At 46.1% G+C, this 144,179-nt stretch overlaps 2 protein-coding genes across 3 annotated transcripts in view; both read left to right on the top strand.

Annotated features, from left to right (window-relative positions):
• The window catches only part of LOC142312855 (uncharacterized), a 155,981-nt gene extending 154,692 nt beyond the window's left edge, over positions 1-1,289 (top strand). The window contains exon 23 of the mRNA XM_075351840.1: positions 1-1,289. This exon is cut by the window's left edge and continues 2,228 nt beyond it. The gene's annotated coding sequence lies outside the window, so the exon portion shown is untranslated.
• A 42,902-nt stretch (positions 1,290-44,191) lies between these two features.
• Positions 44,192-110,293, top strand: LOC142311985 (uncharacterized). Of its 2 annotated transcripts, none has more exons than XM_075350860.1 (7): positions 44,192-44,251; positions 72,848-72,991; positions 73,121-73,300; positions 73,383-73,506; positions 73,590-73,687; positions 91,439-91,529; positions 108,638-110,293. In XM_075350860.1, exons 2-7 carry the CDS (start codon positions 72,914-72,916, stop codon positions 109,837-109,839), a joined length of 1,773 nt encoding a protein of 590 aa, XP_075206975.1. In that variant the 5' UTR covers positions 44,192-44,251; positions 72,848-72,913; the 3' UTR covers positions 109,840-110,293. The 2 variants fall into 2 exon arrangements, with proteins under 2 accessions (XP_075206975.1, XP_075206974.1); XM_075350859.1 differs by lacking the exon at positions 44,192-44,251 and adding an exon at positions 70,778-70,845.
• The last annotated feature ends 33,886 nt before the right edge of the window (positions 110,294-144,179 follow it).

Below are 144,179 nucleotides of genomic sequence, written 5' to 3'. Positions count from 1 at the left end.
CATAATCTTTTTATCGGTCATTTATATACTTGTGCTGGACATGTTAATCATGTCCCACCTTTGATGTCCCTTCTCAAGACTAGGTAAATGTAATCCTTCCAATCTAATGGAATATATGATGGAAACAAAATCTTTAAGACGATCATTGTGCCCCCATAGAATGTCCTGATTTGGCAGCACATCACCTGTTTACACCGAATGTTGTGCTGATGATAACAGTAATTTTTATGTGTAAGAAAATATCCAATCATCCTGACAAATTAGCATTTTGTTCTTTTGTTGAGTGATTGCCATCATGTTTACACAGACTGACAATCAGGTTGATTATCAGGTTGTCTAAATGTATCATAAGACACATTATGCCCAGTATCATTTTTTTGTTAAAAAAAAATATCCAAATAAGTGAATTGTGCTCAACTCACCAATCCATCAGCTATGTGAATTCTTGTTCTTAGAAATCCAGTACGGGGCACGGAAACTCAAAGACAGTGAGCAATGAAGATCAATTCAGAACACAGTTGTGTAAAATCCAGCACCAAAGGTTAAACCTTCTGCACTGTAATGCATCATATTAAATCACACACATCCAAGTGTAGTGGTGGGCAATACATAGACTACATGTTTCTGGTACATGCCAATGTTAGTTATAAGTACCGCACTGTTGGGTTCATTGTTATTATGATACAATAAACTATTGAAGAACCTTTGGGTGCTGGATTTGTGTTAAAAGCCAAATTTGATATTAATTAATACACAACATTATATTGGATACATATATATTTGCTGACATTATTTGTGTTTATTTCTGTATACTTAGCTCTAGTGAATGATTACATCATGTTGTAAGCCTAGAATTCCCTTAGATGGACACAACAGGTGCCAAGTAAACATATAAATATATCATCACATGACACTCAGGGGTGCCACTCATTTGAGGGTCTTCACAGAAGCAGACACAATTTTGCTTTACCCACAGTATCTTCAAACCATGGCTTAAAGCTGACATAGCTTTCATTTAGGATCCCAGCAAAGATGGGTGAAGAAAAAACAAACTTCTAATTCGATAGAGAAATGTACTTTCGTTGCAACAATTTTTTTTATGTATTTCACTACAAATATCCTTTTTAATAATATTAAACTACTATGTTTTTTATATATTGTTTGGTCATTTTGTTACTTGAAATATCAGCATTTGATACAGGAATTAAAAATATATAGGAGGACTTTGTATGTTCTCCCTGTGTTTGCGTGGGTTTCCTCCGGGTTCTCCGGTTTCCTCCCACACTCCAAAGACATACTGATAAGGAATTTAGATTGTGAGCCCCAATGGGGACAGTGTTCCTGATGTATGTAAAGCACTGCGAAATATGTTAGCGCTATATAAAAATAAAGATTTATTTATTTATATACACAGAAAGTATATTTAACAATGGCGAGCCAATGTGACACTGAATCTAAAAGCTTAAAGGGGGAAGGGGGTATGACAAGTGATGACTGAACCAGAAATATCAAGCTTCTTCGATGGTTGGGTGAGCCCAGAATCTTCTGATGAAGATTACAGATGCCAGATGTATTGCGAAGTACTAAAAGTGTCAGATGTGCTGAAACGTGAGCTATACTACACGTATCTTGAAAGTCAGAGCCAGCAAAGTCACAAAGGAGCTACAAGCTGAGTTATCTCCAGGTTAGAAAATTAATTTTATTTCTTCTCTTTCTAAACAAAGTAAGTTAAGATTTACATCCTCAGATACAGTGGGGAAAAAAGTATTTAGTCAGCCACCAATTGTGCCCGTTCTTCCACTTAAAAAGATGAGGTTGGCCTGTAATTGACATCATAGGTACATGACAATTATGAGTAACAAAATGAGAAAACAAATCCAAAAAAATCACCTTGTCTGATTTGGCAAGATTTTTTTGCAAATTATGGTGGAAAATAAGTATTTGGTCAATAACAAAAGTTCATCTCAATATTTTGTTATATATCTTTTGTTGTCAATGACTGAGGTCAAACGTTTTCTGTAAGTCTTCATAAGGTTGGTACACACTGTTGGTGGTATATTTGCCCATTTCTCCATGCAGATCTCCTCTAGAGCAGGGATGTTTTGGGCCTGTTGCTGGGCAACACAGACTTTCAACTTCCTCCAAAGGTTTTCAATGGGGTTGAAACCAGGAGACTGGCTAGGCCAGTCCAAGACCTTCATATGCTTCTTACAGAGCCAAATCAGACAATGTGACTTTCTGGCTTTGCATTTTCATTTTGTCTCTTATAGTTGTTATAATGTCAATTACAGGCCTCTCTCATCTTTTTAACTGGGAGAACTTGCACAATTGGTGGCTGACTAAATATTTTTTTTTCCCCACTGTAAGTATAACTTAAAAGTTTTTTGGCTTAGCTTATATGCAGTGTGTGAAATGGAGAAAATAAAGTTATGTTCTAAGTTGCTGTCTTTCAATAGAGAAATAGAAAATTAAAAATATTTTACATTTGTTTGATGTATTTCATACGTTTGTGTCAGAGAAATGCAAAAATTGTGAAGAAACTATAGTGTCAGAAGATACTAGTAATATTGATTATAATGTCATTGATTTTGTCTGTAATGAGGAAAGTCAACAAGATGGTGGGAGATACACTGCCTTGCGAAAGTATTCGGCCCCTTGAATTTTTCAACCTTTTGCCACATTTCAGGCTTCAAACATAAAGATAAAAAAATTGATATTATGGTGAAGAATCAACAAGTGGGACACAATTGTGAAGTTGAACAAAATGTATTGCTTATTTTAAACTTTTATAAAAAAAATAATAAACTAAAAATTGGGGCGTGCAATATTATTCGGCCCCTTTACGTTAATACTTTGTAGCACCACCTTTTGCTGTGATTACAGCTGCAAGTCGCTTAGGGTATGTCTCTATCAGTTTTGCACATTGAGAGACTGAAATTCTTGCCCATTCTTCCTTTGCAAATAGCTGGAGCTGAGTGAGGTTGGATGGAGATGGAGAGCATTTGTGAAAAGCAGTTTTCAGCTCTTTCCACAGATTCTCGATTGGATTCAGGTCTGGACTTTGACTTGGCCATTCTAACACCTGGATACGTTTATTTGTGAACCATTCCATTGTAGATTTTGCTTTGTTTTGGATCATTGTCTTGTTGAAAGACAAATCTTCATCCCATTCTCAGGTCTTTTGCAGACTCCAATAGGTTTTCTTCAAGAAAGGTCCTGTATTTGGCTCCATCCATCTTCCCATGAATTTTAACCATCTTCCCTGTCCCTGCTGAAGAAAAGAGGGTCAAAACCATGATGCTGCCACCACCATGTTCGACAGTGGGGATGGTGTGTTCAGGGTGATGAGCTGTGTTGTTTTTACGTCAAATATATCATTTGGCATTATGCCCAAAAAGTTCGATTTTGGTTTCATCTAACCAGTGCACCTTCTTCCACATGTTTTTTGTGTCTCCCAGGTGGCTTGTGGCAAACTTTAAACAACACTTTTTATCGATATCTTTGAGAAATTACTTTCCTCTTGACACCCTTCCATAAAGGTCAGATTTGTGCAGTGTACAACTGATTATTGTCCTATGGACATGACTCGCCCACCCCAGGGCTATGGGAAACCCGGTGCCAGGCCGGACTAGTCCGGAGGTAGTCAGTGCTGGTGGGGCCCGGCTCCGTGGCCCTGGTGGGTGTCAGTTTAAATATGGCTGGAGACTTGGGGTTTGAATAAAGTTTGTGTTCGTGACGCCACCTGTGGTATGCGGCTATTAAGCCGCCGCTGCTGTGTAAGGTCTCCGGGGTGATGATATGGCAGCAATGATGGTACTGCTCCCTACAGGTGGAGCAATGCCCCGGGGCACAGTTGGTGCTTGTGAGAGTCTATGGTGTAGTGAAAGTCTAAGCAGACGGAATAACAGAGGCAACTCCAAGGGTGCAGTTTCAAGTTCTTTACTGACACATCCTGGTATGCGCACACTGGTGCCCTCAGACGACTGGAACCCACTGTCAGGGACCTCCGCCGTTTCTGGGTGATTCTTGGAGTAAATACCGGTACCCTTCTCTCTAAGGTGTCTCTGTCTTCAGCTGTCTTCCTAAGCCTAGCTCTTTTAGGATGAACCTGCTCGGCCTCCACTACAGCCTCCACGCTGGGGAGTCACCTGTCGGATGATTATCCCCTTTCTAGAGGTTCTGCTGTGGGCTGTGGCCTGGGGAGTTTACAACTTTCCCTGGGCCTCGGTTTTTACTGTTTGGAGATGATTTTGCACTCCTCCGGTTTCTAGGGACCGTCCCCTGTTGCAGCTTGATCCCTCCACCGATGTTCCTGTGGAACAGGCCACCACAGCTCTACAGCTATCCGTGGCCCTGGAATCCCTTCTTTTCTCTGCTTGGTGTTACCTGGACCCTCTAAGTCCCAGGATCTTCACCAGGAAGCGTCTCTTTCTTCTTCTTAGCTCCTGACTGACTCGAGCTGTCTCTCCTTCTTGCCTGCCTCCTGCAGACCTCCTCCTCCTTCCCCACTCTCTCTCCTTCTGCTCAAACTTGACCTTCCTTTCTCTGACTGCTCTCTGCTGGGTCCTCCCACCTCCCCAGTTGCTAAGCTGTACCCTATAGGAGCAGGGATGGGTCTTACGGCCCCTCCCAGCATGCAGCATGGGAGGGTTACTGCCACTGTCCCTGGTCCCAGTATGTACCTAACAATGGGTGTTGTGTAGATTTACCAGGGGACCGGTGTTCACTCCTTTCCTCACCCAGAATGGGGCATCACACCGCTGGATGGGGTGCAATGTCCTGTGGCGACGGAAGCCTCAGGGGCGCCACAGACAGACTCTGCCACCTCAGCTGTAGATCTCTGCAGTTCATCCAGAGTGATCATCGGCCTCTTGGCTGCATCTCTGATCAGTCTTCTCCTTGTTTGTTTGTTGAGATGAAATTTTTGAGGGACGGCTGGGTCTTGGTAGATTTGCAGTGGTATGATACTCCTTCCATTTCAATATAATCGCTTGCACAGCGCTTCTTAGGATGTTTAAAGTTGTGGAAATCTTTTTGTAACCAAATCCGGCTTTAAACTTCTCCACAACAGTATCACAGACCTGCCTGTTGTATTCATTGGTCTTCATGATGCTCTCTGTGCTTTAAATAGAACACAGACTATCACAGAGCAGGTGCATTTATATGGAGACTTGATTACACACAGGTGGATTATATTTATCCTCATCAGTCATTTAGGACAACATTGGATCATTCAGAGATCCTCAATGAACTCCTGGAGTGATTTTGCTACATTGACAGTAAAGGGGCCGAATAATATTGCACACCCCAATTTTCAGTTTATTCTTTTCTACAAAAGTTTAAAATAAGCAATAAATTTCGTCCAACTTCACAATTGTGTCCCACTTGTTGTTGATTCTTCACTATAACATTAACATTTTTATCTTTATGTTTGAAGCCTGAAATGTGGGGAAAGGTTGAAAAATTCAAGGGGGCCGAAAATTTTTTTAAGGCACTGTATGTGTCTGTAGTCTTTGCTGAAGGTCACCTCTGAGGACATAGGAAATGATGAAGAGAAACAAGGAGTCAGAGGAAATGGCATGGAGAGAGATGATGGAGGAGGAAACAGAGGAAATGACATAGGGAGGTCACTAAAAATAGAAGCACAGCTACAAACAAAAGACATGAAAAATGCATTAAATTTATGTAAAATGATCCCCACATATGATACTAAGCTTCATATGTTTAGAAATTCAGAAATATTTGAGAGTTTTGCTGATAAGTTTGATTTAACCAATGATGAGAAAAATCAAATTTTTAAAAAGTGGCTACCTTTTAACTTTTTCAGATATTTTGCATTAAAGAAGTCTTGTGATAGTGAGTCACATGAGTGGTCAAATTACATCAACAGACTGAGATTTGATTTGCTGTGAAACAAAATATAGTACTCCAAATTTTGAAATACTAAAGAAATTGCAAATTGGAGAAAAAGAATATACATTTACTTTTATATCCAAATTTGAACGATTGTACATAAAAATTGTTGAAAATGTCAAATCACAATCAATGATTCAGACATTTGTGAATACATTATGTTTTTTTTTATTCAGTCACATGCGATATTGCATCACAAATACATTCTTTATATGACTTATACAACATTTCTTGATATTGTAAGAAAACATGAGAATCAAAATCAGGAAAAAGGAAAATAGCTGACTGTATAAATCTCCTAGATTAAGTTATTCCTGGGATAAAATTTATGAAATTCGTAGGAAATCACAAATTGGCTATAAAACTTCATAATATAATTAAACTGTCATTTAATGATTAAAATTCCGCAGGAAAAACAAATCTGATTTTCTCTCTAAAGATACAGATCACTTCCAAGGAACTTAACATCCAGAGACAGGTGGTTCCTGAGAGTGAGGTTCTCACTCACATGGAATGTAAGCTGAGGAGTTCAATTATCTGAGATTTTCAGAGATTCCTTCAGTCTTAAAATGGCTATTCTAATTAGAACTTTTGAAAAGAGCTTTTGACGAAAAAATAACATTTGGGTTTGAATTTGGTTAAAATATGAATATATCTTATTATTCAGAATTATTCGTTTACAGTATATTTGTGTAGTTACATAGTTTTTGTAGGTTTACAGTATGTGTGTATACGCATATATTATTTATTATTATAGCACCATTTATTCCATGGTGTTTTACATGTGAAAAGGGGCATACATAGTAGGGACTAGTACAATGATCATAAACAAAACAAGGCACAGACTGGTACAGGAGGAGAAAGAACCCTGCCCACGGGGGCTCACAGTCTCCAGTGGATGGGTGAGGATACAGTACGTGAGAGTAGAGATGGTCGTGCAGTACTATAGTGGACTGAGGGTTACGGCAGGTTATAGGCTTGTCGGAAGAGGTGGGTTTTCAGGTTCCTTTTGAAGCTTGTCAAGGTAGGCGAGAGTCTGATATGTTGTGACAGAGCATTCCAGAGTATGGGGGATGCACGGGAGAAATCTTGGATGCAGTGCTGGGAAGAGGAGATTAGAGGGGAGTAGAGAAGGAGATCTTGTGAGGATCGAAGGTTATGTGCGGATAAGTGTCTGGAGACTAGGTCACAGATGTAATCCTATAAAAGCTAACAAAAGTGGTAGGTATACCCCCCTCCCCAAAAAAAATTACAAGTAAGCCCATATTGTGCTCAGTGCATTGTAGTGCCCATACATTGGGCCCAGCTTGTGCTTCTGGAAACCTACACCCCATAAATTAAGCTGGCTCTCCTCAATGTCAAACATGTGGTTTACTCTAGAACCACCAAAAAATATTTATCTAGCAAGGTAGAATATTCATAAACCACCAAAAAGAACTACCTATTAAAAATATATTTTATTAATATATATTAAAAGGAACACTTAACATATTCTCTCATTCGACAGAAACAAAAACACACGAAAAAGACACAGATGTGCATGTGTCAAACAGTGCTATGCCCATACCAGATGATAACACGGGAAAGAGGATGATGATAACACGGGAAAGAGGATAGTTTAAAGGAAAATAGATAATTTCCAATATGTATAAGGACGGGACCAATCTGTATGAATCCTGTATTTCCCTTTCCTGGCAGCGAAGGGTGCCTTAACTTTTTGGACACCCCCCCGCTCCAGATGGCTCACCCTCTTTGTCCCTATCTTCCTCTAGGTAGGTAGGTAGGTAGGTAGTTCTTTTTGATGGTTTATAAACATGTGGTTTAGTCACATTATGGGGCTCAGAAGGGGGAGGGTTTTTGGATTTGGGAGCAATGATTTTGCTGTATTTCTTTTCTGAGGAGGGGAGCAATAGCATTTTTCTAGAGCCTTTCTGCTACCAGTAACATATAAGCCCCCCTATTTCCATTAGCAGATGACAGATGTGAGTGGTGACTTGTGTTTTTGTGGGTTCCAAAACGTCTTTCTTTTAACTAAAAATGTGGGTTGAGTTGAATGCAATTTGGCGATTTGGGGTACAAAAAATTTTGGATCAGTTCACGTTTTCCTGTGCTCTATACTGAGCACTTACATCAAGGTTTCCAGGCTACATCTCTGAAATGCATGATTCAGGCAAAAGCCATGAAGGATCCATTCACTAATGAGGCAGCAGAGTTACTGCAGACTACTTTGGCTTTTGTTTAGTGGTGTTCGTCTTTTCAAAGGTGAACAAAACTGTTGATGAATGCACTTTTGTACATGTCTAAAAATATGCATTAAAAGATGGGCATCGTTGAACCATAAGCCACATGGGAGTTCAAAATTACTTCCTCAGCCTCATTACAGTGCATTTTCCAGTGTAAATTTTATTTGAATCATGATTTTCAGAGATTTAAACGTAATCCCCGATGAAAACACTCAGCGTAGAGTGCAGGATAAATGTGAGCTGCGCAGTATCTTTGAGAGGCAAAATGAACAAATCAACAGCAGTTGAAGAATTGGCTTTGTTTATTTTTTACGTCACTCACCTTACGGTATAAATGATTAGGCGCCTTTATTCCTCAGGTCAGTATGATTACAGCGATACCAGGTTTATATTGTTTTAGGTTTGGCTAGTATCACTAAAAAAGCTTTCTTAGAAACAAAGATTTTTTGCATCACCAAATTTTGAAGGCTATAGTTTTATTATTTTTCTACCGAGATAGTCACATGAGGGCTTATTTTTTTGTGGGATGATATGGAGTTTTTATTGGTACCATTTTGGGACACTTAATATTTTTTCATTGCTTCGTAGTCCGCTTTTTCTGGGGCAGAATCAAGAAGAAACCGGAATTCAGAAATTGTTTTATTTTTTTTTACACTGCTCATTGTATCGTAAAAGTAATAACAGTTTTATTCTTCAGGTCAGTACGATTACAGTGATTTACTATTTAGTAGAAAAAAAATTGTTTTTGCATTACTGTATTCTAGCTTTTTTATTTTTTAGCTGACGGAGCTCTATGACAGCTTGTTTTTTGCGTGATAAGATGACATTTTCAGCGCTACCACTTTTCTTTACAGTCATATGAAAAAGTTTGGGCACCCCTATTAATGTTAACCTTTTTTCTTTATAACAATTTGGGTTTTTGCAACAGCTATTTCAGTTTCATATATGTAATAACTGATGGACTGAGTTATATTTCTGGATTGAAATGAGGTTTATTGTACTAACAGAAAATGTGCAATCCGCATTTAAACAAAATTTGACCGGTGCAAAAGTATGGGCACCCTTATCAATTTCTTGATTTGAACACTCCTAACTACTTTTTACTGACTTACTAAAGCACTAAATTGGTTTTGTAACCTCATTGAACTTTGAACTTCATAGGCAGGTGTATCCAATCATGAGAAAAGGTATTTAAGGTGGCCACTTGCAAGTTGTTCTCCTTTTTGAATCTCTTATGAAGAGTGGCATCATGGGCTCCTCAAAACAACTCTCAAATGATCTGAAAACAAAGATTATTCAACATAGTTGTTCAGGGGAAGGATGCAAAAAGTTTTCTCAGAAATTTAAACTGTCAGTTTCCACTGTGAGGAACATAGTAAGGAAATGGAAGAACACAGGTACAGTTCTTGCAAAGCCCAGAAGTGGCAGGCCAAGAAAAATATCAGAAAAGCAGAGAAGAAGAATGGTGAGAACAGTCAAGGACAATCCACAGACCACCTCCAAAGACCTGCAACTTCATCTTGCTGCAGATGGTGTCAATGTGCATCGGTCAACAATACAGTGCACGTTGCACAAGGAGAAGCTGTATGGGAGAGTGATGCGAAAGAAGCCTTTCTGCAAGCACACCACAACAGAGTCACCTGAGGTATGCAAAAGCACATTTGGACAAGCCAGTTACATTTTGGAAAAAGGTCCTGTGGACTGATGAAACAAAGATTGAGTTGTTTGGTCATACAAAAAGGTGTTATGCATGGAGGCAAAAAAACACGGCATTCCAAGAAAAGCACTTGCTACCCAAAGTAAAATTTGGTGGAGGTTCCATCATGCTTTGGGGCTGTGTGGCCAATGCAGGCACCGGGAATCTTGTTAAAGTTAAGGGTCGCATGGATTCAACTCAGTATCAGCAGATTCTTGACAATAATGTGCAAGAATCAGTGACGAAGTTGAAGTTACGCAGGGGATGGATATTTCAGCAAGTCAATGATCCAAAACACCGCTCCAAATCTACTCAGGCATTCATGCAGAGGAACAATTACAATATTCTGGAATGGCCATCCCAGTCCCCAGACCTGAATATCATTGAAAATCTGTGGGATGATTTGAAGCGTGTTGTCCATGCTCGGCGACCATCAAACTTAACTGAACTGGAATTGTTTTGTAAACAGGAATGGTCAAATATACCTTCATCCGGGATCCATGAACTCATTAAAAGCTACAGGAAGCGATTAGAGGCTGTTATTTTTGCAAAAGGAGGATCTACAAAATATTAATGTCACTTTTATATTGAGCTGCGCATACTTTTGCACAGGTCAAATTTTATTTAAATGCGGATTGCACATTTTCTGTTAGTACAATAAACCTCATTTCAATCCAGAAATATTACTCAGTCCATCAGTTATTAGATATATGAAACTGAAATAGCTGCTGCAAAAACCCAAATTGTTATAAGGAAAAAAGGTTAACATTAATAGGGGTGCCCAAACTTTTTCATATGACTGTATATATGACTTTTTGATCATGTGTTATTCCACTTTTTTGTCCGGGTTACTGTGGGCACACCGCCGACGGTGGTATCCGGGGGTACATGACCAATCATGTAATATTACGCTATGGGTTGTGATGGGGTTAAGTGATGTCACTTATAATGTGTTGTCCACTACTGGAAAGCCCCTTCTTAATAACTCCTTAATAATTCTTGTGCAAAAAAAAAAAATCGAAAAATATTTCATACTTGCCTCCTAGACACCAGTCCTCCATGTCGTTAGTATTCTATTAAAGAATCTACAATCACAGGCTTTATTAACACATAAGTATTTGTAGTCCAAAACCAGGAGGGTCTCCAAAACACAGAACAGGCGGCAATTTATCAAGTTTACCATGCATAGACACACAGCTCCACTCAGTACACACGCGGTTTCGCTCCACACACGTTGTACACATGTAGCTCTGCAACATCCTCACTGACGCCACACACAAACTTCAACCTCAACCAGCACAGCAGAGTCCTGCACACTGAGGAGCTGATCATGTGACCCCTGACTCCTCCCCTCCATGTGACATCATCACAGGTCCTGTAAGCACAGAACAGCTGTATACACGCCCCTATCACGTGACAAACCTGGAAGGGGCCCATACATTCTAGCATCTACCCTGCAGGTGGAGGTATGTGGAGATTTCCCATTACTTGGCGCATTAACCTCTCAGTGCTGCGCACACACTCCAGGAGACAGAACGTGTTCCCGTCTGTGTGCCTCTATCTGTCTGTATGGGATTAGATTGGGTCACTTCCCTCCTGACGCCGCTCGCTGCTCTGTTACTGTCCAGTCTCCATTATGGCCGTCGCCCGCTCCATGGTGTCACTATCAGGAGATATTAATGTTCTATCATTATCTGTTACTGACGGCCCCGGTTCTGCCGTCCCCATCTCTGTGGAGGTTCCCAAAACTTTATGTCTTTATTAAAGAGATCCTGTGATAAATCCCTGTGTGTGACTATAGTTGGATTGTGTGTTATACCGGGGGCAGAACGGGGCCAGGACTGGATGCATCTAAGGCTCCATCGACTAGTCAAGGCCCTAATTTACATGTGGAAAACAGGTAATAAATGCTCTTTTTTACACATTGATTTTAGAGAATGATGTTATACTGGGCTGGTTAGGAAGGAGATTTTGACTTGCAAAGGCGAATGGAGCTGGCTTGGATGGCATAAGGGACCTTACAAGTTCTCTTTAAATAATAAAGACCTAATAATAAGACCTAAAGATTCAGATATGTTACACGTTTCTTGTAGATTTGTTTTGTGTTTTTGGTGCTGGATTGGAGATATTCTGTTAAAAATCTCTGTGTGTGACTATAGTTGGATTGTGTGTTATACCGGGGGCAGGACGGGGCCAGGACTGGATGTAGTGATCATGTGAAGCCGGTAACAGCTCCGGAGATTTCTTACATGGGATCTTTCTGATGTTACATCGTCATCTTCTCCCCATTCAGGTCCCTACAATATCGGATCCTCTCAGATCTTCTATATAAGAGAATTTTCCTGATTGACCCGTCAAGGATGGATCGGGACAGGGACAAGATGGCGGAGAGAATATTACACCTCACCCTACAGATCCTCTTCCGGCTTACTGGAGAGGTGAGAGATTCTGATGACGTCACATTACATCATTCTTATCTATGGGAATAACAGATGGACAGAACTGGAGAGGTGAGGACTCTGGAAATGTCTATAGTGAGATTTATTAATGTGTCTCTCCATAACCAGGATTACACAGTAGTGAAGAAGACCTCTAGTGAACGCTGTCAGGCCCCTGTGTCTGAGGGATGGGGAAGACCCCTGAGCCCAATCACGGGGCCTCCACCTCACCCCCTGATACATGAGGACATCAATGACCAGAAGATCCTAGAACTCACCTACAAGATGATTGAGCTGCTGACTGGAGAGGTGACACTGCTGGGAATGCTGGGACATTATACAGTAACGCTATGAGGGGATCAGGGGATGACAGTATCATTATATGTGTCAGGTTCCTATACGGTGTCAGGATGTCACAGTCTATTTCTCCATGGAAGAGTGGGAGTATTTAGAAGGACACAAAGATCTGTACAAGGACGTCATGATGGTGGTTCCCCAGCCCCTCTCATCAACAGGTAATAGACAGAACTAAATACACACGGCCTATAATTATCTGTATGTAAAGAATGAATTCAGTCCCTGTATGTGTCTCCTCCAGTTCTATCCAGTGAGAGGACAACACCAGAGAGATGTCCCCGTCCTCTTCTTCCACAGGACTGTAAACAAGAAGATCCCGATGTTCCTCAGGATCATCAGGTAGATGGAGTCATGAAATCTCCCTATGATGTGTAGACGGCTCTGAAGGTCTTTTGTTCAGTATAGTTTTATCCATCAGTATTATACACTGAAGAGCCAATGTATTAGTGATACCGATCCTTTCCTGATATAAACTTTTTGGATTATACAGGAGACCTGCAGCTATGTGATATATACTGCTGTCATTTTGATAATTTATTATTATTTATTATCATTATAACGCAATTTATTACATGTGAAAGGGGTATACATAATAGGGACAAGTACAATAATCAAAAACAATACAAAACACAGACTGGTACAGGAGGAGAAAGGTCCCTCCCGCAAGGGCTCACAGTCTACAAAGGATGGGTGAGGATACAGTAGGTGAGGGTAGGGCTGGTCAAGCGGTGCTGTATCAGACAGAGGGTTACGGCAGGTTGTAGGCTTGTCGGGAGAGGTGTGTCTTCGGGTTCCTTTTGAAGCTTGTCAAGGTAGACGAGAGAGTCTGATATGTTGTGGCAAGGTGTTCCAGAGTATGGGGGTGGCACGTGAGAAATCTTGGATGCAATGGTGGGAAGAGAAGTTGAGAGAGGAGTAGAGAAGGATATCTTGTGAGGATCGAAGGTTACGTGCAGGTCACAGATGTAGGGAGGAGACAGGTTGTGGATGGCTTTGTAGGTCATGGTTAGGGTTTTGAACTGGAGTCGTTGGGCAATGGGAAGCCAGTGAAGGGATTGGCAGAGAGGAGAGGTCGGGGAGTAGCGGGGGGACAGGTGGATTAGTCAGGCAGCATTTTTTTAAATAGATTGTAGGGGTGCGAGGCTATTAGAAGGGAGGCCACAGAGCAGGAGGTTGCAATAATTTAGGCGGGAGATAATAAGGGCACGCACTAGAGTTTTTGCAGCTTCTTGGGAAAGGAATGTACGGATCCAGGAAATATTTTTGAGTTGGAGGCAGCAGGAGGTGAAGAGGGCTTGGGTGTGTGGCTTGAAAGAGAGATCAGAGTCTAGAGTTACTCCCAGGCAGCGAGCACGTGGGACTGGGGAAAGTGAGCAGCCATTGACATTGATGGATATGTTAGGTGGGGGTTTGAGTGAGGAGGAGGAAAGATGATGAATTCTGTTTTTTCCATGTTCAGTTTTAGGAATCGAGCAGAGAAAAAGGATGAAATAGCAGAGACATTGTGGGATTCTGGTTAGTAGGGAGGTGATGTTAGGCCCAGAGAGGTAGATCTGCGTATCATCAGCGTAGAGGTGATACTGGAAGCCGTGGGACTCTGAGCTGTCCCAGGACAAAGGTGTAGATGGAGAACAGCAGGGGTCCTAGAACTGAACCTTGGGGGACACCGACAGATAGGGGGCAAGATGAGGAAGTGGTGTGAGAGTGGGAGACGCTGAAAGTTCGGTCGGTTAAGTATGAGGAGATCCCAGGATAGGGCCAAGTCTGTGATGCCCAGAGATGAGAGAATTTGTAGTAGAAGGGAATGGTCTACTGTGTCAAAAGCAGAGGACAGGTCCAGGAGGAGGAGGACAGAGTAGTGTCGCTTGGCTTTGGCAGTTAGTAGGTCGTTAGTGACTTTCGTTAGGGCAGTTTCAGTGGAATGATGTGGTCGAAAGCCAGATTGTAAACAGTCAAAGAGGGAGCAGGAAGAGAGGTGTGAGGACAGTTCAAGATGGACATGCTGTTCCAGTAGTTTTGAGGCATAGGGGAGAAGTGATATGGGGCGATAGTTTGACACAGAGGAAGGGTCAAGGGAGGGCTTTTTGAGGATGGGTGTAATAGAGGCATGTTTAAAGCATGAAGGGAATACACCAATTTTTAGTGATAGGTTGAAGAGATGGGTTAGGGTTGGGATGAAGACTGTGGTGATATTGGGGATGAGGTGGGATGGGAGTGGATCAAGTGGGCAGGTTGTGAGATGTGTTCTTGAGAGTAGAGTGGAAAGATGATCTTCTGTCATGGTGGAGAAGCTGGATTCGGAAGAAGAAGGCTGAGTAGTAGTGAGAAGGGGCTGTGGTGATTGTGGGCCAAAGCTTGCTCTGATGTTATCAATCTTCTGCTTGAAGAAAGAAGCAAAGTCTTCAGCTGAGATGAGAGGGAGGTGGTGCTGGGGGATGGAGGAGAGAGTTGAAAGTGTTGAATAGCTGTTTTGAGTTGTGAGATAGAGAGGATATGAGAGATGAGGAGTAGGTTTGTTTTGCAGCAGTGAGTGCTGACGTGAAAGTGGTGAGAGACTGTTTGTATGCAATGTAGTGCTTGGTGGAATGAGACCTTTTCCAGCTATGCTCAGTGATTCTGGAAGACCGTCTCAGTTCTTTAGTCTGGCTCGTGTGCCAGAATTGACTGTTGATTGTGTGGGTATTGGTGTGGTGTGTGTGTGTGAGGGGGGCAGCTGATTTGAGAGCTGCAGAGATGGTGGAGATGTATAAAGTGGCAGCAGCATCTGCATTGTGTAAAGAAGCAATGTCTGCAAGAAGGAGAAGGGCCTGAGAAAGTGCGTGTAAATCAAGGTGTTTGCTATTTCTGTGAGGGTGTGAAAGTTTGTGGAGAGGGGGTTGCATACTTGGAGAAGAGAGGGAAGAGAATGTTAGTAGGTTGTGGTCAGACAGGGGGAGAGGTGAGTTAGAGAGGTTAGATAGGGAACAGAGGTGGGTGAAGATGAGGTCCAGTGTGTGGCCATCTTTGTGAGCAGCTGCAGAGGCCCATTGGGTGAGGCCGAAGGAGGAAGCGAGTGTTAGACGTTTAGAGACAGATGAGTGAGAAGTGTCAATGGCGATGTTAAAGTCACCCATGATGATGGTGGGGATGTCGGTGTAAAGGAAATGAAGTAGCCAGGTGGTGAAGTGGTCAAAAAAGGCGGTGGCTGGCCCTGGAGGGCGATAAATGACAGCTGGTTGGAGGGGGAGTAGATGCGAACAGAGTGCACCTCAAAAGAGGAGAGAGTAACAGTAGGTGGCAGTGGAATTGATGTAAAGGAGTATTTTTCGAAGCAAACCAACTCTTCCACCATGCTTTTACTGGGGCGAAGGGTGTGAGACGGAGAGCACCATAAGTAAGTGCAGCAGGAGAGGCTATGTCAGAGGGGGTGAGCCAGGTTTCAGTGATGCCAAGGAAGGAAAGTTTATTAGAGATGAAAAGATCATGGATGTAGGACAGTTTATTGCAGACAGAGCGAGCGTTCCACAGAGCTCCTGTTAGTGGGACTGGGGGTTGGGTGGATGGGTATGAGGTTAGAAGAGTTGCGTAAATTTGTCGTAGATTGTGGATGGCAGTTAGATGTGACAATGGGGATGTGGTGAGGAGGGCCAGGATTAGGAGAGATATCCCCAGCAGTGAGGAGAAGCAGAGAGAGTGTTAGTAAGTGGGAGCAGGAGAGGCCATGAGGTGGTCATGTGTGTCTGGAGACACAGGGTGTTATGTGGAGGAACAGATCTGAGGAGAAGGTGAGGTGGGTGGGGAGGAGGGAAGGAGAGATGAATAGTTCATTACTGGGTGTAGGGATCAGAGAGGAAAGTAGAAAGTGAAGTATTATAGGGATGAAAGTGGCAAGACAAACATTGTTTAAAGTGACTATGCATCCAGTTACCTTCCGGTCCCTTCTTGCCCAATTCGGCCTAATTCATTATCTGCACACTTATAGATCCACACTTAGTGATCCACATGCCGACATTTATGATATTTTCTGTTTTTCTATATCATTTCTTACGACTTCTCCATCTATCTGTGACTTTTACAATATTTGTTTCAGGGTGAAGATCTGACCCATATTAATACTATAGAGACATATGTGGTAGGTGATGAGTGGTGTAAAGAGGAGTTTCCTACAGATAACCACACAGGTGAGTAGTGACCACTAGATGCACAGAAGTCACAGATTCTACTCAGTCACTGGTTGTAGATTTATGGGCGGGCCCAATTCATTGAGACTGGCATTAGTATACATGTATACATCTTTATACATGGGGCCACTGGCTTAAGATGCACCTAATTCATATAAAGGTGAACGTCTGTCACATTTGTCAAACATTTGGATGAAATCTCCGATGTTAGCGTTCAGTGTAGAGCTCAGGATAAATGAGAATCTCGCCTAAAAAGTGATCCAAAATCTTATGTTCTCCAAAATGCCAGTAATGTACAATCACATATGGGATATTGTCACTCTCACGATAAATGGTGTAACAAATCATGGGACCATTTATTTCCCCTTGTGGAAATGTAAAATCTGAGGCAAAAACAATTAATTTAGGTATACAAATATTATTTAATTTTTTTTCACAGCCCAATGGTTAAAAAATTCTGTGACACACCTGAGGTGTTAATATTCTCAGTGACCCCCTAGATGAATTCACTGAGAGGTGTATTGTGTAAAAAAAGTAATTGATGGGGATACTGTTGTTTTGGCATCTCAGGGGCTCTGCCAATGTGACATGGCAACCCATTCCAGAAAGATCTGAAATCTAATATGGCGCACCTTCCTTTCTGAGATTTGTATTGTGGATGAAAAATAATTTCTGACTGCATATGGGTTATTCGCGTACTTAGGCTTCTGCCACACTCACGTGAAATTCACGCACGTGCCGAGAGACACGTATTTTCCCTGCGTGTTGCGTGCAGGTAAGTACGTGTCTCTGGTACGTGCGTGACACGTGTGTTCTACGTGTGCTATCCGCGATAGCACACGTAGAACCGGTAATTATTATACTCACCTGGTCCTTCCTGATGTCCGCGCTGCTGTCCGTGGTGCTGATCCTCGGTCTCCAGCCCTCCCGTCTCCCCGCTGCTGCTGCTGCCAGGCAGTGAAGTGAATATTCAATGAGAATAATGAGCGGCGGTCGGCAGCAAGAGGCAGCAGCGGCAGAGACAGGAGGGCTGGAGAAGGTGAGTTAATGTTTTGGTTTTTTTTCACTGACATGTGTGTTTTCTCCGGCGCGTGTCACACGGGACCGCATCCACACTACACCCGTGTGGTACGGGTGCGGGCCGTTTGACACCCGTGCTGCCGGTGAAAAAACGGACATGTCAGCGCTTTGAAAATCGCACACACGTACAAACGCACACGGACACACGTTTCGTGTGGTTTTACGTGTGTGTGCCTGCTACCATAGGGTGGCATTGCTGTACGTGTCTCCGGTACGTGTAAAAAATGCCAAACACGTACCGGAGGCACAGATGTGTGGCGCTAGCCTTAGAAGAAGATGTTCCCTGCAGTCTATTGTGCAATTTTTCTTGTTATCCTTGTGAAAATGAGAAACTTGGGCTAAAGCAACAGTTTCATGGCACAAAACATAATATATAATTTTCACTGCCCAACATTATAAAATTCTATGAAGTGCGTATAGGTTTAGGTCATCACACCCATACATGAATTCATCGTAGGTGTAGCTTAAAAAATGGGGTCACTTGTGGAGTTTTCTGCTGTTTTCGCACATCAGGGGCTCTGCAAATGCAGCATAGTGTCCACAATCTGATCCAAAAACAACTCTCACGGAGGTGAATACAGGTGGGAAGTGTTTAAGGTGTTAAAACAAGTTGCTGCCATTCCTGAAAATCTCACAGAATAAAAAAAAAACGTACACATTTTCCATCATTATAATCGTTCTGATCTGAAGAGTCATGCTGCAGCACAATGAAAACGATAAGTAAAATCCAAAAATAATTGCTAATTTTTTTTTCCTTCTCACTATTTAAGCATAATTGGAGTTGAATTTGCTGTTTTCCTTTACGTTGTATGGTAAAATGAATGGTGTCATTCAAAGCTAGACTTCATCCCATAAATAATAATCCAGCTCTCATATGGCTATGGAGATGGAAAAATAAGAAAGTTGTGGCTCTTGGAAGAAGAGCAAGAAAAACAAAATGCAAAAAGAATCACAGAGGGGTTAAACAAATATGCATATAATAATAGAACTTTTTTTGTTAAAAATTTTTCAAACATCACATTAAAACCCTTTTACACATAGTTGTCACGGCGGAGCAAGGGAATGCTCGGCGTGCAGCACAAGAGGAGAGGTAAACCAAGGAAGGCTTTGACAATAGGAAGAGGGGTCACCACCTAACTCATCCGTGAGCTACCCAGAAGGGTCCTTATACCCCTTCCCCCTGCCCCCCCAGTGCATGATTACGTGCCTAGGCTCTGGCTGACACTGGATGAGCGCTAATTAGTGAGTATGCCAGCAAGACACTATTCTTACTACTAACTGTAACGCTCGCTGCAGGAGATGGTAAGGCGGTGACCTGAAGTAAACTCACTGGACCACAGGGGGAACCATGGCTTAACTTTTTCGTGGGACGGACTTGACTAAGCGCCTGCCACGAAGCAGACACAAGGTGACACCAGGACAAATAAGGCAGATAGCACAGCCAGAACAGACAGACAGAATCACTAGTATAGACCGAGACCACTGGGATGGCTGAGGCAGATCGCACAGCCAAAACGGACAGGCACAGTCACTAGATTGGAGAGGGGCTATGGGACGGTTGAGGCAGATAGCACAGCCAGGGTGGACAGGCACAGTTACTAGCATAGACAAGGGCCACCGGGACAGATGAGGCTGATAGAACGGGTAGGGCGAACAGGTACAGGGTATCGTTAGGGTAGGGATACAGGAATGTATTCTGGCTAGGGAACAGACAGTGGACAAGGGCACCTGACAACTAGCTTTCTACGGAACAAATCACTAGATATCTAATCACATTACTCAGGCATCCGTCCCAGTGGGAGAGTGCCTTAAATACCCATTGCCTCTCAGTGATAGGCTGAATGGCACTTCCAGGAAATGGCGCTGGCCCTTTAAGAAAAGGGCAGAGGTGGGTGTGTGTGTGTGTGTGCATGCCCCAGGAGCACTCCCAGAGGGCTTGCCCCGGAGAGGGAAGCAGAGAACACCCACATGGAGAATCGTGGGAAAGGCAGGCAGCGTGGCGCAGGGGGGCCGCAATGGTGAGTGAGTCAGCGTCTCTGCAGGGGTGAGTGCGTGTAGAGCAGGGACGCTGGTGCTACACGAATATAAAGACAATACAAGGAAGGGGAGACAGACAAGGGAGACTTCTGCAATTAAAAGACATTTGGTCATCTGACTGAAGTTATCAAAGGTCCTTAAACAATCTAAACCTCGGAATACAACTGCTGGGGTCTCTAAGAGAGTGAGGCTTTGAGAAAATGCAAAGTTTGACTATCCCTAATGCCGGCCCTGACTGTAGCTAGGGCGTATTTTTGGACTAGGGCTTATATTTGAAGCATACTTCAAAAATCCTGTAAAATCATGCTAGAGTGTATTTTCGGGGTAGGTATTGACATGGTATTGTCAAATACCACCAATTATAATTGCAGTATAGTTATTCTGATTCACTACGTCGCTTACCTCATGTGCAGGGTACTTAGGACCTTAGGTATCCATGGTTACAACCTCGAGCAACTAACTAACTGTCATTATATCCGTGCTTGTAACCATGGATACCTAATTTGCCCTGCATATGACAAGTGAATCAGAAGAACTATACTACATTTCTAATTGGAGGTATTTACTAATATTATTACACCTACTACATATTAATATAGGATCTTGGAGGTAGAACTAACCCTTTAAGTGTGACAAACATGCAAAAGAATAAGAAATCAGGAAGGGGGCAAACACTTTTTCACACCAGTGTATATACAGCACTCCCTGTATATGCTATGTGATGTATACAGCAGAGTCACGGCATATCCAATATAATGAATATACAGCAGTTCCAGGATATTCTTTATGATGTACAGTACAGACCATAAGTTTGGACACCTTCTCATTCAAAGAGTTTTCTTTATTTTCATGACTCTGAAAATTGTAGATTCCCATTGAAGGCATCAAAACTATGAATTAACACATGTGGAATGAAATACTTAACAAAAAAGTGTGAAACAACTGAAAATATGACTTCTATTCTAGGTTCTTCAAAGTAGCCACCTTTTGCTTTGATTACTGCTTTGCACACTCTTGGCATTCTCTTGATGAGCTTCAAGAGGTAGTCACCGGAAATGGTTTTCACTTCACAATTGTGCCCTGTCAGGTTTAATAAGTGGGATTTCTTGCCTTATAAATGAGGTTGGGACCATCAGTTGTGTTGTGGAGATGTCTGGTGGATACACAGCTGATAATAGGCTGTTAGAATTTGTATTATGGCAAGAAAAAAAGCAGCTAAGTAAAGAAAAACGAGTGGCCATCATTACTTTAAAAAATTAAGGTCAGTCAGTCCGAAAAATTGGAAAAACTTTGAAAGTGTCCCCAAGTGCAGTGGCAAAAACCATCAAATGCTACAAAGAAACTGGCTCACATGAGGACCGCCCCAGTAAAGGAAGGCCAAGAGTCACCTCTTTTGCGGAGGATAAGTTTATCCGAGTCACCAGCCTCAGAAATCACAGGTTAAAAGCAGCTCAGATTAGAGCCCAGGTCAATGCCACACAGAATTCTAGCAGCAGACACATCTCTAGAACAACTGTTAAGAGGAGGCTGTGTGCAGCAAGCCTTTATGGTAAAATAGCTGCTAGGAAACCACTGATAAGGACAGGCAACAAGCAGAAGAGACTTGTTTGGGCTAAAGAACAGAAGGAATGGACATTAGACCAGTGGAAATCTGTGCTTTGGTCTGATGAGTCCAAATTTGAGATCTTTGGATCCAACCACCGTGTCTTTGTGTGACGCAGGAAAAGGTGAACGGATGGACTCTACATGCCTGGTTCCCACCGTGAAGCATGGAGGAGGAGGTGTGATGGTGTGGGGGTGCTTTGCTGGTGACACTGTTGGGGATTTATTCAAAATTGAAGGCATACTGAACCAGCATGGCTACCACAGCATCTTGCAGCGGCATGCTATTCCATCCGGTTTGCGTTTAGTTGGACCATTATTTATTTTTCAACAGGTCAATGACCCCAAACACACCTCCAGGCTGTGTAAGGGCTATTTGACTAAGAAGGAGAGTGATGGGGTGCTACACTAGATGACCTGGCCTCCACAATCACCAGACCTGAACCGAGATGGTTTGAGGTGAGCTGGACCGCAGAGTGAAGGCAAAAGGGCCAACAAGTGCTAAACATCTCTGGAAACTCCTTCAAGACTGTTGAAAGACCATTTCCGGTGACTACCTCTTGAAGCTCATCAAGAGAATGCCAAGAGTGGGCAAACCAGTAATCACAGCAAAAGGCGGCAAGGTGGCTATTTTGAAGAACCTAGAATATAAGACATATTTTCAGTTGTTTCACACTTTTTTGTTGAGTATTTCTTTCCACGTGTGTTAATTCATAGTTTTGATGCCTTCAATGTGAATCTACCATTTTCAGAGTCATGAAAATAAAGAAAACGCTTTGAATGAGGTGTGTCCAAACTTTTGGTCTGTACTGTATACACCAAGCTCTGTGTAATGTTTTATTCTACATTTTCTATTATTGATTACAATTTTTGTACCCAACGATTTTAAAATCCTCTATGAACGAGCCACTGTAATGTTAGAATTATTATGTGAGGACTTTTTTGATTATTTGTGGTGCAAGAAATCACAAAAATTATGCATGGACCTTTTTGTTTGCTCATCAGCTTCATTAGTGTTTGTGTATTTCATGTGTAGCCCAAGACAACAGCTCTTCTTCCAACGTGTCCCAGAGATGCCAAAATGTTAGACACCCCAGTTCTAGACTCAGACTAGATTTCTGTAAGTTTGAGTGGTTAGGACATGTTTTACTTCTGTGTTTTGTTAAAATGTACTTTAGATTTTACGGTTAGTGTTGAAAATTTTTACATAAACTCTTTTTCCAGTTGTTCCATAGTTGTTATATGGTTCAAAAAGTATAGGAAAGCAGGTTGATATACCGCGCCACACCACAGAAGTCAAAAATGTTAAAAGTAAATCCCTTTTTCTTTATTTTCACAGGTCTACGCGTTTCAGGGACATATCCGTCCCCTTCCTCAGGACAATGTACAGAAAATACTATAACAAGAGGCAGGTTGTGAGCTCTTATATATACATCTGAAAAAAAGGGCCATGTAATCATTCAGTGCGTCATGATACTATGACTCATAGGTGCACGAGGTGTAGGATAAAGCTGTGAACATTGACAAAGGGAAAAAAAGGGGAAGAAAAAAAGGGAAAAAAAGAAGAGAAAAAAAAGGGAGAATAAAAAGAAAAGAAGAAAAAAGAGAAAGAAAAAAGGAAGAAGGAGCTATAAAAAAGAAGGAGAATGAAGAGAAGAAAAAAGAGAAGAAAAAACGCAGTGAACAAATGTTTTTTAATATTAAAAACGGAAGGATTTCAAGGCCGTCAAATAAATGCGAAAACCATGAGAAAATATATTGTATATGAAAAATATGTATATGTGTAACTATTGAAAAAATACAAATAATAAATAAAAATTTGAGGAAAAAATAAATAAAAATAAAAAATGAAAAAATACCATTCTGATCTGTAAGGTTGTTAATTTTGCCTTCAAGATCACAATTAACAACCTTACAGATCAGAATGGTATTTTTTCATTTTTTATTTTTATATTTAATATACATATTTTTCATATACAGTCAGGGCCAGAAATATTTGGACAATGACACAAGTTTTGTTATTTTAGCTGTTTACAAAAACATGTTCAGAAATACAATTATATATATAATATGGGCTGAAAGTGCACACTCCCAGCTGCAATATGAGAGTTTTCACATCCAAATCGGAGAAAGGGTTTAGGAATCATAGCTCTGTAATGCATAGCCTCCTCTTTTTCAAGGGACCAAAAGTAATTGGACAAGGGACTCTAAGGGCTGCAATTAACTCTGAAGGTGTCTCCCTCGTTAACCTGTAATCAATGAAGTAGTTAAAAGGTCTGGGGTTGATTACAGGTGTGTGGTTTTGCATTTGGAAGCTGTTGCTGTGACCAGACAACATGCGGTCTAAGGAACTCTCAATTGAGGTGAAGCAGAACATCCTGAGGCTGAAAAAAAAGAAAAAATCCATCAGAGAGATAGCAGACATGCTTGGAGTAGCAAAATCAACAGTCGGGTACATTCTGAGAAAAAAGGAATTGACTGGTGAGCTTGGGAACTCAAAAAGGCCTGGGCGTCCACGGATGACAACAGTGGTGGATGATCGCCGCATACTTTCTTTGGTGAAGAAGAACCCGTTCACAACATCAACTGAAGTCCAGAACACTCTCAGTGAAGTAGGTGTATCTGTCTCTAAGTCAACAGTAAAGAGAAGACTCCATGAAAGTAAATACAAAGGGTTCACATCTAGATGCAAACCATTCATCAATTCCAAAAATAGACAGGCCAGAGTTAAATTTGCTGAAAAACACCTCATGAAGCCAGCTCAGTTCTGGAAAAGTATTCTATGGACAGATGAGACCAAGATCAACCGGTACCAGAATGATGGGAAGAAAAAAGTTTGGAGAAGAAAGGGAACGGCACATGATCCAAGGCACACCACATCCTCTGTAAAACATGGTGGAGACAACGTGATGGCATGGGCATGCATGGCTTTCAATGGCACTGGGTCACTTGTGTTTATTGATGACATAACAGCAGACAAGAGTAGCCGGATGAATTCTGAAGTGTACCGGGATATACTTTCAGCCCAGATTCAGCCAAATGCCGCAAAGTTGATCGTACGGCGCTTCATAGTACAGATGGACAATGACCCCAAGCATACAGCCAAAGCTACCCAGGAGTTCATGAGTGCTAAAAAGTGGAACATTCTGCAATGGCCAAGTCACTCACCAGATCTTAACCCAATTGAGCATGCATTTCACTTGCTCAAATCCAGACTTAAGACGGAAAGACCCACAAACAAGCAAGACCTGAAGGCTGCGGCTGTAAAGGCCTGGCAAAGCATTAAGAAGGAGGAAACCCAGCGTTTGGTGATGTCCATGGGTTCCAGACTTAAGGCAGTGATTGCCTGCAAAGGATTCGCAACAAAATATTGAAAATAAAAATATTTTGTTTGGGTTTGGTTTATTTGTCCAATTACTTTTGACCTCCTAAAATGTGGAGTGCTTGTAAAGAAATTGTACAATTCCTACAATTTCTATCAGATATTTTTGTTCAAACCTTCAAATTAAACGTTACAATCTGCACTTGAATTCTGTTGTAGAGGTTTCATTTCAAATCCAATGTGGTGGCATGCAGAGCCCAACTCGCGAAAATTGTGTCACTGTCCAAATATTTCTGGACCTAACTGTACAATATATTTTCTCATGGTTTTCGCATTTATTTGACGGCCTTGAAATCCTTCCGTTTTTAATATTAAAAAACATTTGTTCACTGCGTTTTTTCTTCTCTTTTTTCTTCTCTTCATTCTCCTTCTTTTTTATAGCTCCTTCTTCTTCCTTTTTTCTTTTTTTCTTTCTCTTTTTTCTTCTTTTCTTTTTTTTCTCCCTTTTTTTCTCTTCTTTTTTTCCCTTTTTTTCTTCCCTTTTTTTTCCCTTTGTCAATGTTCACAGCTTTATCCTCCACCTCGTGCACCTATGAGTCATAGTATCATGACGCACTGAATGATTACGTGGCCCTTTTTTTCAGATGTATATATAAGAGCTCACAACCTGCCTCTTGTTATAGTATTTTCTGTACATTGTCCTGAGGAAGGGGACGGATATGTCCCTGAAACGCGTAGACCTGTGAAAATAAAGAAAAAGGGATTTACTTTTAACATTTTTGACTTCTGTGGTGTGGCGCAGTATATCAACCTGCTTTCCTATACTTTTTGAACTGTCTCTTCACCGCGGGACCGCTGCCTCCCACACTATCATATCGTGATTTACATGCTTTGAAAGGGGTTGTGACTGGCACAACCAAACCAGGTGAGTGTACCTGCCAGTATTCACTTCCACGTGTTTACCGGGTAAGACCCTATTTGCGCCTTATCTTTCCACAGTTATCTCATCTACATAGTTGTTATATGGAAAGTGCATTTGGTGGACAGTTTTGATGATTTCTGTAAATTGATTTTGATGAGTCTCCATTGAATCTTTCACTTAATGTAAATATTTCATATTTCACAAAAGATTCTAGATATTAAAACATGGCCATATGACCTGATAGTCTCAATAGCAAATGATGAAAAAATGAAAAGTACAAACCTGGTGGCCTATCATCATAATCTGTATGTCCCTGCTTTGATTTATATTGTTGTCACCACTGCCTTCATCAATTCAAAATTGAATTTTACTACAATGTGTATAGAAATGTTATTTATGTTATAATTAATATGATTTAATGGGTGTGTTATTGAAAAATAATTTATTCAGTTTTATTCTTTACAGATGACTGTACCAGCAGATCAGAGTCAAATCTGATATTTTCAGATTTTACAGCACATGATCATAGTGTCACTCTGAGTGCTTATGAAGAACATGACAGTATCCCACATATATCTCCAGCCCTTCACAGTAAAGACCTATCATCTGATCCTTTTCAATGGCTTCTATCTTTGGATTTATCGCAGACTGTGAAGCAAAATATAAATAACAGAACGGATAGTGAACTTCAAAGAGTACATAAAACAAAGAAGCCATATTCCTGCTCAAAATGCGGAAAATGTTTTACAAGAAGATCACATGTTGTTACACATGAGAAAATTCACACAGGGGATGAACCATTTTCATGTTTAGAATGTGGAAAACGATTTATAGAAAAATCAAATCTTGTTAAACATCAGAGAATTCACACAGGGGAGAAGCCATTTTCATGTTTAGAATGTGGGAAATGTTTTACAGTGAGAGATCAGCTTATTAAACATCAGAGAACACACACAGGGGAGAAGCCTTTTTTATGTTGCCAATGTGGAAAATGTTTTACAGATAAATCAACTCTTGTTAAACATCTGAGCATTCATTCTGGGGAAAAACCATATTCATGTTTAAAATGTGGGAAATGTTTTATACAAAAACATCAACTTATTAAACATCAGAGAACTCACAGCGGAGACAATCCATTTTCATGTTCAGAATGTGAAAAGTGTTTTACAGCAAAATCAAATCTCGTTAAACATGTGAGAATTCACACAGGTGAGAAGCCATATTCATGTTCAGAATGTGGGAAATGTTTTATAGCAAAAGATCTGCTTGTTAAACATCAGCGATTACACACAGGGGAGACCCCATTTTCATGTCGAGAATGTGGAAAATGTTTTACAGAGAAAGCACGTCTTGTTATCCATTTGAGAACTCACACAGGTGAGAAGCCATATTCATGCTCAGAATGTGGGAAATGTTTTACAGTCAAAGACCGTCTTGTTACACATCAGAGAACACACACAGGAGAGAAGCCATTTGTATGTTCAGAATGTGGGAAATGTTTTACAGAGAAAACAAATCTTATTAAACATAAGAAAAAACACACAGGTGAGAAGCCATATTCATGTTCAGAGTGTGGGAAATGTTTTACAGTCAAACACCTTCTTGTTACACATCAGAGAACTCACACAGGGGAGAAGCCATTTTCATGTTCAGAATGTGGAAAGTATTTTACAAAGAAATCAAATCTTCTTGCGCATCAGATAATTCACACAGGGAAGAAGCCATATTCATGTTCCAAATGTGAAAAATGTTATGTACACAAATCAAATCTTGTTATACATGAGAGAACTCACACAGGGGAAAAACCATTTTCATGTTCAGAATGTGGTAAATCTTTTGCACGGATATCATATCTTATTTCACATCATAAAATTCACCAAGGGAAGTAGCCATTTTCTTTTTAAAAACATTTTATTGTCAAATGGCACAAGAAAAAAAATACAAGTTATAGTCTACGAGAGAAGGGAATGGAATTTACAATATTATCTTCTTAGCTGTCAATGAAAGCAATTACCAATAAATATCTTTAACTTAAAAATAAACAGGAACTACTCTTCATGTCAATGTCTCAATCATATGTATAATGTGACACTGGTTATAAAGAGATGCTGCTATCAGTGATCAGGACCAAGGCCGAGTCAACCATCTGCAACTATTCCTGTAACGTAGAGTCATCTTCCCACAGCTTATATCAAATCAGGTATGAGAGATGATGGAACAACTTTTTTAAAAATTATTACCTATTATTTTCAAACATCAGCTTTTTTTACTTATATCCTTTTGTTTAGATCTGTATTTTTTTTTCAGATCCCAAGTGTTGATCAAACTGGATTGACCTCCATAACAAGAAGTTTATGCATTTACTTAACAATTAATTTTATTTTTATATAAATAACCATCTAAGCCATTTTTTAAACCATTTATGGTTCACTTGATGACGAGTTCTTGGGATAGGCTATTCCATAGTCATTGTTTTCATTGTAAAAAAAAACCCAAAAAACCCCAAACCTTGTCACAAAAGGTTCAAAGAGCTCTTATCTATTTACGTAATTTTAAATGGACCAGCTTTTCATAATATTCTTTATATCAGTCATTTATATACTTCTGCAGTTCATGTTAATCATCTCCACCTTTGATGTCTCTTCTCAAGACTAAATAAATGTAATCCTTTCAATCTTTCCTGATAGTAAAAGGCACATTTACATTGACCGATTTCAGGCCATTAAGAGACAGCCAATCACCTACATAAAAAAAGAGTTGATCTACCCTGAAAATAAGCCCTTGCAGGATTTTACAGAATTTTTGGAGTATACTTAAAATATAAGTTCTACTCCATATGTTACGACTAGTGTTGAGCAAGTAGTTGACTATTCATACTTGCTATGCTGTTATCAAGTACTGTCCGCTAGTCGCATATTCGTTACGAGTAGCGGGCACAATAGAAGTCAATGAAAAATACTTGCTAAGTAGCGAGTAACCCAAAAGCCGTACTTTTCGTGCGAGTAGCGAATAGTACGGCTTTCTGGTTCCTCGCTACTTATCGAGTATTTCCCATTGACTTACATTGTACCCACTACTCGTAACGAATATGCGAGTAGCGAACAGTACATCATAGCATAGGGGTATGAATAGCTAACTACTCGCTCAACACTAGCTACGACTGAACCATAACATTCTCATGGGAATGGATGAACCATGGAAGATGTAAAACCAGAAATCCACAGGTCCCATAACAGGCTAGTATTTTTGCCCTAGACCTGATCCTGATTTGTCCCTGCCTGACAGGGAAGGTTGGCACCCTAAAATCATGTAACGGTGCCCCCCACTCATCGACAGCTGACCCTGGGTGTCTTTAACTGCACCCTAAACTATAAACCAAGTGTAACACAAAAATAACATTAAACATAAATGAACTGCCCACAGGCAGAGGGTAAGACACCGGGCTAGGAATGTGCAAACAAAATATGAGATAACTGGAAGGGACTCATACACACGCTACAGGGAATAGTAATAGCAATGTAAGAAAACATTAACCGAGGAGCTGGGACTCTAGATAACCATTCATCCAGAAATATAGCCAGCATTGAGGCAGGTGAGTAGTAAGAATAAATAGCCCCTCCCAAATTGGGATTGGACAAACCAAACGAAAAAGCGTACACAGCAGAATAGAAGTGAAACAGGAAGTCACAGCATAAGAAAGAAAGACGATATCGTTCAGAAGTTGGACCAACACAAAATAGGCTGTGGTCCAACCAAGAGGGAAACCGACCAACAATGCGGTAGTGGGCAATACTTCGACTGCATGTTTCCGGTACATGCCAATGTTAGTCATAACTACCGCACTGGTGGGTGCTGGATCTTATACAACTATTTCTTGAATTGTTCTTTGTACCTTTTATGACACCAAAACATTATTCGTATAAACTTGTGCCAGAAATGAACTGCATATTCCAGATGAGACCGTACTAATGTTCACATTTCTATTTCTATTAAAGGGGTTGACCACTACTTTACTTGTCACGTAACTGCAATAGAATTATTTCAATTTACTTTATGCTTTGTTTTGTCAAATCCTGCTATAACCTGAGCTACTATTTGGTCACATGTTCTCTGGCTGAGAATCTCCTGTTTTCTCTGACGTCAGGTGAGATTCTCCCTCACTGCCAGGTTCTGGAAACTGATGATGTGGGCGGGGCTTGTTGAGCAGTGGGTGTGAATACTGTAAACTCTCCCTGCAGACCCAGCTCTCTCTCGCATCTGTATGTATACAGCACGGTGTATATACTGTATATATGTACACATACTGCTGCATAGCCTGTGTAATGTATATACACCCATTTATATTGTGAATATAGTTAAGTCTGTTACTAATATACAGTATATATATAGTGAATACACTAATGCCCCCAATCAAGGAAACTCAAGATGCCTAACAGGCAATGCTGTACACCAAAGTCCTGCTATACCAGTCGCTGCTGCATCGTACCTTCTTGGCCACGTCTGCTATACCGGCCGCTGCTGCATCATACCCTATCAGTCAAGTCTGCAATACCGGCCACTGCTGCTGTGATGCCCTGGGCAAGCCAGGGGTCACAGGTCATGACACCACCACACCCTACACCCCAGATAGGTACACCTAAGCTAACCCAAAATCCTTGTTGCCTTCCTCCAGGGGCTGGTGTTCACACCAGGGGGTGGGCCAGGCGGTTGGCTCCGCCCACCGAGGAGTTCACAGTCCTGGAGGCAGGAAACCAGGCAGATAAGCTAGGGAAGTGAAAGAGAGAGGAGTTCAAGTTAGGGGAGTGAAGGAGAAGGAAGTGGTAAAGGAGCTAGTAAGAGAGTAAAGGTGAAGAGAAAAGTGACAGTTAGAGAGCCTGAAGTCGGTCCGGGTGTGTGCCCCGGACTGAGACAGCAAGGTCAGCAGACGGCGGTGACTGTCTGCAGGAGAGGCTGCTAGGAGGTTGCCGAAAGGACCGTGGACGGGTGGTGGCCCGGCGGTACCGGAGCGGTATACGAAGAGAAGCCAGCACCATTGGCAGGGGCCTTTCGGATACCGGCAAGGCTAGGAGTCGCCGTGAATTTGCCAAATCCGTCAGTGAAGGGGACCTCCTGGGTTTCCCAACACATAAGTCTCGATTGAAGGCAACAGTCCAACCGTAGTGGAGAGACACCGCCACCGCCAAGGCACCAGTTTCTCAGGGCCAGCGCCTGCGGGCAAAGAGGGGCTCCTCCGGCCCATATCCAAGCCGGGGAGCGGGTTACCGGTGGGAACCCATCGATACCAAGATTCATTCTGGTGCAGGGACAGAGACCGTCACCGTCAACTACCGGGGAAAAGCAACAGCAGTCGTCCGTGGGAACCGTCTTTCCAGCCGTGTGTTTTACCGAGAACTGTGTCACCGTCTCAGGCTGAGTGAGTACCACAGTGCCGCCAGGCACAGCGCTGCCCCCGCGTCCCTGCACCCCGCCAAGCCCTGCACAGGCCCTGCCATCCAGCACCCCTCACCTCATCTCTGGGCCCCGGGACAACCACCCCCTACCCACGGAGGGGAGAACTAACAACTTTGCTGCTCCCTGTCACCGCTCCTGGGATCCCCATACAGAGCAGCGGAGGTGTACACACAATCACCACAACCGTGGGTGGCGTCACGGACAATAAACTATCCCAAAAACCAAACCCCTTTTCACTCACGGGCGACGAGCGCCGCTCGAGTCCCCGGGATCCGGCCCATCGCTCAAGCCACCGAGCAGCAGCGGCGGCAGCCGGACCCGAGCAGTGGGAGAGCGCTGCGTCCCCTCCTCCGCCCGCGACACTGCATCATACCCTAATGGCCAAGTCTGCTATACTGACCGCTGCAGCATTGCACCCTATTGACCGAGCCTGCCGCATCAACCATTCCGGCTGCACCTGCCTCATCAGAGGCTTTCTCTATCCATACCCCTGGGGTCAGCTGTTGCAGCACCAGTCTCCCTGAATGGTACCTGGTTTCTACGTTCAGCACAACACCTTCACCATCAGAGGCTGTGGTGAAAATCTGGTGTGAAACCATAGTCAAGCCTCGAGAGGTTTTCTGTGTGCTGCAGCCAAGTGGGTCCCCGCTCAAACTGTGAGCATCACAGCATGCTGTTATTTAGACTGTGACCTGCAAGTACAGTAGGGATAGAGACTCTGCATCTTTGCAGTGGAGATAGAGACTATGTGCTAGCAAAACACAAGTATAATCCAAAGTGCTTGAGAAAAAAAATCCAGACATCAACCAGGAAAAATTAGATAAAGCCATAAGAATTGGTGTTGTATGAGTACTGCCATGTTCGATACTAGTAACAAGCAGCTGGACACTGGAATGGGCTCGACTCACTTACCGAGTACAATGAGGACTCGAGCATTTTTCCAGGAACTCTTAAAGAAAAATGATCGAGTTCCTCATTGGCTTCTATTATATTTGATACACGAGTTGAGCCAGATCAAGTGTCCAACTGCTCGTTACGAGTCCCAAGCACCCAAGTATGGTAGTGCTCGCTCATCACTAATAAGAATACTTTTATTTCATCATGCTGAAATAGATTCAGATCTTGTGGATTCCAGCAGATTCCTGAAGGTTCTGGTGATGTCACAGTCCAGAGATAATATACACAGTGATTGGATTTTTACAGATACCACCGTACTAAATATTTGTCCTTTCTTTTTTTTTTTTTTCCAAAACGTTTTTTATTGATTTTTCAAATTTGTAAAAACATGACAAGTATCATTGCAAAAGAAGAACATTCGTCTGACAAAATGTGACATAGAGGTGGGTGATACCCCAATTTGGAGTTCCATGTTGCTGTTCGATTTAAGATAGTATACAGTAACATTAAACCAAAACATAGGTAATGAAATATAATATAACATATGCAATACAATTCGTTAAATCTCTGTGTCGTCCCTGAATGATTTCAATTTTGCTAGCGTGTCTTGGTATTCCCAACCGTCTCGTCTCCCCCTCCCGCCAGAGCCCCCTCCTAGGTGATTCTCAGTTTACCCAGGCTGTCCTGAATATCGCTCAGGATATACCACTCCGAGTGAACAAAAGGTGCCATCAGGTTAATTATTTCTCCCTGTGTGAATTGGCTTTCAATAAAATGTCTCCATCTCACAAAAAACTTGGCTGTCAACCCATCTTTATCCCTCTCCGCTTCTAGTTTTTCCCACTTCAGAAGGTTGTGTAGTTCGCCCACAACCTCCTTTATGGATGGGCCCTCCCTTTGAATCCAGTGTTTTAAGATGCAACGCTTAGCTATCATGGCTATGTCATGCATTATTGCGTATTTCCTCTTTTCCTGCGTGCTCGGTCCTCCTCCTACTCCTCCCTCAAAGGAGTGGAAAATCCACACCATTAAGTCTAGTTTGCTGAAAATTCCCCATGTTGACTGGGCAAATAGTCTGACTTGGTTCCAGAACCTAGCGATTGTCTCACATTCCCATAGCCCATGCAGCATATCCGTTTTTTCTTTTTGACACTTAGGACACCACCTATCCCTACCTGGTATGTTGAAACCTATAATGGCCCTATGTAGAATTCTGAATTGAGTGTCTCTCCATCTCTCATTGGTAATATGTTTCCGCACTTGTACCCATCCTCTCAGTATATCATCCACCACTTCTTCCCTTCCCAATTGTTTCCCCCACGCTTTTAAAGTCCGACTATCCTCCCGTGAGATAAGCACCCCCCTTAGCGATCGATAAATTTTAGAGACATTTATACTTGTTACATCACATTCCAGTAACTCATCAATCGAACTTCTGTTCAGCTCTCTTCCAACCACACCCAGGTCTCCTATTATTCCATGTTTCAATTGTTCATACTGGATGACATGTGAGCTATTAAGGTTGTACTTATCCAACACTTCCCGACCTGTCATCCACCTCCTGTCCTCCACATTCATAACATCTATCATTCTCCTGACTCCCCTCTCTTTCCATCTAGTAAATAGCTTGTTTTCTCGTCCCAGGGGAAAATTTGGGAATGCCCAGGGGTTCAAGTACTTGGACACTTTCCATGAGAGCCCCAGTTTTTTCCTTACCGACTTCCATGTTAGCATGGTGTCTCGGAATATAATTGAGTTCCTTATGTGCCCTTCAACCCTGGATAGTGGGGAGTGCAGAATGGACGTCAGATCCCACGGTGACGCATATTTAGTTTCCATCGCATGATCTGAGTGCCTACTCGTTCCTCTCACCCAATCAATTACATGCCTCATGATACATACAAGATTATACCCTTGGACATCTGGAAAGTTTAGACCTCCCTCCTCTGCTGACTTCATCAGCATACGCAGCTTTATTCTGGGTTTCCTTCCCCTCCACAGAAATTCTGTATACGCGGAGTTGAGCTTATTCACATCCTTTAGATTTAGCAATAGCGGGATTGTCTGGAAGGGATACAGCAGCCTAGGAAAGCTCATCATTTTTATCAGGTGGCATCTTGCCAGTAATGGAAGTGGCAGACCTTTCCATCCCTTTAATTGAACTATAATTTTCCTGATTAGCGGTCCATAATTCAAGTTATAGATTGTTTCCACCGATCTTCCTATATGCACTCCCAGGTATTTAATTGAAGATTGTGCTATAGGAATTCCACATAGACAGCCATCCCTTATTTGTCCCCCCATTGTCCCATGATGCCCCTTTAGGAACATGATCTCGCATTTTTTTTTGTTCAGTTTGAAACCGGAGAATGAGCCAAATTTTTCAATCAAGGCAAGAGTCTGTGGCAAATCCGCACCGGGGTCCCCCATATAAAGTATGATGTCATCAGCAAAAAGCGCTGTCTTTACTTCTGAACCCCTTATCTTGATTCCTTTAAAGCTATTTTGTCCCTGTAGTATTCTTGACAACGGCTCGATTGCCAGGTTGAATAAAAGAGGAGATAATGGGCAGCCCTGTCTTGTTCCCTTCATCAAAGGGAACACGTCTGATAGAAAGCCCGGAGTGTGTACCCTAGCTCCCGAGTTGGCATAAAGGTTTCTAATGTAAAGTCTCATCTTGCCTACAATCCCTATGGCCTCCATTACCCTGTCTAACCACCCCCAATTTACATTATCAAACGCTTTTTCTGCGTCAAGTGTAACTAGGGCAGGTCTAGCCCCTCCCTCAGTGAGACCCAGTCTAACCGCGTCTACCACTAGAATTGTCTTTCGGATATTGGTAACGGCATTTCTCCCCTTGATAAACCCCACCTGGTGATTCGTAATGATCCTAGGTAAGATCTCGGCCAGTCTATTAGCCATGATCTTGGACATAATTTTTAAATCCTGATTTATGAGCGATATAGGTCTATAACTAGAGGGATCATCCAGGTCCTTGGTTCCCTTGGGGAGTAATTTAATATATGCTATGTTGGAATTTTTGGGTATTTCCGCCCCTCCCAGGAAAGCATTAAAGACTGAGGTTAGATCCGGCGAGATCAGATCCTTCAGAGCCTTATAGAATTCACTACTGAAACCGTCAGGTCCCGGTGCCTTGTTGGTGTTAAGCTCCCCAATTGTTCTCGTCACCTCCTCTACTGTGATATCTGCGTTTAAGGCACTCAAATCTTCCTCCGTCAAGCTAGGCATTTGGGCTTGTCTTAGCCACTCTGCCTCATCAGTCATGTCGTTATTCCCTGACCCATATAGTTTTCTATAGTAATCTCCCAACAGTTTATTAATGTCCTTAGGATCCGTAGTCACCTCTCCCCCCTTTGTTTTCAGTTTAGAGATCACTGTCATCTTTCTGCTGCCCCTTGCCAGATTGGCCAACATCCTTCCCGCCTTGTTGCCAAACCTATGTAAGTCAACCTCCTTGTGCGACCAGAATAGTTGTTCCTTTTTTTTGGCCCATTCGTCAAATCCCTCTTTTGCCTCCAACCATCTGCCTTTTGTCATGGGAGATCTATTTGTCACATAATTTGTATATGCTACCCGTACTGCTTCACTATGGAAATTATAATTCTCATTGGTTTTCCGTTTGATCATGGCTGCGTACCCCACCAGACGGCCCCTTAGGACCGCTTTTGCCGTTTCCCAAAATATCACTGGGGACTCTCTATGTTCCTTATTGTCCTCTGCGAATTCTCCCCACCACTCCAGTAGCACCTTATGGAAATTATCTTGCCTGAGAAGGAACGATGGGAATCTCCATATGATATCTGTACCTCTCCTGAATTTCTCTCTAATGCCCAATCTCACCGGACTATGATCAGAGATCACCATATTCTCTATCACACAATCTTGCGTTCCACTCAGTAAGTCTTGCGAGATCCAGAACTGATCAATACGTGACCAGCTATCATGAGGGTGAGAGAAGTGTGTATACTCTCTGTCATGTGGGTGAGTTAGTCTCCAGATGTCTTTCAGTCCTACGTCTTCTAATGTTACATCCCTATTGTCTAAACTCCTGCCCACATTAGCTGTCCCCTCCTCGCCCCTCCTCCTATCTTCAGCTGAGTCTGGGACAGTGTTAAAATCGCCTCCCACTATAATGTTAGCCTCCCCATCTGCTAATATGGTGGCCTTTATGTCATCATGAAATGTGATTTGTTGTGAATTTGGGCCATAGACATTATAAATACTGAGTTTACCCGCTGGACTAACGATTGTTAAGTGCTGCCACCTTCCATGGTCGTCTGCCTCATGTGCCACTACCTCATGACTGAATTGTTTATTTATTAGAATCATAGTGCCCGCTTTTCTACCTTGTGCCGCTGCCCCGTAAACGGTGCCCACCCAATGTTTCTTCATGCGGAAAAAGTCCTCCCCCCCCAAGTGGGTTTCCTGTAATAAGGCAATGTCTGTCTTTAGTCTTTTCAGATGTCTCAATATCATTGCTCGTTTGTTAGGTGATCTCAGCCCTTTAACATTCCACGTAGTTATCTGTATCATGTTAACCTGTGTATTCTGCTTTTACTACTCCCTCCCCTATGGGCCCCTGCATCAAGGAAGACGAGATGTTCGACACTAGAATCACAGTTGGTACCACAAAATCGACACTCCCTTTCCCCACCTTGCAAATATAACAAATACAACAAAAAGCATGTAACTGTAAAACATATTTTCCCTTCCGAGAAATCCACGGCGTTTCCCGCCACGTTGGTGAGCTCCCCTATTCCTAGCCAAAATATGTAGCTCCCTAATCACCCCCCAAAAAATATATGTTCTATCCCCGGACTAACTTGAATAAGCCTTTGAAAATTATGCAAAAATTAGCACAGTATGTCAAAACCTAAGCAAGATTCTCCAGTCCTACTTATCTCTGACTCCAGGTAGCCATCAGTCCGCCCAGAACAGGCCCACTTCATTTGAATTTGGATGATGTTCCTGGACAAAGGAGAAAAAGAAAAAAAGAAAAAAAAGACCAAGGGGAGAGAAGATGGAGAAAGAAAGGAGAAGAACAAAAAAAAAAAAAAAAAAAAGAGAGGGGGGGGGGAAGAGGACCCAGACTTTGGGATGTTTTCCTCTCTTTTCTCCCTTCCCCCTCCTCCTCTCACCTCCCCAACCCTCTCTCAGTAATGCATCCTCCTCAACGCCTCTCCCTGTTTGGGAAGAGAGAAAAAAAAAAAAAAAAACAAAAAAAAAAAAAAACAGGCAAAAAAAGGAAAAACAATGAGCGAGTTCCAGTTCAGGTATCATGGTTTCTCTCCAAGGGTTGGTTCCTGTGTTCCAGGCGAGAATTATGCTGTCGACCCGGGCTTGGCCTCCTTTCCTCCCTGGTCTCGACTTGCTTTTGTCCCCCAAGACGTCCCACATCTCTTCCTGAGCTTGTGGGGGATCTTCTTCTATTATTCCCTTCTCCACTAGCTCCTTTTTCTTGCCTTTCTGACCTAGTCTTGTTGAGCTCTGCCATGAGAATGTTTTCTGCTTCTTTGTAGTCCTTGTAGTATACAAACGAGCCATTGGGGTTTCTAACTTTCAGTGTAGCAGGGTATAATAGCTGGCACTTTACTTTTTTGTTGTACAGAAATGAGCAAATTTTGGTAAATTCTTTTCTGTCCTTTCTTTTTAATTTCTATAATTTAACTGGGAAAACTTAGGTTGAATTGAATGTTTTTTTAAAAAAATGTTTTTCATTTACACTACACTTTTTAATACCTATAGATGTTTGGAACCTGCAATCGTTAGATCACTTGTTCTATATACTCCACTGCAATACTACAATTTTGCGGTACATAGGACAATGTAATGGACTCCTATGAAGCCCAGCTTGTGGGTTTATACTGTGCTTGTCGCTGCTCATAGCATTAGGTGGTGCCTGAAGCCCGCTGAGCTTGCACAGGTTCAGGATGGCACAACCCTTAGGGTCTCCCAGCACAATCTCAAGAGCATGACGGATAAACTAGGACACAGGCGGTGACACAGGGAGGGTCGGACAGATGAGTAGAGGGCATCAACTCACCAGCAGGACCAGTCAGAAAACTGTCCTAAATAGACTCTGTGAAGGTGGTGAGATACCTAGATGTCCTGCAGTGAGACCTGTGCTCACAGCCCAGCACCATGAATCTCGATTGGTATTCACTGATAAATCCCAAGTTCAGCAGGTTCACCAATGGCACCCAGTTCTCTGCACAGATGAAAACTGGTTCACAATGAGCACATGATAGTCGTGAAAGGGTTTGCAGACACTGTGGTTAAAGGGAACCGATCACCAATTTTTCATGTCTGAATAAAGACTAGCACCTACATCAGTGCATGTGCTGCATTCCATAGAGGTGTATATTATTTGCTTACTCCCCATAAACCTTTTGAAATTCTCTTGCTCTCCATGTAAATCGGAACGGTCTGGTCTGATAGGCGTCATTGATGCGGCGTCTATCCCTCCTCTCTGCTGCTAATCATAACCATTTGCTTTGATTGACCTGGAAGACATCTCCAGTATCATCCACATATCTGGGCAAAATCTCATGTCTGGGCAGAGATTTTGCCGGCTCACACATGCGCAATTTGATCTTCCCTAATGCGAGCCAAGCCTAACACATAAGTACACATACAAGAGTGCTTTCTCTGCGCAGGTACTAAATTTTGAGCGGTGCCGTGGATGATGCATGCATGTTTCAGGCTCTGATCACAGTACAGCAGCGTAAAGTGCACATACGTGAGCCGCCGATGTCTCTCTGTAGACGTAGGATTGTTGCCTGGCTATGTGGATATCGCAGGAGGAGTCATCCACGTCAATCAAAGCAAGAGGACGGCGATCAGCAGGGGAAAGGAGGGACAGATGCCGCTAAGGTTGGACTGTGATTACTGGGGCCCACAGGGGGAATTGACTGTAGGGGCCCACTCTACAGCTATATGCAAATACCTGTTAGCCAATATCCATAATATAGTGGAACGTTGACTGTAAAACACAAAAGACTCTTGCACATCTACTCTGCGCACCATAACTGTGATGTACTATTACAGTAGTTTGCATTAAAGGGAACTTGTCACCAGGTTTTTCCCTTTATAAGCTGCGGTCACCACCAGTGAGCCCTTATATACAGCATTCTAGAACACAGTATATAATTGTCCAGGTCGCTCTGTAGAATGTAAAAAAATATCTTTATTATACTCACCTAGGGCAGTTCAGTCTGATGGGTGTCGTAGCTATTGGTCAGGCGCCCCTTCCATTTTGTGCGATTGCAGTGCTCCTTCTTCTGAGCCCCGTGTGGATGACGCATCCTGCGTCATCCACACAGGCCGGCATCCCGGTTCTGTGCAGGCGCAGTTTGAGCTGCACTGCTGAGGGAAGATCAAAGTACTGTAATGTGCAGGTGTGAGGAAGGTCAAAGACCGCCCGTGCATACACACTACAATGCTTTGATCTGCCGTCAGCAGGGCAGATCAAAGTGCGCCTGCGTACCAATGTAGAGGTCAAGCACTTGCAATGGAGCAATAACTCGTGACAATGTGGAAAATTGAAGCAGCAGTACTCATCATGTGTGTCCAGGAATCCTTTGTTCAAAATTACAGATCCATGAGGTCACCGAGTAGTGGCGTGCAGGGAAGGGGGAGTGGGGAACGTCTGGCCGACGGCCGTTTCGCGAGTGTAAAGCTGCACTTGAACAAGTGCGCCTGAACAGGACTTGTCATCCACACTGGGCACAGAAGGAATAGGACGGCCATCGCAACAGAGTGGAGGCACCAGAACCAAGAGCAGCGACACCCATCAGACCCGACTGCCCTGTAGGTGAGTATTATAAAGGTGTTTTTTACATTATAAAGAGCGGCCTGGGCTCTTATATGCAGTATGCTAGAAGCTGATAGGGGCCAAATCTAGTGACAAGTTCCCTTTAAAAGGGTTATTTGGTGGAAACAAGTTATCACTGATCCGCAGGTTAGGTAGGTGATAACTTGTTGGAATCCAACCAATGGAAAATGCACCATTTCATAGAATGTGGAACTCTTATCCCTGACAGGGATTTTTATCCTTATTATAAAATGCAGCGGCAGGTCAGATGTGTGACCGCAGCTCCATTCATCCTCTTTGGAGCTTCCAGAAAAACCCAACTGCAGCCTTTGGCACCAGTGAGGGAATGAATAGATCAGTGGTTGATTCATATGAGAGCTCCAGTCTAAGGCCGGAGTCACACTTGTGAGTGACTCGGCGAGTCTTGCATCAGCATCACCCGGTATGGCCGCACACTCTCTGGACAGGAGTGTTTCACCTGCATAGAAATACATGCAGCAGACCCGCTTCTATCAGGAAAGAAGCCAGCCGCGCCGGGTAATGCGATCTGATAATCGTGTGAGCGCACCCTCATGGGAATAAAAGCTGCACATTCTGCCAATAGGTGCTGGTCCCAGCAGTTGGACCCTCACTAATCAATAACTTTTCACTTACTCTTAGGTCATGTGCACATGTTGAGTATTTAGTGAGTAGTTTTTTACCTCATTATTTGAAAGCCAAAATCAGGAGTGGAACAGTCAGAGGAAAAGTATAATAGAAAAATAGTATGTGCACCACTTCTGCAATTTTCACCCGCTCCTGGTTTTGGCTTAAAAATACTGAGGTAAAATACTAACCACATACTGAAAGTGTGAACTTTACCAGAGAAGTGGTGATTATTTGTTTTCACCGGAGAACTTCTGCAAGTGCATATTTGCTACTGTGTAATAGTCACAGAAAAGGGAGGGGTTAAACTACCAAGTATGTAATCCTTATTTGAAAGAGTCTTCCCCTTATTGATATAAAAAAATAAAAAATGACCTCCATACACAACACAATCCACTATACCAAGACCAATAATACCACATACAAGGGAGAAATACCACCACACCCTGACCAGACCACATCTTCCTACCATCTAGTGACTGAATAATACCACCTACAAGTGAGAAATACCATCATTTTGTGACCAGACCACATATTACTCTACCCCATAGTGACTGAATAATGCCACGTACAAGATATAAATACCACCACACCATGACAAGACCACATATTACCACCACATAGGGATCAGTATTGTAGAATTCAGTCACTAATTAAAACTACAATACTAATAACACTAATATTATCATCAGTGACATTATACATAGGCGCTCTGTAAACAGTATATAGTGTAAGCTTATAGGTATTGTGACTTACCACTGACGTCTCTAGGTGAAGTCATTCATTTTTGCCATTCGACTTCATGGACACTCAGGGTACAGGATAATGATACTGACACTCTGGTTACAGAATACTGGTGTTGACACTTGGTGTAAGGGATAATTATGCTGACACACGGGATACAGGATTACGCTAATACTCTGGGTACAGGATAATTATGCTGACACTCAGGATATGGGATTCGACACTTTGGGGTATTGGATAATTACACTGACACTCAGCTCTTCCCCTCAGCACCCAGCTTTTCCATGCTCTGATATCCCTTTTTGCTTTAGCTCCCAGCTTTCCTATACCAAGCTCTGCTGTTATTTCTCTACCGATATATGTCAGATTTACAGCAGCAGGGACTGGCCCTGTCAATGTAATGGACGCCGTGGCCTACCCATCTGTAAGAAACAATGGCGCCTGTTTTCTGACAAGTGCTTTGCTCTGGAGGGTTAGGCAGAAGGGCGAGTCATGCTGTACAGCGAGCTACGTAAGCACTCATGCCTCAGGACCTTGCTGCACCAAGGTTAAATCCTGTACTGTTAAATCCTGATGATCTAATTCGAGCCGAAGCCTCCAGTGACTTTAATGTGCAGTGATTATCACCAGTGAGTGTTGTTGCACCCGGCGGGCAGCGGCTGTGGCCTGAATTGTTGCTAAGTGACCGGCCAGAGGTGGCCCTGCCTGAGGCAACTAAGACGAGGATCCACCAGCATCCAACAGGCCAAACCGACTGTGGACGCCGCACCAAGAGCGCCCTCACTCAGTAAGAAGATGTAAGGCAGCCGGGGGGTCTCCTGGGATTCTCTTGGGTCACCCCTATATTCGCTTTGCAGCTTGGGATCTTTTCTGTAGTGATATGTCAGTCGCGAACAATCCGACACAAAGATCCGGCTCCCTGCATTGACTGACAGGAGCCGGATCACCAAAGTGAGCCACTAAAATCGCTAAGCGTCTCTTTTCGCAGCTGAAACCCCGCCCACCCACGTCTAAACCCCACCCACTCCACAATCTAATTGGTCCCTTGTAAGTGGGCGGGGTTTAGCCGCTGGTGGGCGTGGTTCCAGCGGCGTCACTACCGTGTTTCCCCGAAAGTAAGACCCTGTCTTACATTAATTTTACCCCAAAAAGTCCCACCCTGTCTTACTTTCAGGGGAGGTCTTACATTAGCCGAAAAAAATGACAATTTCTTTTTAACCAATAAATTAACATTTATTAACATGCTGAAGAGTCAGTCATCACCAAACAGTAGAATAAAACAAATGTAGCGTATCAAGAATATCTTGTTACTACCGTATTACCGTATGACGGTATTTCCATGTATAACATGTAAAACAACGAACTAACAACAACAAACAGTCTGAATGAGTTATACTGGAAGATAAAACAAGATTGCCGTATCCCACTGCACACAGCCCCATACCCCATAACAGTGCCGTATCCCACTGCACACAGCCCCATACCCCATAACAGTGCCGTATCCCACTGCACACAGCCCCACATCCCAAAACAGTGCCGTATCCCACTGCACACAGCCCCATACCCCATAACAGTGCCGTATCCCACTGCACACAGCCCCATACCCCATAACAGTGCTGTATCCCACTGCACACAGCCCCACACCCCATAACAGTGCCGTATCCCACTGCACACAGCCCCATACCCTATACAGTACATGTTTCCCTACTTGGTTTTTAAATGCTGGACGTTTTCCTCTGCGGTGCGGCTGTGGGTGCGGAAGGCCTGTGCTGCAGGGAACGCTGTGCCAATCAGCAGGTAAACAGCGGTGACGTGGGGCTGGGGCGGCCAATTACAGCCCGAGCTGCTGGGCCAATCAGCGCTCGAGCCGGGGGCCGGCGGTGACGTGGGGAGCAGGGGCGGCCAATGAGCTGTTAAGCTGGGCGGATTGCGGGGTTAACATGGCGAGTTAACCCCATGAGCGCTGGACCCGCCCAGTTGCACCTGAGGACACCTCTGGAGCCTGGGGACCCAATGGGGGACAGCGGCGGCCCAAAGGTAAGGGCCTTACATTTCACAGCGGCCCCCCAACCCTGCCTTACATTCGGGGGAGGCCTTACATTGAAGGACCCCCCCGTAACCCCCACCCTGTCTTACTTTCGGGGGGGTCCTACTTTCGGGGAAACACGGTATAATCTTAAATATGTGTTCACCTGGGGTGAACACATATTTAATAAGGAGCCGAGAACGATCCTAATGAGCCGGCTCTTTTTGGTGAGCGGAGCCATGGGAACCGGATCACCAAAAAGAGCCAGACTGCCCATCACTACTTTTCTGCCTACTGACTGTGTGGGATTTTTGCCAGTACATTTGCCCTGTAGTAAGATGGCGTTTTCACACCATCATTGTGCAGTAATGCATTTGGCTTCCTCTACACACTGTGACATCACCTTGCATCCTTTTACTGAGTGAGGATGGCACCTACTACCCTTTTTCAAGATGGCGCCGGTGATGTCAATGGTCACTCCGTGTGTGTGAAATCACATTGCACTCCGGTGTCATACACACGAGGCTCCGCTAGGTACATGTTATACACACGGCTCCACTCCTTACACCTCGTACACACGCGGTTCCGCTCCGTACATGTTGCACACAAGCGGCTCCGCTCCATCCATGGTGCACACGTGGCTCCGCTACGTACACAAGCGGCTCTGCTCCAAAACACGGCATACACATCCACACTGTAAATCCCTCCTGACCCCACACATAAACTTCCCCTCAGCCAGCACACCAGATTAATGCAGACACTGAGGAGCTGATCATGTGACCCCTGACTCCTCCCCTCCATGTGACATCATCACAGGTCCTGTCAGCACAGAGCAGCCAGATATCTGGGTTTGGTTGAGCCTAGAACGTACAGGCTCCTTCCAGGTTAGTGGGCGTGACCAGCTTGATTGGTCGGTGTGGTGGCTTCCTCCCTCCCACTTTAACCCCTTCAAACACCCTAATGACTTGGCCATTTTTTGCAATTCTGACCAGTGTCACTTTGACAGGTTATAACTCTGGAACGCTTCAACGGATCCTGGCGATTCTGAGATTGTTTTTTCGTGACATATTTTACTTTATGTCAGTGGTAAATTTAGGCCGAAATTTTTTGCGTTTATTTGTGAAAATTTCTGCCCATAATCCAGAGAGTTCTGTAACATAAAATGGTTACTAAATAACATTTCCCACTTGTCTACTTTACATCAGCGCAATTTTCGAAAACAACTTTTTCTTTTCCGTTAGGAAGTTAAAAGAGGTCAAAGTTCATCAGCAATTTCCCATTTTTTCAAAAAACAAAATTTACAAAATAATTTTTTTAGGGACCACATCACATTTGAAGTGACTTTGACAGGTCTAGGTGACAGAAAATACCCAAAAGTGACCCCATTCTAAAAAATGCACCCCTCACACTGCTCAAAACCACATTCAAGACGTTTATTAACCCTTCAGGTGTTTCACAGGAACCACAGCAATGTGGAAGGAGAAAATTAAAATTTTACTTTTTAACACAAAAATGTTACTTTAGCCATAAAATTTTGCATTTTCACAAGGGAGAAAAGAGAAAGTGCACCCTACAATTTATTGTGCATTTTCTCCTGAGTACGCCGATACCCCATATGTGGTAAAAATCAATTGTTTGGGCGCACGGCAGAGCTCGGAAGGGAAAGAGCGCCATTCGAATTTTTGAGCGCAAAATTAGCTGCACTCATTAGCGGACGCCATGTCGGGTTTGGAGACCCCCTGAAGTGCCTAAACAATGGAGCTCACCCACAAGTGACCCCATTTTGGAAACTAGAGCCCTCAAATAATTTTTCTAGATGTTTGACGTGCACTTTGAACCCCTGGGGGCTTCACAGAAGTTTATAACATTGAGCCGTGAAAAGAAAAAAATTTTTTTTACCACAAAACTGTTGCTTCAACTAGGTAGCTTTTTTTTTTCACAAGGGTAACAGGAAAAAATGCACCATAAAATTTATCGTGCATTTTTTCCCGAGTACGACGATACTCCATCTGTGGTAAAAATCAATTGCTTGGGCGCACAGCAGGGCTCTGAAGGGAAGGAGCGCCATTCGAATTTTTGAGCGCAAAATTAGCTGGACTCTTTAGCGGACGCCATGTCAGGTTTAGAGACCCCTATGGTGCCTAAACAATGGAGCTCCCCCACAAGTGACCCCATTTTGGAAACTAGACCCCTCAAGGAATTTATCTAGATGTTTGGTGAGCCCCTTGTATCCCCAGGGGCTCCACAAAAGTTGATAACGTTGAAACGTGACTTTTTTTTTTTACCACAAAATCTTTGCTTCAACCAGGTACCTTTTTTTTACAACAGTATCAGAAAAAAATGCACCATAAAATTTATTGTGCAATTTTTCCTGAGTAAGCAGATACCACATATATAGTGGAAATCAATTGTTTGGGCGCATGACAGGGCTCAGAAGAGAAGGAGTGCCATTTGACTTTTCAAACGCACAGACGCAGTGCTTCACTGATCGGCCACTGCAGGACGCACGGTCAGATGAGATACAAAAAGCGTTGGGATACGGAAAAAAAAAAGTCACGCCGAAAATTGCCCGATCCGTTATGTGCATACCTGATCAGCGCTCGGCCGCTGCAGGATGCACACACGGATGAGATACAAAAAAACGACACAAGCTATGGACAAAAAAAAAAAAAGTCCCGCCGAAAACTGACCACGGATGCAGATAAGTTATCTGCATCACTGATCAGCTCTTGGTGGGACGCACGGACGGATGAGGTGTAAAAACGGACAGGGGATACAAACAAAAATATTATACACAGTACCCAAAAGATTTGCAGGAGGATCACTGACCAGAAGAACTGCAGGAGGAATAGAAGGCAGAAAGTGGACAGCTTCTTACAGGAGCAGCAGGCAGGCAGTTGAACAGCTCATTAGAAGACCCAGGAAGGACCCAGGAAGGACCCAGCGATGGAGGCAGATGTGATCGGGCCAGTGAAGACCTCGGACGACCCGGTGAAGGCAGGTAGGGGACGTCGGAGGGAGAGCAGAGGGAGAAGGAGAGGGGGAGACCGGAGAAGCAGAGGCAGAATGGGAGCAGAATAGAGATCACGGCGGGCGGCAGGTCGCGGCAGGGGGGCACATCGCAGGGGGCAGATCGCGGCAGGGGGCAGATCGCAGCAGGGGGGCACATCGGCAGGAGGGCACATCGGCAGGAGGCAGATCGCGGCAGGGGTGCACATCGGCAGGGGGACACATCTCCAGGGGGCAGATCGCGGCGGGGGGCAGATCGGCAGGGGGCAGGGCCATCACGAGAGCGCGCAGGGGGTGATCACAGGAGCGCACAGGGACTATCAGGGAGAACGCGCAATACTCACGTGGAGCAGGAGTGGTGGCACAGCATCGGCAATCGGACAGCAGCGGTGGCGGCAGCAGCGGCGGCGTGGTACTACAAGTACCAGCCGGTGCACGCTGCAGACATGTTCTGGGGGGCTTCCCAGACCAACACAAGCCTGGGGAGGGCGGTCACCTCCATATCAGACCACCCCACTGCACGCTGATTGGAGCGATTGCGCGTCATAGCACGATCGCTCCAATCAGTGCTGCAGGGGCTGGGGGGCGTCATGTGTGAGCTCCAGTTATGATCTGCTGCAGCTGCTGCAGCACCTCATAGCAGGATCTCACAGTATTGCACTGATTCAGGCATTGATTAGCCGAAAACAGTGCGATCGATGTGGTTGGCGGTTCAGATTTGAACAGCCAGTCACAACGATCGTCAATGGGGGGTGGCGATGCCACCCCCCCAGAGTCAAGCAAAGGTCTCCTGCTGTAAGAAACAGCAGGTGACATCATTTGAAAGCTGTTGCTATGGCCACGGCAATCAAATGAATTTTAGGCAGTAAAGTTCTGTCCCTTGTCGTTAAGTCACGTAAAAATAGGACGGAACTTTACTGCCCGCGGTCGTGAAGGGGTTAATTATGTAAGGGTCTCCTCCATTCTGCTCGCATCTGTGATTTTTATCATAGCTACACTTTAACTATGACAGAATAAAAAATAATCCAGAAAATCCCATTGTATGGTTTATAAATAATTAATTTGCGTTTTACTGCATGAAATGAGTATTTGATACAATAGAAAAACACAACTTTATATTTGGTAGAAACCTTTGTTTGCCATAACAGAGGTCAGACATTTCCTGTAGTTCTTGGCCAGGTTTGCACAAACTGCAGCAAGGATTTTGGCCCACTCCTCAATACAAATCTCCAGATGTTTCAGGTTTCGGGGCTGTCAATGGGCAACATTGAGTTTCAGCTCCCTCCAAAGATTTTTTATTGGGTTCAGGTCTGGAGAATGACTAGGCAACACCAGGACCTTTAAATGCTTCTTAAGGATCCACTCAGTTGCCCTGGCTGTGTTTTTTGAGTCTTTGTCATCCTGGAAGACCCAGCCACAACCCATCTTCAATGCTCTCATTGAGGGAAGGATGTTGTTGGCCAAAATCTCGCGACGCAACCCATCCCTCCTCCCTTTAAGACAGTGCAGTCGTCTTGTGCCCTTTGAATAAAAACGCCCCCAAATTATGATGTTTCCACCCCCATGCTTCACGGTTTGGATGGTGTTGTTGAGGTTGTACTCATCATTCTTCCTCCAAATACGGCAAGTGGAGTTGATACTAAAAAGTTTTTTTTTGTCTCATCTAACCACATGACCTTCTCCCATGCCTCCTCTAGATCATCCATATAGTCATTTGTGAGCTTCCAACAGACTTGGACATGTGCTGGCGTGAGCAGGGGGACCTAGAGTACCCTGCAGGATGTTAATCCATGACGGCATAGTGTGCAACTAATAGTAATCTTTGAGACTTTGGTCCCAGCTCTATTCAGGTCACTGACCAAGTCCTCCCTTTCTCAGAATCATGAGGTGAGGTCTTGCATGGAGCCTCAGACAGAATAAGACTGACAGTCATCTTGTATTTCTTCCATTTTCTAGTAATTGCACCAATGGTTGTTGCCTTCTCACCAAGCTGCTTGCCTATTGTCCTGTAGCCCATCCCAGCCTCACTTAGCCTTAGATATACAGCATGCGCCCCCATATAGCCTGCCTCCTATATACTTTATGAGCCCCCCACATAGCCACCTATATATATTTCTGATCCCCACACAACCTCCTATATACATTATGAGCAGCATAGGACTGTCTGGGGCCCACCAGATGGATTGACTCTGTGGCGCCCTGGACAAGCTAGGTAGCCACATGAATAACATTCGCACCCCCACCCCCCCGGACAGAAACAAACGTCAAACACAAAACCCTTGTTGCCTCCCTCCAGGGGCTGATGTCCACACCAGGTGGGGTGGAGCCAGGTGGTTGGCCCCACCCACCGAGGAGTTCACAGTCCTGGAGGTGGGAAAACAGTGGAGAGTTAGAGTTGAGCAGTGAAAGAGTGAGGAGCAAGACTGGTGTCTGGGTCGGAGCCCGGACACGTACAGCAAGGTTGGCAGACGGTGGTGGCCGTCTGCAGGAGTTAGTGGAGCTCCGCAGAGCCGAAAGGACCGGGGTCAGGCGTCGGCCCGCCGGTACCGGAACGGGGAACGGAGTGAAACTAAGCACACACAGGCAGGGCCATCGGACCCCGACCAGGCTTGGAGCCGCCGTTAATTGTCAAATCTGACTGTGACGGGAACCCCAGGAGTTTCCCAACTACCAAGTCCCGTTTGAAGGCAACCGTCCGCACCGTGCAGGTATACAGCCACCGCCAAAGGCTAGAAACCCAAGGGCCAGCGCCTGCGGCCAAATCGGGCTCCTACGGCACCTATACGCCAGGGAGCGGACCACCGTTGGGAAGCCATCAGAGTCAAAAGCAAACTACTAAGGTGCAGGGAAAGACAGCCACCATCACCTGTCCGGGGAGAGACACTGCAGCCGGCTGCGGGAACCGTCCATCCAGCCATTTGGTTTACCGGAGACTCTTGTGACTTTCTATTGCTGAATGAGTACACCAGTGCCGTCCGGCACCGCGCTGCGCTGTCCCAGCGACCCTGCATCTCGCCAGCCCCGCCTCCCCGTCACCTCACCGGGCCCCGGGACCACAAGCCCCTACCCACGGAGGGGGAAAACAACATCCCAGCTGCTCCCTAACAACGCTCCCGAGATCCCCTTCACCAGCAGCGGTTGTGCCCACCTTCACCACAAACCGTGGGTGGCGTCACGGACTCAATCCCCAAACAATCCTCCCCTTTTCAGTCACGGGCGAGGAGCGCCACTCGAGTCCCCGGATCTGGCCCACTGCTCGAGCCACCGAGCAGCAGCAGCAGCGGCCGGACCCGAGCATCAGCGTTAGCCGAGCAGCGCCCCGCCGCCCGCGACAACTCCAGGGGCTCACCCTACAGCGATATGCAAATACCACCTGTTAGCTTTTATCCCCGTTATAGTGGAGCATCGACTGTGAAACACAGGCAGCTCCTGCACATCTCCTGTGCACACACAATAACTGATGTATAAGTTATTGTGTGCCCCCCGAAGAAGCAACGCAGCGAAACGCGTTGGGGCTTCCTCCTGTTGGTACCGGACCTCTGCCTTGGCACTTGCCTCTATTGTTCTCTATATCATGGGTAAGTAGCAATGCTTCTATGGTATTTTCCATGATTTCTCTTGTAATTTAATAGGGAGCATTGCTATGTCCCCGTGTTCTACTTGAATTATTATGGCAGAGATCTTTTGGTCTGGGAACTAATTTCTGAGCTCTCTTTCCTGCACTTTATGAATTTCCTATATTGTCTCCTTGTGTAGCCTGATTATTTAATAAATTAATATACATTTTGATATGCACAAGGTAGTTATGCTTTTTTGATTACGTCATGAATGGTCCTTTAAGACTCCCTTTCTTCTTCTTTGAATATAATTACAGTAGGGTGGATCTTTGGTGAAAACAACTTATCACCGATCCACAGGTTAGTTAGGAGTAGAGATGAGCGAACTGGTCCCGATTCGGCTCGAGGCCGGTTCGCCGAACGGGGGTCCCGTTCGAGTTCGGTTCGTCGAACGTTCGACGAACCGAACTCGAACGTATAGGCTAGAATGGGAGGCAATCACAAACACATAAAAATGCATTATAAATGTACACAAACAGTTAATAAACATTGCCATAACACTTACCGGTCCTCGCGATCCCTTCTGCACTCTGTCTCCTGCCGCTATTCCATCCGATGATCGCTGAATCCTCCCGGTGACCTGCACTGCCAGCAGAGATGCAGGACCTATCGTGACGTCAAAATAGCCATGTGACCAGTCACGTGGCTATTATCTCATTGGCTACAGACTGGTCACATGACTATGACACGTCATGTAGGACCTGCGAGTGCATCTCTCCGGTACACGGTGCACATATGTGTATCACCGTGTACCGGCGACATGCTCTAGCACACGGTCGACTCCCCGTTCCGTTAGGGACCGGCTGACACAGCCGGTCATTAACGGAGATCACCGTTGCCATAGCAACGCAGTTAGCGGTGACGTCACCGCTAACCGCGGCTCCGAGAGCACCGTTGCTATGGTAACGCGTCTCTCAGCGTTACCGCTAGCAGCCAGCACTGATCACTCACGGAGTGAAGGCTGCACGCTGCTTCCCGATTGTAGTGATGATTGTAGTGAGGATGGAGGTTCCCCAGCCCCAAGTGATGAGCTGGTGAACCTCATCCTTCCTCACTACAATCGTCACTACTACTACACTAGTGAGGATTGTAGTGAGGATGGAGGTTCCCCAGCCCCAAGTGATGAGCTGGTGAATCTCATCCTCACTACAATCGTCACTACTACTACACTAGTGATGATTGTAGTGAGGATGGAGGTTCCCCAGCCCCAAGTGATGAGCTGGTGAATCTCATCCTCCCTCACTACAATCGTCACTACTACACTAGTGATGATTGTAGTGAGGATGGAGGTTCCCCAGCCCCAAGTGATGAGCTGGTGAACCTCATCCTCACTACAATCGTCACTACTACTACACTAGTAAGAAAGAAGACAGAAGAGCAGGATCGTGGAGGGCTGACAGGGGGTAATAAAGATGGAGTCTCTAATGTGTCTGTGTATTTATTTCTATTAAAGTATTTTTTCTCTGTGTGGTGTCTTTTTTTTAACCCTTTATTGGAGATTCTTAATGGCCGGGTCAAACGTGCCTGACATTAAGAATCTCTGGCTTAATACTGGCTAGTAAAACAAAGCCAGTATTAACTCATGATTACCCAACAAGCCACCCGGCTCCAGGGCTGTTGGAAGAGTTGGATACAGCGCCAGATGATGGCGCTTCTATGAGAGCGCCATTTTCTGGGACGGCTGCGGACTGCAATTAAATAAATCGGGTTGATACTAGCTGTAAAGTCACCTGAGATCAAGCCCAGCAGTTTGTGATGTCATGGCGTCTATTAGATACCCAACATCATAAACTGTCAGTACTAACAAAAACAAAAAAATCGACAAAAGAAATTTATTTGAAAAAACAGTCCCCAAAACATTTCCTCTTTCACCAATTTATTGTAAGAAAAAAAATAAAGGGGTCCCACGACGACTCTGGACCGTCTAGAATATGGGGGGGAGACACTCAGGGAACGTATCCCCCATTTTCTAGGAGTGCGGACCCTTCATGTGAGGAGTGTGGGTGCAATGAATCTGCAGTCACTCTCCCCGGGTCCACAGCAGCAGAGTCCATGTCGTAATGGTTGCTACCAAAGCTGCAATGCCCTGCTCATGAGGTAAGGGCATGCCTAATCAGGAGAACTACTGTAGAGGAAGCTCTGCTCACTGGTATATAGGTGCTCAGAGGTAATAATAGATAAAATTAGTGAGTAACCTCGGCACTCTAAATCTCCCAGACTAAGTCAGTAAGTCCCAATGGATAGTAATGCAAAATCACTCTTTATTGGTCCGTATTAAGAACATTTTTTTTTTCATAAGCATATATGTTTTTGTCCAAAACAAGTTACAATTGACGTTTCGGCCTGAGCCTTCGTCAGATTGGACTTATCTGCATGTAATCATGAAAAATGACAATAATCAGTATCACATAAGAGTGAGAGAACAATAACATAAACTCGAACAATGTAGAGGTACAATTGGGATGCAGCAAAAAAACTGCAACACAGCAAGAAATGAAACACATGATACAAATGTCATAATACAGTACAAGGACAATATAGTAATGACAAATATGGGGTCAGAGTAGGCTTAGACAGCTCTGGTACGAAAGAGATGTCAATCATAAAGTAACATGTGCAGTAGGTGTAGAGCTACAGTATGCATGGCAGAGCTAATGGGTAGACCGACCATAGAAAAAGAACGGAGAAAAAGTGGAGAAAAAGTGGAGAAAAAAATGGAGAAAAAGTGGAGAAAAAGTGGAGAAAAAGTGGAGAATAAGTGGAGAATAAGTGGAGAATAAGTGGAGAATAAGTGGAGAAAAAGTGGAGAAAAAGTGGAGAAAAAGTGGAGAAAAAGTGGAGAAAAAGTGGAGAAAAAGTGGAGAAAAAAAATGGAGAAAAAGTGGAGAAAAAGTGGAGAATAAATGGAGAAAAAGTGGAGAATAAGTGGAGAAAAAGTGGAGAAAAAAATGGAGAAAAAGTGGAGAAAAAGTGGAGAAAAAGTGGAGAAAAAGTGGAGAAAAAGTGGAGAATAAATGGAGAAAAAGTGGAGAAAAAGTGGAGAATAAGTGGAGAATAAGTGGAGAAGAAAATGGAGAAAAAGTGGAGAAAAAGTGGAGAATAAGTGGAGAAAAAGTGGAGAAAAAAATGGAGAAAAAGTGGAGAATAAATGGAGAAAAAGTGGAGAAAAAGTGGAGAAAAAGTGGAGAAAAGGTGGAGAAAAAAATGGAGAAAAAGTGGAGAATAAATGGAGAAAAAGTGGAGAAAAAAATGGAGAAAAAGTGGAGAAAAAGTGGAGAAAAAGTGGAGAAAAAGTGGAGAAAAAGTGGAGAATAAATGGAGAAAAAGTGGAGAAAAAGTGGAGAATAAGTGGAGAATAAGTGGAGAAGAAAATGGAGAAAAAGTGGAGAAAAAGTGGAGAATAAGTGGAGAAAAAGTGGAGAAAAAAATGGAGAAAAAGTGGAGAATAAATGGAGAAAAAGTGGAGAAAAAGTGGAGAAAAAGTGGAGAAAAGGTGGAGAAAAAAATGGAGAAAAAGTGGAGAATAAATGGAGAAAAAGTGGAGAAAAAGTGGAGAAAAAGTGGAGAAAAAGTGGAGAAAAAGTGGAGAAAAAAATGGAGAAAAAGTGGAGAATAAATGGAGAAAAAGTGGAGAAAAAGTGGAGAAAAAGTGGAGAAAAGGTGGAGAAAAAAATGGAGAAAAAGTGGAGAAAAAAATGGAGAAAAAGTGGAGAATAAATGGAGAAAAAGTGGAGAAAAAGTGGAGAATAAATGGAGAAAAAGTGGAGAAAAAGTGGAGAAAAAAATGGAGAAAAAGTGGAGAATAAGTGGAGAATAAGTGGAGAATAAGTGGAGAATAAGTGGAGAAAAAGTGGAGAAAAAGTGGAGAAAAAGTGGAGAAAAAGTGGAGAAAAAGTGGAGAAAAAGTGGAGAAAAAAATGGAGAAAAAAATGGAGAAAAAAATGGAGAAAAAGTGAAGAATAAATGGAGAAAAAGTGGAGAAAAAGTGGAGAATAAGTGGAGAAAAAAATGGAGAAAAAGTGGAGAAAAAGTGGAGAAAAAGTGGAGAAAAAGTGGAGAAAAAGTGGAGAAAAAAATGGAGAAAAAGTGGAGAAAAAGTGGAGAATAAAATGGAGAAAAAGTGGAGAAAAAGTGGAGAAAAAAATGGAGAAAAAGTGGAGAAAAAGTGGAGAAAAAGTGGAGAAAAAGTGGAGAAAAAAATTCTCCACTTTTTCTCTATTTTTTCTCCACTTTTTCTCCACTTTTTCTCCACTTTTTCTCCATAAGTGGAGAAAAAGTGGAGAAAAAAGTGGAGAAAAAGTGGAGAAAAAGTGGAGAAAAAGTGGAGCACCCTTTGGTGCCTTTCATGTGGCACTAAGGGGTGCTTAGCTTTGTATTTAGCCAAAAAAATGGAAAAAAAAATGACGTAGGGTTCCCCATAGTTTTGTAGCCAGCTAGGGTAAAGCAGACGGCTGCAGCCTGCAGACCACAGCTGGCAACCTCACCTTGGCTGGTAATCCAAAACTGAGGGCACCCCACGCTGTTATTTTAAATTAAATAAATAATTTAAAAAAAAAAACACGTAGGGGTCCCCCAAAATTGGATCACCAGCCAAGGTAAAGCAGACAGCTGGGGCCTGATATTCTCAGACTAGGTTATTGGACTCTCCCAAGCCTAAAAATAGCAGGCCGCAGCCGCCCCAGAAGTGGCGCATCCATTAGATGCGCCAATCCTGGTGCTTCGCCCCAGCTCATCCCGCGCCCTGGTGCGGTGGCAAACGGGGTAATATATGGGGTTAATACCAGATGTGTAATGTCACCTGGCATCAAGCCCTGGGGTTGGTGAGGTCAGGCGTCTATCAGATACCCGACATCACCAACCCAGTCAGTAATAAAAAAAAATAGACGACAAACACATTTTTATTTGAAAAAACACTCCCCAAAACATTCCCTCTTTAACCAATTTATTAGAATAAAAAACAAATCCAGGTCTGCTGTAATCCAAGGGGTTGCCATGACGATCCACACTGTCCCAGTCAATGAAGAGCAGGATGTTCCCCATTGGCTGGGAGAGCAATGCAGTGACCTGAGCTAACATCAATGGGTCAGCCCAGGTCACTGCAGGGCATGACAAGTGCTGCTGTCAGCGAGGTACATTACCTGCGCTGATCTCCAGCACTGCCGACAGCCCCTGTCACTGAGGTCAATGACCGGTGCCTTCACATCAAGTATCGCGAGAGGTCCGTGACATCTCGGGTCGGAAGCGAGAGGTGATGTGACAAGCGGCGGCCATGGAGGACAGTGACAGCGCTGAGGTCGGGATGGCGGGACTTCATCACCGCAGGTAAGCCGAGTGGGGGGGTTGCGTGTGTGAGAGTGTGTGTGTGTGTATATGTATGTATACATGCCGCGGGCAGGAGGGGGCGGAGTGAGCTGAGCGGGAAGTGTGGGCTTCCTGCACGTAACTAAGATAAACATCGGGTTACTAACCAAAGCGCTTTGCTTGGATACCCGATGTTTATCTTGGTTACCAGCTTGTGGCAGGCTGCCAGCGATGGCTCCTGCACACTGTAGCTGGGAGGGGGGGGGGTGCGTGTGTGAGAGTGTGTGTGTGTGTGTGTGTACGTGTGTACATGCTGCGGGCAGGAGGGGGCGGAGTGAGCTGAGCGGGGAAGTGTGGGCTTCCTGCACGTAACTAAGATAAACATCGGGTTACTAACCAAAGCGCTTTGCTTGGATACCCGATGTTTATCTTGGTTACCAGCTTCTGGCAGACTGCCAGCGATGGCTCCTGCACACTGTAGCTGTAAAAAGCCCTGCTTTTTGCTGCTAGAACCGTTCTCGAACGTATCTAGAACTATCGAGCTTTTGCAAAAAGCTCGAGTTCTAGTTCGATCTCGAACAGCCCCAAAAATCACTCGAGCTTAGAACTGGAGAACCTCGAACCACGAACCGCGCTCAACTCTAGTTAGGAGACCACTTATTGAATGAATGGATCCAGGGCCGAGTCGGACATCAGCTCCACTTTCAAGGGGATAAAAGTTGCACGATCGGTGCAGGTCCCAGCAATCAGTCCCCACAGACGAATAAGTTATCACTTATCCTTAGGCCACATTCACACGTTCAGTATTTGGTCAGAATGTTACATCAGTATTTCTAAACCAAAACTAGGAGTGGGTGAAAAATGCAGAGGTTTTCTATTAGGCTGGAAACACACCTATGCGTGTAAAATCGGTCCGAGTTGCCTGAAAAAAACTCGGCTGATTTTAGTTCACGTTAGGTCAGTGTGCAATGCAAGTGCAATGCTTTTTTTTAATTGTTTCCAGGGTAGCAGTGCATGTGTAATGCGTGTGTGATCCGTGTGTGATCCTTTTTTTTCTCAGCAGCTGTCATCTGCCATGCAGCTCTGCTACATGGCCGCTGACAGCAGCCACAGACACAGCCATGTAGCAGAGCTGAATGGCCGCTGACAGCAGACACAGACAGAGCCGCACGATCAGAATGAAGTCGGATGAACTTCACCCGACTTCATTGTCATCCCGCGGCTCTGTCTGTGTGGCATGGCCTGATTTTCGGTCACCGGTGAAGGTCTCACCGGTGACCGGAAATCCCCTGAGTGACCGCAGTGAGTTGCGCGATCAGCGGTGCCGTCACTGAGGTTACCCGTGGCCACAGCAGAAGTCCTCCCACTGAGATCTGTGGCAGCGGGTAACCTGAGTGATGTCATCGCTGATAACACGACTCACTTCAGTCGCTGCGGGAAGATCACAGAGAGCGGTCGTGGTCTGTGACCGCTCTCTGTCAGCTTCCGATGTAGCAGAGCTGACAGCGTCGAGGGACCTCTGTGGATTATGTCGGACCTGGAGAGGTATTTGGGGGTTTAATAAAGTGGTGAAAGAGGTTGTTTTTTTGTCATTTATTTCAAATAAAGGATTTTTTGTTGTATGTCTTTATTTTCTTTATCTTACAGGTTAATCATGGAAGGTATCTCAGGGAGACGCCTGCCATGATTAATCTAGGACTTAGTGGCAGCTATGGGCTGCTGCCATTAATTCCTTATTACCTCGATTGCCACCGCACCAGGGCAATTCGGGATGGCCGGGTACAGTCCCAGGACAGTCGCATCTAATAGATGCGGCTATTCCGGGCGGCTGCTGGCTAATATTGTTAGGGTGGGGGGCTCCCCATAACGTGGGGCTCCCCATCCTGAGAATACCAGCCAGCAGCCGTGTGGCTTTACCCTGGCTGGTATTAAAATTGGGGGGAACCACACGCCGTTTTTTTTTAATTATTTATTTATTTTTTTAACTGTATGATATAGACCCGCCCACCGGCAGCTGTGATTGGTTGCAGTGAGTTGGTTGGCGTGTCTGACTGCAACCAATCATAGGCGCCGGTGGGCAGGGAAAGCAGGGAATACGAGATTGAATAATGAGCGGCCGGCTTTTTAATCCAATTAGTTTTTTTATTGAAAACACGGCAGATACAAAATCATACATGGTAATTTAAGAGAACAATTGTCAACTGCCCGCACATGAGGGCTCCATACATTAATATACTCCGAGACAATCCAGTTACAATTCCTCTGCCTTACACTTTACCCACACAACAACATGGGGAGGGAGGAGAGGGGAGGAAAGATGGGCACTTCATTCAAGTAAGGGGGAACAAGAACAAAGGGGGAGGGGAAAAAGGTAGGGTTGGGGGGGAATTGGGGGGGGTTAGTAGGGTTACAGGGTTAGATGCCTGCATTACCAACCCCAGTCCACCAGCCGGGGCCATCAACTCCTCCTAGATTTCTCTCATAAACTGCTGCCTCAGTCAGGGTCTCAATGCTTTAGCCCCCTGGCTAGCCGAGCCAGGGCTATAATTCCATCGGCTCTATCTCAACTAGATGCTCTTTGCCCGGGGAATAGTTGTGTAATAGGTGTTGCATGGCTGGATGACAGCCAGGGTTCCCATATTGTAAGAATTCTAGTTTTTTGTTTTAGGGAGTGGGCAAGGCAGTATTCATATTGGCATTGTTGGTCGATCCTACTATATAACTCGGCTCCAGAGGGAGCTTCAGTGGCCTTCCACGAACGGCTCAGACACTGTCTGGCAGCTATTAGAATTTGCACAATCAGTCCCCTAAAATTCTGCGGGTACGAGTCTATGCCCAAATTCAGAACTGCCAGCCCTGGGTTGGGGTTGGTGTGCACACCTGTTATTTCACTAATGAGTCTGAAAACTGCTATCCAAAAAGGTTGGACCCTCGGACAGTGCCACCAACAGTGTCCCAGTGATCCCCTCTGGAGGCAGCCCTTCCAACAGAGCGGTGAGTAGTTGGGAATGTAATGCACCAATTTTGCCGGCGTATGGTACCAACGTAGATGCACCTTTTTCAGCTGTTCCAAATGGTTAATGCATTTTGAGGATCTTTGCACCCACTGTGTCGCAGTATGCCACGCCGAGGGGGAGGTGTTAATGCCTAAATCTGATTCCCATTTAGTCATGTATGGGAGCTTTTGCTCGTCAGAGGGGTTGTTCAACCATTTGTAGGTTAAAGAGATTCCCGGTTGCCTCATTAGTTTTTTAAACAATAGTGCCTTAACAGTGGGTAAGGTCGGGTTTGATCCCGGGGGGAATTTTGTGCTTAGAAAATGGCGAATCTGCAGGTGTTGATAAAAACACCCCTTTAGGGAGGGGTGCTCCCGAAGTATATCGTTGAAGGGCCTAATCTCTGCACCATCGTAAAAGTCCGCCAAAACTCCAAAACCCGCTGCTTCCCATCTACTCAAATTTGTATATGGAATGTGGGATTCTATTGCTCTGAGCGAAATTTCTGACAGCGGGACCTGGATCTTAGGGATCATCTCACTGCGCCATATGGCTATCGATGCTGTCATAGTAGGGAGACACAGGGTGGACCTAGTACGTTTTAGATATTCCACCTCCATCAGTTTCCTCGTCGAACCCTGGTCTGTCAGAGAGTTCTCAAGTTGAACCCACCTATGGGAGCTCTCCGTGTTCCACCATTCTTTGAGTGATTCTAGAAGAGAAGCTTTATAATAGGCCATCACATTAGGCGTACCCAGACCTCCCATTCCATATGGCAGATGCATAATCTTACTAGCAACTCTAGCTCTGTTATTACCCCAAATAAACTTATTGGTCATCGACTGCAGTTTTATCAAATATCTATATGGAATTTTAAGAGGGAGACACCTAAACATATACAGCAGCTTAGGAAGGAACGTCATCTTAAAGGATTGAATTCTCGCCATCCAAGATAGCGACAACTTCTCATACCTGCCTAGATCCTGACCCAAGTTTTTGAGTAGGTGATCGAGATTGGATCTGATGAGGGAATGGGTTGGTGTCAAACGGATACCTAGATAAGGGATACTGTCTTCGCACCACTGGAAAGGAAAGGCTGCCTCCAAAATCCTTCTGGACCTTGCGGGTACATTAAATGGTAGTACTAAGGACTTAGTGGCATTCAATTTGTAATAAGACACCTCAGAAAAGGTCAACAGGGTGGACATCACTGCTGGAAAGGAATATTCAAGGTTAGTACATGATATTATTACATCATCCGCATATAGACCCAATTTATGTTCATGCTCCCCTACCCTTATACCAGTTATGTTCGGGTTCACCCTAATTGCCTCCGCCAGAGGTTCCACCACCAGAGCAAAAACAATAGGGGACAGCGGGCACCCCTGGCGGGTGCCATTGGTTATAGAAAATTTTAATGAGCGAAAACCCGAGGCTAGAACTGAAGCATTTGGGTGAGAGTACAAGGCCAAAACAGATGACTTAATTCTTCCTTCAAAACCAAATTTCATAAGCACTCTTTCCAGATATCCCCAGTGCACCCTACCAAAGGCCTTTTCGGCGTCGAGTGACAAGAATACACCAGGGACACCCGACTTCTCCATCACCCCAATTAAATCCAGCATCCGCCTGGTGCCATCTTTGGATTGCCTGCCCGCCACAAAACCCACCTGATCCGGGGCTACCAAGGAGGGGATTATTTTATGGAGTCTGGTGGCTACCATTTTTGAGTAAATTTTTAAATCACAGTTGAGCAATGAAATTGGTCTGAAATTCCCAGGGGTATCTGCCGTTTTCCCCGGTTTGGGTAGTGTAGTGATAACTGCTTCTAGGTTCTCTGAGGAAATAGTCCCGGCCGTTTGCCACAAATTAAAGGTCTTTAGTAAAAAAGGGGCTAGAATAGAGGCAAATTGCTGATAATATTCATAGGGAAGCCCATCCGGGCCTGGGGCTGAGTTTCGTTTAGAAGCTCTAATGGTGTCCAAAATTTCCTGTATAGTAATGGGAAGATTTAAAGATTCTAATTGCCGGTCTGAGACCCGAGGCAATTCCAGACCGTCCAAAAACTCCTGAATTTTTTCCGGTGTTGGCTGAGGGGTTTGCGGGTCATCCCTTAAATTGTACAGGGCAGCATAATACTTGGCAAAGGCGTCTGCTATCCCATTAGGGTGCCTTATAAGTGATCCGTCTGGGCCCTTCAAAAATTCAATTTTAGATTTAATTTCCCGTTTTTTTGTTCTTCTAGCTAGTAAGGTGCTGGCTCTATCCCCCATCGCATAAAAAGTTGATTTACTCTTTTTAAGATTATGTTCATATCTATACAACAGGAGGGATCGCAGTTGAAACCTGCAAGTAAGAATTTCCCTGGACAGGGTAGACGACGGGGAGGCCTTGTTAATAGTTTCTAAGTGTTGAATATGGGCTATAATTTCTTTAATTTCTGCTTCTCTTTGCTTTTTCAAGAATGATGCAGTTTTTAAAAACTGCCCTCTAATAACTGATTTGTGTGCAGCCCATAAGGTCTCGTCAGAGACCTCCCCATTGTCATTATGTCCAAAGTATTCCAACAGGCCTGCCACAACCTCCTCCTGAACATTCTTTTGGTTCAGTAAACTAGTATTAAGTCTCCACTGAGGCACCATAAATCCACTAGTAGAGTCCTGTACAACCAAAGTTATCGGAGCATGATCCGACCATGTTATCAGACCCACTTCAGCACCCGTACACTTGTGAACAGTCTTACTATCCGTCAGGAAGAAGTCGATCCTGCTGTACGACCGATGCCTTGGGGAAAAGAAAGTATAATCCCTTTCCGATGCATGAAGGTATCTCCATATGTCATGTAGATGAAACTCCGCGACCAACTGTTTCAGTACCTTTCCTGACTTAGCGGACCCCGCCGAACAGTCCATAGATCGAAGAACTGGAGTGTTAAAGTCCCCGCAGATTATCTCTGACCCCTGTGCGGTGCTCCTAAACATCTGGAAAAATTTCCGGGCAAATGTTAGTTGAGATGAGTTTGGAGCGTAAATCGATGCCAAGGTATACAAAAGCCCATTCAGGAGGCACTTTAGAATAATATATCTCCCGTCTGCACCATAGGTTACATGAATCATTTTGAAAGCCACAGAGTTTTTAATCAGGATAGCCACTCCTCCTTTTTTTTTTTTGAGTCATTTGCAAAGAACATATGTGGAAATCTTGGATGTAGTAGCCTTTTATTGTCATCAGTAAGAAGGTGAGTTTCTTGAATACATGCTATATCACATTTGGATGCTATAACTTCTCTCCACAGCATGGATCTTTTTGCAGGAGAATTGAGACCCTTCACATTGAGAGACAGAAACTTAATACTCATGGCGGATCCCAGAAAGGACGAAGTTTCCAGGCAGGCCGACTGAGAGGCATAGGGCAGGCAGAGGCAGGCAAGGAGGACCAGTTAGGGACGGTGCACGGGTGGAGGGAAAAAACAACAAAAACAAAAAAACTTGAATACTTCAGCTTCATCCTTACCGGACAGCTGGGAAGTACTTGCTCGCCATAGGCGAGAACAACAGAGGGCTTAAGTGACATCACAGGTCACATGAGAGCTACACACGCCTGCGGCTGGCGAGACTCCCTCAAGCTGGTTCCCACTCAGGATTGATCTTTTTCTTCTGAGCATCCCCCTGCTCCCGGCGTGAGTCTGAGTGCATTGTAAGGGGTAATCCCCAGGACTCAAGTAGTTTGCTCAGTTGAGGAGGGGACTGGCATACATGTGTTTTAGAATCCCTGAAGATAATCAATTTCACCGGGAATCCCCATTTATAGTGTATGTCATGCTCCCTCAGGATTCTGGAGAACTGGGAAAATTCTCTTCTTTTTGCCAGAGTTGCAGCAGACAGGTCCGGGAACACCTTTAAATCATTAAATTCATCTGGGAGGATAGGGTTATCCCTCAGTATCTGGAGCACTGCTTCCTTTGTTTTATAAAAATGCAGTCGTGCCAGCGTGTCCCTGGGCAGAGTGGGGTCGATACCTTTAGGTTTAGGGATTCTATGTATTCTATCCACTATGAGATCTCTTTCTGTGTGTTCTGGGAGCAGTAGTTGGAGAAACTTGTGAAAGAAATCGGGCAGCTCTTTATCAGCTACTGACACAGGAATGCCCCTAATTTTAAGATTGTTCCTTCTGGATCTGTCTTCCAGATCCCCAAGCTTGTTTTTCAGTATTCCCACCTCCTCCTCTAGTGCTATGTTAGCATCAATCAGATCATTGTGTGACTGAGCAAGTTCGGCCATTTTAGACTCCACATGGTCTGTACGGTCCCCCAGTGATTTGATTTCCTCTTTAACTTCTTTAATCATGTTCTTAAGATCCCTGAAATCCTCCTGCAGTGATGACTTCAGAGAACTGAGCATGGCTTGCAGCCTTTCCTCTGTGAGAGGAGTGCCTGTGACACTGCTTCCCCTTCCCTGTCTCTTCCTGGTGTAAGGGAGACACTGCAGCAGCAGACATTTTCTGAGGAGAGGGGGATCCCCTATCCCTGGGATAAAAGTCAGTAAGCTTGGCTGGGGGGCCAGATTTCCGGGGTCTACCCTTTGGCATATTGTGCAGGGGGGATTACTCACTGTTTCAGAGGAGAGTTCTCAGCGATTTGAAGCAGCTTTGAGCCAGTTTGTACAGCCACAGCACAGAGCTTCTCTCTTAAGCAGCCATTGCCTTCAGCATGCAGGACACACCCCCAGCGGCCGGCTTTTTCAAAAGAGGAGAAGCTGCTGGAGCAGTGTGAACGCCGTGCAGCACCGCACCGGTGATAGGGGGATCAATGAGTATGAGAGAGGGGGGGGAGAGGGATAGACCGACATGGACAGAGAGAGAGAGACCGACAGAGAGAGAGACCAACCGACAGACCGACCGACAGAGAGAGAATAGAGACCGAGAGGGAGAGACCGACTGACATTAATCGCATGTTTCTCAAAACACTGGAAATGAGTGAAGTCTCACAATGTCGGTCAATCTCTATACTTGACCGACATTGTGAGACCTCACTCATTTCCAGTGTTTTGAGAAACATGCGATTAATGTATTTAGAAAAACAAATGTCACTAGGATGGTGTGAGTACCGGTCCATGTGACATGCTTTTTTTTCACGCTCCCATAGAGTTGCATTGGAGAGACTCGTGTGTGAAACTCGCCAAAAAGCAGCTTGCTGCGATTTTTTTCTCAGTCCGATTTGGAGTGAGAAAAAAAATCGCAGATGAGAGGTGATTCATTGAATAACATGTGTCTGAGTGCAATGCGAGATTTTCTCGCATTGCACTACTGTGAGAAACTCGCAAGTGAGAAGCCGGCCTTAGACTTTTCCTCTGATTTTACAACTCCTGGTTTTGGCTACAAATACTGAGGTAAAAAACTGACCAACTACTCAACATGGGCACATGACCTTAGAATGGGCGATTACTTAGCATATTTGCTACAGTGTAATAGTCACAGGACAAGGCGGGGTTAAATATTCAAGTATTTAATCTCTACTGGAAACAATCTTCCCTTTAGGACGGGGCCACACGGGGCACTAGTGCGATGCTCGCATGACACCGATGCTGCGGAGGGGCGGGGCGGCACTGAGGAGAGGAGGGAGGGATTTATTTCCCTCTCTCCTCCGTAGCCAGTTATTGCGATTCTCGCTCTGAACGCGCGGTACACCGGAGTACCGCAAGTGCAGTGCGATTTTTTTCTCGCCCCATTCACTTGAATGGGTGCGAGAGTAAAGAGTCTCGCATTACAAATCGCAGAGTGCTGCGATTGTTTTCTCGGTCCGATTAGGGCTGAGAAAATAATCGCTCATGTGCGCTGACACACAGGCTAGAATTGGTCCGAGTGGAATGCGATGTTTTATCGTACTCCACTCGCACCGATTTTCTTGCTGTGTGGCTTAAGCGGGCTTTACACGCTACGATATATCTAATGAGATGTAGGCGGGGTCATGTCGTAAGTGACGCACATCCGGCATCGTTAGTGATATCGTAGCGTGTGACAGTTATGAACGAGCAGAAATACTCACCTTCTCGTTCATCACTGACACGTCGCTCATTTTCTAAAAATCGCACGTCCTGTTGTTCATCATACCCGGGGCAGCACACATCGCTGCGTGTGACACCCCGATGAACTGCAGCTTACCTGCATCCCGCTGGCAATGCTGCAGGAAGCAGGTGGGCGGGATGTTTACGTCCCGCTCATCTCCGCCCCTCCGCTTCTATTGGCCGGCCGCAGTGTGACGTCGCTGTGACGCCGAACATCCCTTCCCCTTCAGGAAGTGGATGTTCGCTGCTCATAGCAAGGTCGTTTGGAAGGTAAGTACCTGTGTCAGGGGGTTACAACATTGTGCGACACGGGCAAGAAATTGCCCGTGCCGCAGAAACGATGGGGGGCGGGTGCAATCGCAAATGCGATCGCACAAGAAATTGCAACGTATAAAGCAGGCTTTAGGCCTTATTGATAGAGAGAAAAAATGTCCTCCACACACAACACAATCCACTATACCAAGTCCAATAATACCACATACAAGGGAGAAATACCACCACACCGTGACCAATAACATATTACCACCACATAATAACCGAATACAACCACATACAAGAAAGAAATACCGCCACACCATAACCAGAGCACATAATGACCCAATATTACCACATACAAGGGAGAAATACCTCAACATTATGACAAAACCATATAAATGACCAAATAATACCACATACAACAGAGAAATACCACCACACTGTGACCAGACCACATATTACCACCACACAGTGCCTGAATAATACTACAATTATGATCATGAAAAAAAACCACAATGCTAATAACACTAATATTACCATCAGTGCCATTATACACAGGAGCTCTATATATAGTGTCAGTGTGTATGTAGTGTCAGTGTCAACTAAGGAGTTGGTGGCCAACTATAGCATGAGAAAGATGGAATGTTTACCGATCACTATTGCTGGTCAGGAGGTAGAGCAGGTGGAGAGATACAAATATTTGGAGGTCCACCTGGATAGCAAACTGGACTGGAGATGCCACTCAGAGATGGTTTACAAGAAGGGGATGAGCAGATTGTATTTCCTAAGAAAACTGAGGTCTTTTAATGTGTGCAGCAAAATGTTAGAAATGTTCTACTAGTCTGTAGTGGCAGGTGCCATCTTTTTTGCACTCATATGCTGGGGTAGTAGTGTGTGGGTCTCTGATGCTAATAAGCTGAATAAGCTTATTAAGAAGGCAAGCTCTGCTGTTGGCTGCAATCTGGACTCTTTTGAGGAGGTCGTGGAGAGAACTCTGAAAAAGTGTATGGCGATTATGAATAATAATGCACATCCATTATATGAGCTATTTATGAGACAGAAGAGCACCTTCACTAACCGGCTAATCCTTCTGAGGTGTAAGAAGGAAAAATATAGCAAATTATTTGTGCCAACTGCTATGGGAATGTACAACAATAACATTAGTGTTAAATCATCAAGGTGAATGTCTACTTTATTTTTTCTACTTTCAGTTCACCCGCTGTGTATGTCCTAATCTAATTTATAATTTTCTTCTGTCAACTCTACTGTCTTGTCAATTAAGTAATTCATGTTATGATTTAAAGTGAACCTGTCATCAGAAATTTAGCTATAAACCTAAAAGTTTCCCACTCTGCAGCTCCTGGGCTGCATTCTAGAAAGCTTCCTATAGTTTTTTGTGGCCCCTTTTATTCCAAAATAAATACTTTATAAACTTGTACCTATTCGTATGCAAATTTCTTAAATCTTCCATGGGGGCGGGCTGCCTGATGTACGTTGCTGTCCTCCTGCCGATTTACGCCGCCCCTGAACGCTGAATTTCAAACCTCAGGACGCCGCCCCTGGGCGCCTGTGGTCCCGCGCATGCGCTGTGCTACTGTAGCGGTGCCGTGCACTGCGTGCACGTGTGACCGCTAGTGACGCTTTGCGCGGGCACGAGGTTATGGGCGGCGCTGTGAATGTCATCAGCAAGTGCCGCCCATAACCTCGTGACCGCACTTTCGCCTATTCCTCCAGCGTTCTGCGCAAACGCTCGCTGGCCAGATGACCGGACGTCACCTCCTTCCCATCCTGCTCAGCAGCAGGAAATAGATGGGAGGAGCGGACGGAGCAGTCGGTGCCCTCGCAAAGCGTCACCAGCGGTCACACGTGCACGCAGTGCACAGCACCGCTACAGTAGCACAGCGCATGCGCGGGACCACGGGCGCCCAGGGGCGGCGTCCTGAGGTTTGAAATTCAGCGTTCGGGGGCGGCGTAAATCGGCAGGAGGACAGCAACGTACATCAGGCAGCCCGCCCCCATGGAAGATTTAAGAAATTTGTATACGAAAAGGTACAAGTTTATAAAGTATTTATTTTGGAATAAAAGGGGCCACAAAAACTATAGGAAGCTTCCTAGAATGCAGCCCAGGAGCTGCAGAGGGGGAACTTTTAGGTTGATAGCTAAATTTCTGATGACAGGTTCCCTTTAAGTTGTGCTGCTGTGATACCATAATTTCCCATGGGATCAATAAAGTGTATCGTATCGTATCGTACAGTTAATACAGTGCTCACCAGAGACATTAATTAGTGACATTATACACAGGAGCTCATAGTGTATAGTGTGTGTGTACATATAATACACTGACTTACCAGTGACTTCTCTAGCTGAAGTTATTCATCTTCGCTTTTCCTCTTCATCCGGCACTGACGACCATCACTTTTTGCTGCCATGATCACTCTCCCCTGATGAAGCTCTACTAGTAAGCGACACGCGTCGCGTGGTGATATTTTTACTTGACACTTATTTATATGGCTGATAAACCCTCTGGTGGTTGGATGGGTGCATTGGGAACCTCCATTTGGAGGAAATTCTACATATTTGTTTCTGTGACAATTTTTTTTTAGGCATGTCTATATCCTTGTGTATTACCTGCATTGACATTGTATATTATTGTCACTGATTTCTTGGTTTCCCAGTGTAATAGGTGTTTTTAATATATATTGATGCAAACATTTGGATATTATAGCCCTTGATGGTCTATATCTGGTTACTAATCTCCACCTTGAGGTGCATTTACTGTGTCTGTGTCAATTGTTTTTTTAAAAGTTTTTAACCTGTGTCCATTTCCCAATAAAAGGTTGTTATGTTTACTAATTGTTAATGGAGTGCCTCGATGATCTGCTTCTTTGTTCTTTCTTGGTCATATATTCCAGCAGATTGTGCACCCTTACCTATTCTTATAATATGTATATTATTGGCTGTGCATTCCCGCCTCCTCCTTTTGAATATTTCGATTGTAAACTGCATGGGTCCTAAAAGAGGTGTGTCGCGGGCGGCGGGGCGCTGCGCTCGCTAACGCTCAGGTCCGGTGCTGCTGCTGCTCGGTGGCTCGAGCGGTGGGCCGGATCCGGGGACTCGAGAGTGATCCTCGCCTCGCCCGGATCCTCGCCCGTGAGTGAAAGGGGTAGTTTGGGTTTGGGGAATTAGTCCGTGACGCCACCCACGGGTTGTGGTGAGGTTGGGGCACCACCGCTGCTGGTGACGGGGATCCCGGTAGCGATGGTAGGGAGCAGCTGGGATGTTGTTTTCCCCCTCCATGGGTAGGGGTTGGTGGTCCCGGGGCCCGGTGAGGTGACGGGGAGGCAGGGTTGGCAAGGTGCAGGGTCGCCTGGACTGCGCACCGCGGTTGTACTCACTCAGCCACAAATGTACGCAAAGTCTCTGGTAAACCAAACGGCTGGATGGACGGGTCCCGCAGCCGGCTGCTGTAGCTTCTCCCGGACAGTTGGTGGTGGCTGCCTTTCCCTGCACCTTTGTGTATGTTCGGTCCCGATGGATTCCCACCGGTAACCCGCTCCCCAGCGTATATATGTGCCGGAGGAGCCCTTTTGTCCGCAGGCTCTGGCCCTTGGAACTCTAGCTGTGGCGGTAGCTGTATTTCCTTCTACTGGTCGGACGGTTGCCTTCAATCGGGTCTTGGCTGTTAGGAAACCCCTGGGGTTCCGGTCACTGACGGATTTGACCTCTAATGACGACTCCAAGCCTGGTCGGGGTCCGTAGGCCCTGCCTGTGTGTGCTGGCTTCACTTCGCTCCCTGATTCGGTACCGGCGGGCCACTGCCCGTCCCCGGTCCTACGGTTCCGCGTTGATCTGCCTCTCCTGCAGACGGCCACCACCGTATTCCAACCTTGCTCTTAGTGCCCGGGCCACACACCCGGACACGGTCAGTTTGCTCCCACACTCCTACTTCACTCCTCTCTCCTTCACTTCCCTAACTGATCTGCTCTGCCTTCCTTTTCCCGCCTCCAGGACTGTGAACTCCTCAGTGGGTGGGGCCAACCGCCTGGCTCCACCCCACCTGGTGTGGACATCAGCCAATGGAGGGAGGCAACAAGGATTTTGTGTCTGGCTGATGTGCCTGTCTCGGGTTGGGGGTGTGTGTTGCAGTACCTGTGACGACCTGGCTAGTCCAGGGCGCCACAGGTGCACCCGTCCCCGTTGTTCGTGCGTCACGGGCAAATCGCTGCCCGTGACGAACAATATCATTGGTACGCGTCACACGCACATACCTTCCCAACGACGTCGCTGTGGCTGCCGAACAAACTCTTTTTAAGGGGGGGGTTCGTGCGGCATCACAGCAACGTCACACAGTGGGCCACCAATAGAAGCGGAGGGACGGAGAGCAGCCGCATGAACATAACTCCCACCTCGTTGCCGAAGGACGCAGGAACGCTGTTGTTCGTTGTTCCCGGGGTGTCACACGTAGTGATGTGTGCTGCCTCAGGAACGACGAACAACCTGCGTCCCAAACGAGCAACGACATTTGGGAAATGAACGACGTATCAACAATCAATGATGTTTGCAGTATTTGGGATCGCTAGCGGTCGCTGGTAGGTGTCACACGCAACGATATCGCTAATGACGCCGGATGTGCGTCACGAATTCCGTAACCCCAGCGACATCTCGTTTGCGATGTCGTTGCGTGTAACGGGGCCTTTAGACTGGTGAATTGTCCATAATGGAGAGTTTGGGTGGACAGGTGCTATCCAAAGCTTTTCAATCTCTGTCCACTTATTATATGCCCACAATGAAGCCCCGAAAGGAATCCTCCTAAGGTGAACTGCCCAGTAATACTTTATGACATCTGGAACCAAAAGATCTCCTCCTAGTTTATGAGTGGTGAAAATTTGTTTAGAGATTCTATGATGCTTGTCGTTCCAAATAAATCTAATTATGGTGGCCTTATTAAATTAGTAGCTTTAAAATGCTAGAGGGAATATTCAATGCTAGCGCTTCTATGTTAGAAGCATTTATCTTATACCCAGAGAGATGCCCATATTCTTTAAGTGTATCTTAAAGGTTAGGGAAGGTTGTGTGAGGGTTAGTGAGAGTTAGCAAAAACATCATCTGCAAATAAAGAGATTTTGAATACCTTATCCCTAATGTCCACCCCCGAGATATTAGGGTTCTGTCGAATCATAGCCGCCAAGGGTTCAATACACATCTTGAACAAGAGCAGGGAGAGGGAACATCCCAGTCTAGTGCCATTAGAGATACTGAAACATGGAGAGGCATGAAAGGGGAGCTTGATAGCAGCCGAGGGAGACTTGTAGAGTGCCCTCAAGGCCATGAGAAAAGCTCCCGACACTCCAAACGTCGCCATAGTCTCAAACAAGAAAGACCAGTTAAGGCGATCAGAAGCCTTTTCTGCATATACCGTAGGCTTAGAAGTAGGGTCTGTTTTTAATTCTATTGGAGCCATCTATCAAGTCAACCACACTTCTAGTGTTCTCCCCCTCCCTGACAAAAGGCACAAAACCCACCTGGGCCTTGTGAATAAGTTGAGGTAACCAGTTATTTAGTCTATTAGCCAACAGACATGTGAATATTTTCAGATCTGAGTTTCATAAGGCTATTGGTCTATAAATAGAGTAATCTAAAGGGTCCCTAGCCGGTTTAGGGATGAGGATCAGGTAGAAGTGTAACAGAGTATGGGTGAACCTTCCATAAATGAGTTGAAGAGATTTGTCATAAAGGGGGTCAACTCATCAGCAAATGTTTTGTAGTATAGATATGTAAGGCCATCTTGTCTCGGAGACTTGCCAGTTGGCAGTTCTTTAAGAATATCCTCGATCTCATTCTGAGTAATTGGTTCATTAAGTGCATTAACCGCCTCTGAGGGAAGGAGCCCATCAGTATAATGTCCGTAGCCCCTCAGTCCTCTCAGGGAATATCTGCAGTCCCCTCAGTGTAACGTCTGCAGCCCCCTCAGTCCTCTGAGTGTAATGGCTGCTGCCCCATCATCCTCTCAGTGTAATGTCTACATCCCATCAGTCCTTACAATGCAATGTCTGCAGCCCCTCAGTGTAACGTCTGCAGCCCCTCAGTGTAATATCCACGAGCCTCATCTCATCTCCAGCAGTGGCAGCAGCAGGTCTGTTGAAGGAGTCCACGCCCCCTCCAGTGACATCATCACCTCACAGGAGCAACTACATTCTAGACGCTACCATATATCCAGTGTGCGGCTCTGCAGGTGGAGGTATGTGGAGATTCCCCATTACATTAACCCCCTCAGTGCTGCGCTCACACTCCAGGAGACAGAACGTGTTCCCGTCTGTGCGGCTCTATCAGGATCTGTCTGTATGGGATTAGATTGGGTCACTTCCCTCCTGACGCCGCTCGCTGCTCTGTAAGGGTACTTTCACACATCCGGATTTGTGCTCTGCGGCACAATACGGCGTTGTGCATAAAAACCGCAACCGGCTTTTGTAACGCCGATTGCGGTTTTTATTGCATTGACTTACATTAGTGCCGTATTGTGCCGCAGGGGCTTGCGTTCGGTCCGGTTTTTGCCGCATGCGGCAGATTTAGCCGATGCGGCGGCCGGATCGAACGTACCCTGCAACGTTTTTTGCTCCGGCAAAAAACACCGCATCGCGCCGCATCCGGCCGCTGCGGCGCATTTTTCAATGCATCCCTATGGAGGCCGGATGCGGCGCGATGCGGAAAAAACCGCATCCGGTCGCCGCATGCGGTATTTTCCACTGCGCATGCTCAGTAGCATGCCGCAACCGGAAAAAACCGGACCGGCCGCATGTAAAAACTGATGCAAAGGATGCGGTGTTTTCACCGCATCCGTTGCATAGTTTTCACAGCCGGATTGAGCCGCAGGGCTCAAACCGGATGTGTGAAAGTAGCCTTCTGTCCAGTCTCCATTATGGCCGTCGCCCGCTCCATGTTGTCACTATCAGGAGATATTAATGTTCTATCATTATCTGTTTCTGCCGTCCCCATCTCTGTGGATGTTCCTGCACTTTATAACTTTGTGTCTGATTTTCATTATAATTTAGATTTCCCTTGTGGATTTCTTCTGTGATTTTGGTGCTGGATTGTTGATATTCTGTGATAAATCTGTGTGTGACTATAGTTGGATTGTGTGTTATACCGGGGGCAGGACGGGGCCAGGACTGGATGTAGTGATCATTTGAAGCTGATAATGTAACACCCTGGAGTCGAGGGGGTTAACGCGACTCATCGCCGGGCTGGGGATGCAGATCCTCTGTGTTGTCACGGGGTGGCTTGGCCCGGTTTCGTGACCCCGAGGTGCACAGTAGCGGGAATGTGGAGGATGGAAGGAAGGATGGAGGATGGGGCTGACGGTGAGGAAAGTCTTTTATCGTGACTCCACCTGCGGTACGCGGCCAGGTAGTAGCTGCCACTGCTGTTGCTGATCTCTGAGGCAGATGTCACTGCAGCTAGGGTGGATTTGTTTCCCGCAGGTGAAGCTAGGCCCGGTATGGAGTAATACGTTGGGGGTGCAGGGCTGAGGGAGATGACAAGAACTCGGTGAAGTCCAGGAGTTGGTGGTCCGGTCAGCCTGGAAGCAGCAGGGGAGTTTCTCTCTGCATGGTAGTTAAAAGCCTTCTTCTATGCGCAGGTGTAGGTCACTTTGGCCTGAAGCTGCACAGCGTCCCTCTTTCTAAGTGTGTTGTATCTTCCGTCTGACAGGTAGCGCAAGCCGGTACTGGGGCCTACTCTGTGGCAGCGACCCTGGGCTCTTTTTAGCCACTTCACCTCCGTATTTCAGATGAGCCAGAAGAGGTAAACTCTTCTGCCCTCTGGCGTTACTACTGGACCATTAGCACGCAGTAGTCTGGGACGTCGGTGTCCCGCTCTATGCGCTCGGTCCTGGAGAGCTAGGTAGCAGCTCTCAGACAGCAACCATTCTCGTTGCTTCATACTACTGTTCTGACGTCTGGCTTCCTGTAACTCCCTAATCCCTCCCCCAAGTCAGTATGTCCAGAGAGGCTCCCTTCAACACAGGTTATGAGCTCCCCCTACTGGTTCGGAGTTGGAAGTGGTGTTGCATGGTAGTGTACCTGGCAGAGATTTCCCCACTGTTTCCAAGCATGACATTGCTCCCAGTGATGAGAAGAAGGCCACTGTGGCTCCCAGGATCACTGGGGTGCAACAGTAACAGCTCCGGAGATTTCTTACATGGGATCTTTATGATGTTACATCTTCATCTTCTCCCCATTCAGGTCCCTACAATATCGGATCCTCTCAGATCTACTCGATAAGAGAATTTTCCTGATTGACCATCAAGGATGGATAGGGACAGGGACAAGATGGCGGAGAGGATATTACACCTCACCCTAGAGATCCTCTTCCGGCTTACTGGAGAGGTGAGAGATTCTGATGACGTCACATTACATCATTCTTATCTATGGGAATAACAGATGGACAGAACTGGAGAGGTGAGGACTCTGGAAATGTCTGTAGTGAGGTTTATTAATGTGTCTCTCCATAACCAGGATTACACAGTAGTGAAGAAGACCTCTAGCGAGCGCTGTCAGGCCCTTGTGTCTGAGGGATGGAGAAGACCCTTGATCCCAATCACAGGGCCTCCACCTCACCCCCTGATACATGAGGACATCAATGAGCAGAAGATCCTAGAACTCACCTACAAGATGATTCAGTTTCTGACTGTTGAGGTGACACTGCTGGGAATGCTGGGATATTATACAGTAACGCTGTGAAGGGATTGGGGGATGATGGTATTATTCTATGTTTCAGGTTCCTATAAGGTGTCAGGATGTCACCGTCTATTTCTCCATGGAGGAGTGGGAATATTTAGAAGGACACAAAGATCTGTACAAGGACATCATGATGGAGGTTCCCCAGCCCCTCACATCACCAGGTAATAGACAGAAGTAAATACACACGGCCTATAATTATCTGTATGTAAAGAATTAATTCAGTCCCTGTATTTGTTTCCTCCAGTTTTATCCAGTAAGAGGACAACATCAGAGAGATGTCCCCGTACTCTTCTTCTGCAGGACTGTAAACAAGAAGATCCCGATGTTTCTCAGAATGATCAGGTAGATGGAGAGAAGGTGTCATGAAATCTCTGTAGACGGCCGTGAAGGTCTTGTGTTCAGACTTTTTTTTAACCCCCTAGTATTATACACTGAATGGCCAATGTATTAGCGATAATGGTACTTGCCTGATATAAAGTTTCCTAAATGGAAATTTGACCAGCGACTCTTGAATGTAGAAGAAAATCCACTTGCAGTGTGAATCTACATTATAATGGGAGCATAAAGTGATCTGATCAATTGAAAGCAGATACTAGGAACATAGGCAACTTATAAGAGAAAGTAGTGACAAGAGTTCATCAACAATCATCCTGAAGAACAGGTAGTGCTCAGACATGTACTAGCTGAAGACAACACTGATGCTACAACTAAAGTTTCTAAACAAACACCTCTCGCAGATCAGGAGCTTACATAGCTTCTGAGGGCAATCAATGTCATCCCTTTTTCACAGAGGTTCTCACACAATGCTCAATTTTACAATGGTCAGATAGGCTTCCGGAAATATGACAGACGTTTTTCTTGCTTCCTGGGGTTCACAGTCTTTAGAGCTTAGTCCTAAAGACCATCTCCAGGAGGAGGAAGATCGGGCTGTTCAGAGCAGGTCAGTACCTCCATCTTATTTGTGGTATCTGTAAAAAGCTGTCTTGTCCTCAAGGGCCAATATTCCTGCAGAACGATCAACACAGACTGGAAGTGATGACATAGAATTGCTATAGTTCTGAAGACCGAAGGTGAATGTACCCGATACTAGATGGGTGTCTGTAATAATGTGGCCATTCAGTGTATGGTTTATACTTGGTGGAGATGACAGGATAAAGCTGATCGTAGACATTAGATGTTGTCTGGGATTTTCTCTCACTTTTCTGGTTATGGAGACTGCTGGTTAGAATTAGGAGCCAACCGTTAGGAGACCTGCAGCTCTGTGATAACTACTGCTGTCATTTTTTGGTCGTCATGTTAATCCCTTCATGACATATGACATATCTCGCGGGCGGAGGGGTGCGCCGCGGCTCGCGCTGCACGCTCGGGTCCGGCGCTGCTGCGATGGCTCCTCGGTGGCTCGAGCGGTGGGCCGGATCCGGGGACTCGAGCGGTGCTCCTCGCCCGTGAGTGAAAGGGGTAGTTTGGTTTGGGGATTTGGTCCGTGACGCCACCCACGGTTTGTGGTGAAGGTGGGCACCACCGCTGCTGGTGACGGGGATCCTGGGAGCGTTGTTAGGGAGCAGCTGAGATGTTTTCCCCCCTCCGTGGGTAGGGGTTGGTGGTCCCGGGGCCCGGTGAGGTGACGGGGAAGCAGGGCTGGCGAGGTGCAGGGTCGCGGGGACAGCGCGGCGGTGCCGGATGGCACTGGTGTACTCACTCAGCAACAGATAAACGCAAAGTCTCTGGTAAACCAAACGGCTGGATGGACGGGTCCCGCAGCCAGCTGCTGTGGCTTCTCCCGGATAGTTGATGGTGGCTGTCTTTCCCTGCACCTGTTTATGTGTTCAGCTCCGATGGCTTCCCTCCGGTAACCCGCTCCCCGGCGTATAGGTGCCGGAGGAGCCCCTTTTGCCCGCAGGCTCTGGCCCTTGGAACTCTAGCTGTGGCGGTAGCTGTATTTCCTTTCTCTGGTCGGACGGTTGCCTTCTATCGGGTTTTGGCTGCTAGGAAACCCCTGGGGTTCCGGTCACTGACAGATTTGACCTTTAACGGCGGCTCCCAGCTTGGTTGGGGTCCGCAGCCCCTGCCTGTGTGTGCTGGCTTCACTTCGCTCCCCGGTTCGGTACCGGCGGGCCACCGCCCGTCCCCGGTCCTACGGTTCCGCGTTGATCGGCCTCTCCTGCAGACGGCCACCACCGTCTGCCAACCTTGCTGTATGTGTCCGGGCCAAGCACACGGACACGGTCAGTTTGCTCCTCCACTACCACCTCTCCAACTGATCTCCTCTCCTTTTCCCGCCTCCAGGACTGTGAACTCCTCAGTGGGTGGGGCCAACCGCCTGGCTCCACCCCACCTGGTGTGGACATCAGCCCCTGGAGGGAGGCAACAAGGATTTTGTGTCTGGCTGATATGCCTGTCTTAGGGTGGGGGTGTGTGTTGTAGTACCTGTGACGACCTGGCTTGCCCAGGGCGCCACACATATTTACATCATATGTTTTGTCCCTTGCTTTGATGCGGGCTTGACGCTGAGCCTGCATCTTTCCCCACTCATGACGACTGATTTAATCAGCTGTCATGTGCCTCTACAAGCCGCGGGTGGATCAGAGATGCGCCTGCATCTGTTAACCAGTTAAATCCCCCTTTCACTACCCCTGTCAATCTTGACAGCAGGATTTACCCCCTACCTGACATATGATGTACCCTGTACGTCATGGCTGGAAAGGGGTTACATAATGGCGATAGCGCGGGCACAGGAAATGTGCCTGTGCAATAGCCATCGGGAGCTCAGCTTGCCATGACTGGAAAGGGGTTCCCAACTGATGACGTTTTGTTTATGTAATGTGATAGCGTGGGTAAAGGAGTTGTGCTCATGTGGTAGCTGTCGGGAGCTCGGTTTGCAAGACAGCCAAACCCTGGCTCTCATAGCCAGGAGTGGTCACCACTCTAGCTGGGCGGACTTGCGTAAAACCTGCTCTCTTTTAAAAAAAATCCGGATCCGGTCCAGAATCAGGCCCCATATAAGTTTATGCAGATCAGAATCTGGAGATTAAAAATGGTGGTAGGAGGATAGAGGATTGGGAGCGCACGCTTTCCAAGCCTCCGCCATGGCCCCCACTCTTGAGTGTCAGCGTGTCAGCTGATTGCATCCAATCACCAGGCGCCAGGACAGCTGGTGGAAGGGAAAAGTAGTGTAACTGAATGAGCCCATACACTCTAGCATCTACAGTGAGTGTAGGGGGTGAGCATACCCCTACAAAAGGAGATAGTACCGGATATGTTATTAATAAAAATGTGTTATCTATATATGCATGTAGTTGGTGTTAGGGCACCCCTAGTGGCCGGGTGGGACGGCTGTTGCCACCGGGGAGGAGGAGCCGGCTGTAGCATGGGGGAAGGTGTGAGTGTGTGTGAGGTGGTTGGATCCGGGACGTGAGAGAGTGAAGATCAAGGGGCAGAGTGTGGGGGCTGAATCAAGAGGGGACGCCGGAGAGAACGGGAGAGTGTACGGATCCTCGGAGAGTGAACCAACCGGTGTGGGTCCGGTGTGTGTGTAACCGTCAGTGGGAGCCCGGTGAAGCGGAGTAATCAGGGCACAGCCCCACAGGAGGATTCGTTAGGGCAGGTTGTCCCCCAGCCCAGGAAGTGTTTTCTTGTCTGCAACCGCCGGATTGAGACTACGTGTGTCAAGTGTGTCAATAAATATGTCTTTTGTTTGCATCACATCTGGCCTGAAGACTGTTTGTACCGCTGCCGGTGACGACACCAACACACTCTGCCCCACTAAGCCAGTTCCCGACCTTGAAGTAGTGATGGAGCCAGGGGTAAGCCTTGAAGCAACAAAGGCCACGACTACAAGGCCGGAGGCCCCCCTGGCACCTCACTACATGTGGCGTAGTCGGCAGGATGCGATTCCCCTGCCAGGAACCCAAGAAGCCGGAGATCAAGTGGTGCCGAGTGCACCGTATCCGGGCTATGAGAGAAGATTTCCAGTCCCATGGTGGGAGGAAGAAGTGCCCAAGGCGTTGGACCGGGCACAAGATGGTGACAAGATGGCCGCCGTCTGTGAAGCTGAGGAAGAAAAGGCGCCAAAAGAAGAGCCTGGGGCTGGCCGGTGCCGAAGAAGAAGTACGGAGTACTCCGCCCAAAGAGGGGAGGCGCCAGTCCCAGGGCACATAGACAGACGTGTGAAGTGGGCGGTGTTCTGAAAGAAAAGAAGTGCCGCCGCGGAGGGGTAGATTTGTGGTGTGGGACCAAGGGTGGAGCATCTTCAAGAGCGGGAAAAGTGAGCCCGCCTCCACTTCCTCTAGTCTCGCCACTGACCCTGACGCACTTACGGAAGCCTCACGACACGAAAATGGAGAGCTTGAACGAGAACCGCGAGAAGCAGTTGATGTCTGCGGAGGTATTCCCCGCCCTCTTGCCGGCCGTACCCAGAGGACCGGGACGAGCCACCAGGGTGACCTGGCTCACGACATGGGATGCGGAGACCGGTGCGACCACCACGGAGGTCCGGGCGACCTACGCCGCCCAAATCCCGTCAGGGAGCCGGATGCTGGGAGCCCCATCCCCCTGCCCGGAGAGACCCCCGCCAGCCGCGGTGGAGTCTGAAAAGCCCGCGCCACCTCGAATTCCGGCGGAGGAATATGCCCAGATGCTGGAGCGAGATGAATGGGGTTTTTATTGGGAGCCGGTGCTGCCGTCTCCCCAGCCGACCCGAAGAGCCCCGTCCCCTGAGCCGGATCCAGTACGAGAGCGGCTACTGGCCGAGACCGTCACTCGGGAGATAATGGCCGGTCCTTATGGAGAAGAACTCGAACACCAGTTTTCGACTGGGGTAGTCGTTAAATTTAACCAAAAGGAAGGCTACGGCTTTATCCGGGATGGAGAGACCGGAGATGATTATTTTTATAATCGTGTTCACTTGAATACCGAGGGCCTTCCCCAGCGGCTGCATACCCTGTACCCTGGGGAAAAGGTCCGTTTCCTGAGAGAAGTGGGCTGCCGGGGCTTGTTTGCGGTGGGGGTGCACCGTACGCCCACTGAACAGGAGGCCGCTCGTTGGCAACAGGAGGTAGAGTGGGAGGAGCACCAAGCCCGGCAGCAAGAACAACGAAGACCGGTGCTGGCTACAGTCTCCCGACCCCGACATACCGTGGCCGTAGCTCCGGCAGTCATGCCCGCGTCCAGTACTGACCCGGAGAAGGGACCCTCGCCGGGACTGGCCATCAACCAGAATATAACGACACATCCAACGATCGTTGTGGGAAGCCCGCCTCTGTCCCGTGCAGCGACCCCCTCACCTCCATCCGAGACTGAGGAGTTCAAGCCGGAGGTCGAAGCGGAGGAACAGCTCGCCCGTTCTGAGCCTTTCCGGCGGCTGCGCCGCTTACCCGGGCAGTCCCTGTCCGAATACATACAGGCGCAGAGGGTCGAGTGGCAACGGGCCTACCAACCGGAATAGGCCTCCACATCAGGAGATGACGGGTCTGTTCGTTTGCTGCCGGTATGTTTGAGCCGGAGAAAGTTTTGTTCCATGTTCCAGTTGTTGGTTCCGGAGCGAGCCTGCTTGCTGGACTGAGCCAGGGGCTCCTCCGCGGTTTGTGGAAGAGGTTGCTGTGTCCCTGCGCTGACCATCGAAGACCGGGAGCGCTGTTGAGCCTCCGGGCATACACCGAAGACCGGGAGCGCTGTTGAGCCTCCGGGCATACACCGAAGACCGGGAGCGCTGCTATGCCTCCGGGCGCGGGACAGGTTCGCAGTGAATTGTATATGTGTCATGTTGTTTACAAGTTGTAATTTTAGAATGAGCCTTGCCGGGAGGCTCGGGTTTTAAGAGGGGAGGTGTGTAGGGGGTGAGCATACCCCTACTGTGAGGTAAAGCCTGGGATATGAAGAGGAATTATGACGAGAAGTCATAATTGCTCTCATCACTCCCTGGCAGTGCCCCCCTCCCTTCTTATTCTCAATGTGCAGCACCTGGAAGGTGTCACATTCCACTTACACATCCATGGCCATGTCCTGTGATATGGAAATGAGATGATGTGAGGACAATGGATCCAGGATGACTCCCTGCAGTCACCCTGTAGTAGGAGCTGCTAGCTAGTTAGCAAGGCTATGGAAATAGCCAGACAGAACGACTCCAGTAAAAAATGGTTCATATCTCGCAAGCCATATTTCCGATAAATATGGCAACCATAAAAATGGTGTCTCCGCATGTGGACGATGCCGGCACCCCCTTTTTATGGAAGTAGGACGTTGGGAAACACACCAAACGTGATATCAGCCATATGGGAACTCGTAGACAGGTCATGAGTCCCCTCGTTCTGTAGCTAAATTCATAACTGTCACAATGAGAGCGTTGACGTCCGTCTACGACGCTCCCAGGCACAGTTATGGCCAAAATCCCCTTTTCTGGATAATTCTGATCCATGCAGGGGGAGTGGCAGTGCTTCCCCGTGAGGTCACTAAGGTAGGAGGAGACCTGGATTTGCCCAGGTTGATAACCCTGCTTCGGCCATTTTCCAAGGTTCTTTCGCTCGGGGGCCTGGTTGGGAAAGACCTGTGGAGGGAGTTCCTAGAAACCTGGTCTACAGCGCCCCCCTGTGGCCAGACACGCAAGGTAACTGATTGAATTGCATACCTGTTGTAAACCCTGCTTTATCTGTAACTGTACTCTGACATATGTATATTCTGTAGATTCCCTATTGTATATATTGTAGTTTCTAGTGTGCTTTAGGCGATTAAATTATATAATTAATCTTGGGCTGTTCTGTTATCTCGATCTTGAATCCCACGTCTGTGTGTTCGGCTAATAGTTACCGTGAAGCGGTTGGTGGCAGCGAATTGTGCCAAGGGTTATTGTGGGGAGGCCAGTGAGATCCGGGAAGATATTATATATTCCGCCCGCGGAGGTCGGGGGAATATATACCCTACTCTCACCGGGGACCCTTCAATAATCGGCATAAGTAGTATAGCGGCCTCCTTGCTTATTGTCGGGCAATTCCATAATTGGCCTGACTATAAGAGGGGCGCTAGAGAGCGCGTCACGTGCTCTGTCTGTCGGTCGGGAGGTATAAAGGAGGGTTGACTCCTGCTTGTTACCCCCCGATTGTGACGTACTGGTAGCCAGTGCGGGGGATTTCTGAGTGACCCCCCCGGTGGTTTGTGACATATTGGTGGCATAGCGGTGGGATCGAGATAATAGTGTGTGTGAGTGTGAGACCCATACTCCCAGACACTAAAGACTGCCTGCAGCAGCTGTGGCTGCTGGGGTCTTCAGACTAGCTCAACACTAGAGTGTCAGAGTGCAGATACTGTAAGGTGTGTGGAGGCATCAGGTGTCAGTTCTGTGTCAGTGACCAAAAGTCTGCAAGAATGGCTGATAGCACCAGGAGCAAAGCCAAAGGAATGGCCGATGCTCAGGCCAGAGACGATGAGGAGGTTGTCCACGAGCCCTCCAGGAGCTCGACGCCAGAAAGCCGTTCTGCCGAGGACATTGCACAACCTGGCACTGCTGGACAAGATGAGGAGGAGCTCGCCCAAGGTTCCTCAACGAGCCAGATGCCAGCCCTCCGCTCTGCAATGGACAGTGAAGCACCAGGCTCCGCAGCGGGCCGCAGATCACCACGTGCCATTCCACCGAGCCTGGGAGGCTCGGATAGCCTTCTTCAAATGGCTATGGCCCTTCTCCAGGCTGGAGACCGGGATACCTACGAGATACTCATGGCAGAGCGCAGGGCAGAGCGGCAGGCAGCGCGTGAAGAGCGCCAGGCAGAGCGTGAGGCTGCGGAGCGACGGCAACAGGCAGACCGTGACCACCAGCTGCAGCTAGCTCAGCTCCGGCCCTCATCAGCCACACGTGACCTTCAAGACACCAAACTTCCAAAGGTCCGTGTTGAGGACTTCCCAGTGCTGGAGAAGGATGGAGACTTGGACTCTTTCTTGACTGCTTTTGAGCGGACTTGCTTGCAGCACCATCTGAACAAGGACCAGTGGGCCAAATACCTGACCCCCCGTTTAAGGGGTAAGGCCCTAGATGTCCTTGGGGACTTGCCTGCTGAGGCAGATCAGGGCTACGACACCATCAAGCGGGCCCTGATCCAACAGTACAACCTCACTCCAGAGTCCTACCGCAAGAAGTTCCGGAGCCTACAGAAGGGACCAAAGGACTCCTGGGCTGACCACCGGCGGGCACTTGCCCGAGCTGCCGACCACTGGACCCAAGGCCTGCAGCTTTCCACCGGACCGGAGATCCTGGACTTGTTCATCACGGAGCAACTCTTGTGGAACTGCCCTGAGGATCTCCGCCAGTTCATCCGAGACCAGAAGCCAAAGGGGTCCACGGCTACAGCTGCCCTGGCAGATGACTACACCAACAATCGGGCTCCTGAAGCCAGGAGAGCAGCCACCAGCAGCACCTGGAGAGGGGGTAAGATGAACTCTGCGACTGCCCCACCTGCCCCTAGACTGCAGGGGGTGTCCCCCTCAACTCCCCTCTCCAGGCCCGTGGCAGAGCCAAGACGGTGCCACCAGTGCAACCTACCTGGACACTTCAAGGCCATGTGCCCTCAGCGTCCCAAGGCCCCGGCTCCGTCCCCGTCCCAAGGGCCGCCCAAGGTGTATTGTGTGGGTGGGGGTGGTGGTAGGTCCCTGGACAGCTTCCAACCTGTCACCGTCGGCCAGTCTGTGACCATAGGACTGCGAGACAGCGCCTCGGAGGTGACTCTGGTGCGGCCTGAGATGGTGTCCCCCCAAGACTTGATCCCTGGAAAAACCCTCGCTGTCTCCGGGATTGGAGGCATTGACCCGGCGCTGCCTGTTGCTGACATTTATGTGGACTGGGGCGCAGGGCGAGGGGTGAGGGAGGTGGGGGTAACTGATCGGATCCCTGCAAACGTGCTACTTGGGACAGATTTGGGGCAAATAACCTCCCAGTTTGGCCCCGCCCCAAAGGCTGAACCTTCAGCCAGTGCTGACATGACTCCTGACAATGTTAATGTGTTATCTATGAATGATGTAAGGGAGGAGGGAGTGAACTCTGATATTTCTGCTTGCACAGACACCATAGACACACACACAGCTGCAGCTGTGACAGGGGAGGGGGTCAGAGAAAGGTGTGACAATGCCTCTACAAGTAACCAGCCTGTGAGCTGGGATCTGTTGCCCTCTGCAGGGATAAGCAGAGAGCAGGGTGCTGCAGGGGGAGGACCAGTGTGTGGGGTGGGGGCTACCACAGCAAATGTGGGGTCCCCAGAGATTTCACAGCGGGGTTCTGTTGCTGCAGGAGGGGAACAGGCAGGTGAGATTGGGGCCGGTCCAGGAGCGGAAGTGCTCCCAGGTAAGATCTCGGTGCATGGTTCCCCCACAACCGGGGTGTCAGGAAGCCAGGTAGGTCTGCCTGAACCGGCGACTTGGTCAGGAACGGAGGAGGAGCAGGCACGACCCACGGTCGCAGCGGCTGTGGCCGCTGTCACCCGCAGTGGGAGTGCTGGAAGCCAAGGGGCCTCCCGGAGGTCCGATAGCTCTTCCCCTTCTGACCAAGTGGCAGCCGAGTCAGGTGGAGGCCAGGACACAGGTCCCGGGGTACTGACTGAAGATGTGACAGTCTCGTCGATTCTGGCCACATCTAGTCAGGAGTTTCAGGCAGCGTTAGAAGCTGACGACAGCCTGAAAGCTCTAAAGGAGCAGGCGGCACAGCCTCCCTCGGACTCGGACCCGGAGCGAGTGGTCTGGGACCAAGGACGGCTGTACCGGGCCACGGTCCAGCAGGGTTCACCGGAGGCGTGGCCCAGGGACCGACAGTTGGTGGTACCCTATCCGTTCCGGACGGAGTTGTTGCGGATCGCACATGAGATTCCGATGGCCGGACACCTAGGGATCGCTAAGACCAAGGCCAGGTTAAACCAGCATTTCTACTGGCCAAAAATGGGGGCCGATGTGGCTGCCTACTGCCGTTCGTGTGAAACCTGTCAGAGAGTGGGGAAGGCGGGGCCACGCCCCAAAGCCCCACTGGTATCTCTGCCAATCATCGATGAGCCTTTCAGGAGGGTGGCTGTGGATCTGGTCGGCCCGCTGGCCATCCCCAGCAGCTCCGGGAAACGCTTCATACTGACGGTAGTGGACTATGCCACCCGGTACCCAGAAGCAGTGGCCTTGTCGTCCATTCGGGCTGACAAGGTGGCCACCGCATTGCTGGAGATTTTCTCCCGAGTGGGTTTTCCCCAGGAAATGCTCACCGACCGGGGGACCCAATTCATGTCCCAGCTGATGGAGACCCTCTGTAAGCAAGTCCAGGTGCGACATCTGGTGGCCAGCCCGTACCATCCACAGACTAATGGCCTGTGCGAGCGGTTCAATGGCACCTTAAAGCAGATGCTTAAGATGTTGGTCGACTCCCATGGGCGTGACTGGGAGCGGTATCTCCCACACCTGTTATTTGCTTACCGGGAGGTTCCACAGGCCTCAACAGGATTCTCACCGTTTGAGCTCCTGTACGGGCGACGTGTGCGGGGCCCCCTGGCTCTGGTGAAAGAGGCTTGGGAAGGGGATTTGGCCACCCCTGGAGTGTCGGTTATCGAGTATGTCATGCGCTTCCGGGACAAAATGCAGGCCTTGACGCAACTGGTACACGACAATATGGCTCAAGCCCAGGCCGATCAGAAGCGTTGGTACGACCAGAACGCTTGTGAGAGGACCTACCAAGTGGGTCAAAAGGTGTGGGTACTGGTCCCCGTACCACAGGACAAGCTTCAGGCAGCCTGGGAAGGCCCATACCTCGTGTACCAGCAGCTCAACCCTGTAACGTACCTGGTCACCCTGGACCCTGCCCGTGGAAGGCGGAAGCCCTTCCATGTGAACATGATGAAGGCACATCATGAGCGGGAGGCATGTGCGCTCCCCGTGTGCAACCTGCCCGAGGAGGGAGAAGCGGAAACCCTCTTGGATATGCTAGCCCAGGTTAGGGCAGGCGGATCCATTGAGGATGTGGAGGTTGGCCACCAGCTCTTGGAGGACCAACGGTCCCAGCTGTGGGCCACCCTCCTCCCCTTCCGGGGGTTGTTTACCAACCAGCCCGGAAGGACTGACTTGGCTGTCCATCACGTGGACACTGGGGATCATCCCCCGATCCGGCGTTCAGCATATCGGGTCTCCCTGGAAGTGCAGCAACACATGCGCCAGGAGATTGACGAGATGCTGAAGCTGGGGGTGATCCAGGCATCCAACAGCGCTTGGGCCTCGCCTGTAGTCCTCGTCCCTAAGAAGGACCGAACCACTCGGTTCTGCGTGGACTACAGGGGGCTCAATGCTGTCACGGTCGCCGATGCATACCCAATGCCACGCATCGATGACCTGCTCGATCAGTTGGCCGGGGCTCAGTACCTGACCATCATGGATCTGAGCCGGGGATATTGGCAGATCCCCCTGACTCCCAAGGCCAGGGAACGCTCTGCCTTTATTACCCCATTTGGACTGTACGAGTCCACGGTGATGCCATTCGGGATGAGGAATGCCCCTGCCACTTTCCAGCGGATGGTCAACACCCTGCTCAAGGGACTTGAAGGGTACGCGGCCGCGTACCTGGATGACATTGCCGTCTTCAGTCCCACCTGGGAGGACCACCTAGAGCATCTAGCACAGGTGCTCAGGCGGATCCACCGGGCAGGTTTGACCATCAAGCCGGGAAAGTGTCAGCTGGCCATGAGCGAGGTCCAGTACCTCGGTCACCGGGTAGGTGGGGGAACGCTGAAGCCCGAGCCTGAGAAAGTGGAGGCCATCGCATCCTGGCCCACCCCCAGGACCAAGAAGCAGGTGATGTCCTTCTTGGGGACCGCTGGGTACTATAGGAGGTTTGTTCCATGCTATAGTAGCCTGGCAAAGCCCTTGACGGACCTCACCAAGAAGAAGCTGCCCTCTGCAGTCGATTGGACAGTGGACTGCGAGACAGCCTTCCGGGCCCTAAAGGACGCCCTGTCCAGCCCGCCCGTGCTACAGGCAGCCGACTTCACGCGGCCGTTTGTAGTACAGACCGACGCCAGTGACTTCGGCCTCGGTGCGGTGCTCAGCCAGGTGGACTCTGCGAGCCAAGAGCACCCAGTCTTGTACCTGAGCAGGAAGCTGTTACCAAGGGAAGTGGCCTATTCTACAATGGAGAAGGAGTGCCTGGCCATAGTGTGGGCCCTGCAGCGTCTGCAACCCTATCTATACGGGCGCCACTTCATCGTGGAGACGGACCACAATCCCCTCAGCTGGTTGCACACCGTCTCTGGGACGAATGGGCGATTGTTGCGATGGAGCCTTGCGCTCCAGCAATACGACTTCACCATTCGCCACAAAAGGGGCCGTGACCACGGTAACGCAGACGGGCTGTCCAGACAAGGAGGGGTCGCGGACGGGCGCGCGGGGGAACACCGGAGTGTGCTGCCCCCTAGCGCCCTCAAAAGGGGGGAGGTGTGAGGTAAAGCCTGGGATATGAAGAGGAATTATGACGAGAAGTCATAATTGCTCTCATCACTCCCTGGCAGTGCCCCCCTCCCTTCTTATTCTCAATGTGCAGCACCTGGAAGGTGTCACATTCCACTTACACATCCATGGCCATGTCCTGTGATATGGAAATGAGATGATGTGAGGACAATGGATCCAGGATGACTCCCTGCAGTCACCCTGTAGTAGGAGCTGCTAGCTAGTTAGCAAGGCTATGGAAATAGCCAGACAGAACGACTCCAGTAAAAAATGGTTCATATCTCGCAAGCCATATTTCCGATAAATATGGCAACCATAAAAATGGTGTCTCCGCATGTGGACGATGCCGGCACCCCCTTTTTATGGAAGTAGGACGTTGGGAAACACACCAAACGTGATATCAGCCATATGGGAACTCGTAGACAGGTCATGAGTCCCCTCGTTCTGTAGCTAAATTCATAACTGTCACAATGAGAGCGTTGACGTCCGTCTACGACGCTCCCAGGCACAGTTATGGCCAAAATCCCCTTTTCTGGATAATTCTGATCCATGCAGGGGGAGTGGCAGTGCTTCCCCGTGAGGTCACTAAGGTAGGAGGAGACCTGGATTTGCCCAGGTTGATAACCCTGCTTCGGCCATTTTCCAAGGTTCTTTCGCTCGGGGGCCTGGTTGGGAAAGACCTGTGGAGGGAGTTCCTAGAAACCTGGTCTACAGCGCCCCCCTGTGGCCAGACACGCAAGGTAACTGATTGAATTGCATACCTGTTGTAAACCCTGCTTTATCTGTAACTGTACTCTGACATATGTATATTCTGTAGATTCCCTATTGTATATATTGTAGTTTCTAGTGTGCTTTAGGCGATTAAATTATATAATTAATCTTGGGCTGTTCTGTTATCTCGATCTTGAATCCCACGTCTGTGTGTTCGGCTAATAGTTACCGTGAAGCGGTTGGTGGCAGCGAATTGTGCCAAGGGTTATTGTGGGGAGGCCAGTGAGATCCGGGAAGATATTATATATTCCGCCCGCGGAGGTCGGGGGAATATATACCCTACTCTCACCGGGGACCCTTCAATAATCGGCATAAGTAGTATAGCGGCCTCCTTGCTTATTGTCGGGCAATTCCATAATTGGCCTGACTATAAGAGGGGCGCTAGAGAGCGCGTCACGTGCTCTGTCTGTCGGTCGGGAGGTATAAAGGAGGGTTGACTCCTGCTTGTTACCCCCCGATTGTGACGTACTGGTAGCCAGTGCGGGGGATTTCTGAGTGACCCCCCCGGTGGTTTGTGACACCTACAAAAGGAGATAGTACCGGATATGTTATTAATAAAAATGTGTTATCTATATATGCATGTAGTTGGTGTTAGGGCACCCCTAGTGGCCGGGTGGGACGGCTGTTGCCACCGGGGAGGAGGAGCCGGCTGTAGCATGGGGGAAGGTGTGAGTGTGTGTGAGGTGGTTGGATCCGGGACGTGAGAGAGTGAAGATCAAGGGGCAGAGTGTGGGGGCTGAATCAAGAGGGGACGCCGGAGAGAACGGGAGAGTGTACGGATCCTCGGAGAGTGAAGCAACCGGTGTGGGTCCGGTGTGTGTGTGTAACCGTCAGTGGGAGCCCGGTGAAACGGAGTAATCAGGGCACAGCCCCACAGGAGGATTCGTTAGGGCAGGTTGTCCCCCAGCCCAGGAAGTGTTTTCTTGTCTGCAACCGCCGGATTGAGACTACGTGTGTCAAGTGTGTCAATAAATATGTCTTTTGTTTGCATCACATCTGGCCTGAAGACTGTTTGTACCGCTGCCGGCGACGACACCAACACACTCTGCCCCACTAAGCCAGTTCCCGACCTTGAAGTAGTGATGGAGCCAGGGGTAAGCCTTGAAGCAACAAAGGCCACGACTACAAGGCCGGAGGCCCCCCTGGCACCTCACTACAGTGAGCCTAGAATGTATGGGCTTATTCCAAGTTAGTGGGTGTGACTGGCTTGGTTAGTGGGCATGGTTATGTTTCCTCTCGTCCAGCATAATCATGCCCTCCCTGCACTCCCAGTATCTGTGGGTCTCACCGCTAGACACCCACTTCTATTATAAACAACTCCATGCCCACATGGACTTAGAAAGAGAATGTTTATTCTGGCTGGAAACATTGGATGGCATGTTGAAATGACGTCTTCCTGGAAGGAGCCCATACACTCTATCATCTACAGTCAGTATAGTAGTGTACAAAAAATACAATAAAACAATTGATGCACAGTCCCCCTCCTCCGTATTCTGATACCCAGCACAGATAAAGCCCATGGCTACAGCCCCAGCCCCAGCCCTGCACTTATTTTGGCTGTGTATTAAACGAGGCACCGCATGCAGATTTTTTTTATTTTTTCATTTAACCAAATAATTTAAAAAAATGACTTGCAGTTCCTCCCAATTTTGATATCCAGCCAAGATAAAGCCAGCTGGGGGTTAGTATTCTCAGACTGGGGAGACCCAGCCTAAAAATATCACCCTCCAGCCGCCCGGAATTGTCGCATCCTTTAGATGCAACAAGAATGGCGCTTTACCGGCTCTTTCCGATTGCCCTGGTGTTGTGGAAATCAAGGTAATGAGGGGTTATTAGTAGCCAACAGCTGCTACTAAACCCTAGATTAGTGATGGGAGGAGTCTATGACACCCACATCACTGATCTGTTAGTGAAAGTAAACAAACACAGAAAAAGTCCTTTATTTGGAATTGAATGCAAAAACCCACCCTAAAAACCCACCCTTTTTCACCATTTATTAACACCCTAAACACACCTACAGGTCTGAAGTAATTCACACAAGATCCCATGGCGATTCAGCTCTACTACATCCAAGTCACAGCGAGCAGCCATAGAACATGACCGCCCGCTGTGAGTGCAGAGAATGAATGAGCTGCATAATGAGCGATGACGTCACTCAGGTCACTTGCGGTATCAGCTGGAGGTTCCCATGGTCCTTCACCTGTGATCGCAGGTAACTTGACCTCAGGTGGAGATCACTGAGTTCACAGACCTGCATCTCCTGGCAGAAAACTGCATTTTTTTCCCCAAAAGATACAGATTTGGTGATGAAATTTTACACCATATTCCTGTACCCAATGTACACCTCCTGGCAGAAAAAAAAACGTATTTTTTTTTTTACACATTTTTTACAACTTTTGTTGCTGCAAATTTTATCGCAGTTTTCTTTCAGAAGGTGCACATTTGGTGTTGAAATCGTCTGCACCAGATTTCAGCACCAAATTTGCACCTCCTGACACAATAAAAAAACCTTTTTTATTTGCATTTTTTGGACAAGGCATGCAGATTTGGTGATGACATTTTTACACCATATTCCTGCACCCAATCTACACCTCCTGGCAAAAGAACCCCCGCGTTTTTGTGCCACATTTTTTTTCAGCGTTTTTTGCACAATTTTTGCCGCGGTTTTCTGCCAGGAAGTGCACATTTGGTGCTGAAATCATCTGCACCAGATTTCAGCACCAAATTTGTACCTTCTCGCAAAATAAAAACTTTTTTTGCATTTTTTGGTCAATAGATTTTTTGCCAAGAGGGGTAGATTGGGTGCAGGAATATGGTATAAAAATTTCAGCACCAAATTTGCATCCTTTGGCCCAAAAATGCAAAAAAAAGGGGGGGGATCTGCTAGGATGTGCATATTTGGTGCTGAAATCTGGTGCAGCAACTACAGCATCAAATGTGCACCTCCTGGCAGAATACCACAGCAATAAACAAGAGAAAAAAAAAATGCATCTAAAAACGCGTGTTTTTTCCAGAAGGTGTAGATTGGGTGCAGGAGTATGGTGTAAAATTTTCAGCACTAAATCTACATCTCTCGGCAAAAAACCCCCTGTGGTTTTCTGCCAGGAGATGCAGGTCTCATCTGAGGGGAGGTCACTGACTTTACTGACGTCACCTCAGGTCAGGTTACCTACTGTTACAGGTGGAGAATCGTGGGAATCTCTAGCTGTAACCACAAATAACCTGAGTTGACCTCATCGCGGCTCATTCATTGTCTGCACTCACAGCGGGCAGTCATGTTCTATGGTGCTCGCTGTGAGATTCAGATGCAGCAGAGCTAAAACACCGGGGGATCTCGAGTGGATTACTTCGGACCTGCAGGTGTGTTTGGGGGTTAATAAAGGGGTGAAAGAGGGTGTTTTTTGTCTTTTATTCCAACTAAAGGATTTTTTCGGTGTCTGTATTTATTTACTTTCACTTACAGATTAGTGATGCGGTGGTCATAGACGCTGCCATTACTAATCTGGGGTTTAATAGCAGCTGAGCGCTGTTATTAACCCCTTATTACCTAGATTGCCACCGCATCAGGGCAATCGGTCAGAGCCGGTAAAGCGCTGGGCTTGTCGCATCTAATGAATGCAACAATTCTGGGTGGCTGGAGGCTGATATTTTTAGGCTGGGCCTCCCCAGCCTGAGAATACCAGCCCGCAGCTGGCTTTATCTTGGCTGGGTATGAAAATTGGGGGGGCTGCGCATTGTTTTTTTGTAATTAATTATTTATTTAAATAAATGGAAAAAAAAAAAAACGCATGTGGTTCCTGTTCTTTTCCTGCACAGCCAAGATAAGCGCAGGACTGAGGCTGTAGCTTGTAGCCATGGGCTTTATCTGTGCTGGGTATCAGAATACCAGGGGACCCTGCTCCAATTGTTTTATTTATTTATTTTTATACCTTGGTACTGACCCATATGCAGTGTATATCAGTGATTGCAGTCAGACACGGTTACACAGGCTATTACACAGGTTGGGGGCGCGTCTGACTGCAATCAATTACAGACGACTGGACGGCCGGTGGTGGGAAAGCAGTGAAAGCCGTGTATATGTGATAATCCTAATGCACAACACAGGAAGTGAATGCGCGATCTGGAAACAGTGTGCCGCAATGACACGGAGCCTTGGTAAGTTGAAGCGCTTGCTTCATTCTTGTCTTCATTATTTTTCCTTTATTTTTTTTAAATTTCTCGAGTGCCGAAGCCGGAAAAAACACCCAGGCATCTTTGAAACCGCACGGATCTGGACTTGTACAGTTTGGGTCCATGCAGCCTAGTCACCACACCACCCCTGGCTGTTTAACTTCCTAAATGCTGCAATAGCAGGATTAATCGGCTGGGAAAGGGAGTGCGTCCTCTCTCCCAAGTAATCGGAACCCCTGCAATGTGGTCATGGGGAACCACTTGTTGCCATGGCAACCCAAGGACATCAAAATGACCTCTGTGTCACCCAGTTAAGGCAAGCCTCTGAGACTATGCCAGAAGCATGGTCTTAGAGGCTTCTGTTAGGCTTCTGTTTAAGGCCTCAGCTCCACTTGCGTTTTACACGGACGAGTATAAAACGATAAAACATCGGATTCCACTTGCACCACTGCAAAACTATGGGGCAGAGTCCATTTGCAATTCTTTTTCTCATGCCTTATCGGAATGAGAAAAGAATCGAAGCATGCGGCATTTGGCAGCGAGTCTTGGCTCACATGCACCAATACAAGTCTATGGGTGCATGTGTAACATGGCAGTGCACTCAGATGTCATCTGGCAATGGTGTAAAGGGGTTAATTTCTGATCTTTTCTTTCTTCTGAATAATTTCATGTGACTTCATCTGTTTGTGACTTTTACGATATTTGTTTCAGGATGAAGATCTGACCCATATTAATATTACAGAGACCTATGTGAATGGTGATGAGCGGTGTAAAGAGGAGATTCCTACAGATAACCGCACAGGTGAGTAGTGACCACTAAATGTAGAGAATTCACAGATGTTACTCAGTCACTGGCTGTAGATTTATGGGCCCAATTCATTGAGACTGGCATTGTGCATGCATGAGGCCGCTGGTGTAAGAAGCACCTAATTCATTTAAAGGCAAACGTCAGGGACTAGAGACTATTTTTAGAGTGAGTGATGCCACTAGTGTCATGAATTTTCATGAATCGAAGAAGCTGGCATAGACATGCCCCGTCCTGTCCAAAGGCCATCCATTTAGCGGGTGTGGATTGGAGTAAATATAATTAAAGCAAATACAGCTGCACACTGAAATACTATACTAGGTAAGCATTGATTGAATGAAATTTGGAACTGTATTACTGCTATAGAAACCAGGTTAAAATGAGGTACTTGGTACACATTTTGGCCAATTCGTAATAAGTCGAAATGAGCAAAACCGAGGTTCTGTGTTCGGTTTTCTGCTGAACATTGACTTTTTTTCTAATAAAAACAGCTTGGGTTCAGAGTTCAGGTGCTTTACATATGAACTTCAATCGCACAAGCATTACTGTGCTCAGGAACGCTCGGTGCTCAGCATTATCAGATGTATGGTGCAACAAAAATAAATAAATAAAAGGAGAAACCCGCCAAAAGTGATCTACTTATGGCTGAATACATGTGGGCGGAGACTCAAACTGCCAGTCATTGAGACTTGAACTGCCAGTCAATGACTTCCATTGTGGTTTGGGCCAAGTCCAAAACCGGGGAGGTACAGTTTGGTTGTATGCACCAAACCAAACTTCCACAGGTCCGCTCATCTCTAGTGATAAGCCCAACAGCCAGCGACAAGGCATACCTCGTTGTTGGGACCCTATCCTTGAATGCCTTCATCTGGGATAAAGCCTAAAATTTCAAGGGCCTGTAGGTTTCAGCTATAATTATAATTGAAACGCCCTTGGCTAGAGTGCTCAGTCAGAAGGGAGTATACTACAAATATCAAAAAACTGACCAGGACATCCAAGAAACAGACAAATGTGAAAAGGTGCATACCGAAGGAACCAGTCAATAGTAGTAAATACTAGGATTGAAGTAAAAACACCAAAAAGTGCAATATTTTTATGCAACTTTTGAACATAAACACCTTAATGAATCTGGACTATTGTGTTGTATTTTGTAGGGTATGTTCCTCAGAATATTAATGAGTGATTGAAAGGGCAGAACAATTTGATGGATAAATGGCAGCATATCAAATAGCCAAATAATGTTTTTTTCTGAACAAAAAAATAAAAGTCCAGGGCTTCATAGGAGACCATCACCTTCTCTATATACTGTAATGGGATAACATTGTATTGCAGTATACAGAACTATTGATCCTGTAATTACAGGTTCAAGTCTCGTAACCTCTTCTTGACATTGGACATATTGGTACATTCATTTCTTAAGTTAATTCCTGCACCTGCCATATCCATATCCAATGACTGCAACTGAAAAAAGGCCAGACAGAGTCCAGAATAACTGCCTGCCTCATAATAGTGAATGGATTCATCGGGGGTTTTGAAAACCTTGATGTAAGTGCTCAGTGTAAAGCAATAGAGCACAGGATAAATGTGAATCCAACCTTGAAAATGATCCAAAATATTATGCACCCCAAAATGCGAGAACTGTACAAGCACACACGGGGTACTACAATATTCAGGAGAAATTGTATAACAAATTATGTGGCCATTTATACTTATTTCCCCTTGTGAAAATGTAAAATTTGGGTCTAAAACAACATTTTAGGGATAAAAATGTAATTATTTCTTCTTCACCACACCACGGTATAATATATTCTGTGAAACACGTGTTTTGTCAATATGCTCACTATGCTCCCTAGATGGAGTCACTGAGGGGTTTACTGTGTAAAATAGTAATTTATGGGGGATTCTTTTGTTTGGCTCCTTAGGAGTTCTATTAATGTGACATGGCACCCACAAACCAATCGAGCAAAATCTGAACTCCAGTATGGCGCTCCTTCCGTTCTGAGCTTTGCACTGTGCCTTTAACCCCATTATCCCTGAGCCTGGTTTCATTTTTATGACCAGCACAAATTTTACAATTCTGACCTTTGTCATTTTATAAGGAAGCAACTCTGAGATTTCAATACTTCCCGATGATTCTGATATTGTTTTTTTGTGACACATTTTACTTCATGTTTGTGGTAAACGGTCGATATGATTTGCATTTATTTATGAAAATATTTCAAATGTGAAAATTTCACAATTTTCAAAATTTGAATTTTTATGCCCTTAAACAAGAGTTATATCACTCAAAATCATTAATAAATAACGTTTCCCACATGTCTACTTTACATCAGCGTAATTTTTGAAAAAAAAATTGTTTTTGTTAGGAAGTTGGAAGGGTTAAAAATTCATCAGTAATTTCTAATTTTCCAACAAAATTTACAAACCCATTTTTTTTAGGGACCACATCACATTTGAAGTGACTTTGAGAGGCCTAGGTGACAGAAAACACCCAAACGTGACACTATTCTAAAAAGTGCACCCCTCACTCAGCTCAAAACCACATTCAAGAAGTTTATTAACTCTAAAGGTTCTTCACAGGAACTAAAGCAATGTGGAAGGAAAAAAATTAAAATTTTACTTTTTCCCACAAAAAATATTACTTTGGCCTCAATTTTTTGCATTTTCACAAGGATAACAGGAGAAAATGCACCATACAATTTGTTGCGAAATTTTTTCTGAGTACAGGGATACCCGATATGTGGTGGAAAACTACTGATTTGGTGCACGGCTCGGAAGGGAATGAGCGCTATTTGAATTTTAGAGCACATACTTGGCTAAAATAGATAGTGGACGTCACTTCACGTTTGCAGAGCCCCTTATGTGCCTAAATAGTGGCAACCTCCTATAAGTGACCCCAATTTGGAAACTGCATTCCATGAAGAATTTACATACAATTAAAATTACAAACCTCTCCATTCTTTTTAGGTGGGAAAACTTGCAAAATCGGCAGTTTATTAAATATTTATTTTCCCCACTGTATTTCGAATGGTTTGGGGTGCAATGTTACATTGGCAGAGCCCCTATCATGCCAGGAAAGCATAACCCTTATAAAAAGTGACCCCATTTTACAAAGCACACCCCTCAATGAATTCATGTAGGAGTTCAGTGAGAATATTGACACTAAAGGTGTGTCACAGAATTTTATACCAGTCTGTTTTCAAAGGTTTTATTGGTCTCTGAAAGTGAACAAGTTGTAACAAAAGCTTGTGCATTTTGTGTATATAATGATAATAACAAAGCATTAGAAGTAACTATATCAATTAACAAATTGTGGGGGGGGGGTGGCGTATGGAAGATTGGGGGACAAGGAAAGGATTAGGGAAAGAGAGCAATTTATTGAGGGTAATAGAAGAACAAGGGAGGTAAGATGGGGTTGCAAGAGAAGGGTAGAAGGAGAACCATCTTGATCAAAATATGTACAAAATTATGAAACAAATATGGCTATATTAGTAATAGCTTAGTAATAACTCACAGTAATTGAAAACAGAAGCGTTCATAAGTGTAAAAAAAACAAAACAATGAAAAAAACCCAACAAACTTTAATGGGAGAGAAGAGGGGGAAGGAAATTAGAAAAGGGAGAAAAAAGAAGGGAAAGGGAAGGTGATTCCTCGTTTGTAACATCGAAGACCTGTTAGAGTAGAGTTAAGTGAATTTATATCAATAAATCAGGAATACATGAGGTAATTAGTCTTAGTTGATAAAGATCTCCAAGTGCTCCATCTTTTATAATAGGAGTGGAAGAGGTTATTATATATGGCATGTGTTCTTTCGTAATCGTGATGAGTTTATACTGAATGGATAACGTCAGATATTGTTGGAACGTTTCCGGTTTTCCAGTTGGCCAAGATCAGTTGTTTAGTGGTTAGGAATATATGAATCATAATTGGTTTATGTAATAGATTTATATCTTCGAGGTCTAAAGATAATAGAGACATTTGTGGAGAGATTACTAATTTTGATTTGTTAATACTTGATATCAAATCAGTTACTTCCTTCCAGATTGTTCTTATTTTTGGACATTCCCACATAATATGGAGCAAGGTACCTTTTTCATTGCAGTCTCGCCAGCACAGATCAGAGTGTTTGGTGTCAAATTTACTTAATCTCAGTGGCGTATAATGCCATTTTGTCAAAATCTTATAAAAAGATTCATGTAGAGTTGCTGAAAAAGTAGAAGAGTATGTCGCTTTAAGGCTAGATCGCCATTTGTCTTCAGTAAAACTTTTCTTAAGATCCTTCTCCCATTTCAGCATTAAACTAGTATTGTGTAATTTAGTATCATCATTTATGGCATCATAGATGTGCTTAGTACTCCAGATTGACTTGCTTTCGAAATTGCAAAGAAGTAGACTTACAATTTCTGGAAGGGAATTTTTGTAATTTTATACCAGTCTGCGGTGAAGAACAAACAACTAAATTTTTATCACCAGAATACTGGTTTAACCCCAGATTTTTTATTTCACAAGGCCTCATAATCTGTTACACAGTTTCTGTTGAACGTGGCAATACCACATGTAAAGCTGTACAGTACTGTTTGGCCACATGGTAGGGCTCAGGAGAGAAGGAGCGCTATTTTTGTTTTGCAGTGCAGATTTTTCTAAAATAGTTTAGGGATTCCATTTGCAGAGTCCCTGATGTTCCTAAACAGTGGAAACTCCTCCTCAAATGACTTCTTATTAGAATTTACAGCTCCCTGGGAATTTAACTATGGGTGTAGTGACTATTTTTACGCTATGGGCATCTTCCACAAACACGCAGTAGAAGCTGCACTGTGAAAATAGCAAATTTGCCATTGTAGTGCCCAATACATAGTAGAACCCAATTTATTGATTTATTCTGCCTAGCTCGTGCTTCTGGAGCCACATACAATAAAATAACTGGGCTCTCCTCACTACAAAAATGCCAAATATGTGGATGCTAACTTCGGTTTAGGCACATTGTGGGGCTCAGAAGGGTGGGAGTCATTTGGGTTTAGGAGCACAGATATCTCTAGATTTCTTTTGGTGGGAGCCATGTTGCTTTTCCCGAACCTTTGTACTACCATTAACTTGGACACTCCCTATGTTTCTGTTAACAAATGACAGAGACTAAAGAGGACTTGTTTTTGTGGGTTCAGTTAAAGTTTTTATTGATGGTATTTTGGGCTAGAGAACATTTTGGATCACTTCATATAAGAGAATAAGGCTATGTGCCCACGCTGAGGAAAATTTGCGGAATTTGCCGCGATTTTTACAGAAATTCCACGGATTTTTCAAAAATCCGCAGTACAGCGAGTTCCCAGCCATTTCTATGGCATTTTGGAACTGCTGTGCCCATGCTACGTTTTTTTCTGCAGCGGAAATAATACGAATTTCCCTGCGGAAAAATCAGCAGCATGTGAATTATTCCTGCGGATTTTTCCACAGGGTCCCATACTTACCTGCCTTTATAGAAGACATTGGAGTCACTTCCTTCAGTGCAGAGGAGCGTGGTGGAAACAGGAGCAGGAAGGAGGAGATGGGCGGGGCCTGCACGAGCTCCGGTCATGTGACAGCCAGGGCTAGTTCAGGCCCGCCCACCTTCTCCGGCAATGTGCAGACAGACACGGCCGGAAAGTGAAGTGCTGCGTGATGGAGGTAAGTGTGAACGCCCCCATCACTCTAGGACTTGTTCTGCATTGAGGATGCAGTGCCGAAGCCATGGTACTGTATCCTCAATGCAGAATGACCGCAGTATATCCGCAGGACATTCCGCAATACAACCGCAGCATGTAAACAGACAAAGTTGTGCTGCTGTTTTCTGGGAGCTCCTGCAGAATGTCCTGCGGATATATCCACAGGACACGTTCCCCGTGAGCACATAGCCTAAAGGGATAATTCAAGAGGAACAAAAGTAAACAAAAAAAATAATGTAGGAGTGTTTTATATAACAATACAGCACAGATTAGCTTAAATTTTTTTTTGGAGTTTATGTCGGAAAACTACTTTTAAGTTTTTCCTATCCTGAGTCCCCCCGGGGGGGACATTCCAAAAATTCTGTTACGCTCCTTTGTCCCCTGGCAGGGGACATCAATAATTCATACGCATTTAACTGTCCTAAGTCTCTTCTAGCGGGCCACTGAGAGGAAAGTCCCTTTTTTAAGCATAGCAGGCAGGACTTTGTGCGTAGTGCTATTTTTGGCAGCCAATGGTTGCACCTGTGGGCAGAACAGGAAATTTTATTCAACAGGAAAAGGTTAACTATTTTGTGTAGTATGACAACCTGGTTTAAAGGCACACAAATTCAAAGTTGGCTCTTAATGCTGCCCAACACAGATTTTCAGTGGGCCACAGGACTTAAATGCATAGTGGGCCAGAAGTATAGTTTAATCAGCCACTGGCCCTTTCCTTTTTTTTTTTATATGCGGTGTTCTTTTCTTAATGACACCATGCACATAAGATTTAAGTCCAACATTGGCCAATGCCAGAATTGGGAAATAATTTGTGGACAGAGTTAGCATACTCCTCCCACATGTCCCTCTCCCGTCATCACAGCTACATTGCTCCATAGCTTTTCATCTTCAGGGTCTGCGTGAGTTTATATAGTGCAGTCTGAGTGTATCTGTAGCACTCCTGAACATGTCAGGGCACGTAAAGGAACTGCATCCTCTTGGGGATGCAGGACCTACCCCTTGGGACCTGGAGTAACAGTGCCATTGACCACCTAAACACGAATCAAATCCTAGTGAACTCTCCACACCGGGAGTTAGTCAGTCAGTAGTCTGTAGTCAGAGTCTGAAAGCGTACGGTGAAGTAGGCGGATTTGCCTGCACTGGGTCCGTGTAACGGTGACCCCAGGGGCACAGGAAAGAGGTCGCCAGGACAGGTACCGGAGATACCACTGGGACCGTAGCATGAACGGGGCACAGGGCCCTAGATCAAATGTCAAGTTTCAAATGGTTTGATAAATACCTGCACGGTGTGGAAACCTTCACGGACTTCACCGAACCATATAATCCGTGGGCATCAGCAGTAAACTAGGAACGGGGTTCGGACACTTACCTCCCCGCAGGGTCCGCACTGCCCGCCATATGGAGAAGGAGACTGTACCCCAAAAGGGACAGTCGGGGCCCCCAAACGCTTCAAGCTACGGGGACTCAACTAAACAAGAGAGTGTCGGGTACAGAGCAACCTGGGTCACTACATTGGCACTGATACTCCTGGGACCGGAACCAGCAAACCGAGGGTCCATGTGAGTAAAGACTGTTAAAGTCAACCCGGTGTGGTCTCCATTCTTCCTACACTATCACATCTCCCAGACACTGCCTTACCTGTGGAGGGCCCAACACCATTGCTGCAGCGGGAGTACCCACATCAAGCAGCAGCGGTTCCCATCCTTGACCGCAACCCGCAGGTGGCGTCACATGACAATAACTTTTATCCCCTGTAAATACCCCCCATTTACAAAAGGGGCCCAGGGCATGGAAACGGGCAAAGGCCACCAGAAGTGACATTCCCATATATAGATATTGCCTGGGACCGAGTACCCCATTCCCTGGGCGACAGACATCATATGATATATGTGCAATAGTCTCAGCATCTCCTATGATATATATGCAACAGTCTCGGTATCTCCTATGTGATGTACATACTCTGTGATGTACATACTCAGTGTATCTTGTGTGATGTAGTAACAACAATCTCGGTCTACTATGTGATGTGTATACAGCAGCCTTACTGTCTCCTTTGTTATGTATACTTCAGGAACTCAGTGTTTCCTATGTTATATAAATATATCAGGCTTAACATATCCTATGTGATGGAAATACAGAAGTCTCAGTATCTCCTATGCAATATATAGCAGTACATTGTATTGCATATCATGTACACAGCAGTCTCAGTATTTAGTATGCAGTACATAGTGTGTCCACCCATATCCAGTCCACCGCCATTAATTTGAGAACGGCGGCAGCTATAGGCATATAACTGGTGTCTAGGTATAGTAAAGTAGCTATGCGCTACGCAATGAAACGACCTATAACACCACCTGGTGGAAAACAACAGAGTTAGAATTCTTATTTCGAAAACAGAACGAGATAGAGAAAAAAAGTGAATTACAAAGTTGTAGTGCATCATCAATTCAATACGAATCGACACCTTGCATACAGAAAAGCTATGATTAGAACGTATAAAACGGGAAATTACGGGTTACGGGGAATTGCGTTTAATTGCAAATAAGTGTGCAACGTCATACCTGACGAAATACTGTAGACTGCTGATAGTACATACTGTACAGTAAATGGGATCGTTCAAAGGGTTGCCCAACAGACCTCTGTCACGCTGTTCTCGCCAGCGCGATTCATCCGTGTTTAAACACTGGAGAGAACAGCGCGACAGAGTTCTGTTGGGCAACCCTTTGAACAATCCCATTTACTGTACAGTATGTACTAACAAATCACAGAAAAAACAATCAAAGGGGAGTAACCCGAAAATATAATCACAGAAAAAAATACTCCTAAATTTTTTTTCGTTAAACTTTTATTAAATATCAATATATTGAAACATGAAGTGAGGGGGGGGTGTTCAGAAAAAAATATAAAATACCCTAAGGGTCTAAAGTACAATATAAAATACAGTCTAGTGGACCAGCCAGCGGTATATCCCAGCAAATGGTGGGAAAGGCTTATATTGCTCCACCAGTCAACTTTACAAACGATGATACATCAATTTTTTAACATTCATTGCAGAAACATTTTTAATACACAATTATTATCATCCAGATCCATTAATTAACCATGCATTGAAAAAGAGACTTACATAAAATGTAAATTTATAGATAGATTTGGCATATATCTCACAAATACAGAAACTTGAACTATATGTATTATTGGTAGGACAGTGTAAGAAGATATAATTATAGAGTACTGTAGTGGGATAAAATAAACATACAGTATTCTTTTTATGTCAAAAAAAGCATAAACAAGTTAGCCCCAAGAAATATTACCCAACGCGTTTCGCCTCCTTGGGTGGAGGTTCATCAGGGGTATAAATATTACATATGTTCCATAGTGTATCACACGTTGTAATATATCAGTTTAGATTCTCATTCTTCAAATAAAGATATTTTTACAATGTAATAGAATTCATCAGTGGGACCTCTTTTCCATTCATAAATATAGCCTCACTCTGATGAAATATTTCACAACAGAGGGCTCTCAGCCCATAACAGGTCAGTGAACCCTTCAATGGTTAATCAGTTGTTTTTATAAATCCATTCAGGAAAAACATTCCTGTGACTGCATGTTTCATCAGAAGTAAGTCTGCTTCTTGTATTGATAAGAAGAGACAAAAGGGGGATGGAGGGTTTAAATAACCACAGAAGTCCCCTTCAGCTGATTGTAAGGATGTAAGGCTGTCACCAGACCATGCCTGATTTCTGACAGGAGAGGAGGATTTTTATCCACAGCCTTACATCCTTACAATCAGCTGAAGGGGACTTCTGTGGTTATTTAAACCCTCCATCCCCCTTTTGTCTCTTCTTATCAATACAAGAAGCAGACTTAAGCTGGGTTTACACACTGAGACTTTCTAGCGATCCAACCTGCGATCTCAACCTAGCCGCGATCGCTACAAAGTCTCTGGTGAGCTGTCAAACAGGCAGACCTGGCCAACGACCTAACAGCGATTCGGACCTGCAGAGCGACTAGCTGGTCGTTGGGGACGTGTCAAAAAAGCAGGTGAACTTCACCCGACTTCATTTAATGCCGCGCGGCTCTGTCTGTGTGCCGTGTAAGTAAATAAATAATTAAAAAATCCGGCGTGCGGTCCCCCCTATTTTAATACCAGCCAGATAAAGCCATACGGCTGCAGGCTGGTATTCTCAGGATGGGGAGCCCCACGTTATGGGGAGCCCCCCAGCCTAACAATATCAGTCAGCAGCCGCCCAGAATTGCCGCATACATTAGATGCGACAGATCTGGGACTGTACCCGGCTCTTCCCGATTTGCCCTGGTGCGTTGGCAAATCGGGGTAATAAGGAGTTATTGGCAGCCCATAGCTGCCAATAAGTCCTAGATTAATCATGTCAGGCGTCTATGAGACACCCTCCATGATTAATGTGTAAATTACAGTTAAAAAACACACACCCCAAAAATCCTTTATTAGAAATAAAAAACACTAACACATTCCCTCATTACCAATTTATTACCCACAACAAAGCCCTCCATGTCCGGCGTAATCCACGGTCCTCCAGCGTCGCATCCAGCTTTGCTGCATGCAGGTGACAGGAGCAGCAGAAGACACAGCCACTCCTGTCACCTCCACGCAGCTAATGAAGACAGCCGTGTGATCGGCTGAGCTGTCACTGAGGTTACCTAGATCCAGCGGTGGATCCAGCGGTGGCCGCGGGTAACCTCAGTGACAGCTCAGCTGATCACGCTACTCACCGCCGCTCCGGTCAGCTCCACAATGAGGTGAGTAGCGCGATCAGCTGAGCTGTCACTGAGGTTAATCGCGGCCACCGCTGCATCCACCGCTGGATCCAGTGGCGGCCACCGGGTAACCTCAGTGACAGCTCAGCTGATCGCGTTACTCACCTCATTTGCTGGTGATTTCCCCCCCTCTCTCATACTCACCGATCCCCGATCACCGGCGCTGCACGGCGTTCACACTGCTCCGGCGGCTTTTCCTTTTTTGAAAAAGCCGGCAGCTCATTAAACAATCTCGTATTCCCTGCTTTCCCCGCCCACCGGCAAATGTGATTGGTTGCAGTGAGACAAGTCCACACGCTGAGTGACAGCTGTGTCACTGCACCCAATCACAGCAGCCGGTGGGTGTGTCTATACTGTGCAGTAAAATAAATAAATAAATAATTAAAAAATCCGGCGTGCGGTCCCCCCTATTTTAATACCAGCCAGATAAAGCCATACGGCTGCAGGCTGGTATTCTCAGGATGGGGAGCCCCACGTTATGGGGAGCCCCCCAGCCTAACAATATCAGTCAGCAGCCGCCCAGAATTGCCGCATACATTAGATGCGACAGTTCTGGGACTGTACCCGGCTCTTCCCGATTTGCCCTGGTGCGTTGGCAAATCGGGGTAATAAGGAGTTATTGGCAGCCCATAGCTGCCAATAAGTCCTAGATTAATCATGTCAGGCGTCTATGAGACACCCTCGATGATTAATCTGTAAATTACAGTAAATAAACACACACAACTGAAAAAATCCTTTATTAGAAATAAATAACACAAACACATTCCCTGGTTCAACAATTTATTACCCACAACAAAGCCCTCCATGTCCGGCGTAATCCACGGTCCTCCAGCGTCGCTTCCAGCTCTGCTGCATGCAGGTGACAGGAGCAGCAGAAGACACAGCCGCTCCGGTCACCTCCACGCAGCTAATGAAGTGAGCCGTGTGATCGGCTGAGCTGTCACTGAGGTTACCTGGATCCAGCGGTGGATGCAGCGGTGGCCGCGGGTAACCTCAGTGACAGCTCAGCTGATCGCTCTACTCACCTCATTTGCTGCGTGGAGCTGACCGGAGCGGCGGTGAGTAGCGCGATCAGCTGAGCTGTCACTGAGGTTACCCGCGGCCACCGCTGCATCCACCGCTGGATCCAGGTAACCTCAGTGACAGCTCAGCCGATCACACGGTTCTCTTCATTAGCTGCGTGGAGGTGACCGGAGCGGCTGTGTCTTCTGCTGCTCCTGTCACCTGCATGCAGCAGAGCTGGACGCGACGCTGGAGGACCGTGGATTACGCCGGACATAGAGGGCTTTGTTGTGGGTAATAAATTGGTAATGAGGGAATGTGTTTGTGTTTTTTATTTCTAATAAAGGATTTTTCGGGTGTGTGTGTTTATTTACTGTAATTTACAGATTAATCATGGAGGGTGTCTCATAGACGCCTGACATGATTAATCTAGGACTTATTGGCAGCTATGGGCTGCCAATAACTCCTTATTACCCCGATTTGCCAACGCACCAGGGCAAATCGGGAAGAGCCGGGTACAGTCCCAGAACTGTCGCATCTAATGTATGCGGCAATTCTGGGCGGCTGCTGACTGATATTGTTAGGCTGGGGGGCTCCCCATAACGTGGGGCTCCCCATCCTGAGAATACCAGCCTGCAGCCGTATGGCTTTATCTGGCTGGTTTTAAAATTTGGGGGGACCGCACGCAGTTTTTTTTAATTATTTAATTATTTATTTCAATGCACAGTATAGACACGCCCACCGGCTGCTGTGATTGGGTGCAGTGTGACACCTGTCACTCAGCGTGGGGGCGTGTCTCACTGTATCCAATCATAGGCGCCGGTGGGCGGGGAAAGCAGGGAATACGAGATTGTTTAATGGGCGACTGGCTTTTTCAAAAAAGGAAAAGGCGCTGGAGCAGTGTGAACGCCGTGCAGCGCCGGTCATCGGTGATCGGTGAGTATGAGAAAGGGGGGGACACTTCAGTCACTCGGGGGATTAGCGGTCACCAGTGAATCCTTCACAGGTGACCGCTAATCAGGACGCTACACAGACAGAGCCGCGGAGTCGCTGTAAAGTCCACTTTACACACTGAAACTTTCTAGCGATGCATGCTGCACAGCGGGAAACAAAGGACCTAGGAATGGTCCTGAACGATTTGTAGCGATTACAACTTCACAGCTGGGGCCAGGTCGCTGATAGGTTTCACACACTGCAATGTCGCTGGGGAGGTCGCTGTAACATCACAAAACCGGTGACGTTACAGCGATGTCGTTTGCGATGTTGTAGTGTGTAAACCCAGCTTTAGGCTAGGTTCACACACTGCGTTTTTTTGACGCTGCGTTTTTGTGCGTTTTTTGCGGCAAAAACCGCACAAAAACACACCCGCGTCAAAAAACACGGCAAAAAACGCACGCGTTTTTTTGCTGCGTTTTGCTGCGTTTTTGCTCACTGCGTCTTTATGCGTTTTTTATCAGTGAACAAAAAAAAAGGTCTGATGTCATTTCCTTCTTCAATGTGTTCTTCATTCTCCACTAGTGTATGCAGAAGAGCAGACAGCTGCAGAACTACAAGGCTCAGCATGCTCCATCCAATAGTGTATGCAGGAGAGCAGACAGCAGCTGCAGAACTACAAGGCTCAGCATGTTCCATCCAGGACTGTATGCTTGAGGGAGAGTCAGGGGGAGCAGACCTACAAGGCTCAGCATCCTCCATCCAATAGTGTATGCAGGAGAGCAGACAGCAGCTGTCGAACTACAAGGCTCAGCATCCTCCTTCCAGGACTGTATGCAGGATTTCTTTGCCCCCCCAAACAAAAAAAATGACGTGGGCTTCGCCATATTTTTGTATGCTAGCCGGGTACAGGAGAGCAGACAGCTGCAGAACTACAAGGTTCAGCATACTCCATCCAATAGTGTATGCAGGAGAGCAGACAGCAGCTGCAGAACTACAAGGCTCAGCATGCTCCATCCAGGACTTTATGCTGGAGGGAAAGTCAGGGGGAGCAGACCTACAAGGCTTAGCATCCTCCATCCAATAGTGTATGCAGGAGAGCAGACAGCAGTTGTCGAACTACAAGGCTCAGCATCCTCCATCCAATAGTGTATGCAGGAGAGCAGACAGCAGCTGTCGAACTACAAGGCTCAGCATCCTCCTTCCAGGACTGTATGCAGGATTTCTTTGCCCCCCCCAAACAAAAAAAATGACGTGGGCTTCGCCATATTTTTGTATGCTAGCCGGGTACAGCAGGCAGGTACGGGCTGCCCCCAACCCCCAGCTGCCTATTTGTACCCGGCTGGGAACCAAAAATATAGGGAAGCCCTTTTTTTTTTAATTATTTCATGAAATAATTTTTTAAAAAAAATGACGTGAGCTTCGCCCAATTTTTGTGTCCAGCCGGGTACAACTAGGCAGCTGGGGATTGGAATCCACAGTGCAGGGTGCCCATGCTTTCTGGGCACCCCCGCTGTGAATTGCAGTCCCGCAGCCACCCCAGAAAATGGCGCTTTCATAGAAGCGCCATCTTCTGGCGCTGTATCCAACTTTTCCAGCTGCCCTGATGCCGAGTGGCTCGCTGGGTAATAATGGGGTTACACCCGAAATTCATGGTGTCACGCCAATATTAGACATGGCCACCATGAATTTCTAGTAAAGATAAAAAAAAAACACAATATACAGAAAAATATTTTTATTAGAAATAAAACACAACACAATTAGTGACTCCATCTTTATTGAAATAAAGAACCCACCTCCGCAGTAATCCTGGGTCAAGGGTCCCGCGCCCTCCAATCCGGATCCAATATCATCTGATCGGCTTGCTGGAAGGCAAAGCGATCAGATGATGTGTCAGGTTCTAGGGGCTGAATCACATCACACATCAGCTGATTGTGTAAAAGACGATTATACAATCAGCTGATGCATCGGTGCAAAAAAAAAAATACTCACTTATGTGCTGATTACCGGCCGCTCCTGGAGCGATGGGGCGGGTGTCTGATCCTGTCCGATCGCTGCAGCAGCTGCCGGTAATCAGGGATGAAGTCTCCTGACGCATCCGCTGATAGGTGAAGCCGGCCGGCCGCTGGCGTCACCGCGATACTTACGATCACCTGATGCGTTAGGTGACTGCATCAGGTGATCCATCGCCTGGTCCTGCATCTATCGTACTGCCCGGGGAGACTGCACACACCCGGAGCGGCGATACCGTGAGAGGAGATGGGAGCGGGCATGGCACCGGGAGTCTGCAGACAGGTGAGTATAACTTTTTTTTTTTTTTCTACTGTTCACTTTTGTTTTCGCAGCCGCTTCCTCCTCCCGCCCAGACATGGCGCCGCACGGCAGCATACATGCCCAGGACGGGAGGTGGACGCGGCGGTGACGGTACCGGGAGGATTCACGCTTCTGTGTTTACTGACAGAAGGAATCCTCTTCCTGTACACGTCACTTTACTACCCACCTCCTGCATTTATAGCTGCGTTTTTGGTCTTAGAAACGCACCAAAACGCAGCTATTTGCGTTTCTCATTGTGTCTTTCAACATCCCATTGCACTCAATGGATGAAAAGCGCAGTGAAAAACGCGGGAATAATTGACATGCTGCGTTTTTGTGGCACCACAAAAACGCAGCTGAAAAAAAACGCTGTGTGCAGACAGCAAAAATGAAAACTCATAGACTTTGCTGGGGAAGCAAAGTCATGCAGTTTTCTGAGCAAAAACGCACCCGAAAACTGCGCAAAAACGCCGCGAAAAACGCACTGTGTGAACTTACCCTTACTTCTGATGAAACATGCAGTCACAGGAATGTTTTTCCTGAATGGATTTATAAAAACAACTGATTAACCATTGAAGGGTTCACTGACCTGTTATGGGCTGAGAGCCCTCTGTTGTGAAATATTTCATCAGAGTGAGGCTATATTTATGAATGGAAAAGAGGTACCACTGATGAATTCTATTACATTGTAAAAATATCTTTATTTGAAGAATGAGAATCTAAACTGATATATTACAACGTGTGATACACTATGGAACATATGTAATATTTATACCCCTGATGAACCTCCACCCAAGGAGGCGAAACGCGTTGGGTAATATTTCTTGGGGCTAACTTGTTTATGCTTTTTTTGACATAAAAAGAATACTGTATGTTTATTTTATCCCACTACAGTACTCTATAATTATATCTTCTTACACTGTCCTACCAATAATACATATAGTTCAAGTTTCTGTATTTGAGAGATATATGCCAAATCTATCTATAAATTTACATTTTATGTAAGTCTCTTTTTCAATGCATGGTTAATTAATGGATCTGGATGATAATAATTGTGTATTAAAAATATTTCTGCAATGAATGTTAAAAAATTGATGTATCATCATTTGTAAAATTGACTGGTGGAGCGATATAAGCCTTTCCCACCATTTGCTGGGATATACCGCTGGCTGGTCCACTAGACTGTATTTTATATTGTACTTTAGACCCTTACAGTATGTACTATTAACAGTCTACAGTATTTCGTCAGGTACGACGTAGCACACTTATTTGCATAATAGGGTAATTCCCCGTTTTATACGTTCTAATCATAGCTTTTCTGTATGCAAGGTGTCGATTCGTATTGAATTGATGATTCACTACAACTTTGTCATTCACTTTTTTTCTGTATCTCGTTCCGTTTTCGAGATGAAAATTCTAACTCCGTTGTTTTCCACCAGGTAGTGCCATAGGTGGTTTTATTGCGTAGCGCATGGCTACGTTACCATACCTAGACATACCTAGACACCAGTTCTATGCCTATAGCTGCCGCCGTTCTCAAGTTAATGGCGGTGGACAGGATATGGGTGGAGACACTATATACAGCAGTCTCAGTGTATTCTATGTCATGTATACACAGCAGTCTTGGTGTCTCCTATGAGATTTATACAGTGGAATCTTAGTGTATCCTATATGATGGAAAAACACAAGACTCAGTGTAATGTTTTATTCTCCATTTCTATATTAGGGATTGACAATCTTTGGTCTCAATGATTTTAAAATACTCTCCATATAGGCCATTGTATAATTAGGATTATTATATGAGGACTATTATTGCATGGACCATTTTTCTTCTTTTCTTCTGATGTGGCCAAAACGCTGCACTCCATTGCTCCAGACAGACTAGCTTTCTGTATGTGTAAGAGGTTAGGACATGTTTTGCTTCTATGTTTCGTTAAACCGTACTTACATGTTGCTGTTAGTGTTGTATATTTTAAGTAAACACTTTCTTCAATAGTTTTTTTTTATTCTACAGTTGTTATATGGAAAGTGAATGTGGTGGACATGTTTGTGGATTTTTTTAGTCTTCACCTAATATTTCACAAATTAAAAAAATACTTATCGAAAGATTACAAAATGGAACACTAAAACATGAACCGATGACGTAGTTGTCTTCAAGACCAAAGAGAAAAAAGGAAAAGAGCACAAACCTGGTGGCCTGACATTATAATCTATGAGTCCCTGCTTTGATATTTACTGCCTTCATCAGTTCATAACTGAATTTTACTACAATTTGTATAGAAATGTTATAAAATATATGAACGTTATAATTAATATATTTTCAAGGCTGTGTTATTGAAAAATAATATTCAGTTTTATTCTTGGCAGACGACTTTACCAGCAGATTAGAGGCGCATCTGAGATTTTCAGATTTTACAGCACATGATCATAGTATCACACCAGGTACTTATGAAGAATATGACAGTATCCCACATTTATCTCAAGCCCTCCACAGTAGCGATGTATCACCTGATCCTTTTCAACATCTCCTAGCTTCGGATTCATCACGAACTGTTAAGCAAAACAAAAATCACAGAAGAGATCATAAACTTGAAGTAGCTTACACAAGAAGGAAGACATATTCGTGTTCAAAATGTGGGAAATGTTTTATAAAAAAATCACATGTTGTTACACATGAAAAAATTCACACAGGGGAGCAACCATTTTCATGTTCAGAATGTGGAAAACGTTTTATAGAAAAATCAAGTCTTGTTAAACATGAGAGAATTCACACAGGGGAGAAGCCATATTCATGTTCAGAATGTTGCAAATGTTTTACAGAGAAATCACGTCTTGTTATCCATCTGAGAACTCACACAGGTGAAAAGCCATTTTCATGCTCAGAATGTGGGAAATGTTTTACAGTCAAAGATCGTCTTGTTACACATCAAAGAACTCACACAGGGGAGAAGCCATTTATATGTGCAGAATGTGGGAAATGTTATACAGAGAAAACAAATCTAATTAAACATCAGAAAATACACATAGGTGACAAGCCATATTCATGTTCAGAATGTGGGAAATGTTTTATACAAAAATATCGACTCGCTAAACATCAGAGAACTCACTCCGGAGACAATCCATTTTCATGTATAGAATGTTGGAAATGTTTTACAACAAAATCAAATCTGGTTAAACATCTGAGAATTCACACAGGTGAGAAACCATATTCATGTTCAGAATGTGGGAAATGTTTTATAGCAAAAAGTGTGCTTGTTAAACATGAGAGAATACACACAGGGGAGACACCTTTTTCATGTTGCGAATGTGGGAAATGTTTTACAGAGAAAGCACATCTTGTTGTTCATTTGAGAATTCACACAGGTGAGAAGCCATTTTCATGCTCAGAATGTGGGAAATGTTTTACAATCAAAGACCGTCTTGTTGCACATCAGAGAACACACACAGGGGAGAAGCCATTTATATGTTCAGAATGTGGGAAATGTTTTACAGAGAAAACAAATCTAATTAAACATGAGAAAATACACATAGGTGACAAGCTATACTGTTGTTCAGAATCTGGAAAATAGTTACAATTAGTTACATAGTTACATTGGTAGAAAAAAAGACCTTGGTCCATCTAGTTCAAACTTCCTACACCAATTATATATTTTGTCATTAAATCATTTATAACCGACAATGTTGTGTGTACTGAAGAAAACATCCAACCCTTTTTTAATAGTTACATAGGTTGAAAATGTTTTACAGTCAAACACCTTCTTGTTACACATCAGAGAACTCGCACAGGGGAGAAGCAATTTTCATGTTTAGAATGTGGGAAATGTTTTACATGGATATCAAATCTTATAACCCATCATTGAATTCACAAATAGAAATAGCCATTTTCTTTTAAAACCATTTTATTGTTAAATATTACAAAAAAATACAACACATAGTCTACGAGACAAGGGCATGTAATTTACAGTACTAGCTACTTAATTGTATGTGTATGCAACTACTAAACATGTATGCAACTACTACTAAACATCTCTTATTGAAAAATAAACAGAAGTTATTCTTCATTCCAATGTATCAATCATATGTGTAAAATATTTCACATTTAGTAACAATATAGCTTTTTTTTAAGAACGTTGTCCAATGAGTTGGTCTTCTGCCCGATATGACATTGGATGTAGAGAGATGCTGCTATAAGTGATCAGGAGCATTGCTGAGTCAACCATCTGCAGCTGTCCTGATAACATAGAGCATCGTCTACCCTCGGCTGATACCTATGTTTTTGAAACATCTACTTTTAAAATTTATATCTGTCTGTTTGGATCTTCATTTTTTCTGAATCAGAAGTGTTGATGAAACTGAATTGACATCCGCAACAAAAAGTTTATATATTTACATAATGATTGATTTTATTTTGATATAACTAATAGTGATGGGCGAGCACTACCATGCTCGGATGCTCAGCCCTCGTTGAGAGCATTTGGATGCTCGGATGGGCGCAATTCGATCCAATGAGTATAATGGAAGTCAATGGGGACCTCAAGCATTTTTAGGAAGATTTCCCAGAAAAATAATCTAGTTCCCCATTGACCTACATTACACTCGGTTGCTCGAGTTGCGCCCATCCGAGTATCCAACTGCTCTTGTAGAGTACCGAGCACCCGAGCATGGTAGTGCTCACTCATAACTAATAACTAACCATCTAAGTAAGACACTTTTTAAACCATTCATGGTTCACTTAATAAAGAGTTCTTGAGAAAGCCTATTTCATAGATTAAAGGGGTTATCCGGGTTATTTTACTTATTTTTTTGTCATTACACTATTGGGCTACATTGGGGCAGGTAAGTAGATAGTAACTACCTACCTGCCCTGCTGTCAGCCCCTCTCTTCATGTGACCACTCCTACCGTGATTTTGCTGCTTCCTGGATGTCATGTCAACAGGGGCAGGACATTGTTGATATGCTTCACAGTGAACAGCATGTTGCCCCCCTGCTGGGCAGGTACAGTGCGCCGGAGTCCCCACCCTCCTCCTCGCACCCTGTGCACTGCTATCTGTTCCCTGTATGTGCTGGACAAACAGGGTTGCCCTCACTGTCTAGGATACCATGAGCACTGTTTGCCCGACGGTGTCCTGAGCTCATTATGTTGTATGTTGTCTGGGCAACTGTGACCCCCCCTCCCCCGTGTGCTGTCTCTGTGATGAATGTAGCCTCCTGTGCTCCTGGCTTCTGAATACAGTCAGGAGAAGAGAGCAGGAACGTCACCTGACACCAGGTCAGCAGCACTGAGCTCTGCATCGCTCGGCTGTAAGGACGCTGCAATCATCACAACACGGAGAAGAGACAGCATGGGTGAGAAGATAGAGAGCGAGGGGGGGCAGAGAAGAGAGTGCACGGGTGACAGTGCGTGGGGGGGCAGAGAACAAAGTGCACGGCTGACAGAACCGGGGGGCAGAGAACAGAGTGCACGGCTGACAAAAGGAGGGGGGGCAGAAAACAGAGTGCACTGGTGACGGAGCGGGGGGGGAGACAGAGAACAGAGTGCACGGCTAACAGTGCGGGGGGTCAGAGAACAGAGTGCACAGCTGACAGTACGGGGGGCAGAGAACAGAGCAGCGTACAGCTGACAGCAGGGAGGGCAGAGAACAGAGTGCACGGGTGACAGAGCGGGGGGGCAGGAAACAGTGCATGGGTGACAGAGCGGGGGGCAGCGAAGAGCGTGCATGGGGGATTATATATAATATATCATATAACTCTAGGTGTATGTGTGTGAGTATAGGTGTATATATCTTATAGACTCACATTAGGGGCTATATATAATTTTCATTATGTAGTATTAATTTATTTATCAGGTGCTGGGGCAGAATACTGACAGGGAATGTGTGTGCAGAGGGCGGGGCTGGACACTGAGGCCGGGCAGTGCCAGCTGTGACTGTGAAGTCCGGCAGTCAAACATGTCATGTTAGGTTGTGCTGCATGTAAATAAAGAACCTTTTTTCTCCAGATAAGGAGAGAGGCCCCTTATCTATTGATGTGATTTTAAATGGAACAGATATTCATAATCTTCTTAATATGGATCAATAACATCCTTGAACAAGATATATAAATGCCCCACTTATGATGTCTGTTGTCAAGACTAAGGCGGGCTTTGCACACTACTACATCGCAGGTGCGATGTCGGTGGGGTCAAATTGAAAATGACGTACTTCCGGCATCGCATGCGACATCGTAGTGTGTAAAGGTTCGATGATACGATTAACGAGCGCAAAAGCGTCGTAATCGTATCATCGGTGCAGCGTCGGCGTAATCCATAATTACGCTGACGCGACGGTCCGATGTTGTTCCTCGCTCCTGCGGCAGCACACATCGCTGTGTGTGAAGTCGCAGGAGCGAGGAACATCTCCTACCGGCGTCACCGCGGCGTCCGTAGGATATGCGGAAGGAAGGAGGTGGGTGGGATGTTTACATCCCGCTCATCTCCGCCCCTCCGCTCCTATTGGCCGCCTGCCGTGTGATGTCGCTGTGACGCCGCACGACCCCCCCCCCTTAATAAGGCCAGAGCGACATCCCAGGACAGGTGAGTCCATGTGAAGCTGCCGTAGCGATAATGTTCGCTACGGCAGCTATCACAAGGATATCGTACCTGTGACGGGGGCGGGGACTATCGTGTGCGGCATCGCAGCATCGGCTTGCGATGTCGCAACGTGCAAAGCCCACCTAAATAAATAATAGTTTCACATTTTCCTCATAGCAAAATGCATGTTTTTTCCTGACTAGTCCACCCTCTTAGCATGGCAGCACGCCCGCAGGGGCGTACTGACATGCTATTCAATGCAGCTTGGGCCGGATTATAGTCAGGGCAGGCGGGGCTCCAGCCTCGGGACCCCCACCAAAAGAGCTTCTAAGGGGGCTCCCACCACCAGGGCCATACTTGCCACTAGGCACCTGTCAGCATTTTTTTTTTCGTCACACCCTCTCCCCTTCCATAAAGATAGTCTAATAAATCAGCTGTTTTAGGGGGGGGGGGCCGGCGCCGGTGACCGCAGCTTCCTCCTTCCTATTCAAATGTATTTGCGTCTTTCAGACGTAAATACATTTGAACAGCGCGCCGGGACTGGGCCCCGCCCCCGACGTGCAGCAACATGATGTGATCAGCACCTTGCTGACGTCATCACAGTGCTGCGGGCGCCACACAGGGGACATCAGGAGGAAGCGGTAAGTGCTCCATGAAAGAGCTGAAGAGACAGGTTTAATTAATGGGGATGAGTGGGGAGGGGCTGAGGACACATAACGGGGAACATTTGTGAAGGAAACACAGCTTTGTGACAGGCAGAGGAGGAGTACTGTATTCCGAGGGAGGGGGGGCAGGAGTGTGTAGTGATGGGGCAGTGTAATTTGTGTGTGTAGAGAGTGATGAGGGTTGCATTGTATTGTGTGTGGGGGGGGAGGGGTAATGGAGGGTGCATTGTATTGAGTGTGGGGAGGGGGTAATGGGGGTGCATTGTGTGTTTGTGTGTGTGTGTGTAGGGGGTGATGGGGGGTGCAGTGTATGTGTGTGTAGGGGGTGATGGGTGCATTGTGTGTGTGTGTAGGGGGTGATGGGGGGTGCATTGTATGTGTGTGTGTGTAGGGGGTGATGGAGGGTGCATTGTGTGTGTGTGTGTGTGTGTGTGTGTAGGGGGTGATGGGGGATGCATTGTGTGTGTTTGTGTAGGGGGTGATGGGGGTGCAGTGTGTGTGTGTGTGTGTGTAGGGGGTGATGGGTGCATTGTGTGTGTGTAGTGGGTTATGGGGGGGTGCACTGTGTGTGTGTGTAGGGGGTGATGGGGGTGTGCAGTGTGTGTGTGTGTGTGTGTAGGTGGTGATGGGGGGGTGCATTGTATTTGTGTGTGTGTGAGTAGGGGGTGATGGGGGTGCATTGTGTGAGTGTGTGTGTGTGTAGGGGGTGATGGGGGGATGCATTGTGTGTGTGTGTGTGTAGGCGGTGATGGGGGGATGCATTGTGTGTGTGTGTGTGTGTGTGTGTGGAGTAATGGGTGCATTGTATTTGTGTGTGTGTAGTGGGTGATGGGGGGGTGCATTGTATTGTGTGTTTGTGTAGGGAGGAATGGGGGGTGCATTGTATTTGTGTGTGTGTGTGTGTGTAGGGGGTGATGGGGGGGATGCATTGTTTGTGTGTAGGGGGAGATGGGGGGTGCATTGTGTGTGTGTGTGTGTGTGTGTGTGTGTGTGTGTAGGGAGTAATGGGTTGTGCATTGTATTTGTGTGTGTGTGTGTCAGAGCTGTGTGTGTAAGAAGCAGTACTGTGTCATACCTCCCAACATTTAAAGATGAGAAAGAGGGACAAAGTATGCGGCGCGCGTAAGCCACGCCCCCTAACCACACCCATTTTGCAATCTGTCACGCCCACATCCAATCCTTTTCAGCACTGCTGATCACATTGTTTAAGGCTGCGTGCCCACGATCAGTATTTGCAGCATTTTGGATGTAGCGTGTTTTTGCTGTGTCTAAAACGCTGCATTGGAAAGTACAAGTACAGTGGAGGGATTCTAGAAATCTCGTGCCCACTGTGCTTGTTTTTTCTGCAGCAAACACTGACCTGCGGAGCGTCTTTCCAGACTGCAGCATATCAATTGTTTGCTGCAGTTGCATGCGTCCTCCGTAGGGAGAACACAGCAGGAGACCGCAGCGCACTGAATCCTGATCGTGGGCACAGGCAGCTGCGTTCTCCTGCAGAGGAGACGTGCAGCCCCGCAGGTCAGGACCCGCTGCCTCCAGGACACAGCGAGTCCTGATTGTGGGCACAGGCAGCTGTGGTCTCCTGCGGAGGAGACATGCAGCCCCGCAGGTCAGGACCCGCTGCCTCCAGGACACAGTGAGTCCTGATCGTGGGCACAGGCATAGGCACATATACGGTACATATTTGAAGACCAATTCCATAAAATACATATAAACAGACAAATCTATACACAGTCATCTACACTGACATACATGGATATATACATCATACATATACACACATTGGAGGTAATAATATGGGGAAGCCGGCAGCAGCCGCACTCACCTACCCCGCTTGTCTCTGTCCAGCTCCTCCTCGCATGTGATCACTTGGCATCACTTTAACAGACCTAGCCACACACAGTGTATGTATCACAAGGGAGGATGGAGGTTTATATACTAATATATAAAACCCCCATCCTCTCTTGTGATACATACATAGCATATATATATATATATATATATATATATACACTGTATATCTATACAGTATATACAGCACATGAGGCTACAGTATATACAGCACAGGAGGGGCTGGGGGCTACAGTATATACAGCACAGGAGGGGCTGGGGGCTACATTATATACAGCACAGGAGGGGCTGGGGGCTACAGTATATACAGCACAGGAGGGGCTGGGGGCTACAGTATATTCAGCACAGGAGGTGCTGGGGGCATAGACAGTATGCGCATGCCCAGTGCCACTCCCGCGGGACTGAGCACTGTTCAAAGTGTGAACGCTTTTGAGGTGATTGCGCAGGCGCGAGATTATGGGCGGCGCAGTGATTGTCAGCAGTGTCATCCAAGTACCCGCCCATAATCTCGTGCCCGCGCTTCTCACTCTGCCTCCACCATTATGCGCAAGCACAGGCCATATGAACCATGTTACCTATTACCGTGGGCACGAGATTATGGGCGGCGCTGTGATTGTCATCAGCAAAGTCATCCAAGTACCTGCCCATAATCTCGTGCAAGCGGTAATAGGCAACATGGTTCATATGGCCAGCGCTTGCGCATAACAGTGGAGTCAGAGGGAAAACTGCGGGCACGAGATTATGGGCCGGTACTTGGATAACGCTGCTGATGACAATCACAGCGCCGCCCATAATCTCGCGCCTGCGCAATCACCTCAAAAGCGTTCACACTTTGCACAGTGCTCAGTCCCGCGAGAGTGCCACTGGGCATGCGCAAAACTTCGGGAGGACAGTTACATGAGGAAGGCGTCCTCATATATGGAAATGAGCAATGGGGGACTGCGTAAAGCGGCAGGAGGGGGAATAACGGACGCCAGACAGCCCGCCCCCGTGACCATAAAAAAACATTTGCATACAAAAAGGTAAGACTTCATAAAGTATTTTTTTAGGTCTCAAAGGGGGCACAATAGCAACAGGAACTTTTCTAGAATGCAGCCCAGGAGCTGCAGAGGGGAATCTTTTATTTTTTTTTGCTAAATTTCTGCTGTCAGGTTCCCTTTAACTGGTAGGGGAGCCAGGATAAAGCAGAGCTGAAGCTGTTGGACAGCTAGGACCCAGCAGCTCCACAGGCAGGAGACCACTGATCGGTAAGCTAATAGAAGTCTGCAGATGTAACTCTGCATAGGTTATTGCTATTGTCAGTGCTATCTGCAGGAGAGAGAAGTGTTGGTCGCACTTTCTCCTCAGCTTCCTGATTCCCCGTGTGTCTGCAGCAGAAGCCACACACGGGGAATCAGAGAGAACAGCTGCAGAGAAGCACAGGCTCCGGAGCTGGGGATGTCCGCTCTGGGGGAGGGGGGGTCGGCTCTGGTGCAGGGGATCCGCTCCAGGGCTGGGGATGTCCGCTCTGGGGGAGGGGGGGGGGTCGGCTCTGCTGCAGGGGATCCGCTCTGGGGCTGTGGATGTCCGCTCTGGGGGAGGGGGGGGTCGGCTCTGGTGCAGGGGATCTGCTCCGGGGCTGGGGATGTCGGCTCTGCTGCAGGGGGTGATTCATACCTCAGCAGCAGTCACAGGAGTTTCAAGGTGCACGCTTGGCTCTGTAATGAATAGAAGGGAGAAACAGCGAGGCGGGGCTACAGTGGGTGGGTGGAGCCACGGGATACTCAGGCCCACGGGCGGGACTCGGGATCAAAGGCTCAAAAGCGTGAGAGTCCCGCTGTATCCGGGACGGTTGGGAGGTATGACTGTGTGTGTGTGTGTATATATGAATTAGAGCAGTCTGTGTGCCCCCCCCCGAACTATATGGGTCCCCCAGAGCGCTATGTCACCCATCCCAGTAATGAGTACACCACCAGAGCTGTTTGCCACTCCAGTAACGTCTATGCCCCCTGCCCCTCCTGTAATGTATATATTGTAGCCCCCAGCCCCTCCTGTGATCTATATACAGCAGTGCTGTCAGTGTGCAGTCATGTCTGTTAGTGACAGCCATCGTGAAACACAGCCACATGTCCTGAAGGAGCTGGACGGAAACAAGCGGAAGAGGTGAGTGAGGCTGCTGGCGACTTCCCCATATTAATGCCTGTAAGGGCTCATGCGCACGTAACTGCTGAATATTCTGCAACGATTTCACAGCACATATGCGCGTCAAATCGCTGCAGAAACACTGCATAATGGATGCAGTTTTTCTGTACAAAGAAAGCCGATTTCATGCGCTATGGCTGCTGCCCCCACCATAGACAGATTGGGAGCTGCATCCATAGCGCACGGAATAATTGACATGCACATTTTATGAACGCACGGATTTGGGTCAACATTTTAGCACCCAAATCGCTGCGTTCATAAAAGCAACGTGCGCACGTATCATGCACAATCTTCATAGATTGTGCAGGGGACGCAGGACGCATCCATTTACACTGCAGTGCTATACGCAGCGTAAATGCATGGAATTACGCAACGTGCGCACGAGCCCTAATGCGTTTGTGTCTGCATGTATGTCAGTGTATATGACTGTGCATATATTTGTCTGTTTATATTTTTCTGAATTTGTCTTCAAATATGTATATGTACGTATGCCTGTAAGTGTATGTGCATTTCTGTGTGTGGATGGGGTCCACTGAGACTCTTTCACCCGGAGGCCACAAAAACCTGGAGCCGCCCCTGGCTGCCTTAACATTGGGATCAATAAAAAATCTGTGAGTAACTCTACTTTCTGTGTATATGTGACTGCTGTGAGTTATCCTGGACTGTGTCTGTATTGTAGTACTGTAAATCTGAATGTGGCAGAACAGGATAAGATAAATGTTCATTGGATTTACATCTAAATTCTACAGTTCACGCTCTACTGTTATGGCTAAAAGTGTTAACGTTATGGGGCCCCCACCAGATTTTCTGCCCAGGGGCCCCCACCAACCTTAATCTGGCCCTGCATGTACCTGTGTCCGCTGTCACCTCTGATGCCCCACACTTCCGGTCATGCGCACTAGACTTCTCTGAAGCCGGGTCGCGTACACCCGGCTTTATATTACGCATGGCTTGAAGTGCAAGGGATTCAGATCAGCAGACACAGGTACGTGGATCACCGCTGTTGACACTGCATTGAATAGCTTGTCAGTACGCCCCTGTGGGAATGTTGCCATGCTAAGAGGGCGAACTAGTCGGGGGATATAATGCCCTTGCGACTAGTCACTGCGCTCTTTAGCATTTTTGAAAAGATCTTTAGAAATACCTTTTCTAAAGACCTCTTTATCAATGCTCGTGTATACAGGGACGGTAAGGCAGTGATTACCAATATACACTCAGAACTGCTTGTGGTTCTGGGTGCATATTGCATCTAACAGGTTCCCTTTAAAAGTTCACTACGGTGCAAGGAAGTGTGGCGCCCCTGAGGGTCCAGTCGCCACAGAGGTACTGCACCTCAGCCAGAGGTGTGGAACTCCATCCTTGCTAAGAAGGAACACACAGACCACAGTACACTTACTCTTAGTACAGCTACACTCCATCAGGCCGATGGTTAGGGCAAGTTGCACCTTAGGGAGAGCACAGTCCCGGAGCCAGACTGGAGGTGGAGTTAGTTAGAGGGTGGACACGTAGAACGGAGTGCAGAAAGTGAAACTAGAGAGAACAAGTTTGTCAGTGAACTAAGGACGAAGCGGAGGGGAGAGGTCCTGAGGACTGGAGTCGGCGAGCTCGTCCTAGGACAAGAAAGAAAAGGAAGAAGGAGTCCTAGAGCCACGGGAAGTGAGAGATCCATCCGTGGGCTCGCATCCACCGCTGACATATTGGTGTAGAGGGACTTGGCCACAAAGGGGACCGGCTCCTAGACTAGTGGAGAACTACAAGGCTCAGCTAGCAAAACCGGGGGTGGCGGTATCTTCACGTGCCGAAGCCACAACCACACACAAATCCACTGAAAAGGTGACCACAGAGGGCCAAGGGATACAGTAGGACAAACAAGCCACCCATAAAAGGGTCCGCGGACACCGACTCAGGGCAATATGTGTGAGTCGCAGGGCAGAAAGACGAAGCCAGCGTAGGAAGATGACCAGGAAAGGGACACAGAAAGGTACACCGGTCTTGTGCTCCGAATTACCTGGGGATCCGTGGGATCCCATCACCGCAGGACTCCGCATTCCAAGGGCAGCATTTGACCGGCTGGCCATGTTAACCTGGAACTGTCAACTGTGAGTAAAGAACTTGTGATTGCATCTCGCTGTGTCCTGGACTCATTACCTGCACCGCCAGCCCCGCATCATTCAAACATCCCACTGGCTGAAAACTGCCTACGGTTGCCCTGGGGTCTCAGCTCCACCTGTGGGGAGCTGTACCATCTCAGCTGCATCACCATCTAACCCGGCGGTCCCGTCTAAGTAGCGTCGGCCATATCTGGCCAAATACCACAGGTGGCGTCACGAAGCATGCAAGTTTTTATAATAAGTCCTTTCCCTTGTTTTTTTCCCTTGATTTTTAAGTTTTGGATCTTAATAAAATTATTTTAATAACAAATTTAATTTTTATACCGAACAACTTTCTACAGGTCGACCGACAAATACTAATTATTATTCTGTCAACATAAAATAGTCCTTTATCTTCACTAACCTTTAATTCTATTGGGATATACAGTATTTAAGGTTTTTTTGCCCCATAAATAGAAATAAATAGGAATTCTAACGATTGATCCACCATGCAGAATAATGTCCACATTAATTAATTCTTCTTCAATTTGTCTTTGATCTTACGGGTGGCTCACACCACTGAGATCCTTAGGTACTTAACACATTACATGGAATCTGTGAGTTCTAAACATTTGTAAAGACACATTTTTTTATTTTTCAATACATTTAATTTATATATATATTTATTTTTTTATTTCATTTATTAAATCAATTTTATTCACAACATTGATTAGTATAATATTTATTCATGTATAGGAAAAATCCTTGATTTTGTATAAAATCTGCAATGCTGCATCATTGGATTACATGTGCCCACGTAACCTTTTTTTGTATGTTCAGTGGGCGTTCATTTATATCTGTCTGAAGGTTTATAGGTTTGTCAGTTGTGCTCCTTTGCATATGTTGTATTTCTTTGGTCCTGAGGAAGGGGACATTGATCCCAGAAACGCGTCGACCTGAAATAAATAAATTCAACATTAATTATCAACATTGGTGGCAGTGCGGTATTATACCCGTTCTCTTTTTGTCAATATCCAAGAATTTCCACGTGAGACTGCGGCAGCCGCCATTATCTTTTAGGCTCACAGAGGAGTTGTGCCTATCACAACCCAGCCAGGTGAGTGTCTCTTCAGACGCACCTCACCTTTTAATCAGTTAAAACCCTATTTCACTCTCTTTTTCTATAAAAACCTGAACTAGCAGAAAAGGTCCAGGCCAGGGTTTAACCATTTTCTCTGCTGCTCAGCAGTGTAAAAGGCACATGCTAGAAGGATTATACCTCACATCTATCACCATACCCTTTAGTGCGTCCCATACCTCCCCCTTTGTTCAACCCTGAGGGATATGACAAACAGTGGATTAGGGGGCATCTTCATTCCCCTACAGCTTCCCTGCCTGATGTTCCACTGTACTCTTGAAATTTCACAGTGACAGAAACCACCTAGTGACCCAAGCATTCTTCTCCTTGGCATGACTCATCCACATAAGAGGGGAATGATCACTCACCAAACAAAACGTCCTCCCCAGCAAATGATAGACTCAAGTGCCCACTTAATAGCTAGGCACTCCCTCTCCACTATGCTGTACCTGGTTTCAGCTGGGGTAAGCTTCCGACTCAGGAAAATAATGGGATGCTCTTCTTTAATTTCCTGAGAAAGAACTGCACATAGACCCACCTCTGAAGTGTCTGTCTGCACAATGAACTCTTTTTTAAAGTTGGGTGTGATCAGAACAGGTATTTCATATAAGGCTGACTTCAATTACCTAAAAGCCTCCTCAGTTTGATCACTCAAGTGTACCATTCCAGAATTCTTCCTTTTTAGGAAGTCTGTCAAGGGGGCTGAAAGTTTGGTGAAGTTGGGAATAAACGGCCTGTAATAGTCAACCAACCCCAAGAAAGATCTTACTTATTTTATTGTGAGGGGACGGAGCCAGTGCTTAATTGCCTCTACCTTATCTACTTGGCATTTGATGACTCCTCGCCCAATAACATACCACAGAACCGAGCTTCTTCCACCCCTAGGGTACACTTTTTTGAATTGGCGGTTAGCCCCGCTTGTCGGAGAGAGTCCACTACTAGCTCAACCTTTAGTGACTTTCCTAATCCACAATGTCATCAAGGTAGACTGAGGCGTATCAGCGATGGGAATAGAGGATAACATCGATTAACCTTTGAAATGTCACTGGTGCCACATGTAAACCAAAAGGTAATACCTTATACTGATACAATTACCAAGGCCGTCTTCTCCTTGGCGTCCTCTATTAGAGGCACTTGCATTGTACCCCTTTGTGAGGTCCAGGGTTGAAAAGAACCAGGCATCAAACTTTGATTTTTCATTAAGCTTCCAAAAGTCATTACTGAATTGTAGCGTACTGTCGGGTTTAAATATTAGGACTATTGGGTTAGCCCACTAACTCCAGGATTCCTCAATGACTTCTAGCTGCACCGTTAACTCCACCTCCTCCGAGATGGCTTGTCGCCGAGCCATAGGTACCCGATAAGGCTTGAGTTGGACTTTGGCCTACTGTTCAGTAACAATGTAATGTTGGACTATGGAGGTACGACCAGGGAGCTCGGAGAAGACATCTGTATTCCGATTAACAAACTCCCGGGCCTTCTGAACCTGTTTAGGGGAAAATGTTTCAGCTATTTTAACTGTGGCAGAGGCCCCTTCCAAAACCACCACAGGTAATGGAGCATTCCCCGCAGGAAATGCAGGCAGCGGATTGTCCCCATTGCCCATTGTCACTGTCCCTATTCTTCCTTGACTTTAGTAAATTAACATGGTAAATCTGTTCTAATTTTTCACACCCTGGTTGGTGAACCTTGTAGGTTACTGGCCCCCACCTTCTCTATTATCTCATATGGACTTTGCCATCTTGCGAGGACTTTGCTGTCTACAGTGGGCACAAGCACTAGCACCCAGTGCCCAGGGTTAAAGGTTATCTGAACTGCTTGGTTATAGACCCGACTTTGAGCTTGTTGTGCTGCCAGCATATGCTCTTGTACAAGTGTCAGAACCGTCTTTATTATTTCCTGCATTTTAGCAACATGTTCTATCACACTCTTGTGTGGGGTGGGCTGGTGCTCCCATGTCTCTTTAGCTACATCTAGCAACCACCGGGGATGTCTCCCATACAATACCTCAAAGGGGGAGAAACCCATGGATGCCTGGGGCACCTCTCATACTGCAAACAATAAAAGGGCAGCAAGAGGTCCTAGTCCTTGCCATTCTTGGATACAGCCTTTTTAATATGTTTTTTTTTTAAATGGTTTTGTTATACCTTTTAACCAAGCTGCCTGTTTGGGGGTGAAAGACTGATGTACGTAAATGTTTGCCATTTAACATCTTGCTCAGTTTCTTTATGATCTTACACATAAATGGTGTTCCCTGGTCAGTTAAGATCTCTTTAGGAATCCCCACCTGCGAAAACATGCCCATGAGTTCTATGGCTATGAGTTTAGCTGACATATGACACAGGGAAACCGCTTCTGGATAATGGGTGGCGTAATCAAGAACCACCAGGATATGTGGGTGTCCCTTTGAGGACTTATTTACTGGACCCAGCAGATCCATGGCCACTCTTCTGAATGGTACCTCTATAATCGGCAATGGTACCAGGAGGCAGGGCCGGCTCCAGGTTTTTGTGGGCCCCGGGCGGAAGAGTCCCAGTGGGCCCCATCCATACGCAGACACACATACGTACACATACATATACATATTTAACGACAAACTCACAAAAATACATATAGAACTGACACATCTATACAGTCATATACACTGACATACATAGATACACATCATACATACATACAGACAAACACACACAGCTCTGCTGGATACATACATACAGACACAGCGCTGCTACATACATACACACATAGCTCTGCCACATACATACACACATAGCTCTGCTATATACATGCACACATAGCTCTGCTACATACATAGCTCTGCTACATACATAGCTCTGCTATATACATACACACATAGCTCTGCTATATACATACACACATAGCTCTGCTATATACATGCACACATAGCTCTGCTATATACATACACACATAGCTCTGCTATATACATGCACACATAGCTCTGCTATATACATACACACATAGCTCTGCTATATACATGCACACATAGCTCTGCTATATACATACACATAGCTCTGCTATATACATGCACACATAGCTCTGCTATATACATACACACATAGCTCTGCTATATACATACACACCTAGCTCTGCTATATACATACACACCTAGCTCTGCTATATACATACACACCTAGCTCTGCTATATACATACACACCTAGCTCTGCTATATACATACACACATAGCTCTGCTATATACATACACACATAGCTCTGCTATATACATGCACACATAGCTCTGCTATATACATACACACCTAGCTCTGCTATATACATACACACCTAGCTCTGCTATATACATACACACCTAGCTCTGCTATATACATACACACCTAGCTCTGCTATATACATACACACCTAGCTCTGCTATATACATACACACATAGCTCTGCTATATACATACACACCTAGCTCTGCTATATACATACACACCTAGCTCTGCTATATACATGCACACATAGCTCTGCTACATACACACATAGCTCTGCTATATACATACACACATAGCTCTGCTATATACATACACACCTAGCTCTGCTATATACATACACACCTAGCTCTGCTATATACATACACACATAGCTCTGCTATATACATACACACATAGCTCTGCTATATACATACACACCTAGCTCTGCTATATACATACACACATAGCTCTGCTATATACATACACACCTAGCTCTGCTATATACATACACACCTAGCTCTGCTATATACATACACACATAGCTCTGCTATATACATACACACATAGCTCTGCTATATACATACACACATAGCTCTGCTATATACATACACACCTAGCTCTGCTATATACATACACACATAGCTCTGCTATATACATGCACACCTAGCTCTGCTATATACATACACACATAGCTCTGCTATATACATACACACATAGCTCTGCTATATACATACACACATAGCTCTGCTATATACATACACACCTAGCTCTGCTATATACATACACACATAGCTCTGCTATATACATACACACCTAGCTCTGCTATATACATACACACCTAGCTCTGCTATATACATACACACCTAGCTCTGCTATATACATACACACATAGCTCTGCTATATACATGCACACATAGCTCTGCTATATACATACACACCTAGCTCTGCTATATACATACATACCTAGCTCTGCTATATACATACACACCTAGCTCTGCTATATACATACACACCTAGCTCTGCTATATACATACACACATAGCTCTGCTATATACATACACACATAGCTCTGCTATATACATACACACATAGCTCTGCTATATACATACACACATAGCTCTGCTATATACATACACACCTAGCTCTGCTATATACATACACACCTAGCTCTGCTATATACATACACACCTAGCTCTGCTATATACATACACACCTAGCTCTGCTATATACATACACACATAGCTCTGCTATATACATACACACATAGCTCAGCTATATACATACACACCTAGCTCTGCTGTATACATACACACCTAGCTCTGCTATATACATACACACCTAGCTCTGCTATATACATACACACATAGCTCTGCTATATACATACACACCTAGCTCTGCTATATACATACACACCTAGCTCTGCTATATACATACACACATAGCTCTGCTATATACATACACACCTAGCTCTGCTATATACATACACACATAGCTCTGCTATATACATACACACCTAGCTCTGCTATATACATACACACCTAGCTCTGCTATATACATGCACACATAGCTCTGCTATATACATACACATAGCTCTGCTATATACATACACACATAGCTCTGCTATATACATACACACCTAGCTCTGCTATATACATACACACCTAGCTCTGCTATATACATACACACATAGCTCTGCTATATACATACACATAGCTCTGCTATATACATACACACATAGCTCTGCTATATACATACACACCTAGCTCTGCTATATACATACACACATAGCTCTGCTATATACATACACACCTAGCTCTGCTATATACATACACACCTAGCTCTGCTATATACATACACACCTAGCTCTGCTACATACAGACAGAGACAGACACGCGCGGCTCCGGGGGGGGGCATAAATCGGGGGGTGGGGAGGGCACATACCGCTCAGGTCACGGTGGAGAGGGGGCCCACACAGCGCCGGAGGGACACGCTGTGCTGGGGGTCGCTGGCTGGCACTGCAACTCTCATCTGTGGGACTGAGCAGGATGCCGGCCGGTAGCTCCGCCCACAGATGAAGTTCAAACCAGGAAGTCTGCGCGCCTTAAAGAGACGGCGCCGCAGATTCCTGCCGAGGACTGCGGTCCCCGGAACTCGGCCCGGGGACCGCAGAACTAAGGAGAGTGGGCCCCGGCCAAGGTGCACCAGAGCTGACGAGGCCGAGTGGGCCCCCCTGGCTCTCCAGGGCCCCGGCATTTGCCCGGGTATGCCGGGTGCTGACGCCGGCCCTGCCAGGAGGTTTCGAAAGTGTGGCTGGGGCTGGTCATTTGACACACTGGAAAATAGCAAGGACTAAAACATAGCTTTTAATAAATGCATTAAAAAGTACCAAAGTGCTTGTGCATAAATTGTGCAAATATGAAATATGAAAAATGAAAAATGAAAAATGAATAGTGATGCCAAATGGCAATATATCAGACAAATCTCACCCAGATCTTCTCCATGGGCAAGATTAAACACGGGTCCAGGATTGGTCATAGGCTGGAAGAACCAGGGCAATACGGCGGGTAATGGAATAATAAACCCTGTCGTGCCCCGTGATTGGACTTCCGCCCTGACAAGGGCAGCCCCAAATGAGTTGTCTGCCCCACAACCACAAAAAATAAATGTCCTCCCGACGCGTTTCCCTCTTAGTAACAAGAGATCAACCTGCAGTGGCAAGGATCAACACAGGCTAGTGGATCAAAAAGACCTATGTGCCCGGGTAGACGGGGATACTACGTATAGCACATAGGTCTTTTTGATCCACTAGCCCATGTTGATCCCTACCACTGCAGGTTGATCTTCTTTTTTTCTCCTGCCATTGCAGGCTGATCTCCCTTCTCTCTGTCTCCCCTGAGGAACTCTTGTTACTAATAGGGAAACGCCTCGGGAGGACATTTATTTTTTGTGGTTGTGGGGCAGACAACTCATTTATCTTACCTTATCAGGGCGGAAGTCCAATCACGGGGCACGACAGGGTTTATTATTCGATTACCCGACGTATTGCCCTGGTTCTTCCAGCCTATGACCAATCCTGGACCGGTGTTTAATCTTTCCCATGGAGAAGATCTGGGTGAGATTTGTCTGATATATTGCCATTTGGCATCACTATTCATTTTGTTATTTGCACAATTTATGCACAAGCACTTTGGTACTTTTTAATGCATTTATTAAAAGCTATGTTTTAGTCCTTGCTATTTTCCACTGTTATATTGGACTATTGGGCTACATTTTCTGCTTGGCAGAACCTGCTATTATACATTTGACACACTGGACAGAAATTGCAATATTGTTTCACTTCTTTGTAGACACCAGGCCAATAAAATCGCTGCAGAATTCGGTCCAGGGTTTTCTTATGTTCTAAGTGTCTGCCAAGTACAGTGGGTACGGAAAGTATTCAGACCCCTTTAAATCACTCTTTGTTTCATTGCAGCCATCTAGTAAATTCAAAAAAGTTAATTTCTTTTCTCATTAATGTACACTCTGTACCCCATCTTCATAGAAAAAAAACAGAAATGTAGAAATTTTTGCAATTTTTTTAAACAAGAAAAACTGAAATACCACATGGTGATAAGTATTCAGACCTTTTGCTCAAACACTCATATTTAAGTCACATGCTGTCCATTTCCTTGTGATCCTCCTTGAGATGATTCTACTTCTTCATTGGAGTACAGATGTGTTTAATAAAACTGATAAGACTTGATTTGGAAAGGCACACACCTGTCTATATCTGTCTATATAAGACCTCACAGCTCACAGTGCATGTCAGACCAAATGTGAATCATGAGATCAAATGAACTGCCCAAGAAGCTCAAATACAGAATTGTGGCAAGGCACATATCTGGCCAAGGTTACAAAAGGATTTCTGAAGTACTCAGAGTGGCCTGTTGGAAGCTTCTCCTCGGTGCAAGACATATGAAAGCAAACATAGAGTTTTCAAAAAAACACATGAAGGATTCCCAGACTATGAGAAATAAGATTCTCTGGTCTGATAAGACGAAGATAGAACAATTGTAATGAAAAAGAAGTGCACCTAATAAAGTGGGATCACCACATGTAAAGTATCAAAACATTTTTTTTTTTATTATTTTATTAATCACACATAAAAAGCACACATAACATTAGGTACAAAAATACAAAGTGACAAAAATAGACATCTAAAACCAATTAGAAAGCATGGATGCACTTTTGTGTAACCCACATTTGAGTACTATTAGGTCCACACCCAATAACCACAAGTCTGTGCACAAGTCCTAAATGACCCTGTGGTCAAACCATGGAATGGAGGCTTGCAGATAAATGAATAGACACATGATAAACTACCATGGCTAAAGAAAAGAATTGGACTAGCTGGTCTAATGAGAACCAATGCAAGGGATCCCTGCAGGTAAGGTGTCCCAGTATTATATGTCAACCAACTGGCTGAACTGATGCACAATAAACAAAGAGCCCAAAGACAGCTAAAGGAGTTTGCAGCCAAGAAATCCCAAACGGGAAACAAACATAACAAACCTCCAAAGAATGAGAGAAGCAGACCTGTGCAATCCAGGGCAGGACAAGTGGAAGTGGTGGACCATAGGTGGGTTAAGACCCCACGTGTATCGCTACTCTTCAGTAGCTTTCTCATGGGCAAGACATAAACAAACTAACACGTGTGCTTAATTTAAAGATAAAGTGATAAATAAACAATGCTAATCACCTGTGTGTACAGCAGGGCACCAGAGCCAAGGTGTAGACGTGTGCCATTCAACACTAATGGAGGCAGGTGTAGAAGGGGTGTTGTCAAGGAGACCATCCATGCTGAACCCCCGCTCATGCGCTGTGACAACACTCACTGCGCCTGCGCGGTGGAACTCCCTGAGTCCAGTAGGGCCACTGCCAGGGTGCCATCCACCTCAACCCAACACAGATGTCAATCACCGAGATCCTTTGGGATGCTAGTTGCATAAACACTTTTAGCATAAAGAGACTGACGCTACCCAAAGTTAGTGTTCATAGGATGAGCCAGTTGGGGCAGTCGGCTCTTACATGGCCTGGCTCCTGCCATCTCCAACAGACTACAGAGGCCCGCTCCCCCTCTGATAAGCCCTGAGCGGCTCACCTGGGCTCCACTCGGCAGGTCATGTGAGGGAATTTACGAGACTTTTCTGTCACTGTCCTCGTGGTTCCTCCCTGGAGGACCTTGGCAGCCCCATATCACTCTATAAGGTCCACCATCTGGAGCATATTATTAGGAGATGCCTGTCCCACCAGCATTGGAGGAGGAAAGGTAAGGCCCTCCAGAATTTATCAGCTACTATTCGGTCTACCATAGCAGCGAGAGGCAATACCTCAGGCTGCAACCATTTCTGTATCAGGTGCAGCAAGTCGTAACCTTGGGACCTGGCTGGTTTGGAAGGGTCAAACTCCCACTGATGTACCCGCTGGGCCCAAACTAACACATTTACACCCAGTCATGCCAGGATCTCACCCTTGATGACTGCATAGTCCTTTACTTGCTTGCCCGGCAGGTACACTCTGGAGTCCTGCTGTCAGAAATGGAGCGACTATTTCAACCCATTGATCCTGGGGTAGACCCTCTCTTTTGGCCATTGATTGAAAATATCCATATATGACTCAATGTCATCGGTGGCCTCTATTTTAAGGATCACCCCAAAATGTTCAGGACATACCAGTCCATTCAGATATGGTTTTTTTTCCCCCCTTCACAACAGACAGACTGCTTCAATTCTCCAGCCCAACTACCCTCTCACTGAGAAGCTCTGGCTGCCTATTGATGCTTTGATAATCCTGATCTGTACGCATAGAGCATTGGCTAAAAAACCTTAACAGAGAAGGTCCAGACCAGGGTTTGACACTATTCTCTGCTGGTCACCAGTGTAAAAGGCACATGCTAGGAGGAATACACCTCCCATCTACCACCATAACCTTTACTGCTTCACAAAGTGTACTTTAATGAATTAGACCAGAATTGAACTGGTTTAGTGGATGCATAGTCACTGTAAAGAAACAATGTTTCTGTTTTGTTCCATTATCATTCTTAGGCACGTAGTGTTTGTCCCTGCAGAAATTTCTGCCTCGATTTGAATGACTCGCCCACCCCAGGGCTATGGGACACCCGGTGCCAGGCCGGACTAGTCCGGAGGTAGTCAGTGGTGGCGGGGCCCGACTCCGTGGCCCTGGTGGGTGTCAGTTAAATATAGCTGGTGACTTGGGGCTTGTGTTTGTGACGCCACCTGTGGTATGCGGCTATTAAGCCGCCGCTGCTGTGTAAGGCCTCCGGGGTGATGATATGGCAGCAATGGTGGTACTGCTCCCCACAGGTGGAGCGGTGCCCCGGGGACACTGTTGGTGCTATTGAGAGTCTATGGTGTTGTGTGGATAACACGGTGCAGGGCCGACAGGCAATGAAAGAAACAGGCATAAACAACAGTCTCTTTACCTTCTCCTCTTTTACTTCACAAACGGTTAGTCCTGGGAGACCGTTACAGGTGGTAGAGGGCTCCGGCCGGCCTGGAAGTAACAGATGTCGTTTTGGCCAGCTGAGTATGAGGCCTACTCCTGTTCCTTTTCTTACTGTGATAGGACCCTGCTCTCTGGGTTTAGCAATGGCCCTCTTTCTGCTGGGACCGGTGGTACGTCCCTTTCCCTCTGTGGCAGGCTGCACAGACCCTCTCTGGTGCTTCTCTGCTGGAGTCCACACCGGGCCCTGATGATGCAGCTGAACCTTCGGGCTGTTTATGGGCCAGGTGCTTGCAGCTCTCCTGCCCTTCGGATTCAGCTACCAAGGAGTATTTTAGGCCCTGGTGGCCACAGACTCCGATGTCCGAGTCTCTTCTGTGCCTCTCTGCTCCTCCTGTTTCACTGGGCCAAGCTGCCCCAGCTCTAGGCCCCAGTTCCACAGGACAGCACTACTCGGCGTCTGCTTGCTCTGACTTCTCTCTACAGACTGAACACTAACCCCTCCCTCAGGTCAGGCTTTAGGAATGCTCCCTGGAATTCCAGGTTCAGAACTCCCCCTGCTGGCCTGAGGGAGGAACTGCGTTGGATGTTAAACTTACTGGCCAATAGACCTTCCAATTACCTCCAGGCTCAGCATTAACCCTTTGGAGGGGCAATGCTGTTGTGGCAACCAGGTCCTGGGGCGCCACACTCCCCCTTAGTTAAACTCAGTTCTCCCGGACGGAAGAAAAACAAAACAAAACATGTTACAACCTTAAACAACTATAAGAGTCCAGTGTGGCTCCCTGCCGGGTGTCCGTTACACTGCTCCATGGGGGACCCGCCGCGATAAAACCCCCAACGTAGGCTCTGGGCGTGCGTCAGAGCATTGATGACCCCACTCTATGCACGCCGGACGGGTTCTTCTTCAGGGGTGCTGAGCACACTGGTGCTAACTATATACAACTAGATGTTGGCCACCCATAGTACAGTGGCCCAATTGTCCATTTACTTAATCACCTAAAACAAAACATTACATACAAGACATTTCAACTAACTATATACATTCTGTTAGGTATTTTACTTTCTACGTTCTATACCTTGGAGGGGGCTGTCCCCGAGTGCTACGTTGGGACCGGCGTAGTTCTGGGGTTTGTCCCTGACTACTTGGAGTGTCTGCCCCCTCCGTGTTACTGGTAGGCCTAACCCTGACAGGTATGCGTGTTGGTTGCCTACGGGGTCTCAGATTCGCCAAGGGTACGACAGGTTTACCACTGGCAGGGGGTTGATTCTCCTGTTCTACTGCTGGCGTGTCATCTTGTGTTTTGAGTAGAGAGTGCAGTGTCTATATTGTATATCATCTTGTGTTGGGGCGGACAGTTCCTTAGATGGATCTGGAACCTCTTCTGTCTCTGGCTCGACCAACTGCGGGAACGTCAAGACTGGTACCACTATGGCATTATTTATTCGGGTCCAAGTTTTGGGGAATTTGCCAAGGATTGTTTGTATCATCTCTTCCTCTTTTTCTTGAATTTCTTCCACTTCTTTTTGGATTTTGCACCGCTCAGGGCACGCTTTCAGGCGGTCTCTGGACACTGTTTGATAAGTCTTGCCTTCATCTTTGCTTATGAGGGATACCTTACTATTGTCAAAGTTGGAGGGAATAATGGTGTAGGGTTCATTCTCCCACTGATCATCTAATTTATGCGCCCTCCGCTTTTTCTTGAGGACCTGTTCTCCAGGTGCTAAGGGAGTTGCTGGGGCTGTTTGATTGTAGTTCTGCTCTTGTCTCGTTCTTGCTTGGGACAGGCTCTTTTCTACGCATTCCTGGACTTTGCAGTACTGCTGTTGTCGCTCTGTATCCCAATCTTCTATCTCTTGAACCTCTTCAGGTGACACAGTTCCCATCTCAAAGTCTACAGGTAACTTGCTAGGTCTTGCTCGCATCAAGTAAGCAGGGCTGCAGTTGGTCGAGTTTACTGAGATATGGTTATACAGGTCTACCAGATCTGGTAACTTCTCTGGCCATTGGTTTCTTTCTTCCAGAGGTAGAGTCTTGAGCATATCAATAACCACATGGTTCATCTTCTCGCACAATCCATTGGTTTGGGGGTGGTACGGTGTTGTTCTGATTTTCTTACAGCCGTACATGTTACAGAATTCTTGGAACACTTCTGCCTCGAATGCAGGACCTTGATCAGTCAGTACTCTTTCCGGATAACTGTGAGGTCGACAAAAGTATGCCTGAAATGCTCTAGCTGCTGTTCTGGCTGTCTGGTCCTTCACAGGCACTACAACCAGGAAACGAGAGTAATGGTCCACAATGGTGAGGGCATACACGTAGCCTGACCGGCTTGGTGTTAACTTCACGTGGTCCAGGGCCACCAACCCTAGGGGCTGCTTCGTGACAATTGGCTGTAGGGGAGACCTCTGGCTGGCACCATCTTTCCGCCTCAGGTTACACGGACCACAGTCTCGGCACCACTTCTCAACTGTCTTTCTCATGTGCACCCAGTAGAACCGATCATGGAGTAGGGTGTTACACCTCGTGGCTCTCCTGTGGCAAGGAATGAGACAGTCTCCTTGCCTGCCACGAGCGCTCCTGCTCAGCAGCGCCGAAGGTCTGCCAGACTGCGCAGAGTGCAGGAGAAACCTCCTCAGAGAGGCAGCACAAGGGTGACACCTAGTGGTACTCCTGTTGCAAGAAATGAGGCGGTCTCCCATTCCTTGCCTGCCGCAGCTCCTCCTGCTCAGCAGCCTTGAAGGTCTGTGAGGTTGCGCAATGTGCAGAGGTTTGCTGCTCAGGGAAGCAGTGAGACTCCCGTTATCTCTACACATTGTGAGACTGAGGATCCCGCCTCTATTTCCCAGAGGCAGGAGGGTGAGCATGTGCTATGCTTGGTGGATCCTGATTCGCCCACTGACGTCACACGGCTTGATGACAAGGCTGGTGACGTGGTGAATCCTGACTGGCCAGGCTGGGATGTCGTGGATCCTGATTGGGTCAAGTCCGTCATCTCCGCCTCGCGCCCGCCCTTGGCTGGAGCTACACCTCCTTAAAAGCTCCTCCTGCCATCATGGCGGCGCGTGACCGTCCTTCTATGTTTGGATGTCTGGCAGTGTGCTGCCACGCCACTGCTCAGGCATTATCTTCTTCTGTGGGCTTGGCCCTTGCTGCTTAGGCAGCACCTGGTTTGCAGGCCGTGTCCCTGCCTTGCTGCTCCGGCAGTAGCTCCTTCTACAGGCCGTGTTCCTGTCCCAGGTGAGCTCCTCGAGTCTCCACCGGACTCACCTGGTTATTGAAAGCACACGTGCGTGGGCACCTCTGTGCTACCCTCGTGCCATATTCTCGTGACTTCCACTGGCACACGTGCGTGGGCACCTCTGTGCTTCCCCGTGCAACAGGTACACCGAGCCGTGTGATCCCTGCCATACAACCCACACGGGTTAGGGCAGACCGGTGTACATAGATCGTCTGTGACATTCCAGACGATCGCTAGCAGCAACCCGCTCACTCTTCACCCACCATAGCAGCGGTCCCTTACACCGCACAGTGGACCTTGACCGGCGGAAGCTGTCCATTCCCCATCTTGGCACGCTTCCCCGGGTCCCCCTCGTAACATTACGGTTGCGCCAAAGGTCTGGCTATGGCTGAAGAGCAGCAGCAGTTGCTGCGTTATGTGCAGCAGTTGGAATCACGTTTGGCAGCAGTGGAGCAGTCTTCCTCCGACAAGACTGCTCTGACGACAGTCGCCACCCAGGCGGCTACCCAGGCTGTGCTATTGGGCGGAAGGTCTCCTCGCCTTGCGCTTCCAGAGCGCTTTAGCGGGGACAGCTCCGAGTGCCGTGGGTTTATAAACCAAGTTACCACCTACTTAGAGCTGTCCGCGACTCTTTACGCTACCGAGAAGGCGAAGGTAGCCTTCGTCCAGTCCCTGCTCACAGGGAGAGCGCTGAAGTGGTCCACGCCGTTGTGGGAGCGCGGAGATCGGGTGGTGAATAACTTAGCATCTTATCTTGGGGCCATGAGAATGGTGTTCCTCGGGCCTCAAGTCACCCACGACTCCGCTCTGCGCCTCCTACGACTTCGGCAAGGGTCCGCTTCAGTCGGGGACTTTGCCGTACACTTTAGGACACTTGCCGCAGAGCTGGACTGGCCCGATAAGGTCCTTGTCCCTGTGTTCTGGGAGGGCCTGGCAGGGTTCGTCAAAGACGCACTGGCCACGCGTGAGGTGCCTGCTACTTTAGAGTCCTTGATTGTGGTTGCCTCTCGCATAGACATCCGCCAGGCGGAGCGGAGGCTCGAGGTCTCTTCAGCACCCACGTCCTCACGGCCTAAAAAGCGTCTGGCTCCCGTCTTCCACCAGACAGGTCTCCCAGCCAGCTCTGTAGGCGACTCCGTGGAGTCAATGGAGGTGTCCAAAGCGGTCTCCTCTACCCCAGGTTCTCGGTCTGGTGTCATCTGCTTTTCCTGTGGGCAGAGGGGACACATAGCTACCCGATGTCCCAAACCGTCGGGAAAAGACAGCGTCTAGTTTCCATCAGAGGGGGGTTCCTAGACGCTGCTTCTCCCTCTAGGTTGACTATCAGCACCCAGTTGCAGTTTGGCACTACTCTCTTCTCTGCTCTGGCCTGCCTGGACTCAGGCGCTGATGGCAATTTCATTTCGACCTCCCTGGCAACCCGATACTCAGTTCCCCTGGTTCTCTTGCCCAAGCCACTCAGGGTTCGGGTAGTCAACGGGTCCCTACTAGTCGATCCCATCACCCAGATCACCATCCCTCTCAGGATGGAAGTACCACCAGGACACCATGAGCAGGTGTCCTTCCTGGTGCTTCCAGGGGGGACGGATGAGATCCTACTGGGCCTCCCCTGGTTGAGACAGCATGCTCCTATACTCAACTGGGCAACAGGGGAGATCTCATCATGGGCAGGATCCTGTAGGGAGCACCTCGTGACTACCGAACCACCCGCTACCATTAGGTCGGTTGGGTCCTCAGGGAATACAGGGGAGCCAGGTTTACCGACACCTTATGAGGCCTACAGGGACGTCTTCTCCAAGAGGGCCGCAGATACCCTTCCTCCCCACCGGCCATACGATTGCCGAATAGACCTGAAGCCAGGCTCCGAGCCCCCTAGGGGCAGAGTGTATCCCCTCTCTGCTCCAGAGACGGAGGCTATGTCCAAATATATTCAGGACAGCCTGGCAAAAGGGTTCATTCGCAAGTCTATTTCACCGGCCGGTGCGGGGTTCTTCTTCGTGCAAAAGAAGGAAGGGGATCTACGCCCCTGTATCGATTACAGGGGATTAAATGCAATCATGATCAAAAACAAATACCCTTTGCCCCTCATTACGGAGTTATTTGATCGATTCCGCGGGGCAAAGATCTTCACGAAGCTGGATCTACGCGGGGCGTATAATCTAGTGCGAGTCCGAGAGGGTGATGAGTGGAAGACCGCCTTCAACACCAGGGACGGTCACTACGAGTATCTCGTAATGCCCTTCGGACTATGCAATGCCCCCGCCGTATTTCAAGACTTTGTGAATGATGTTTTCCGGGATTTGTATCTTTCCGTGGTTGCATACCTGGATGATATCCTTATCTTCTCCCCCGATCTTGCCACCCATCGGAGGGATGTCATCCGAGTACTTAAGAGGCTTCGCACTCATTCGTTATATGCTAAGCTAGAAAAGTGCGTTTTTGAACGTGAATCCTTGCCGTTCCTGGGGTATATCGTGTCCAGTCAGGGGTTAGCAATGGATCCGGGGAAGTTGGAGACAGTGATGAAATGGCCTGAGCCCCGCTCGCTGAAAGCGATTCAGCGATTCTTGGGGTTTATCAATTATTATCGCCAGTTCATTCTCAACTTCTCGACGGTGGCAGCACCCATCATTGCCCTTACCCGCAAGGGCGCTAATCCCAAAGCATGGACACGGGAAACGGTAGAGGCATTTCACACTCTCAAAACTTACTTCTCCAGAGCTCCCATCCTTCATCGTCCAGACATCTCCAAACCCTTCCTAATAGAGGTAGACGCCTCTTCGGTCGGTGCTGGTGCAGTCCTGTACCAGAAAGACGAACGAGGAAGGAAGCATCCATGTTTCTTTTTCTCCAAAACCTTTTCTCCGGCCGAGAGGAACTACTCCATAGGGGATAGGGAGTTACTGGCGATGAAACTAGCATTCCAGGAATGGCGGCATCTCCTGGAGGGTGCGAAGCATCCATTTGAAGTATTTTCCGACCATAAAAATCTCACATACCTCCAGACAGCACAACGCCTGAACCCAAGGCAGGCCCGTTGGTCCTTGTTCTTCTCCCGGTTCCGCTTTATTATCCGCCACCTGGCCGGTGAGAAGAACGTACGGGCCGATGCCTTGTCACGTTGTATGGTTGTGTTGGAGGAGGACGAGGAGGAGCCTCGTCTTATACTACCCCCGGGACAGCTTGAGGATGGTCATTCCCACTTCTTTGGACCAGGTGCCACCTGGCAAGACCCTCGTTCCCCCTGAACTACGGAATGAGGTGCTATCGTGGGCCCATGCCTCCAAGGTCGGGGGTCACTTTGGGGTCAAAAGGACTAGAGACCTTGTGACTAGGCACTATTGGTGGCCGAGACTACCCCAGGACATACAGGAGTATGTGGGAGCCTGTATGTCGTGTGCACGGAATAAGCCGTCCCGGCAGAGACCGGCAGGTCTTCTTCACCCACTGCCAGTGCCGGATCGTCCCTGGGAAGTGGTGGGAATGGACTTCCTGGGAGATCTGCCCAAGTCAGCAGGTCACAAGGTCGTATGGGTCATCACGGATCACTTCTCTAAAATGGTCCACTTGGTGCCTCTCCCACGACTCCCGACGTCACGTGCTCTCGCCACCTTGTTCATTCGGCATATATTTAGGCTGCATGGCATGCCTGACAAGGTGGTGAGCGACCGGGGTCCCCAGTTCGCGTCTCGCTTCTGGAGAGAGCTCTGTAAGCTCCTGCAGATAGAGCTGAACATCTCCTCCGCATACCATCCCGAAACCAATGGACTGGTAGAGAGGACCAATCAGACCTTGGTAACTTACCTCCGCCATTTTATCTCCGCGCACCACGACAACTGGGCTAACCTCCTTCCTTGGGCCGAATTTGCCATTAATAATTCGGTCCATGAATCCTCTGGTCAGACTCCGTTCCTGCTCAATAACGGACAACATTGATAAGGCCGTAATTTAGGTTGATGCAATCTAGTCATGCATCCCTCTTAAACTGTCTGCAGTCCAAATTATGAGTCACTCGTGGTAGCATGCATACCACCTTTCACACACACAAGAGACGTGCTCAGATATGAATAGAAAGTAAGACTGATTTATTTCCGGAAGTTGTACAAATATATATAACCTTATTGGCTAGGTGCCAAGAATACGTAACACGTCTCCTATTGGATAAAGTAGAACAGCTTATTCTGTGATATACAATTTACTGTAATGTGCTTGGTTCCTCATTTATATTAAGCAATGTCAGCATGATTCACTGGTCACAAGAATAGCCCAGACTGTCTGAGTTTGATGTCCAAATACAGAACTAGGTGGGGTACACAGTCTGAAACAGCATCTTAAATCTTGTTCTTCATGGATATCTCCAATGATAATTCTTATATACTTATATACTCATAATCGCATCCCTAACAGTCCCCCCTTTGGAGATAGCCAAAAAGTCTTTCCTTGCTTTTCCAGGACTATTGATCTGTCCTAATGCCGATGGTTACCTCCCTCACATACGAGATAACCCATCCCTTGTGGATGAATCTTCCCACCCAACAGACTATGCATAGGAAGCCAGATCCTGACCATGTTCTCTAGACTGTCCTCATGGCTATATTCCGCTGGCCCACGTTATTCAGGAAGGGGGAACGTGGCAGTAGTCCTTTAATTGGCTAATATTTATCAGGGTTGGTTTCACTCAGAGTCTTATGCTCCTCAGTCCTCAGGCGGTAATGGTGGGACATCATCAAAGGTGAGATGTACAGTCGTCTTCCGGTCCACATGCTTAGATATCATCGTCCTGGCACAAAGTATCGGGTAGAAGAGGGAAGACAGCCATCTCCTGGTCTCAGGCCAGTCCGACATCTCTTTGTAGTGGAATGCATGGATCTTCGTCCGAAGAAAAAGAGTGAGAGAAGAGAGAGAGAGAAAGAGAGAGAGAAAGATTGAGAAGAGAGGGAGAGAGAGAGAGAGGAAAAGAGAAAAGAGAGAGAAAAAGAGAGAGGAGAGAGAAAAAGAAAAGAGAGAGAAATCTAGATCTGGTTGGATCTGGAGGAGAAAACTCAAAAACGTGTATTAGGCAAATGTTTAAACAAACAACAAGCTTAGTTGAAGTATCTGGGGGTACTTCTAAACAGGATTTCATAGGGTCTCAACCTAGTGATCCCTGCTGGGGTGTGTCTGACACTGAACAATGCAAGCGAAGACTCTCATGCCCTTGCCTTCTACACTGCCCCATCCTCCCAACCTTCCCTCTATTCTGTGGCTGGTATGGGGTGTGTAGAGTCAGTTCTGTGTCTAAGGCCTGCCATATCTCTTTGGCTGGCAGTGAAAGCAGGTCACTAGCCACTTTCTATGGTCTCCGGGAGCCCACAGCTGCACCCTATCTCAGTCCTCTTCTTCTTCTGGGACTTGCTCTTGTAGGGTCAGGACAACGTTTTCTCAAGACTTTCCATCCTTCCTTTCTTCTTCACATCTGGGTCATTCAAAAAGCACAGATTGACTGACTGTTTCTCTCGTAAGTGGTCTTGGGGCTTCTTTGGATGTTCGGTCAGTGAGGGCACTTCTTACTGCTTCCCTTGACTCCTCCAATGTAGGCCTCAACCCTGCTCACCGCGACTCTGTCTGGCAATAGCAAAGCTTCCATCCGTTCTTCTATGGCCTCATGGCGGCGTACAGTTCCATTGGCAGTGATCAAGTCTCTTGTCCTCCACAGAGTAGATGCTGGCTGCCATCTTGCAGGCTTCAGCGAGAGCACAGACATCTGCTTCTTCACAGACAGGCATGCGGGTAGCAGAGATGTGGGAAGGAGAGGGAGAGGGAGTGATCCAGCACAATTCCTCCTTGGTTTAAAACATTTAGGATCTTTATTGAAACTTCTTTAAAAACATGGTGAAGACCGAAAATAAACTTGCATAGTAAAGGCGCAATTCATGAGGGCTTTACGCGTTTCGGACTGAAAATAAAACCAACTAGTCCTTAGTCATAAGTGTCTCATGAATCCAAAGAAGCTACTGAAATAGACTTACTCATTAAGTGAGGAAAAGGGAGGGGTGGAAAAATGTGTGGAAAAGTGTGTTAATTACCACAGGAAAAAGAGAAAAAAAAAAAAAAAAAAAAAGGGAGAGAAAAATAAGAAGAAAGTTGGAGAAGGAAAGGCAGATAAATAACAGGAAATTCTTAAGCTCTATACGATTGAAACTGCTGTTCCAGGTTATAATAAACATATAAACGATGAATCACACTATATTCAGTAAATACATATTCAATTATAAACGCAAAAAATCCCTAAAAATCCAGACAACTAATTAGAAAACCGTGCAAATAAATACAATAGTGTATAAACTTATACAGGGAGAATGTATGATATATAGAATGAAAAATGCCAAATCTTTGGCTAGTGTTATGCAGGGAGGTGGGGTGGGAGAAGGAAGGGGGGGACGGATGGGATGGGAGAGGGGGGGGGGAGGAAGGGGGGGGGGGGGAGAAGGCGAGGGATAATTCCATAATAACGGAATTATGAATTCGCCAGCTGAACCCTGGATATCGTTCATTTTATTATTTCTACTTATTTTTTATTCTTTATTTTTTATTTTTTATAATTTATTTGATCATTGGCTGCAAATTAACACATCTCTATGTGGATAACATTCATAGGGGATGTACAAGGTTGGAGGTTAAAAGCCCGAATTATTTCCCATTTATTATATTAAGGCTGTATTTTGGCATAAGGTTAGTATATTGGGGATCGCGATGATGGATATAATTAAATTATTCTCCTGCCTATTAGATATAGATTAAATATTATAATCTTTTCGTGAATATATTTTTTATTTTTTATTGTTGTCCCTCACATCCATAGCACTGATTCTATAACCGTCGATTTTGTAATGGTTACTCCCAAATTAGATATCAAGAGATGGATGAATGAATGAGAGGCTGACGAGAAAAAAGAAAAAAAAAAAAAAAAACAACCATTCTTATTAGTGATTGGGATACATGCGCAAGTATTAGAATATAGGCTTAACGGCTTTGCATACCTCCTGTATGATAAAATTGGAGTTAAATTTAAGTGATAAAAGTGGGACCAAGTCTGGAATGTAAGGCGTAACCGTAGGGTGAATCTACCAAAAAAGTGGTCATAAATATCCCCATTTGCCTGGGAAATGCTAATGCTAGGTTTCCCTGTCCCTTCATATAAAATGTATTTATAGAATAATAAGTTTATAATGTAGCATGGAGTTGACGCAAAAAATATATATATATATACCAGGACATTGATATAGATGTTAATTTCTATTTGGTGGTGAACCCAAAATTGAAATAAGGTGTCCTAGGGGGGGGAGGTGGGGGGACCAGGGTGGGAGGGCGACAACTAACCAATGGTACCAAATGGCACTGGAAAGCCTGAATTAATCAAGGGACATATATAATATATAATAATTCGCAAGTTTAATATTTATAATTAACTAGGATCCGAATATGGGGATAAACACAAAAGCGATCTTAAAGAGCAGAAACATTAATATTAATGACTCTATTTATTTGGGGATCAGTATATATATATAAGTCTTGGGACACTGGGTGGGTAAAGACAGGTAGGGGGGGGGGGGGGAGGGGGGGGGGATCCTGGAGGGGGGGGGGGTGGGTTGGAGGAGGGCCCCTATGGTGATTGGTGCTGGAAAATAGGGTCCACATAGATTTTAATGTATATGGTTAGAAAATGAAGCGCAAATCTGAACGGTAATTAAAACCGCTCGGATATCGTGAATTTAATTTCAAAATCCATTTTGCTTCAGCCATCAGCAGGGCTTTAAACCAATCGCCTCCTCGTGGGGGTCTGGGAATAAACTCCAAGCCTGTGATTTTCAAGGTGGTGAAATCTGCAGTATGGCATTCTATATAATGCCTAGTTAATCCTGACAAGGAGCGTTTCCTAACCAATGCGGCATAGTTTAGTGAAGTCCTATCCTGGGCGGCAATAGGAATACGGATATGCTCCGAAATCCTGGTTCTCAAGGCTCGAGAGGTGCACCCTACATAAAACTTATTACAGGAACCACATGTAGCGACATAGACTACATGCGTGGAGGCACAATTTATAAAGGATTTAATCGCAAAATTCACCCCATTGTTGTCTATGAAAGATTTATTGTTCTGCATAAATTTGCAGAGACCGCATCTGCTAGATCCACATTTAAAGGATCCTTGCATACTGAGCCAATTTTTATTCGATTTTCCAGTTTTATTGGGAGCATATCTGCTTGGGGCCACTAAATTCCCCACTGTACAAGCCCTCCTAGCCACTATGTTAACTCCAGATTGAAGGATGTTACTCAGAGTATTATCTTGACATAACAGGGGAATAAAACGTAGAATGGCATGTTTAATTTGAAAAAAATCCGAACTAAAGGGTGTGGAGAATGTTATACGGTTGGTGTTTTTAGGGGGTGACGGGTGATCAGCCAACAAAACGGACCTAGTTCGATTGTCAGCAATCGCACTAGCCCTTTCTATGATTGAATCTGAATAACCCCTTTTACTAAGTCTCCCTTTAATGCAGGTGGCCTCTTTCAGGTAAGTTTCATTCGTAGAGCATAAACGTTTGGCCCTTAAAAATTCACCGACTGGTAAATTTTTTAAAGTCTGAGGAGTATGGCAGCTAGTGGCATAAAGGGAGGAGTTGCCACTAGTGGGTTTTCTATAAAGGGCAGATTTAATAGAGCCTGATGTAGTATCCCCTGATAGCATGACGTCCAGGAAGGGGGCTGTCTCTGAATATAAGTTCATTTTGAATTTCAAATTTAGTGAATTGCCGTCAAAATAAGTGTTGATGGCATTCATAGTTTCCTGCGGAGTACTAGATGGATTATTTTTACAGATTAAGATCTGATCATCTATGTACCTGGCATACCAGATAATACGGTCCATAAAGGGGTTATTATCAATGTAAATAAACCGTTCTTCCCAATGGGCCATGTAAAGGTTTGCCAGGGCACAGGAGAAACTCGCCCCCATAGGACATCCTGCTACCTGTAGGAAAAAATCACCATTAAACTCAAAGAAATTGTGGGTTAAAAGAAAACCTGTGGCCATAAGGATGAATTCTTTAAAAGTATCATCATAAGGGCTGTATTTTTCTAGATGGAAGTAGAGGGCTTGGATGGCTTCCCTATGGGGGATACTAGGATAAAGTGACTCCACGTCGCTGGTTATCCAGTATGATTCCTTTGTCCAGGGGATTTTTTCTAAGTTTTGTAGAAGGCTTTTTGTATCCCTAATATAGCCCACTGTTCGCTTCACTAATGGTTGGATTTGGTGATCTACCCAGTCACTCAGATTACTTAGTAAAGATTTAGTGCTGGCCACTATGGGTCTGAGTGGGGGAGGAAATAGGTCTTTATGCACTTTAGGGAGGCCTTGAAAAATGGGGCATATAGGGGAGTCGACATATAAATATTCCTGGGTTTTTTTGGGGAAAATACCCCATTCAAAGCCTCGTAATAAGAGAGCTTGCAGCTGAGATGAAAAATCTATTGTGGGGTCGCACGTAAGTTTTTTACATGTAAGCTCATCACACAAGATTTTATTAATTTCTCTCTCGTATAGAGCACTGTCCAGCACCACAACTGCGCCTCCTTTATCCGCTCTGCGTATAACAACGGAATTATTATTCTTTAAACTGTTTAAAGCCTTCTTTTCTTTGGGTGTGAGATTATTTTGAGCTTGCGGCTTCTTAGCTAGAATTTGTTTAATCTCAGACTCCATAAGATCTTGGAAGGTGTCCATAATAGGAACTCTTGAGGCGATGGGATAAAAGCTGGGATTCTTGGTGGTAAATGCCGATGGAATTGGTGTTTTAACACAAGTGTTACTCAATTCTTGCAGATGCGCGACCGCTATTTGTTCTCTGAGGCTCAGGAATAAAGGTATGTCCGTAATATTACTGGATGAGGGATCAGAAGGATGGTCCCTGATTTCGTTATCATGATCAAAAAAGTGTCGTTTAATTGTGAGGTTTCTGATGAACTTATTGATGTCCGTAATGGTTTGGAAAAGATCAGCTCTGTTGGTGGGAGCAAAATTTAACCCCTTCTGGAGGATGCTAATCTGAACAGAGTCCAAAATGGAAGCTGACAGATTTACAACTGTATTATCTGGGGACTTATTATGACTTAATCCCTCCAATAGCGACGTTTCCTTGATCTGAGATGATATCTTCTCCCTCCATCTTCTATGTTTTCTGCCCCCTCTCCTGGAATGGCATTTCTTACTGGCAGGTTTTTTGACGTATGTGGAAGGTGGATATTTCTGCCTGATTCATAAGAGCTGGTGCTGTCATTGGCAGAATCGTTCTCAGTGGAGGAAAAGTAAACGGATCTTCCATTCCGCTGACCCTGGTGCGGTTTCTTTAGGATGGATTTGGACTTGGTATTAAGGTGCCAGGTGTATACTTGATTGCTATCGTAATCTCTGGTATCTCT

Source organism: Anomaloglossus baeobatrachus, chromosome 5 (assembly GCF_048569485.1).
Source record: "Anomaloglossus baeobatrachus isolate aAnoBae1 chromosome 5, aAnoBae1.hap1, whole genome shotgun sequence".
In the NCBI taxonomy this organism is placed as follows: domain Eukaryota; kingdom Metazoa; phylum Chordata; class Amphibia; order Anura; family Aromobatidae; genus Anomaloglossus; species Anomaloglossus baeobatrachus.
This window is presented reverse-complemented; position numbering and strand designations above follow the sequence as displayed.

Bases quoted from the DNA above. Each gene is read 5' to 3' on its own strand.
- LOC142311985 (XM_075350860.1), top strand. From the start codon at position 72,914: ATGGATAGGGACAGGGACAAGATGGCGGAGAGGATATTACACCTCACC. The intron at 72,992-73,120 runs GTGAGAGATTCT...CTCCATAACCAG, and splicing joins TCTTCCGGCTTACTGGAGAG to GATTACACAGTAGTGAAGAA. The intron at 73,301-73,382 runs GTGACACTGCTG...TCTATGTTTCAG, and splicing joins TTCAGTTTCTGACTGTTGAG to GTTCCTATAAGGTGTCAGGA.